The sequence below is a fragment of the Panthera leo genome, chromosome D3, assembly GCF_018350215.1.
Source record: "Panthera leo isolate Ple1 chromosome D3, P.leo_Ple1_pat1.1, whole genome shotgun sequence".
Classification (NCBI taxonomy): domain Eukaryota; kingdom Metazoa; phylum Chordata; class Mammalia; order Carnivora; family Felidae; genus Panthera; species Panthera leo.
In genome coordinates this window covers 51143-168109 of record NC_056690.1, presented here as the reverse complement: position 1 = coordinate 168109, position 116967 = coordinate 51143, and the positions used below count along the sequence as shown (strand labels likewise).

General features: G+C 44.1%; 3 protein-coding genes, 1 long non-coding RNA gene and 1 pseudogene across 24 annotated transcripts; 4 read left to right on the top strand and 1 right to left on the bottom strand.

Moving 5' to 3' along the window:
* Positions 1–3684: 3684 nt before the first annotated feature.
* LOC122203981 lies at positions 3685–5899 on the top strand (annotated as a pseudogene).
* Positions 5900–10883: 4984 nt separating this feature from the next.
* On the top strand, positions 10884–32677 carry ZNF10 (zinc finger protein 10). Of its 9 annotated transcripts, XM_042911403.1 has the most exons (7): positions 10973–11061; positions 11926–11982; positions 20811–20912; positions 21713–21788; positions 23532–23658; positions 24039–24134; positions 28208–32280. In XM_042911403.1, exons 4-7 carry the CDS (start codon positions 21756–21758, stop codon positions 29671–29673), a joined length of 1722 nt encoding a protein of 573 aa, XP_042767337.1. In that variant the 5' UTR covers positions 10973–11061; positions 11926–11982; positions 20811–20912; positions 21713–21755; the 3' UTR covers positions 29674–32280. The 9 variants fall into 9 exon arrangements, 8 of the variants coding, with proteins under 8 accessions (XP_042767341.1, XP_042767335.1, XP_042767337.1 ...); XM_042911406.1 differs by lacking the exon at positions 20811–20912; XM_042911402.1 differs by lacking the exon at positions 11926–11982 and having other exon boundaries at positions 10980–11061; positions 20798–20912.
* Positions 29849–38493, bottom strand: LOC122204155. 2 transcript variants are annotated; one of them, XR_006195515.1, is made up of 4 exons: positions 37734–38493; positions 33212–33448; positions 31085–31241; positions 29849–30050 (listed from the first exon to the last, which is right to left on the bottom strand). It is a non-coding gene; the product is annotated as an uncharacterized LOC122204155 (long non-coding RNA). The 2 variants fall into 2 exon arrangements; XR_006195516.1 differs by having other exon boundaries at positions 38014–38493.
* On the top strand, positions 38140–70147 carry ZNF268 (zinc finger protein 268). 2 transcript variants are annotated; one of them, XM_042911399.1, is made up of 6 exons: positions 38140–38215; positions 38512–38593; positions 58011–58211; positions 61450–61576; positions 61863–61958; positions 65996–70147. In XM_042911399.1, the coding sequence occupies exons 2-6, from the start codon at positions 38561–38563 to the stop codon at positions 68431–68433; spliced, it is 2895 nt and encodes a 964-aa protein (XP_042767333.1). In that variant the 5' UTR covers positions 38140–38215; positions 38512–38560; the 3' UTR covers positions 68434–70147. The 2 variants fall into 2 exon arrangements, with proteins under 2 accessions (XP_042767333.1, XP_042767334.1); XM_042911400.1 differs by lacking the exons at positions 38140–38215; positions 38512–38593 and adding an exon at positions 57264–57473.
* A 16843-nt stretch (positions 70148–86990) lies between these two features.
* ANHX (anomalous homeobox) lies at positions 86991–103264 on the top strand. Of its 11 annotated transcripts, none has more exons than XM_042910884.1 (10): positions 86991–87014; positions 88975–89243; positions 91494–91621; positions 93692–93815; positions 94851–95067; positions 95542–95662; positions 97224–97516; positions 100398–100545; positions 102284–102365; positions 102630–103264. In XM_042910884.1, exons 2-10 carry the CDS (start codon positions 88995–88997, stop codon positions 102714–102716), a joined length of 1449 nt encoding a protein of 482 aa, XP_042766818.1. In that variant the 5' UTR covers positions 86991–87014; positions 88975–88994; the 3' UTR covers positions 102717–103264. The 11 variants fall into 11 exon arrangements, 7 of the variants coding, with proteins under 7 accessions (XP_042766818.1, XP_042766819.1, XP_042766817.1 ...); XR_006195342.1 differs by lacking the exon at positions 86991–87014 and adding an exon at positions 87114–87147 and having other exon boundaries at positions 100430–100545; positions 102008–102365; positions 102630–102646; XR_006195341.1 differs by lacking the exon at positions 86991–87014 and adding an exon at positions 87114–87147 and having other exon boundaries at positions 100430–100545; positions 100637–102365; positions 102630–102646.
* Positions 103265–116967: the final 13703 nt, after the last annotated feature.

The window sequence follows — 116967 nt, the reverse complement described above, 5'->3', positions numbered from 1 at the left end:
GAGAGAGAGAAAGAACAGGGGAGGGGCAGAGAGAGGGAAAGAGAATCCCAGGCAGGTTCTGTGCTGTCAGCACAGAGTCTAATAAGGGGCTCGATCCCCCGAGCCACAAGATCATGACTTGAGCCAAAATCAAGTCAGACACTCAACTGACTGAGCTACTCAGGTGCCCCAGGAGCATGCATTATTAAAAGAAAAAAGATTAAAGCTAAAGAGAACCAGCTAAAAGAAGCATGGTTGTTTAATTTTGTGTGTACTTTTTAGTTACCTTCTGGAATGGAAAAATAATTTTCCTGTTAAACACAACTATTTTAGGTAGGCTTACTTTTCTACATATCACTTGATGTTTTTAACTGAATAACACACATGATCAACAACACTGATGATGTGGCTGCTACTCTACTCAGGAATTTTATTAAAGTTGTTAAAGGTAGATATGTGACTTTGAAACAAATGTTCATTTGTTTACCTCCAATTCAGTCTCTCTTCCCAAAGTCTGTATTTTCTCATGATAATTTATTCTATCTAGAAATTGAATGGGATCTACAAAGAAGCACAAACCATGATCCAAACGTTGGGAAGAAGGTCATAACAATGTTAATTAGATGGTATAACACTTTCCTAAATAATTTTTACGATAGCTTTAAAATAAATTAAAAAAAAAACAGTGTGTATACAAAAAATTAGTGCTTAGACTTTAAGGATCACAACAAATCATGCAATAATTTATTAGGTTAATATTTTTACAAGTCTCACTTTTTGAAGATTAGATGATAACCTCCAAATGAGAGCCCCCATCTCAATACAATAGAGTTAAGTTTTAATGGGAAAAAATACAGAATTGGCATTTATTTTTATTTTATTTTTTAAAATTTTCATCCAAAGTAGTTAGCATATAGTGCAACAATGATTTCAGGAGTAGATTCCTTAGTGCCCCTTACCCATTTAGCCCATTCCCCCTCCCACAACCCCTCCAGTAACCCTCAGTTTATTCTCCATATTTATGAGTCTCTTCTGTTTTGTTCCCCTCCTTGTTTCTATATTATTTTTGTTTCCCTTCCCTTATGTTCACCTGTTTTGTCTCTTCCAAGTCCTCATATGAGTGAAGTCATATGATATTTGTTTTTCTCTAATTTCACTTAGCATAATACCCTCCATTTCCATCCATGTGGTTGCAAATGGCAAGATTTTATTCTTTTTGATTGCCGAGTAATTCTCCATTGTGTGTGTGTGTGTGTGTGTGTGTGTGTGTGTGTGTGTGTGTGTGTATATATATATATATATATATATATATACACACCACATCTTCTTTATCCATTCATCCATCGATGGACATTTGGACTCTTTCCATACTTTGGCTAGTGTTGATAGTGCTGCTATAAACATTGGGGTACATGTGTCCCTTTGAAACAGCCTACCTGTATCCCTTGGATAAATACCTAGTAGTGCAATTGCTGGGTCATAGGGTAGTTCTATTTTTAGTTTTTTGAGGAACCTCCATACTGTTTTCCAGAGTGGCTGCACCAGATTGCATTTCAAAAACAGTGCAAAAGAGATCCTCTTTCTTCGCATCCTCGCCAACATCTGTTGTTGCCTGAGTTGTTAACGTTAGCCATTCTGACTGGTGTAAGGTGTTATCTCTTTGTGGTTTTCATTTGTATTTCTCTGATGATGAGTGAAGTTGAGCATTTTTTCATGTGTCGGTTGGCCATCTGGATGTCTTCTCTGGAGAAGTGTCTATTCATATCTTTTGCCCATTTCTTCACTGGATTATTTGTTTTTTGGGTGTTGAGTTTGATAAGTTGGCATTTTTATTTAGACAAATATCTTTGACAGGTAGATTCTATGTCCTTAAAACCAGAAAGGTCTGTCTCTTTGGGGTAAACCATATAGAAATAGATTTCCATCCGATTTGTTGATTCCTGTATTCCGAGTACCTAGAACATTTCCCAGCATATGGCAGACATTCAACAAATATTTATCGAATAAGCTGAATGAGTCCACAGCAGTTAAGGTTTTGTGAAGGAGGTCCTCCCATCCCCCCACCCCCCCCATCCCACGTCCATACCCTTCTTTCAGGAGCAAAACAAAATTAGAAAGTTATGTTTCCTGTTCAAAAAAGGAACTTATTTTGCCTTCTGGTTAAAGCTTTTTAAGTTAAGAATTGTACTCTGGACTTGCTCCTTAATTCCCCAAGTTTCATTTCTTTTCTAGTTACAGAACTAATAAGAAAAACTAAATGACTTTAGGGACAAACAGGAAAAAAATATTTGAATAAATGGAGACATTCATCATGATCATGGATCCAATATTATATTGGTTTCAATTTTTCTCTGACCAGAATTGAATTGTATTTTCATTAATCTATATATTCAACAGGGACTTCTTGAAATGAGCATCTGATTTTTTAAGGTTTTATAGGAAAACAAAGCTACATGAATAACAAGGCAATTATTAAAATAGTGCTTTGCCCCTACTATATTTCAAAATGTGTTATAAATCTCTAGTAACTTAAACATAATGATAATGAGGCAATAATAAAAAGTAAAACAGTAACTTTAGAAACAGGTTGATGTGTAGCTGGCCGTTTTGTACATGATAAAGGCAGCAGTGTAAATCATGGGGGAAAAGGATGCACTAGTTATCAAAATGCTGTCAAGACAAATGACTATCTTTTTGAGAAAAGCGTAAATTCTACTTCACATATTTCCAGAGAGAGGGGGAGAGAGAGGAGACACAGAATCCAAAGCAGGCTCCAGGCTCTGAGCTGTCAGCACAGAGCCCAATGCAGGGCTTGAACCCATGAACTGCAAGATGATGACCTAAGCCAAAGTTGGATGCTTAACCTACTGAGCCACCCAGGTGCCCCAATTGTTTTAATTTTTAAAGGAGTTCTTATTAGAGATAGATTCTGAAATATTTACAATATATCGTGTAAAAGGTCTGCTTCAAAATAGTGATGGATACCAGGGTGTTCATTATCTTTTTTTTTTTTTTAATATTCATTTATTTTGAGAGAGAGACAGGCTGAGGTAGAGACAGAATCAGAAGTAGGCTCCACACTGTCAGCATAGACCCAATGTGGGGTTCAATCTCATGAATCTTGAGATCGTGACCTAAGATGAAATCAAGAGTCAGATTCTCAACAGTCTGAGCCACCCAGGTGCCCCATCATTCCACTTTTTTTATGTTCTGAAATTTTCATAATATAAATCTAAAAATCATCAGAGAGAGATTTTACTCATAAAACATTAATAGGATGTATGGGTTATTATTTACATATAAAATCACAAATTAAGAGATCTTAAGAAATTTAAAATCATAACAGAAACCAAAAACAGGTAAAAAGGTTTAAAGATAAAGCTGAGGAACTCTTCCAGCAAGCAGACCTCCCAAAAGAGATAAGCAGTGAGAAAGAAAATGTAAGAAAATGATATGATCAATTTCAAAGGTTCAACACCAGATTATTCAGAATTCCAGAAAGAAAAAAAACAGGAGGAAGAGAGAAACAAATACAGGAGAAATTCCTAAAAACAGTGAAATATCTAAGCACTGACCCATTGAAACGGGCAATTTCTTAAAGACTGGAACTAAACATATCATCATGAAAGCTTTGAATACCAAAAATAAGATGATCTAAAAGTTCCAAGAGATGATAAACAGGTTACATACAAATCAGTAACAGGCATGACTTTTCAATGGTAACACTGTTCATTTTTGTTTTTAACGTTTATTTATTTTTGAGACAGAGGGAGACAGAGCATGAAAGGGGGAGGGTCAGAGAGAGAGGAAGACACAGGATCTGAAACAGGCTCCAGGCTCTGAGCTGTCAGCACAGAGCCCGACGTGGGGCTCGAACTCACGGACTGTGAGATCATGACCTGAGCCGAAGTCAGATGCTCAACCGACTGAGCAACCCAGGCACCCCTGTTCTTTTTTTTTTTTTTAAGTTTATTCATCCATCCTGAGAATGAGAGAACACAAACGCCCCGTGCAAGTGGGGAAGGAGCAGAGAGAGAGAGGGAGAGAGAGGATCCCAACCCGGCTCCCTATGGTTAGCTCAGAGCCCAATGCGAGGCCTGACCCCACGAACCGTGAGATCATGATGTGAACCCAAACCAGGAGTTGGACATCCAACCGACTGAGTCACCCTGGCACCTCTTTATTGTTCCCTTTCTATCTAGCTTTGCCTGCTTTCAAAATCCCGAGGGAAGGCAGGTTCCTACATCGACCACCTAAGAGACATGCTGTAAGAAGCAACAGCCCCTCCCTGTCCTCCCCACCACCCGCTCAGCAGCCACGTGAACGCATCTCCATCCATGCTGGCCAGGCCGGCATCCAGTTGTACTGCCTGGAACAGGGCATCCCGCCCATTGGTCAGAACAATGGGGGAGGGGATGTGCCCTTCAACACCTTCTTCACCGAGATGGGTGCTGACAAGCATATGCCCAGGGCAGTGTTTGTAGACCTGGAAGCACTGGCACCCACCGCCGGCTCCTCCACCCCGAGCAGCCCACCGCAGACAGGGGAAGTGATCCCGATAACTACGCCTGAGGGCACTACACCATCAGCAAGGAGATCACTGACCTTGTCTTGGACCGAATGCAGAAACTGGCTGACTTGTGCACGAGTCTTTGGGGCCTCTTGGTTTTCCACAGCCACGGAGGGGGAACTGGTTCCAGGTTCACCTCCTGCTGACGCAACCCTGTCGAGCCTGACAAGAAGTCCAAGCGGGAATTCTCCATTTACCCAGCCCCCAGGTCTCCGCAGCTGTAGTTGAGCCCAACTCCATCCTCAATACCCACACCATCTTGGAGCACTCTGATTGTGTCTTCACGGCCGACGATGAGGCCATCTAGGACATCTGTTGCGGCAACCTCGATATCGAGCATCCAACCCACGCTGACCTAAATCGGTTGACGGGTCAAACTGTGTCTTCCATCCCTGCTTCCTTCAGATTCGATGGAGCCCTGAATGTTGATCTGACAGATTCCAGACCAACCTGGGTGCTTTACCCCTGCGTCCACTTCCCTCTGGCCACATACGCTCCTTTCATCTCTGCTGAGAAAGCCTACCACGAACAGCTTTAAAAAAAATTTTTTTTTAATGTTTATTTTTGAGAGAGAGAGAGAGAGAGACAGAGCTCAAGAGGGGAAGGCCAGAGAGAGAGGGAGACACAGAATCTGAAGCAGGCTCCAGGCTCTGAGCCGTCAGCACAGAGCCCGATGCAGGGCTCGAACTCACAAACCGCCAGATCATGACCTGAGCCGAAGTTGGACACTTACCTGAGCCACCCAGACGCCCCTACCATGAACAGTTTTGAGCCAGCCAAGCAGACAGTGAAATGTGACCCTTGCCATGGTAAATACACGGCTTGCTGCCTGTTGTACTGTGGCAACGTGGTTCCCAAAGAGGTCAATGCCGCCACTGCCACCAGCGAGACCAAGCATACCGTGCCATTTGTGGACTGGCGCCCTGCTGGCTTCAAAGTTGGCATTAATTACCAGCCTCCCCCTGTGGTATCTGGTGGAGACCTGGCCAAAGTACAGCGAGCTGTGGGCACGGTGAGCAACACCACAGCCATTGCTGAGGCCTGGGCTCACCTGGACCACATGTTTGGCCTGACGTATGCCAAGCGTGCCTGTGTTCACTGGCATGTGGGTGAGGGCATGGAGGGAGGAGAGTGCTCTGAGGCCCACGAGGACATGGCTGTCCTTGAGAGGGATTATGAGGAGGTTGGTGTGGATTCTGTCGAAGCAGAGGGTGAAGAAGAACACTAAAGTTAAAAAAGCCACAAACGTGCTGCTTTTACAGGGAAGCTTATTCTGTTCTAAACATTGAAAAGTTGTGCTCTGATCAGTTAATTTCATATACAATTACTGACCTCTGCTTTAAAACACAATGAGACCCAAGCTGTCCATTTCTCTGATGGGTTTGAAAAAAGTATTCCCTGTTTTAAATGAAAAGAAAAATTCTTAAGGAAAATAATTGCCTTTCCAGGACTCATATAGAAGGCCAAAATACCAAACAAATATGAGGACGAGATAAAGTATTTTGTAGTTATGAACACCTTAGCTCATATGGGCTCTTTTTCCAGAAGGTAATAAGATTATAATCTACCAAAAAGGAAAAAAAGCTTCCAGGAAATACATCCAAAACAGAGATGAGCCGAGGGAATACGTAAGGGTGAAGGGACGTCTCACAATGCCAGGAGGGTTATATATGCCTGGAGAGTAACGGATCCGTCAGACTTCAGGAGGCTCGAAGGCTCCTCAGAAAAATGGCAAGGCTGTATGACGGGATTGACCTTGAGGAAAACAGAACTGAGAGGCATTTTACATGGACTTAGTGAAAACGAAGAAAATGAATAGAAAGGCAATTACTAAAAATAGGAAGAGCAGAATTTGCACAAGAAAGAAACTCATTATGGTTCAGCACTAAACCAAATAAATAACTGTATTTATACAGTTATTACAGCGAAAGTGCTGCACATGGATAGAACCAAAATTTGTGGGAGAACTACACGGCAACACTTGCAATACAACTGCATTATGGTTTAAGAATGTAGGAAGGATGGACGTAATAAGATTCTCACTTAACGCAGTAAGAAATCGAAAAATGTCTCAAATTGATGAACTTAAAAAACACTGAAGACAGTTTAGGGGCGCCTGCGTGGCTCGGTCGGTTAAGCGTCCGACTCCGGCTCGGGTCATTATCTCGCGGTCCGTGAGTTCGAGCCCCGCGTCGGGCTCTGTGCTGACGGCTCGGAGCCTGGAGCCTGTTTCAGACTCTGTGTCTCCCTCTCTCTCTGCCCCGCCCCTGCTTATGCTGTGTCTCTGTCTCAAAAATAAATAAACGTTAAAATAAAAAAAAAATAAAAGAAAATACTGAAGACAGTTTAAATAAGTGCAAACAGCTTAAAAATTTGAAAGTGGTTGCCATTGAGAAGAAACAGGGACCTCTGTTTTTGTTCATTGCTTTTGAGAGAGAGAGAGAGAGCACATGCACACATGATCAGGGAAAGGGGGAGAGGGAGAGGGAGAGAATGTTAAGCAGGCTCCACGCTCAGTGGAGAACCCTATGCAGGGCTCCATCCCATGACCCTAGGATCATGACCTGAGCAGAAATCAAGAGTGGGATGCTCAACCGACTGAGCCACTCAGGCACCCCAACATAATAGATTTTTAAAAAAATGTACATATATATTTCTTAAAAAGTAAATAAATTTCAGAGAAAATACATGAATTAGTCAACCAAATCAAGAAGTAGAAAAACAGCAACAAAGTAAATTTAAAAATACAGAGTAAGTTACTGTACAGAAAACCAAAATACAAAGACATAAAACCAAACACAAAAACTATCAAAATCCACTTCTTTGAAAAGATTAACATAGATATATATATAATGCAGGACTAATCCATAAAAAAAGGATGGCCCAGAAAAATATTAAACTCAAAAAGGAAGAAATGGCTACAATTATAGCAATGATTTTTAAGTATCACTAAAAAGCAGTGATTTTTAAAATCTCCAAAAAAATCACTGTAAAAGATTAGTATAAACAACTTTAGGCCAACAAACTTGAAAATTCAGATGAGATGAACAATTTTCTAGAAAACCTAAGTGTCCAAATTGACGAAGAACTAGAAAACTTAAATGCATCAACTACCATTTAAAAACAAATTGGGAGTGCCTGGGTGGCTCAGTCAGTTAAGTGTCAGACTCTCGATTTCGGCTCAGGTCATGATCTCACAGTTCCTGAGACTGAGCCCCTTGTTGGGCTCTGTGTTGACAAGATGGAGCCTGTTTGGGATTGTCTCTGTCTCTCTCTGCCCCTCCTGCATATGTGCTCTCTCTCTCTCAAAAAAAAAAAAAAAAAAAAAAAAGAATCAGATTGTCAAATATCTACCCCTAAGGATTTTGAGCCCAAAACTTACAATGGAAAAACTATTTCACAAAATAGAAAGAAAAAAATCTAGACTTCCCAAATTATTCATGAGACTTGTGAAATCTTTCTGGTACAGTACAGGAGACAGTCGCACAAGGAGAGTGTAGAGGCCACATTGAGGCAAACAGTCTTTTTTTTTTTTTAATTTTTTTTTAACATTTATTTATTTTTGAGACAGAGAGAGACAGAGCATGAATGGGGGAGGGTCAGAGAGAGGGAGACACAGAATCCGAAACAGGCTCCAGGCTCTGAGCTGTCAGCACAGAGCCCCATGCGGGGCTCGAACTCACGGACCGTGAGATCATGACCTGAGCTGAAGTCGGCCGCTTAACCGACTGAGCCACCCAGGTGCCCCTGAGGCAAACAGTCTTGAGAGATGGAACGTAGAAAGGGCCACAGGGACCACGTGGCTGAATGCAGACAGACATTTCAGGCCCTAACTGACCAAGGGGCTACTTACAACCAGGCAGTTACCAAAAAGGGAAACTTCCATGCATGGCCATACCTGCCGCCTCATCTTCCCCCTTCAAAACAGCCCCCGCCCACGGCCCTGTGCAGATGGCCTCCCCTCTGCTGTCCTGCCCTTGACAGGGAGCGCTGCTCCCTTGAGGTGCACTCAGGAAGTCGATCTCCCTCATCCTGTTTCGGGTGAATTCTTTTCACCCCCTGCCACCAGCTTCCGCTTCATGGTGGCCCCACATTTGGGGACCCATCTGGTAGGGTGAGACCCCCACATGTAAACACCACAGACAGAACAAGAAGGTTAAAATGCAAGTAAAATATTAACAAATTGAATACAGCTGTTTACTAACGTGATAAAAGAACATTACATTTAATCACTGCACATTTGCAAGAATTACTGACAAGCAGAAAAACTACTGTTGTTACTATAACAGCTACTGAACACTCTTGTACCCACTGTATCTTGAAGCAGATCTGAGGATGCTATATTATTTTTAAGTATTTCAGAATTTATCGCTGTATATCTGTATAGGAGTGTGTGTGAGTGTGTGTGTGTGTGTGTGTGTGTGTGTGTGTGTGTGTGTGTGTGTTTTAAGAAAGCTCTATGCCCAGGGGTGCCTGGGTAGCTCAGTCGGTTAAGTGTCCAACTCTGGGTTTTGGCTCAGGTCATCATCTCATGAGTTTGAGCTTTCGTGAGTTTGAGCCCCACATCTGGCTCTGCACTAACAGCGCAGAGCCTATTTGGGATTCTCTGTCTCTCTCTGTCTCTCTCTCTCTCTGCCCCTCCCCTACTCACGCTGTCTCTGTCTCTCTCAAAATAGATAAATAAACTTAAAAAAAAAAGAAAGCTCTATGCCCCTCCTGGGGTTTGAATTCACCACCACGACATCAAAAGTTGCATACTGGACTGAGCCAGCCAGGGACCCCCGGAATTTATCTCTGAATAAGATGACCAGGATACTGTCACACCCACAAAATTAGCAGTAATTGCTTATTATCAAATATGTAGGCAGTGTTCAAACTTTTCTGTTATCAGGATGTTTTTATTATTTTTTTAAATGTTTCTTCATTTTTGAGAAAGAGAGAGGTGAGCGGGGTAGGGGCAGAGAGGGAGGGAGACACGGAATCCAAAGCAGGTTCCAGGCTCTGAGCTGTCAGCACAATGGGGTTCGAACCCACAAACTGAGATGTGACCTGAGCCGAAGTCAGATGCTCAACCAACTGAGCCTCGCAGGCGTCCCTCCGTTTTCAGTTTTTTATTATTTTCTACTTTTTTCCTTTGTCCAATTATTTATTTATTTAGAATTTTATTTTTTTAATATAATTTATTATCAATTTGGCCAAAATACAGTGTGTAAAGTGTGCTCTTGGTTTTTGGGCTAGATTCCCGTGGTTCATGGCTTACATGCGACACCCAGGGCCCATCACCCATTTCCCCCTCTCCCCTACTTGTTACCAGTTTTTAAAGTTATTTCTTTGACTCATGGACCAAATAAAGTTTCATACAATTTCAAATCCTTTTTTAAAAAAGGTTATTTACTTTGAGGGAGAGCGCGCAGCCCAAATGGAGAAGGGATAGAGAGGGAGGGAGAGAGAATCCCATGGGTGAGCTCGAGACCTGAGCAGAAATCAAGGGTCGCACGCCCAACCCACGGAGCCACCGGGGCGCCCCTCGAGTCCCTTTGAATTTAAGGTCTGCCGGGGAGAACGGAGACATCATTCCTGGGCCGCGACCCACGAGCAGACGAAGGATTAGGGCAGACCCAGGAAAAGCTCGCGGATCAGGTCACCGGTACATCCCAACGCCCACTCCCGAACCGGCGGCCCCCCCGCTCCACCGCCGTCCTGGGACCGCGCGCGGCTCCGCGCCCTCCCACCCTCGTTTCCCCGCCTTCCGGCCGGGCGAGGCCTCGGCCGCTCACCCGGCCTGGAAGAGCGCTCGGCGCGGGAGCGGCCCCTCCCCACGTCGCCTCTCACAGGCCGCGCCTCCTCCGCTCCGCGCGCTCCCACGCGCTGCCCTGTCCTCGCGGTACCTGCCTCTCGGAGTCGGACCCGCCCGGCCGCCGCGGGAATGCAGCGGAGAGCGCGCGCCGGGCGGACGGCGGCGTCTGGAGAGCAGCGAGCGGGGCTCCGGCGCCCGACCGCCCCAAGAAGTCCGGGGGCCGAGACTACATTTCCCAAGAGCCCCCGCGCCGCGCCGCGCCGCGCCGCGCCGCTCCTCCCTGCCCCGTGGAGGGATTCTGGACTTCTGGTCAAGGCTGCCGCGCGTGCGTGCGTGGACGGGGGCGTGTGTGTGACGCCCGGGGCTGCGGAGTGTGCGTGAAGGGACGGGAGTCCCAGGGCGCGGCGGGCCGGGGGCGTGGGCGTGAGCGCGAGCCCGCGGCGGGCAGCGAGGAGCCCCGCGCGAAGAGCCGGCCGCCGCCCGGGCGGCCCCTGTGCACCTCGCCGCGGTCGCGTCGCCTGCTCGCGGAGGCCTGGCTCGTCATTGATTCGCCGTCGCTGCTGCCATTGTGACGGGATCGCCTCGCCCACCGCGCCTCCCGGTGCTCGCTGCAGGTACACGCGCAGGCGGCGGCGCGTGTGTGTTTGCTTCGCAGTCGGGCCCGTCGTGTTGTTGCTCGTTAACCTCAGCGCTGTGGGTGGACGGTGATTTCGTCGTAAGTTTTCTTCCCAACTGATTTTTACCCCTTGCGTGGATGACTGTTTTCCCCGTTGCGGGTGATTCTTGAATTCACGTCGTAGCATCAATAGCGCACATTGCTGCTTTGCAAGAATGATGACAATACCCCCTAGCGTTTGGTGTTTGTGTTGTGTGGTGCTGGTGGTAGGTTTGAACCACATATTCTCAGTGGTTCAGAATGCGATGTCTTTTGGTCCTGCTTCTCTTTTTCCAGCTAGGGCTGCAGGTTTAAATTTTGCATTTGGCTTTTTCTAGCATTTGCTGAAAATGACCATGCTGTTTTTGTTAGAGGAGGAAATTTCTTAGCAGTAAGAGCCTCACGTTCCTGGGAGAAATCCAACGTGGTTGTTCTGTTTTTAAAACATGCACACTATTGGATTCTATTTGTGGATATTATCAGAGTTATAGGCTACTTGCTTCTTGGAGAAGTAGGTCTGCTTTAATATCCAGCCTGTAGAAAGGGCTGGATAAGTTTCTGTTTCTTGATCTAGTCTAGAAATACTAAGTTAAAAACACGTTTTTACCTGTTACCGCCAATATTGGCCTGATGCGGGGTTCGGACTCACAAACTGGGAGATCATGACCTGAGCCAAAACCGGGAGTGGGAGTCGGAGGCTTAACTGACCGAGCCACCCAGGCGTCCCTATTTGATTTTTAAGTAGGCTTCACACCCAGTGTGAGGCTTGAACTCAGACGCAGAGGTTAAGAGTTGCACACTCTACCAACAGAGTCAGCCAGTCGCCCCTAACTTGTGTAGTTTTTTTAAATCAAGTACATTAACTGGAGGTGCCTGTGTGTTTAACCTAGTTTTAATTATTATTTTATTTTCCCTTGACACTAGAGTTGTTAAGCCAATCAAAATGATGCATATCATCTAACATCTAGTATGATGTCAAAGGTAAGGTTAACATCAACATTACTTAGATCCCACCCAAAGTCTATGGAGAAGGTGGAGCATTTCAATTCTGGTAATAGCAGAATATACCTTGCTTTTAAAGTACAAGGGAAGACGAGATGGCATCCAGAATGCTAGCTACAAATGTGTCAGGTTGGCGATGTTGACTGTAGTTAACTGTCTAGACAGTTAAATAGCACAACTCGTCCTCACCCCTTTAAACTAACTCAGCCCTGCACTAACTTTTTTCTGTGACCTAATTTACTTCTCTTCTGTTGCATTAAGATTGTCTTGCAAAGCCTCCTGGAGGGTGAATTTCACACGTTCATGCCTATTCTTGAAAATTGTCCCCTTGTGCTGTCATTCCTTCTCTCAGTACACATTTCTTGAGCTCTGAGCATGTGCCAGTCATAGGGCAGGGATTTGACATACAGATGAAGAAGGAAGTCTGTTCAGTATTTTATATTAACATTGTCTCAAAATTCTACTTAGGACAATATACAAGGTATATTTTTGGAAAAGAGATTACAAAATTATTCTTATTATTATTGCCCCCCCCCCCAGAAGAGATTCAGTTAACATCAATGAGTTTTTAGTAAAGTGACTGAAAAGGAAATAGGTAAGTGAATAGATTCTTTACTGTCTTCAGTAACAAGCTAACACATGTGTTTGTAAAAGAGTCTACTCACAATAGAAATAAAGTATCTAATATTACTTTTAACTAGAAATATACCTCAGCTATGTGAAAAACTTTAACACCTTACTAGTAGATAGAAAATAAGAATAAAGGATGAATAGAAATGAGAACAGTTCTGTTTTTTATTAAATTCATTTGTCTAGGAAATAAAACTGGGATTTTTTTTCCCAAGAATCCCTATGCACTTTGTTCTTTATATCTTCATCTTTTTTTTTCAATTTTTAATTAAAAAAAATTAAAAAAAAAATTTTTTTTTAACATTTTATTTATTTTTGAGACAGGGAGACACAGAGCATGAACGGGGGAGGGTCACAGAGAGAGGGAGACACAGAATCTGAAACAGGCTCCAGGCTCTGAGCTGTCAGCACAGAGCCCGACGCGGGGCTCGAACTCACGGACCGTGAGATCATGACCTGAGCCGAAGTCGGACGCTTAACCGACTGAGCCACCCAGGCGCCCCTAAAAATTTTTTTAAATATAATTTATTGTCAAGTTAGCTAACATACACAGTGTGCTCTTGGTTTCAGGGGTAGATACCCGTGATTAATCGCTTACATACAACACCCAGTGCTCATCCCAACAAGTGCCCTCCTCAATGCCCATCACCCACTTTCCCCCTCCCCTGCCACCTGCATCAACCCTCAGTTTGTTCTCTGTATGTAAGAGTCTCTTATGGGTTTGCCTCCCTCTCTGTTTGAAAGTATTTTTTCCCCGGGGCGCCTGGGTGGCTCAGTCGGTTAAGCGTCCGACTTTGGCTCAGGTCATGATCTTGCGTTCGGTGGGTTTGAGCTCTTTGTTGGGCTCTGTGCTGACAGCTCAGAGCCTGGAGCCTGCCTCGGATTCTGTGTCTCCCCTCTCTGTCTCTCCCCACTCCCTCTCTCAAAAATAAATAAACATTAAAAAAATTAAAAAAAAAAAAAAGAAATATTTTTTCCCCTTCCCATCTCCCAGTTATGGGGGAATGTTACGGAAGTAGCTCATTTCTTTTCTTTAAAAAAAAAAAATTTTTTTTTTTTTTTTTAGTGTTTATTTATTTTTGAGAGACAGAAAGAGCTTGAGTTAGGAGGTGGGGGAGCAGAGAGAGAGGGAGACACAGAATCTAAAGCAGACTCCAGGCTCTGGGCTGTCAGCCCAGAGCCCAACATGGGGCCTGAACCCACAAATTGTGAGATCATGACCTGAGCCGAAGTCGGACGCTTAACCGACTGAGCCACCCAGGTGCTCCTTTTTTTTTTAAGCTCGTTCCTTTTCATAATTTGATGAGAAAATGTTTCTGTTAAAAAGAGATACTCCTAGAAATGGTGGGTTACCTTGGTTTTCATGACATAATTTAAACACTGAAGGCTTAGTAACATAGTTTAAGAAACTTACAGGTTTTAAGAATTTGTATTTTAAGGAAAAAGAAGTTTAATATCGTAATATGTCTGTTTTTCTTACAATACACTTTGGTCTTCAGTCACCGTATAGGATGTCTCACATCAGACTGAAGTTTCCTATCACATCAGCATATTTTGTATCTTCTGGGAAGGAAGCAAGGTCAGGACTGGGTGTGGCATAGGCTGTATCTGGCACAGAACCAACACCAAGAGCATTGTTTTTGCCTCTTTCCCCACAATATCTGTTGTCTCATTCTTACGTTTCTCACATTTCATTATGAAAACTTTTGAACATATAGCTGAATTAGAAGCAGTTTACAGTGAGTACTTGTAACCCCCCTGACTCTACCATTAACGTTTTATTATTCTTATTTTAACATACATCTGTTTCTTCGTCAGTCCCCATCTTTTTTTTTAATGCATCTCAGTGTAAGTTGCCGACGTCAGTATTCTTCCCCTAAATACTTAAGAATGCATGCACGTTATTAACTAGAATTCAGTATTTGTATAGCTTTTTCTTTTGATGTAAAATTTAGGTAAAATGCACAAAATGAAAGTATACGTTTGCTGAGTTTTCACAGACGCATGGTCCTTGCCATCTTTTCTGGTCCCAGAGCTCTAACCATGGCTTCTGGGTTCTTTTGCTAATCATTCCTTGCCCTTTGCACGTGCTAAGTCCTGATGTACTTACTCAGAATCTAAAGAGATTCTGTTTGCTTTTGTTCAGAAGCATATACTCCATATGCCCGATTGAAATGCTGTCCCTGTCAACGTCTTGCCTGTCTCTGGGCACTGGCCCTCAGGTACTGGGGCTTAAAATGGAGACTGGAGGGCAGACACCTTGGGAAACAGACGTGTTATCTTTGTGGGTGCTTGTTAAGAATTTGACAAATGCCAGTGGAACAAATATGAAGTTCAAGGCACTATGCCAGTCTGTTTCTGAGATTTAGAAAGAGATTATCCCAATTCTGAAGTGGTTCCTTGTCTCCGAAGGGATGTGGACAAGTGAGTAGTGGTAGCTTAAGGCAGAGTGAAGTGCTGGAGTGTTCCACGATTACTGTTCAGGGAAGTTATTCTTTCTCAGACAACAGGAAGGCTTGTCAGAAAAGGGGGAATTTAAATGACGCTTGGAGAACGTGGGATGAGTGCAGCAGGAACTCAAGTCGCAACGTAGTCAGGGCCCGGAATGTAGATGGTTGTGAATCCCGTATACTCAGTTGCTTGATCAGAGATGTGCTGCAGAGCCTCTTGTGCCTGGATAGTAGCTTTCATAGCCTCTGGTTCGTACTTGGAGCTTCTTGCAGCTGATCTCTGCCCCGGCGGTTGGCAGAAAAATCACTCCCCAAAGAACCAGAACCTTATGGAGGATGTGTTACCTTATATGGCAGAAGGGAATTTGCAGATGTGATTCAACTAAGGACCTTAAGGTGGGGAGAGTACCCTGGATTGTTCAGGGGGGCCCAGTATAATCACAGAGGTCCGTTGGAATAAGGGGGCAGATGGTGGGTGTCGGGGAGACGTGACCACAGAAGAAAGGCACAGAGAGAGATGGTGTCGCCAGCTTCCTGGCTGTCACTCCTGATGCCTCCATCAGAATTTCTGACTCTGCCCCTTGCCCCCTCTCTGCTCTGGCTCCAGCCTGCTTCTTTGTCACTCCCTTGCTCTCCAGTCCCCAGCACCTCTTCCAGCTGTGCCTTTTATCTTCTTTCTTCACTTCCAAGCTGTTCATTCCTTTTGTGGAATGTGTCTGCTGCCTCCAGCAGTATGTTGAGACCGCTCCCCCAGATCGTTGCTGAACCCTTATCTAACCAATTTAGCACATTAGAATCCAGTCCTTAGCTTATCTGAACTCTTGTTTTAAGTCTGCCCTCCTTGAAATTCTTCTGGCCTTTGATATGCCTCTCTTCTGGATCTTCTCATTCATTAGTGGGTCTTTCTTTCTCTCCTGTTTGCTTCCTAAATGTTGATTTTTCCCCATAGTCTATCCTGGTTTTACACCTTATCGTACTTCTCATGTTATCTTTGGTTGCCTTTTGTATTGCCATGGTGTCATCTGATAATACCATGAGCTAGCTTTATCAAATCTTACTGTTTCTTACTGGGCTTTATAGGAGTTATGTCATAGGGTTGTTGATAGGAATGTCTCATCTCTCTCAGACTCCTGTCCATTTGCCTACTTCATCTTTATCTCATAGCAGAAGAACACAGTCACTCTCAAATCTGTGACAAAAGGCCACCCCTCACTCCCCCGAGTCTTGAGAATAGAGCTGATTAGTTTGGATAGATACAGATAGAACAGAAATGTGCAAGGCAGATGATACAGCTGGATAACCCTCACATCTAAATGTATCTTCCTAAATGTCGTTTCTCTGGCCCATTTTCTGTGTTTAAAACCAATGCCATGAGGATGTGAGGGTGATCTGGCTGTGACATCTGTCAGCCCATCGATCGCCAGTGTTGATTCGGCTGATCTGGTTTTCTAGGCGGGTGTCCCCTTCCTCCCCCACTCCATGTGCGTCCCTCCCGAAGCTGTGCGCTTGGTCAAAGAGGACGACCTTCCCCAATACAGGAGGACTTTCAGTCAAGGGTATGTGAGTAGCTGCGCTCGCTGCTAGACCCTCCAAAGGAGCTCTCAGGGACCATTTGTAGGAGAACGTGGGGGAGTCAAACTTCCAGAACTCCAGACACGTCCAGATGAGGCGCTGCACACGGCAGTTTGCCTTTCTTTAAACAGACACACAAATACACACGGTCCCCTCCTTCCTGTAGTGCCTCCTCCTGATACGTTGTTGTTCTGTCAGTCACCCAGGAAACTGGGAGTCTCCTCTAACCCCTAACCTGTCTTCACATCTGTACCCATTTGATTTCCAGGATATACCAGTCTTTCCAAAATCTGCCTGCTCTGCGTTTCTACCCTCAACAGCCCTAATTTGTGTTCTCATCCTCATCCTCTGTATTATGATATTAGCCTCCTTCCTGTTTCCTTTACTGCTGTTACATCTTCCTCCAGTCCGTCACAGAACTATCCCAAATGCAGACGAGGCATTTTTAAGGTGCAAATCTAGTATCATTTCTGGGCTTAAAACACATAGGAGTCTGAAAATGGCATTTTTGTCCTTTTGTGACCTAGGTCTGGCCATATGTGTTTCTGGGCTCCTTTCTGGCTCCTCCCTGCCCTTCCCAGTATGCATTGTCTCAGACTCTGCCTTTGTTCACACAATTCCCCACCCTCCTTTGTCTGCCTGTCTGTCTGACTCAGCCTTGAACCCACCCGGTGGTCCGTGACCCCTTGGCCATGCTGTTATCAGAGCAGTAATCATAGTGAACTCTGGGTGTCCGTTTCAGTTTCTTCTGCTAGACTCAGCTGCTTGATGTCAGGAAGAAATACTTAATTCGTGTTTTTATCCCCTGGGCCTTGTACAGAGCCAGGCATGGAGTAAGTGTTCACTAATGATATATTAAAACGACAGAAGAAGATCCAAATCTGTAACACCAAGATAGTCATCAATTTACCAGCAGTTCCGCTGAACACAAATAAAACTCATCCCAGTATCCCTTTTGGGGATCAGTTTTGGCCAGTTGCATAGAAAGATACTTTGTGTATCTGGTGACTGATTAAAGAAGCTGGTTATCCCTAAGAAGTGGTGGGATTTAATTAATTAATTAGCTCGAATAGGTTTGAATTAAGTAGATTAAATAATGGCTCAGATCAGTGGTTCTCAACCTTGGTTGCACATTAGAATCACCAAGGAAATTATTTAAAATAAACAAAACCCTGGCCCCTTTGCAGGCAATTAAGTCAGAATCTCTCAGAGAAGGACGGCATGGGATGCTGGTGTCGTAATTTATAAATATACTTGGCAATCCCAGTATTCAGTTAGGGTCGAAAACCACTGGTTTAGATAAAGGTTAGAGTGAGTTATCAGAAGTGGAGGTTAAGGGAAATTAGGATGAAATGAGATTAACTATAAACTTTTTAAATTTTATATAATCATAAAATGGGAGAGTCACTGGAATGGATCTTAGATATATCTATGTAGAGGCTGTACTGTAGTTGCTTTTTTTTTTTAATTAAGATCTGATTGAAAATTTATTGGTGGCCAGAAGTGTCCTGTTTCCTTAGGCAATCTGATCTATTTCCAGGTGTCATACGATTAACAGTGCCTTATTATATTGACTCGTAACTGACTTTTTTGTGACTCTGCACATTATTCCTAATTCTGCCCTCTGGAGCAACTCAAATATCCCTGTTCCACAGGACCTCTAAATATGTGAAAACCATTCTCTTGCTTCCATAAAGTGATTTCTTACGTAGTTTAACATCCCTGGTTATTTCAGCCTTTATTCATCTGACATGAAAAGTAAGCTCCATGAGAGGTTAAGAAGCCACTTAGTAAGTTTTGGAGCACAGTTTGAAACATGCACTTGGGGTTGAGGAACAAGGTTGGGATAGAAGACAGAGCGATCTGTTCCTTCTAGCTGAAGCACTTAGGTCTGTTGTGTGCCATGCAGTGGGAGAGACAGGAAAAAACAAGTAGATGTTCTGTGTCCTGATAGTGCCTAGGGCGTCACTGAAAATGGACACCAAGAAAGGCTGAGGACGCAACAAAGGGAAACCTACATTAAAGTTCATCATGATTTTTGAAATCATTAGAGGAGACTAAGAACCAAGATATACAGAGGAAAGCGAGGTGGTGAAGGAGGCAAAGTAAATAAAGAGCTTCAAGAACATTCCAGAGGCCAGCAGTGTCCTCTGTAACAGATGTTGTTGGTGAGAACCGTTTTAATGGTAGGGCAGAAACCGTGTTGCTTTTATTCACATAAATTTGCATAGAACTGCGAGGAAATCCTTAAGATCTCCAGAAGACAAAGGGGGAAAACAATAGGAATGAAAAGTTCAAAAGAACTGTAAATACAAACATACGGAAAATAGTCAAGCCCAGTATTCAAAAGGTGGAAGTTAAAAATACAGTCTAAATTTAAAACAACTTAAACACGCAATGTTTATAGACTTCTGTGTCTGGCCATGATGGAGTGACGGGGGTGGGGGTGGGGGGTGGGAGTGGGGTAGATTTACGGTCTTGCCCGTACAACAGCGACAACAATAAAGACACAGACAAAATACACGAAACAGTCGGTCTATCTGGATATCAGATGACAAAGGACACTCATCCCTGGGAGATGGAAAAGCAACGAGGTAAGCCTTCTGATTGCCCAGTTTATTGCCTTTGAGAGGGTTTCCAGTTTCCAGTAGAGGAAGGAGGAACTGAGGTGGAGTCCAGCAGGCTTCCTGAGCCAAGGATGGAGCTAAGAATCTGGGGAGAGCAAAGCAGCTGTAGTTCATAGGACAGACCAGCAGAGAGGAGAGGTCTGCAGAGGGCCTCCCACGAGGACCCAAGAGCACAGAGCAGCACATGTGTGAGGAAACTCCCCAAGGACAGGCAAGGAATCCTCTAAAGGGTTGGAGGGAATAGTCCTGATATTTGCATGGGGGATACTGTTCCTACGGGCTAGGCTGGAAAACTCCTGTAATTCCTGGAGCATTAGGAATGGAGCTATTTATGTAAAGCACTGAAAGGAAAAATAACTCTACTTAGAATTCTGTATTCAGCAAAAATACATTTCAACAACAAAGACAAGACCACCAACAGAATGGGAGAAAATATTTGGAAATTATACATCTGATAAGGGTTTAATATACACAGAATACGTAAACATATTTGTGTATGTATACATGCTCATATGTAGAATGTACAAAGAACTACAACTCAATAACAAAAACACAAACTTAACTAATTAATAATGGGCAAAGGACTTGAAAAGACACTTGTCCGATGGCCACTAAGTACGTGAAAATAATGCGTATCGAAACTACAATGAAATATCACTTCAAACCAACTAGGATTGCTGTAATAATCTAAAAAATGGAATAACAAGTTTTGGCAAGCATGTGGGGAAACCGGAACCTTGGATGTTGCTGGTGTGACTGAAAGGATGCTACTACTGTGGAAAAGTTTTGTGGGTCCTCAGGGAGCTCAGCACACAATTACCATATGACCCAACAATTCTGCTCCTAGGTACAGACCCGAAGGGATTAAAAGCAGGGACTCAAGCAGGTACTTGTACACCAGTGTTCACAGCAGCACCATTCACAAGACCCGCTAGATGGAAACAACCCAAGGGTCCATCAACAGACGATGGGGTAAACAACATGGTCTGTCCATACACTGGAATATTACCTGGCCATTATAAGGAGTGAAGGTCTGATTCATGCCACAGCATGGATGAACCTTGAAGACATTATGCTGAGTCAAATAAGCTAGACACAAAAGGACAGATATTGTATGATTCTATTTATATGATTATCTAGAATTGGTAAATTCAGAGAGACAGTAGGTTATCAGAGTAGGTTATCAGAGTCTGAGGAATAGGGAGTTTGCTTAATGTTTCAGAGTTTCCATTGGGTGATTAGAAAGTTTAGAATTCTTAGGGTTGTACAATATTGTGAATGTAATTAATGCCACTGAATTGTACACTTAGCAATAATTAGCAAATTTTGTTAATTTTTTTACTAGAATTTTAAAGATGAATAATGTAATTACCAAAAACCATTGTGATTGTGTACTTTGAGTGGATGAATTGTATGGTATGTGAATTATGTCCCAGTAAAGCTGTTTTGAAAAAAAAAAAAGCAAAATGAAGACATTCTCAGATTTAAAAAGCTGAAAGAATTTATTACCAGCAGACCCACATTGCAGGAAATGTTAAAAGATGTCCTTCAGGGAGAAAGGAAATGAAACCAAATGGAAATCTGGATCTACTGGAAAGAATGAAAAGCACTGGCAATGGTAACTACGTAGGTAAATATATAATATTTTTTCCTTATTGTTTAAGTGACTTTAAAAGATAATTGACCGTGTATTAGATTTCTAGTGCCGTGTAACAGATTATCTCAGACTTGGTAGCTTCAAACAGCACCCATGTACTAGCTCACAGTTCTGTAGGTGGAAGTCTGACACACTCTGGCCGGGTTTTCTGCTCCGGTATCCCAGCAGCTGCTGTCAAGGTGTTGGCTGGCCTGGGTTCTCATTTGGAGGCTCTGATTGTCGGCAGAACGCGGTTACTTGTGACTGTACGTTGTCCTAGGACTGGCTGTCAGCTGGGTGCTGCTCGTAGCTCCCCGAGGCCGCCCACACTCCTTGCCGTGTGGCAGCCTCCACCTGCAGGCCAGTAGTGGCACATCCCAGTGTTCTTGTGCTTCCAATCTCTGACTTCCCTCCTGTGATCAGCTGGAGAAAACACTTGTTTTCTTATCTGTAAAGTAAGGATATTAGATCGAGGCGGGTTTTGTTTTTTGGTTTGTTTTTCTCAAAAAAGAGAATTTGTAGCAGTAGAACCATATAAATTGCAAATGAAATTTTGTGTGGAACTCTAGAGACTAAGGGGAAAAACTGCAATCGACGTAGCTCTTTTCTTCCTGCTCCTGGGAATTTCAGCACTGTAGGTGTGTTTTTGGACTATCTCTGATGTTCCTCTTTGTGTGGTGGGTGTTTGCATTATACTCAGCCAAGTATGAGGGAGTCTAGGTTGATGGTTTATGAAACCTCCCCATGATAGCAAACCTTCCTCATGTTTCTTTTTTCTACCTTCTCCTCCTCAGGATCTTCATTACTGAAAAAAGCATCATCAAGAACAAGGAGGGCATGGAGACCAAGTTGTTAACGGCCCGGTCCCAGGTAAGTCGGGCTGCCTTCTTTGTTTTCCAACTGAGAACCCCTTTCTGCTTGAGTTTTGGAGTCCTTTGACTAGGAACTTGAGAAATTATATCTCGGACACTCTTCTCTGGGAGACTGGCACTATTTTGTTTGCTTGTTTGTAGATGTAGTTTTATTTCCTTCCATGTAAAAGAAATAGAGGTTTAGCAGTGATGTGGGCAGGAGCCAACTGGGTGATATTGAGGATTCTGACAAAATGCTTTCATCCACACTGGGGATGAAGGCCACAGCATGCTTCCTCCCCACAAAATGATGTGGGAACTGGGAGTGTTCGTGCCTGGTGGGTTTCTCTGGCCCCTGGTTGTCCTAGATGTGGAGCTGGCTACGTGATGCCTCCCTGGGGAGCTCCTGTCGGAAGGAGCTCAGGCACAAGTTATGTACTTATCCAGGGGTGACCACAGCCAGGGCATGAGGAGCTTGGGGGATGGAACCTCTGGGAGCATCCAGGGTGGGAGACGGGGCCCCTGGTGCCTCATTCAGCTTCCTCCCCTGGAGCGTCCTACGCATACTACCTCTGCGTATGTGGAAAATCCCACCGAGGAGTGCTGTGGGTTTTGCTTTCACTGTGCTACGTATTTTGAAGGAGTTAGGAAAACTAGTAGTATTTACCCAGATGTTTACCGTTTTTGTTCTTCATCCTTCATTCCTGAGATTTAAAGTTTCTCTCTGTTAATATTTCCCTTTTGCTTAAAGAACTACTTTTAGCGTGTCTTTTAGAGCAGGTTTGCTGGGGACAAATTCTTTTACTTCACTTGAGAGTATATTTTGCATCATTCCTGAAAGATATTTTCACTGGATATTCTGGCTTGACAGTTCTTGCAGCTTTTAAAAAGCTATTATTCCATGGTCCTCTGACCTTCATGGTTCTTGAGGAGGTATCCTCATTCAAGTAGGTGTTGTTTCTCTGTGTAGTCAGCATTTCTTTTTAATGTAGCTAATAAAGGCCTTGCTTCTGTGTCTATTGTTTCTTTGTCCAATCTTCATTTAAAAAAAATGTCTACCATGGAGGCGCCTGGGTGGCTCAGTCGGTTGAGCATCCGACTTCAGCTCAGGTCATGATCTTGCAGTTCGAGAGTTCGAGCCCCACGTTGGGCTCTGTGCTAACAGCATAGAGCCTGGAGCCTGCTTCGAATTCTGTGTCTCCCTCTCTGTCGGCTCCTCCCCGGCTCATGCTCTGTCTCTCTCTCTCTCCTTCAAAAATAAAATAAAAATAAATAAAAAATTTAAAAAAATGCCTATCTACCAATGTTTAGGAGAAATGTTTTGGATAATTATTTTAGATCAGAAAACATGGTGAGTTTGGTCTCTGAAGCATGAAGTTATACTTGAACTGAAGACTACTGTGTCCTCTTTTTTCTGCCTTGAATTGGGTTCTTTATTTCACATAATATAAATGTAGATTAACTTTTGGTGTCTGATGCTCCTTGCTGTAGGTGTCATAACAGTTGATTTAAATACAAGTTCTGACAATTTCTAAACCGAGAGCATAACATGGAACTGGATTTTAGACAGTAGGTATCTAATAGCCATTCCTGTTAGGACTTGATCAGAATCCGAAATAAATACTACTCACTTCTGGAATGAATTCTGGCCCATTCTCTTTCCCTACCCCGGGGCTGTCTGCCTATTCTCTTTCTGTCTGTACTCAGGAAGGAAGGGCGGAAATATATATCTGGCTTGATACAGATTTGTTCCATGTTGTAGGCACTGGTGACCTTCAAGGATGTACTTGTGAACTTCACCAGGGAGGAGTGGAAGCTGCTGGATACTGCTCAGCAGATCATGTACAAAGATGTGATGCTGGAGAACTATAAGAACCTGGTTTCCTTGGGTAAGACTAAGTTGTATTCTCGGAGATATCCCCCGTGAGGATTTTGGTTCTTCATTGATCAAAAGGTATGGAGATCGTCAAGCACATATATCAGAGTATGAGCTCGGGGCCAGGGATGTGATTTCCTTGGGGCAGAGAAGAGGGCTTTTGTACTCACTTCTACTTTTGTGTTTGTGTGTGGGATATATATATACATACATACATATATATATATATATGTATGTATGTATGTATGTATCTGTAGCCTCCCCTTGTCTACTTTTGAGAGTCCCCCCGGGACTAAGAAGGGGTTGGGGTTGGGGCTGAATCTGGGATGCTCTTTGTGTCCAGGACAGAGCTTCCCAGCCCTTGCCCAATTCTTTACCTTTCACCATGCACAGGGCATCAGCTTCCCAAACCAGATGTGATCCTCCAGTTGGAGAAAGGGGAAGAGCCGTGGCTGGTGGAGAGAGGGACGCACCGGGAGACCCACCCAGGTGAGGACCAGTCGAGGTGTTGCAGGTCATGGCCCGGAGGAGCATGAGGGGCTGGACTCCCTGGGCATAGCGGTCACTGGTTCTCATTTCTGAGGCGAAGACTGAGTTTATTTACCTTCTGTTTCCCCATGACCAGTCTTTCTACAGTCTTGCCACACGTCATTTGCATTCCGAGACAAACGTGTACTCTTCAGGAAAATTATCTTCCTGTTCATGTGCTTGGTTTCAGCCCTGTTGGTCTTGCTTTCCTGGTTCTTAGGCTAATTCTAGTGTCGCCATGCTCTCATTTGTCACACAGTCTTCTCTTTCATCCTCACCTGTCTTTTCCCTTTCCTGTGGCCCCTTCCCATGGCCTCGTGCTGTGGGGCTTGGTCACTGGCCACTCTTCTGAGTTTGCCGAGGGGCTTGCCAGTTCTGCTGGCTGAACTCCTTTTCTCCAGAACTGCTGCTCCCAAAACACATCTTTCTTACAGTACTCCAGCTCTTTATTTTGTATTTTCTCAATTCTTACTTTTAATTCTTTTAATTAATTTTTTACTTTAAAGATTTTTTTAATGTTTATTCATTTTTGAGAGAGACAGAGAGAGCACGCGCGCACGTGAGCGGGGAGGGTCAGAGAGAGAGGGAGACACAGAATCCGAAGCAGGCTCCAGCCTCTGAGCTGTCAGCACAAAGCCTGACGCGGGGCTCGAACCCACAGACTGAGATCGTGACCTGAGCTGAAGTTGGACGCTTAACCGACTGAGCCACCTGGCTACCCTTAAGTGTACTTTTAAATACCATAAACTGTCTTTTAGTTTTCTTACATTTGGTCTTGTAGGTGACGGTCTCAAATTTCTGCCTCAAAGGCAAGTCCTTTATACAGTGTTAGAACTTGATCATGCAGTTGCTTTGGGGCTGTGGGAAGAAAGATTGTCCTCTGTTTTCTTTTCATTTCTCTATTATTTCCTTTATTTTTTTCATCCACGTCTTCATTCATTTACAAGCTTTCCCAGGTGTCTCTTGACTGCTATCTAAAACTAACTGACTAGATCAGCAGTTTAGATTTTTATTGAGAATTTGCTGTCAAAAGAAATACTGAAACTCCATGTGCTTAAACACATGGAATTTAGGGGAATCTACCAGGCTATGTGAGCTTCATAATCAAAGTGGAAAGAAAGTATAATGAGTGGTGGCTTTAAAAATACAAATGATGAGATGATGAATGGATGCTACATATTTTAAATATAACTCACTAGAGTACTGTGTTACGTAATATATGACAAGTTTTAGGATTTTAATGAAGGGAAGAATCACATGTATGTGTTCAAACATGCCACTCACAGCTGTTCCCCATTGGTACCCAGCCCCCAGTCTGCATCACACATGTTCATTTTAGAATTTTCCAGTTGGCATTTGTGGTTTGAAAAACTTCTCCGTGGGATTTTGATGCCCTGGAAGGAGGGGAGGGGAGAATAAGGGTGGTGTGTTCCTTATCAGAAATCATGGCTGCACGCATGCATGTGTGCACGTGTGCACACACACACACACACACACACACACACACATACATAAGGGGCTATTTACTCAGCCTTAAAAAGGAAGGAAATTCTGCGAACTACATATGGATCAGCTTTGAGGATGTTATGTTAAGTGAAGCCAGACACAAAAAGATAAATAATATGATTAGTTTACATGAGGTTACTTAAAGTAGTCGAAATCATAAAGACAGAAAGTGTGATGGTGCCTGCCAGGTGCTGGTGGGATGGGAGAAGGGGCTTTCTGTTTAAGAGGCACTGAGTTTTGATTCCACAGAGGAGATGACATAAGGGGATGTCTGTACAACCATGCAAATGTATGTCATACCTGCTGTACCCTTAAAAATGGTTAAGATGGTAAATTTTATGTCATGTGTATTTTACCACGAGAAAAGAAAAGTCAGGGTGAGGGAGAAGCTAGTAACTAACAAAGTGGTGACTGAAAACGGAGACTGGTGGGGGTTCCACAAAGAAGGCGGTTAGGGGCCTGGCACAGGGATTATCAGCAGGCCTGTTAGTTCCTGGCGCTGCGAAGATAAAGTTCCACAAACTGGTAGTTTACACAAGTGTGCTTTCTCAGAGCTCACGGTCAGAAGTCTGAAATCAAGGTGTCAGCAGGGCCACACGCCCTCTGGCGCCTGGAGGACAGGATCCTTCCTTGCCTCGTGAGGCTCTGGTAGTCTCAGGTGTTCCTTGGCTTGTAGACACATCATTCAATCAGCCTCTGCCTTCGTGTCTGTCTTCTCTGTATGTCTGTCTCTGTATCTCCTCTCCTTTTTTTTTTTAAGTGTATTTATTTTGAGAGAGAGGGAGAGCGAGACTCTGTGCAGGCTCTGTGCTATCAGCACAGATCCCAACTGAGCCACCCGGGCCCCCTCTTCTCTCCTTATAAGGACACCAGCCTCTGGATTAGGGGCACACCCTGCTCCAGTACTACTTCATTTTAACTGCATGTGCAGTGATCCTGTTTCCAAGTCAAGTTGCCATCTGAGATACGGGCACATATCTTATTTGGGGCACACAGTTCAACCCATACACCAGATAAGAGTAGAATATTACCCCACTTGTGTAGGGAGAGATGGTACTTTGTAAACAGTGTTTTTGGGTGGGGGGAGCCTCGCTGGCTCAGTCGGTAGAGCATGTGACTGTTGACCTAGAGGTTGTGAGTCTGAGCCCCATGTTAGGCGTAGAGATTACTTAAGGGGCGCCTGGGTGGTTTAGTCAGTTGAGCGTCCAACTTGATTTCGGCTCAGGTCATGATCCCAGGGTCGTGGGATCAAGCCCTGTGTTGGGCTCTGTGTCAAATGTGAAGCCTGCTTAATGTTCTCTCTCTCCACCATTTCTTTAATGGTGTTTCTTTTCTAGGTTAAGAACCAACATTTTACCTAAAAGGCATTGAGAAACAGGCTTTTAACTAGAGTAAATAATGTGCAGTAATACAAGTACAAACAAAAGGGCAGAAAAACCCAGGAGAATATGAGTTAGGGGCCAGGTTGTGAGTTAGTGTTCTGTGGTGTGAGTCCTATCAGTTGTTAAGTCTTGATGTCTCCAAACAAAGGAATCAGGATGTAAGACCAGAATAATGTTGTTGTTTTGTTAGTGTTTTTTTATTTTTGACGGAGGGAGGGAGAGAGAGACAGAGCATGAGCGGGGGAGGGGCAGAGAGAGAGGGAGACACAGAGTCTGAAGCAGGCTCCAGGCTCTGAGCTGTCAGCACAGAGCCCGACTCGGGGCTCGAACTCACGAGCCGTGAGATCATGACCTGAGCCGAAGTCGGACGCTCAACTGACTGAGCCACCCAGGCGCCCCCTTTTTTTTTTTTAAGACCAGAATAGTGTAAATAATGATTACTATGGTATTGCTTTGACCACATGTGTGTCAGAGTCTGTGATGGACTCATACCGTACAGTACTTAATGACAATCTTACGCCACAGTTAACTGTCGCTCCTTGGATTACAGATAAGCAAAGTGATGTTTGAAAAGTTTAACAACTTGTCTGAATTCAGCACTAGTAGTGTTACGGCTTAGAATCAGAGCCTGTGGCTGGATAACGTGTGTACAGTTGCTTTTCCAGCCTGTTGCTTGGCCTTTCTGAGGTTCTTGGTCCCAAATGTCTGGACATTATCGTGTTGCACTCTGCTGGTGTCAGGAACAGGCACTCCCTGGCACAAGGCTGAACTCGTGGTTTAGGAATGTGAAATTGCAGTGTGAAGAAGGCATGTCAGGGGAAGGGCCTGGCAACAAGTAGACATGTTAGGTTCTTACATCATTAATAGTTTAGATCATGGGAGTGCCATAAGGGATTTCCCTTATTGCCACCCAGCACTGAATATCCTGATCCCGTGTGTCCTGCCCCGTCCTGTGGCTTCCCCTTGGCCTCACTGCTTCTCTTCTGTGCTGCACAGCCCAGCACCCTTCCTGTTTGCTGCTCTCCTCTTTGCTTTCTTACTAGGAAGGCAGCTGTATAAGCAGCTCGTGCAGCCTCCATACTTCACATCCCACTGTTTGGACCTTAATGGTTTTTTAGTTACACAAAGGTTCCTCATTTCTTTCAGATTTGGACACTGCGGTTGAAATTAAATCATCAGTGTCCAGTAAGAGCATTTCTAAAGATAAACAATCCTATGGCATTAAAATGGAAGGAATCCCAAAGAACGATCTCTGGTATTTGTCATTAGAAGAAGTCTGGAAGTGTGAAGACCAGTTGGACAAGTATCAGGAAAATCAGGAGAGACATTTGAGGCAAGTGGCATTCACCCAAAAGAAAGCACTTACTCAGGAGAGAGTCTGTGAAAACGGTAAATATGGGGGAAATTGTCTTCTTCCTGCTCAACTAGTGCTGAGGGAGTATTTCCACAAACATGACTCACATACTAAAAGTTTAAAACATAATTTAGTTTTTAGTGGTCATCAGGAAAGCTATGCAAGTAATAGTAGCGAATGTGGTCAAACCTTCTGTCAAAACATTCATCTTATTCAGTTTGCAAGAACTCAACCAGGAGATAAGTCTTACAAATGCCCCGATACTGTCAACTCTCTTACCGGTGGTACAGCCCTCGGTGTATCGAAGGGCATACATAGGGAGAAACCATATGAATGTAAGGAGTGTGGAAAATTCTTTAGCTGGCGTTCTAATCTTACCAGGCACCGGCTTATTCATACTGGAGAAAAACCCTATGAATGTAAAGAGTGTGGAAAGTCTTTCAGCCGGAGTTCTCACCTCATTGGACATCAGAAGACTCACACTGGTGAGGAACCCTATGAATGTAAAGAGTGTGGAAAGTCCTTCAGCTGGTTCTCTCACCTTGTGACCCACCAGAGAACTCACACAGGAGACAAACTGTACACGTGCGGCCAGTGTGGGAAGTCATTTGTTCACAGCTCCAGGCTCATTAGGCACCAGAGAACTCATACTGGAGAGAAGCCTTACGAGTGTCCTGAGTGTGGGAAGTCTTTCCGACAGAGCACACATCTCATTCTGCATCAGAGAACTCACGTCAGAGTGAGGCCCTACGAATGTAACGAGTGTGGGAAGTCGTATAGCCAGAGGTCTCACCTTGTGGTGCACCATAGGACTCACACGGGACTGAAGCCCTTTGAGTGTAAAGACTGTGGAAAATGCTTCAGTAGAAGCTCTCACCTTTTCTCCCATCAGAGGACCCACACTGGAGAGAAACCGTATGAATGCCACGACTGTGGGAAGTCCTTCAGCCAGAGTTCTGCCCTCATCGTGCATCAGAGAATTCATACTGGAGAGAAGCCATATGAATGCTGCCAGTGTGGGAAAGCCTTCATTCGGAAGAACGACCTTATTAAGCATCAGAGGGTTCATGTTGGGGAAGAGACCTATAAATGTAATCAGTGTGGGATTATCTTCAGCCAGAACTCTCCGTTGATAGTACATCAAATAGCCCACACTGGAGAGCAGTTCTTAACTTGTAACCAATGTGGGACAGCGCTTGTTAATAGCCCTAACCTTATTCGATATCAGACAAATCATATTAGAGAGAATCCTTATTAATATTACGAATGTGGAAAGTTCTTTACAAAGAGCAATAACTTGGTTTTACATTAGAAACTCCTTCTGGAGGGAAGCAGTGTAGATGTAATCTGTGCAGAAATGCTTTCAATCTTGTCACTACCCTTTTTTGCGCTAGAGAAATGGTCCTAGAAGGAGAAATAACCTACAGATTTCATTGTAGTACAAAAACACATCAGCTTTTCTTTCCACAAGTTCCTATAAAAGCAGTTGTCCTTGGAGCATTCTTGACCGAGCCTTAAAATGCTAGAATCTGAGAAGGAACCATTAAGTAGGTGGGAGATTATCCAGCTTCATTGCCTTCTTCAAAAAGATGTCAGTCAGAATGATACTTCAGAAAGATAAGTCAATGAGAGTTCCTATTGCAAAGAATAAAAAATTGATAGTTATTGTAAAAAAGTGGAAAATAATATTCCAGTGAAATAACCTGCCATATTTTTACTTGATTGTCCTTCTGGGACAGTTAGTAGTGTCTACTCTTTTATGTGTCTGATATAAACCACATTTTGGTTAGCAGGGAAAATGCTTAAAATTAATGTAAAGCTGAAAAAGAACACATTTACTAGTAATGGTACTTATTTTAAGTATATTTGCATGTGAGCAAGAATTGAAAAACTCTCTGGATAATGAACAGAATCGATTTGTTAGGTGATGGGATTGAGTGAGTTTTATAGTTTATTCCATGTTACTCCAATAATTATTTGAAGGTATTTTTAAACATTAAAAAGGATATCCAGTTTCTCTATTCTATCATCAAGGATGCTTAAGGACCACCTGCTAGCAAGTTTCCCATTCTACGTTGTTTGGGTCATGGAATTGTGCTCTTTGAGACCGTGTGCTGAAGGCTCCTGGGAATTTAAACACAGGGTTTCTTTGGACTTGGAGACCTAGAAGATTAGGTGTTTGAGCACATGAGGGAGGGTCCCCTTTGCGTGGTGGGAGCAGGTACCTGGGCCATTCTTAGAGCAGCTATGCTCATGAAATAAACAGCACTGCTCAAAGCCACCCTCCTTCCAAGGTAGTCTTTTATCTTTATAAAGGAAACTTAGTGGCTAAATGCACAAGCTTGAGCTACACTACCCAAGTTGAAATTCCACCTCTGTCCTTAACTTGCTGGGTGAACTTGGGCATGCTGCCTAACATCGGTGCCTCTTCTGTAAATTAGGGACATTGCTTACCTTGTAGGACTGTGGTGAGTATTAACTGAGTAAACATATAAACAGCTTAGAATAGTGCCTGACGTATATTAAGTGCTTTATTGTTGTTAGCTGTGGTAACTGGTGTCACTGTTGTTGCCCCACCTCTGGTGTGCGTCATTGAATTTAAACCTGCTTGCCAGTGAGCAAGAGCTCCTGGAGCTCTCACTTCCTTCCCAGCCACGTTTCCTTCTTACCTACATCAGCACTTCTCAGCCTGAGGAAATCACTACCCGTAGCGGGTGTATCGACTCACTTCTGAGGATCGGTAAACAACTTTTAATATCGTATGCAAAATCATCTCGTTTGTACAGAAGTTTTCTCTTCTAGGGAGAGAAGCCTGATCTTCAGATTCTGTGGTAAGTTCATGACCCAAAAAAGATTCAGAAAGAGAACCTGTTTTAACTCTCTGTTTCATTCTATAAATGGATCTCTGTGAAGGACTAGCCATTATTTGCCATTTTCTAGCAAACAAAATATATTTTAGATGCTTAATGATTGATTGTTGAGTGATAAGTATTTTTGAGACCAGGAGGACGAAGATCTTGATGTCTCTCTCCCAGGAAAAATCTAGAAATGACTGTCAAGAGTCATGAGACTTCACAAGGAGCAGGAGACCATCTAACATGTAATCTTCGTTCCAGTTTTAGTATATGTGCTGCCGAAGCGAGCACCTAACGTGTAATCTTCATTGTACAGTTGAGATCAAGTGAGTTGGCACTGGTCTCACATTTTGAGTGAAGTCAGACCAAGAACTAGATCCTGGGTTCCTCAATTAGTGCTCCGTTTTTCAGTGCATATATATATCATTCGCATGTGTAATGTACTCCTATCAGAAATCGTTTTCATGGTAAGCAGTGGCTCTTAATGGGAGTTGAAGAGTGGTCCCTTAACCGGGCCTCTTAGAGTTTCTGATAACCTATGGCTCAATTTTCCTCCACTGTATAATGGAGTTATTTCTAGTATCTACCTCAGAGGGTTGTTGTGTGGATTAAGTGAGATAATGTGTATAAAGTATTTAAAACAGTGCCTGGCCCACAAGTACTAAATGTGTTAGCTACTACTACTGTTATTGACACACCAAGGAATGTAGGAAGAGAGAAATGTCTACGGATGGTCTAAACTAACTAAACATTGCTTATGATAGTGCAAACTTTGCAATATAGAAATGTATAATAGCAAAATGGTTATAGCGTATCCGTGTCATGGAGTATTACACAGACCTTAAAATTAACGCAAACTGTTGACAGGAAGAATGTCGATGTTGTCATGTGTTTTGAAAAAAGCATGATGAATAGTTGTTAATATGGAGTAAACTGAAATGTGTAAAAATAAATCAATTGTAAATAACTGAAATGAATCTTGCTTAAAACTCTTCAGGAAATTTGTCAAAAGATTAAGAGCAGTTAACTTTCTTTTTTTTCTTTATTCTTTATTCTTGTTTTGTTTTGTAGTTTTCTATTTTTTCCCAAAGTCTCTCCAACAAATATAAATTACTTTTATATTACAGTTTCTTCAGTAAAGGAATTTTTTCTCTTCCAAAGTTTTTGTCTACAGATAAGCTGCTAGCACCTTAACCGTGGAACTTGGCAGCAGAGAAACCAGTGGTTGGCTGGGGATGGGAGAGTGATTGACAGCAGACGGGACCCCAAGGGAACCATTAGGGATGATCTGTATCTTGACTGGTGGTGGTTCCGTGACTGTACTTGTCTGTTAAACTCATCAGAGTATACATTTTAAGTGGGTCCAGTTTTTGTGTGCAACTTTTATCTCAATACAATTGATTTTTTCAAAATACTCAGCAAACCAGGAATTTCTGGGAAATCAGAGAAAATCAGCTCCAAGTAACACATAGTAACGGCAGTAGTAGTTGCTGAGTTTTGTAGCTCATCTTCATTTATACACAGCTTGATACAAGGTAGCCAAGCTAAGCCCTTTAATACAACAGATTCCTTCTGTCTATAACCCTGGGAGTGACATACTACTGCCCCTATGGTTAAGGGAACTAGAGGTTGGCAATTTAGGTAATTTGTCCCCATTTACATAGCTAGTAAATGGTGAAGTTTCACATGAAAAATAACTGGTAAGTGTGTGGCGGGTCTCAAACGAGACAATGTCTGGCACTTTGTAGAGGATCTTAACAAAATTAGCCAGTTCAATATAAAAAATACACAGTACCATTGTTACTTATCTCCTTCAGAGACAAGTTCACTCAGACCTCACTCAGTGTCCTCTGTCTCCCTCTGTGTTATCACTGTGTCATATCTTAAAATGATGCAGGGACTGAGTGGAAATTGGGATGTAAAGGGAAGAAAGGAAATTACCGTTAAATGCCACAAGCGGTGGCATGTAAGTTACATGCACCGTCTCGCTTAATCCTCACACGAATTCTGTTCATGTGCGCTACCTACTTCCGTTTTGAGTTCACGGTGACTGGCCCCAAGTTGCAGAGTAAGTGGAGGAAGACCCAGGGTTCAAGCGCAGATCACTTTGGCTCCAGCTCGTGGTGTTTCCACTGCTGCCTGCCGACTCCACATGTGGTTAAGGATCCTGGCACAATCCTAAGGGTAAGGGGAAACCACAGGGGTTTTAAGAGAGGTCCCAATATAATCAGTCACCGTTGTCACAGGCACATAATGATTTGGAAAGTATTGTCTTTTTTTAAAATTTTCACGTTTATTTTGAGAGAAAGAGGAAGAGAGAGAAACCAAAAGAGAGAATCCCAAGCTGATAGCACAGCTCGAACCCACGAACCGTGGGATCGTGACCTGAGCCGAAATTAAGAGTGGGAGCTTAACCGACGGAGCCACCCAGGTGCCCCTAGAAAGTATTAACATTCATCCATGAATTAAGCGCACACTGATTAATCTGTGCGTTACCGTTCCTGAAAGGCAAGATGGTGAAAATGTTTGGTTTAGTTAACTTAGCCCTTAAATAACTGGGAAGCTGACCATGTGCCCAGTGTCTCAGCAGCTGGTGAACGGGAATTAGAATTGGTTGAAAGAAATGGTCTGTAAACAGCTGTTGGTTGAGGTTCGCAAGTTACTCCGACAATGAGATCAATTTAGGAGACAGATGGCAAGGCAATAGAGGTGCCATAGATTTGTGGCGTCAGGTTGGAAAGGCCAGCTGCTTTTCACTGCACACAGTAGAAATTCATCTTTCACTTATTTTTAGTGACAAAGTTCTATCACAGACCTGCGGGAAATGATTAGATATAGGGTGTATTACCTTACAAATGAGCTCTACCCCGACTACCTTTTATGCATTGAATTTTGTGCTCCCAAAATTCGTGTGTTGAGGTCATCCCCCATTACCAGAACGTGACCTTACTTGAAGAAAGGGTCTTCACAGAGGTAATCGAGTTCAAAAAGTCATTCGTGCAGGCTCTAATCCAGTATCAATGGTATATAATAGGCAGAGGCCTGTAACAGATGCTTCCCTCACACCCCTCGGAAGGAACCAGCCCTACCAACAGCCTGAGTTTGGACCTCTAGCCTCCAGAACTGTGAGATACATTTCCGTTGCTGAAGCCCACACTCTGGTAGTTTGTTACAGCTGACCTAGGAAACTAAGACACTGCTTTACTTAAAATGGCAGCCACCCCTCTGGCACTGCTAGTCCCCTTTATCCTATTCTTTTCATTTTTCAGTAGTATTTCTTATCTGTCAATCATCTGTCTTCCCTTGCCAAAATGAATGCTTCCCAAAGGATCTGTCTTAATTACTGATATATCCTCTGGCCTAATACAGTGGCTAGCTCATTGTAGTCATTCAATAAATATTTGTTGAATGACTTGAAGAAATAAACATGCATCCACTGAATCTAGAAAGGGGAATGCCATAAACTTATGGCCAACCAGCACCTAAACGTACAGAACTTTTGTAGCAAAGAGGAACGGGAGAGGACAGTTACTGGACGGTGAAGCAACAGTGCTTGCCACGTAGAAATAACATCCTAATAGATACCACAATTTATTACAGAGGGTTTTACTTGGAACTTGGTCACTGAAGCGACCTTGGTCACTGAAGCCTAAAAGGTGCACGCAAGACCAAAGGAATAAAAATAACAGACCATTTTAAAGAACAACAGCAAAAGGTTTCGACCTACTACTGAACAAGTGGTATATACTTACTATAATGACGGGGTAACAACACGGGGTGCCCCGGCATAGTGTTGGCCAGGAGTCAGCCCACAATGGACATAGACCAAATCTGGCCTTCTGTCTACTTCTGTCATTTCAGTTTTACCAGAGCACAACCGTGCTCATTCACATACGTGTTGGCCGTGGCTGCTCTTGTGCTACAAGGGCAAGGGTCAGTAGTTGTGACAGACTGTGGCACACAAAACCTAAAACATTTACTAACTGATTGTTACAGGATGAATTGTCTCCCCCTGCAAATTCCTATGCTGAAGTCCTAATCCCCAATAACTCAGAATGTGACTGGGGTCTTTAAAGTTTAAACATTTTAAATTAAAATAATGATACTAGGGTGGGTCCTCATCCAATGTGACTGGTGTCCTTATGAGAGGAGAGGAGGACACAGATACAGAGGGACAACCACGGGAGGACACGGGGAAATAACCCGCTACAAGCCAAGGAGAGAGGCAGTAGGAGAAACCAACTTGGTCAACACCTTGATCTCTGACTTTCAGCCTCCAGAACTGTGAGAAAATAAATTTGTTGTTGAAACCACTCTGTGGTACTTTATCAGGGCAGCACTAGCACACTTATTCACTGGACTTTGACAGAAAAAGTTTGCAGGCCCCCACTGCAGGGAAATACCAGTGGAACAAAGTTTTGGCTGGAGACAGTCATGGATACGTCACAGGCAAAATAACGGCCCCTGGAAGATGTCCACATCCTATCCTAGAATCTCTGAATATGCTATGTTTATGGCAAAAGGGAATGAAGTTTGCTAATCCTGCGTTCCCCAAAGGTGCCCAGTGTAATCCATACATCCTTAAGAGTGGAAGGGGGAGGGGCGCCTGGGTGGCTCAGTCGGTTGAGCGTCGGACTCGGCTCAGGTCATGATCTCACAGCTCATGAGTTTGAGCCCCACATGGGGCTCTGTGCTGACAGCTCAGAGCCTGAAGCCTGCTTCCGATTCTGCGTCTCCCTCTTTCTCTGCCCCTAACCCACTCGCATTCTCAGTCTCTCTCAAAAAAAATTTAAAAAAAAAGTGAAAGAGGGAGACAGGAGGAGGCCAGAGGGAACAGGATTCAACTGTTGGCTGGTTTTGAATATGGAGGGAATGGGCCACGATCCAAGAAATGCAGGTGGCCTCTCAAATCTGGAAAAGACAAAGGAAAGGATCCTTTCCCAAGAGCCTCCAGAAATGGATGGATCCCTGCCAACACTTTTAGCCTCGTAAGACCCGTGCTAAACTTCTGACCTACAGAACTGTAAGATACATTTGTAGTTTAAGCCACCAAGTTTGTGGTAACTTACTGATCTCGTTTTGGGTCCTCTGTCCTCCTCTCTCTCTCTGCCCCTTCCCCGCTTGCACCCATGCGCACGCGCTCTCTTTCTCTCTCTCAAAAAAGCATTAAGAAATGTATATAAAAAAGAAAATTAATAGAATATGAGAAACTAGTATAAAACAGATTGTTTAACAAACCAGTGGGCAAAGGATGGTAACTACATTTCAGTGTAAAACTTTTCAGTCTTTCTGTCTCCATCTAGTATTTAATGTATCTAGGATTTATTTCACTTTAGGATGTCCTTGGTAGAAAGTAATTTTATTAAAGCAACTCTTGAGTACATATCTTTTTAGTCTCTGTGCAACAAATATTCTGTGCTGCATACTGAAGTTCCACAGTTGTCTAGAAAAAGCACTGGTGTGATTATTTGATTTGACAGCTTAACTTGACTAAAAGGAGAGACAAGGCACACTTAGGGATGTGGCATTTTCTCAAAAATCAACCAAGTGAGCTTGTCACTTCAAGGAAAATAAATGACAGTATTTTTTTTTTTTCCAACATAAAGTTTGAGTTTTCAAGTGAATAGAAGAGTTTTGGAAAACTTGTACTGCCACTGTGAATTTCACAGCTTCCCAATACTTAAGATCAATTATAATACTATTGAATAAGATTTTTCAAATTGTAAAACGAAACGTGTCAACATTGTGAAGATCTGCATAAATCAGTGGATATTTTCCAAGTGACCAATTTATGATGCTACAAAAGCATGAATGAAACTATCCATTCAAAGTGCAAGACAGACACATAGATTTTAACGTAATAGCGTGAAGTCACCAACGTGGTTTCAGACCGCACACCGCAACTAAGGTTTCCCTTGTTCAGCTTGTGCTATCCAAGGGTATCCACAGTTATCTGATAAGCATATTAAAATAGCCTGTCCTTTTCCGGGCGTCTGGGTGGCTCAATCTGAGCATCGGACTCGACCCCGCCTCAGGTCATGATCTCACGGTGGCTGAGTTCGAGCCCCACATCCGGCTCTGCACTGGCTGTGTGGAGCCTGTTTAGGATCCGCCTCCCCCCCTTCAAAATAAACATTAAAAAAAACCCCAACCCTGTCCTTTTCCAACTGCATACCTGTGTGAGGCTGGATTTTCTTTAAATACTTCACAAAAACAAAAACAACACATGGAACAGATTGTGGAAGCAAACACGAGAATCCAGCTGTTTTCTATTTAGCTGGACATTTAAAAGATTTCTCGCAGGAGAAAAATGTAGAACAATGCCACAGCTCACTACTTTTTTTTAAAGGAATATTCATTAAAATGTCACGTTAACGTGTTACCATGAATTTTTGAGTTATTAAAGAAGAAACTTGGACTTTATAAGCATTTCGGAAACGCAGAGAACTGTGAACATTTTTACCTCAACTTACGCCACTCCCGCCTCTGTGCTGGTGCCGTGAGTTACTGTAAATCTCGGGGGTACTTACGGCTGCCAGCACGCCCCGACTCCCCACCCGAGAACCCGAGCTTTTCGGCAGCAGCGCCCCCATCCGGCGGCCCTCGCGCGGAGCCCTCCCCGCGCCGCGGGGCCTCCTGCAGAGGCTGCTGGGAATTGTAGTTCGCTCTGCCCCGGGGTCGCGCTGACGCATTTCCGGTGCGTCCCTTACGGTCGCGGTTGGCTGGGCCCCGGCCCGAACAACCTTGTTTCGGGGTCTGTGTCAGTTTCCCTTTTCGGTGGTGATCGGAGCCGAAGTGGGCTGGCCTCGTCTTCCCCGGGGGCCGTGGCCGAAGCACTCGGGCGGCCGCCGCAGAATCAGAAGGGAGGACAGAGCCAATCTGACTGCAGCTCCAGGAGGCGGAGGCAGCCAGTCTTCGCCGAGTCCCACGGCTGCTCGCGGAGGGGTTAGTGGAGCCGGACGCGCCCAGTCCCTTACGTTTCCAGGCAGCGGGACTGTGCAGACCAGTGTGACCCGGCCCCCTCCTGCCCGGACTCGGAACAGCCGTCCGATCGCGGCTGTGTTGGCAAGGGGCGCGTGGGAGGCGGGGAACCGCGTGGCTCCGCGGGGCAAGCAGTCTCGCCGGCGGGAAGGGCGGGTGCTGGGGCCTCGGACCCTCCTTCTTTGGGTGCAGGAGGGTCTCCCCTGCTTGAGGGTGGGAGGGGCGGGGAGACCCTTCACGATTCTTTTTCCTCCGGGCAGCCCTCGGGTCCTGCCACCACCCGCGGGACGCACAGAACTGACCGTGGGGATGGCCACCAGGGTCCGGACAGCTGCCATCTGGGTGAGTAGGGGTGTTTCTCTCCTTTCTGAAAAGCGCTCCCTGAACTCCGTCTTTAGCAGGGTGAGAGTTGGTCATGAGCTCCCTCTCCCCTCTCCTCTTCCAGGACGCTGGGCCTCCTTTAGAGGATGTTAGACTGTCCAGGAATACTTGGCCATTAGACTTTTTACAACTTTCAGTTTCCTTTCTGCCCATTTTGTATCCTGCGATTTGAGTTAAACAAAAGGTTATCATCTCTCGTCTCTTACATCCAAAGTATTTGAGCCTCATTTGAGAAATTCGGCACTCGTTTATTCTCTTATTCAACAGTTTTTATTGTCTTGTGTTTGTTGGACCCGGAGTCAGGTGCTAAGAGTGCAGAGATAAGTTGTTGTCCTGCTTTGTGAGAGCAGAGGTCTGGTGGGGCTGGTGGACAAGAGAACCTGGAGGCATAGTGACAAGTTAATAGGTACTCAAACAGGCTGCACAAGTGCATGGGGACACAGCAGAAGGTCAGTTTTGGAGGTGAGGGTACTCCAAGAAATGCTTCAGTGATTAATAAGAGATTCTTAACCGAGGTTTAAAAGGTGAATGTGAATAAGGGACTGAAGGTCAGCCTAGGAAAAGGAGGCAACATGCAACTTTGAGAGGCTTGAAATGACTTAGTACGTTGGTGAACTTTGATCACTTTAGGGTTGCTGAGGGTTTGCAGGTAGTGGTGAAATACAAAGAAATGAGGTCAGGGGCACCTGGGTGGCTCAGTGGTTAAGTGTCTAACTCTTGATTTCGGTTCAGGTCATGATCTCATGGTTGTGAGATCAGGCCCCGTGCTGGGCATGAAACCTGCCTAAGATTTTCACTCTCTCCCTCTGTCCCTCTCCTGCTCTCACGCATGTGTGCATGCTCTCTCTCTCTCTTTCTCTTTCCCTCTTCCCAAAAAAAAAAAAAAAAAAGAGGCCAGAGCCATAGGCAGGGACCAGATCATAGAGGGGTTTGAAGATCACCTTAAAAACTTGGATTTTATTCTCTTGGGGAGAGAGATTTTTTGGAGTGATTTCTCAAAGGACTTTGGGTTGGTGGGCAGTGGGCAGTGGGCAAGAGAAGACAAGGGTTTAAGTAAACTAGTAGTTTTGAGAAGAAAGATGGTAAAGAGGCAGAAGTGAGTCATGGGGAGAGAAGGTATATCTCTATGCTAGAGTGTAGGGAATGTTCTCAGTGGTATTACAATAATGTGTGGTGACAGTGGCTATGCTTGTGGTGAGCACAGCATCACACAGACCTGTCGAATAACTGTTGTACACCTGAAAGTAATGCAGCGTTGTGTATCAACTCTACCTCAATAAGATAAATTAGTAAATAAGCAAGTTAGGAAAATATGTAGAAGAGACTGATTTAAACAGTTGGGGGGGCAGAAGCATCTGGATTTGGTAACTAGTTGGGTGCTGGTTGTGAGGGAGACAGGAGAGCCAGGGATGGCTGCTGGAATTCTGCTCTGGGGGCCTGGGTTGGGAGTGGTAGCGTTCCCTGAGTCAGCGAGGACTGTTGGAGTTGTTTTGGGGGCCGGGGGGCGGACTTTTCTGTTTTATATGGATTGGACTCTCCCCTTGTTGAGGGCAGGTGAGTCAGCGTGTGTCTCAGGAGAAAGATCCGGACAGGTTGCACTAGTTAGGTATGGCCACATTAGCTGAAAGAGAGTGGTCAGGATGAGGAGCAGACGAGGACAACGCCCAGGGGGTTGACGTGGGAAGGTAGCAGCGGAGGGGCTGGAGACTGGGAGGGAGCCCAGAAGAGATGAGAGAAAACAAGAGACCTGTGTTTTAGAGTTAAAAAAAAAAAACCCTCAACACTGGTCGTCATGTGAGAGACGTCCCGGGGGGGGGGGGTCAAGTGACATTAGGTCATAAAAGTTTAAATTGGATTGAGTGTGATGGTAGTGGTGTGTGTTGCTGGTAATATTTCCAGAACAGAGTGTGAGTGTGTCTGCACCTTCAGCAGGGAAAGAAGGTAAGGGAACAGCAGGTGGCTGCAGAGACGGGAATGGGGACGGTGATGTAGAATTGAGGCAGTCGTGCCGCTGCAGTGGGAAGAGAGTGGGAAGAGAGTGGGAGCTTGGGGACAATCCAGTGAGATACCTTGGTACAAAATCAGTCTGAAAATACATAGGTTTCCTACTTATAAATACTTACCAATTTAGGAAATACAGTGAAAGAACATATCCTATTTACAATGGCAAAAGATAAAACTGCTACAAACCTAAAACATTTAGAGGACTTGTGTCTGAAAGCTTTCCAACATTGCTACTTAACATTTACACGGTGTTTACTATGTCCTAGGCGTGGGTCTAAGCACTTTACACACGCAAATCAGGCTCCCAGCTCTGAGTTCTTAACGTGACAGTATTCACCCTTTCAAGATAAAGAGCATCCTAATAGATAGAAACCATACACTTCGGTTTTTGAAATGTTTGCTCATTTTTTCATTCTCTGGGTATTTGCTGAGCACTCACTATGTTCCAGGCCCCCTGCAAGGTCCCAGCCATGTGCTGTTGAATGAGACTGACAGAATCCACGCTCTTGGGGAGTTTGTATTCTGGTGGAGGGAGGCAGATGACAAAGAAAACGGTGAAGAAACTACTCAAGTAAAGAGAAGATGTCAGAGTTGAGTTATACGTAGAATTAAAACTGGTAATGTCAAAGATTGGGTGACTGGAGAAGGCCCCGCTAAGGAGGTGACATTAAGTCAAGGTCTGAGTTCCAGGAGCAGGTCAGCCGTGGCAGGAGGATGGTCATGAGGTAGGAGAAGTCTTGTGCTTTTGTAACTTGGAAGGAAGGCCTGTGTGACTGGGGATGTGGGGGAAGGGAAGGGAGCAGACACAGAGCTGGGCAGAGTCCAGATCAGGCTGGTAAACTATTGTGTTACGAAAGGGGTCCACGTGACATAGGTAGGTTTTTCAAAGACCCTTCTTGCTGCTGAGTAAAGAACGGTTGCAGATGGGCAGGAGTAGACACAGTGGTAGGAAAGGGGTGGCCAGTTAGGTCACGGCAGAGGAGAGGTGGCGGAGGTTTTTTCTAGGAGGGTAGAGACGGAGAAACTGGACAGACTAGAGGCTGTTTGAAAGTAGAGCCCTCTTTTCTGAGAACCACCTGACGCTTTCATTTAGCCCGTTGACGTTTTTTCAGAATGCCTTATTTTCTTTAAGCAGTCCTGTATTTTTTGCCATTCCGACCGAATTTGGTAATCAGTGTTTACTACGTGTGAGACGTGGTGCTAGGTCTTGCGTAGCTACGATTTAATGCCTTTAGTTAGGAGCCAAGTTATACCCTTGGTCAGTGTCGACTCACGATTTGAACTCAGGTTGGTGGCTTTATCCCCGTTTCCTTGGCCAGTGTCCTCTACTGCTTCAGGATGTAGGCTGGGAATTTCTCAGGACACAGATTCCAGCATTGTGAGCCCTGACGGGAGTTACTATTTACCTATGAAGGGTTACTTCTCAGCTCCTCGGACCCCGAAGATGGCAAAAGTGGGACCAGTGAAGTATGTAGCTGTGCCCTGGGCAGAGTGGGTGGGTGTGGCCCAGTCTCTGGGGAATGATTGAGAGAAACTGGGTTTCTTTCTTTCCTTTTTTTTTTTTTTGAGAAGAACACTTCTTTTAATTATTTTACTTATTTTGAGTACATAATTGTGGGTGTCCAAATTAGACAATTTTTGGTACTTCCTTTACAGTAGAGCCACATTGTGGACCCTGCACTGTTCTGCCAGTAAACATAGCATGCCGGGTGCCTGTGACTGTGTTTCCCTGCACCCCCACTGCCTGGCACCTGCCTAGAGATAGTGCCTGCATATGAAACAGGGTGCAGATGAACTGGTATCATTGAGACAGCTGATTTCTTACAGGATTGAAGCAGAAGTGAGGGATCTTACTGTTACTGTGTTTCATTTTTCATTCCTTTACTACAACTACACCTGTTTTTCCTATTAAAGGGAATCCTCAGGAAGTACCTTAAAATCATCTTCTACCTCGATTCATATATCTTTTCAAAATAAAAATGTGTCAGAGTGCATATCATATAGATAAAATATATATAGAATTTTAAATGGGCTAGTTTTCAAAGTAATAGACTCAATTTAATGTAAGATTGCTGTGCTCAGAACTCTAGAAACTATACTTTCAAGGGACGCCTGGGTGGCTTGGTCAGTTAAGCATCCGACTTCGGCTCAGGTCATGATCTCACGGCCCGTGAGTTCGAGCCCCGCGTCGGGCTCTGTGCTGACAGCTCAGAGCCTGGAGCCTGTTTCGGATTCTGTGTCTCCCTCTCTCTCTGCCCCTCCCCTGTTCATGCTCTGTCTCTCTCTGTCTCAAAAATAAATAAACGTTAAAAAAAAAAAAAAAAAAGAAAGTATACCTTCAAAAGATCTATCTTTTGATCTTACTACAGTCTGGATCTTAGAGGCATTTTGTTTGTTCTGGTTTAGTATTTTACTTAAAATATTTATCACAGGGATGCCTGGGTGGCTCAGTTAGTCAGGCTTCTGACTTCAGCTCAGGTCATGACCTCATGGCTTGTGAGGATCAGGTAATGATCTCAAGGCTCATGAGTTCGAGTCCTGCATCAGGTTCTGTGCTGATAGCTAGGATCCTGGAACGTGCTTCAGAGTCTGTGTCTCCCTCCCTCTCTCTCTCTCTCTTTTTTTTTTTTTTATTTAAATATATTAAATTTATTGTCAAATTGGTTTCCATACAACACCCAAACTGGGTTTCTTTCTAAACATAGATGACCTCACTCAGGGATGGGCTAAAAGAGGAAAGTGTGTAATATGCAGGAGACCCTTCCCCTGACATATATCCTGGGCCCATATTCTGGGCGTCTTATGGGTATCAAGGTGATACTTAGTAACTAGAAGGCTATTTGATGAGTATGAATTCAGAGCAAAAGGAGGTGAGCATCGGAAGTAACATTTCACTGAGGCCTTGTGAGCCTCTAGATCCCTGTTTCTTTCCTCTGAGGATGCTGAGCGCTTACCGGCAGGTTTTGTTTTTTCACTCACTTTTGTTTGGCTCCTTTCTTCCACTGACTCTCCCCGCCCCCCCGCCCCTTTAAATATGTTATTACAAATTCGAATCCAGTGAGTCTCCATTCCTAGGGGCTTGGAAGGGTTTTCTATTTCTTTATCTCCAATAGGAGTTGACTTATTTATACCAGTGAACTTTGTCTCCGTGGTTCTCCAGGACCTCTGCTCCCGCGGACCCCTGTCGGCCACCATCACCGGCAAGACAGGCTAATGTTCGTAGTCTGTAGTGCAGCGAGTTGGGGATTCAAAACTAATGTGAGCTGGACCATGGGGGAGGGAAGGGAATTCTGCCAGAAAGGCCTTTCTGAGAAAGGCTGGCTGGTGCCCCTGTGTATACCGTACCGTATGTCTTTAGCTTTCCCCAAACTGATCCCTTTGGGGAATTAAAGGTTAAAACGTGGCAGTGTTCGTTCACTAACTACCCTCACTAACAACCCTTACTAAACACCTGTTTATATTCCAGGTACTGATCTGGCATGAGGATATACAGGCCAGAGACAGCCCTGGCCCCAGAGATCACACGTCTTCCAGGAAGTTCAGAGAGGGAATAGAGTGCCGTGCGGGCAGCCATGGGATTGGAGCTGAGGCAGAAGGAGGCCCAGGCAGTGATGTTTGACAGCGTGTGCTCTCAAAGGATCTGTAGAATTGGCTGTGTGAAAGGAGGGGACGGTACGGTTTCAGAGAAGGCCGCCTGTGCATGCGGGTGTTGGCAGCAGTAGGGAAAAGGGGAGTGGCAGGGACAGTCCTGGAGCTCAGGCGGAGGAAGACCCCAGTTGCTGTGTCCTTGGCTGTTAGGAGCTTGGAGGGGAGAAACGATTCAAGTTGGTGGCTAGTTTGAATTCCAGCCACCCCTCCTTAGCTGGCTGCGGGCAGCTCCTCGTCCTCTCCAGACAGCTCCAAAGTACATTTTCCTGATGCTTGAGCCTGTAACGATTGTGGAATCACCTTTATTTCTGGGAATTCTTTTTTGCCTTAAAGTCTGTTTTATGTCCATATGGCTGTTGGAGCACCTTTTGGTTGTTTGTTTTATCTTTTGTGTCTTCATATTTTAGATGCGTTTTTTTAAAATTCACTGCTTGTTTTTAATCTGTCAATCTTTTTATTTTAACCGGAACCCTTTATGATTAATGTAATTACTGATATGTTTGGGTTTAAATCTACCATTTTACTTGCTTTTTATTTGCTGTGCTTGATCTGGGTTTTTTAACTTTTTGTTTTTTCTTCTTCTGTCTTGCCTTTATTCTTTTCCCTCTTCACAGAGGTTTGGGAGTTATACATACAATTTATTGCTTTAAAATTAAAGAAAACACCTAATGGCTACTTTCTGGATAATTTCTTCTAATTTGTCTTTCACTTGACTAATTCATTCTAACCTGCTATTAAACATATTTTGGTCAGAGCTCCTGGGTGGCTCAGTCGGTTCAGTGTCCGACTTTGGCTCAGGTCATGATCTTGCAGTTCGTGGGTTTGAACCCCATGTCGGGCTCTGTGCTGACAGCCTGAAGCCTGCTTCAGATTCTGTGTCTCCCTCTCTCTCTGCCCCTCCCCCGACTCTCACTCCGTCTCACTCTCTGTCTCTCAAAAATAAATAAACATAAAAAAAATTTAAACACATTTTGGTTAATATATTTTTTCCATTTCTATTAACTCTTTTTCTTTTTCAGATATGCTTGCTAAATCGTCATCTAATTCCTGGCCAAATTGGAAAGTTTGCCTTTGTCTCCTTGAATATAATAAGATGTTTGCTTTATAGTCAGTGTCCATTGATTCCAGTGTCCATTGGCTTTGATTGTTTCTTTCTGTTGTTTGTTGACTTTTGTTAGTTTTGTTTCTGTCATCTTGTTTTCTGAAAGTTTCATTATTTTGTGTGCTGGTCACTGTGCTTGAAAAATTCTTTTAAGGAAAAGGTTAAGGTACAGGATGAAGGTACCTTACTCTAGATGTGCATATAGTTTTGCTTTTCTCCCCATCTGCTTTTTTTTTTTTTTTTTTTTTTAAGTTTATTTTGAGAGAGAAAGTGCATACGAGCAGGGAAGGGGAAGAGAGAGCGGGACAGAGAGAATTCCAGGCAGCCTCCAGGCTCAGCATGGGAGCCTGATGCAGGGCTTGATCCCACACCCTCACACTATGAAGTCATGACCTGAGCCGATATCAAGATTTGGATGCTTAACTGACTGAGCCACCAGAGTACCCCGCGCCCCCCCCCCCCCCCCCCCGCTCCCCGCCCCCATCTGCTTTTGAGTACTGTCAAGGACAGCTGCTTCACTCTTGTCCTGAATTTGTAAGGAACGGCCAGGTACATGCTTAATTCTTTCCCAGGGTTCCCTCAGGAGTTGTATCATAGTTACCTGCGTTGCTGACTACAAGGCGTTTTTTGTTTGGTTTTCTTACTGTTAATTTGAGTATGATTAAGAAATTCAGAAATCTTAATATATTCAGTTAGTTTCAATCAGTTGCAGTCCTTATCTTTTAGAGGGTTACATTGCCCCAGCTTTGGCCAGAGGAAGCCTCTTCAGCTTGGCCCTGAGCTCTTTTGAAATGACTCTGTTAGTCTGTTAGTCTGGCTTCCTCACTTTTGGGCCCAACAAGATATTCTAGGCTCATCTGATTATTTCCTGTCCCAGATCTGGAATCAACCTTTCCTCCTGGGAACCTGATACCTTTTGGTAGGTTAATATGCTCCGCGACCACAAGTGATCCTGGGTGTCATTGCTTCTAGGCTGTTTCACTAGGCAGACTTAGGAATCTTTGGAAAGGAAAAAAAGCATGGTTCGTATTGGTATTTCCAATTTAAATTAGAGTTTTCCCTTTTTAAAAATTGCTAATTACTCTCTCTTTGGTGGAAGTAACTCAAGTGTTCACTGAAAGAGAAATGGATAAACCAAATTGTGTGTGTGTGTGTGTGTGTGTGTGCACGTGCTGATACAGATGCACATGGAATATGATTCAGCCTTAAAAAGAAAGGAAATTCTGACACCTGCTGCAACATGGATGAGCCTTGAGGATACTGTGTTTAGTGCAATAAGCCAGTCATGGAAGGACAAATATTACATGATTCTACTTATATGAGGTTCCCAGAGTTGTCAAAATCAAACCGAATGTAGAGTGATGGTCGTCAGGGGCTGGGGGAGGGCGGAGGGGGGAGTTATGTTCAGAGGATACAGTTTCCGTTTTACAGATGAGAAGGGTTCTGGAGAGGAAGGTGGTAATGATTATGTAACACTGTGAATGTACTTACTTCCACGGAACTGTACATTAAAAATGGTTAAGATAAGTTTTATGTTATGTGTATTTTACCACAATTAAAAATTTTTTTAAAAAGATGAACTTTGACTCTTAACCTTACACAGTACCAAAAAATGAATTCAAAATGGAAAATAGACTTACCTGTAAGAGCTAATGCTGTACCACTTCTGGAAGAAAACACATAGGAAAATATTTATGACCTTGGGTTAGGCCATAGGTCTTAGCTATACCTCCATTACCACAGTCTACAAAAAAAGAGAAAACTATTATATAGAATGTGCTTTGAAGTTATAAATTGGACTGCTACATCAAAATAAAAAGCTTTTGCACTTCAAAGTCCCTTTTTTCAGCAAATGAAAAGACAAGTCACAGACTCTGAGATAATATCTGCAAATCATATGTCCAGTACAGGAGTGTATTCAGAATATGTAAACTCAGAATATATAAACTCAGTATGAAGACAATCCAATTTAAAAATGGGCAAAGGATTTGAGCAGACATTTCACCACAGAAGATACATAGATGGCAAATAAGGACATGAAAAGATGCTTACCATTATTAGTCATTAGGGAAATAGAAATTTCATCGTGATGAGGGATCACTCTATACCCACTAGAATGGCTGTAGGCAGAAAGGCAGACAATGAAAGAGAAATTAGAACCTTTACAGACTGCTGGTGGGAATATAAAGTGGTACAGTCACTTTGAAAGGATTTTGGCAATTTCTTTAAAAAGTTAAATATAGGGGCTCCTAGCTGCCTCGGTCAGTAGAGCATCTGACTCTTGATCTCTGGGTCGTGAGTTCAAGCCCCACGTTGGGTGTAGATCCTACTTGAAATAAAAAAGTTAAAAATAAACGCTACCATATAACGCATCAGTTCATTTTCTAGGAATTTATCCAAGATAAAGGAAAAATTACGCAAAGACTCGTATGTGAATGTTCATGGCAGGATTATTCTTAGTAGCCCAAACTGTAATCTCAATGCTAACTGATGGATATATAGACAAAGTGGAATACTGTTCAGCAATAAAGGGGACGAACTATTGGTACATGCCATAACAAGAATAAACCTCAAAGGCATGATACTAAGTGAAACACGCCATGCACGATATATAGCATGACCCCATTTATGTGAAATGCCCAGAGAAAGCAGGGCAGCGGTTGCCTGGGGGTTGGTGAGAGTGCCCTGGCTTCAGTGCAGCACCATGAGTGTCTGAAACAACGTGAATTTAAACCTGGATGAGATGATTTTTGCAAAGCCATCAATTTAATAAAAACCATTGAAGTTAAATACTCTTCTTTTTGTACAAGTTTTATTGTGGCATGATTTATAGACCATAAAATTCACTCAAAGTGTCCCATGCAGTCATTTTTAGTATTCGTAGTTGTACAAATATCACCGGTATCTAATTCCAGAACATTATCATCACTCTAAAAAGAAACTCTGTCCCCGTCTGCAGCCACTCTCCATTCCCTCTTTCCCCTTTTCCCTGGCAACCATGAATCTACTTTGTATTTTTATGAATTTACCAATTCTGGACATTTCATATAGTTCTACCATATGTGGCCTTTTATATCTGGCTTCTTTCTGTCAGCACGTTTTCAAGGTTACTTTGTGTTGGTTCCAGCGCATCGGTAGTGATGTAGTGCTTAGCAGTGCCTGCGGCCCTCACCGGGGCCCCTGTGGTGAGCCTTCAGACACGTCCCTGACTGGAATCAGAGTTGTGGATAGACCAGCATTTGAAGTTCTATGATTGCAAGATGCATCTCAGCAACAGCCAGCAGGGAACTTTGAAAAAACAAGGTTTATAACTCACAAGTCCTGGAGGGTATATGGTATGCCACACAGCAAGGGCACGGGAAGGGAAAGCTTGAGCTCAGGCCTGGGGTTCTGCTTTTTGGGGGCTGAAGGTGGAGTGCCTGTGTTTTGCAGGTTCACTCTTTATTGGTGAATTTAAAATACAAGGGCGAAGGGGCACCTGGGTGGCTCAGTTGGTTGACTGTCCAACTTCAGTTCAGGTCATGATCTCGTGGTTTGTGAGTTTGGGCCCCGTGTCGGGCTCTGTGCTGACAGCTCGGAGCCTGGAGCCTGCTTTGTATTCTGTGTCTCCCTCTTTCTCTGTCCCTTCCCTGTTTGTGCTCTCTTTCTCTGAAAAATAAATGTATTTTAAAAAATGAAATATAAAGGTGGGAATTAAAGCACAGAAAGGGTGCATGTACTCCTTCAAATCAGTATTTTGTATCCTTTGTGCAAATAACCTAGTAGTGCAATTGCTGGGTTGTAGGGTGGTTCTATTTTTAAGTTTTTGAGGAACCTCCACACTGTTTTCCAGAGTGGCTGCACCAGTTTGCATTCCCACCAACAGTGCAAGAGGGCTCCCCTTTTTCTACACCCTTACCAAATTCTGTTGTTTCCTGTGTGTGTTTTTAATGTTTACTTATTAATTTTGAGAGAGAGCAAGCACAAGCGGGGAGGGGCAGAGAGAGGGAGAGAGAATCACAAGCAGGCTTTGTGCTGTCAGTGCAGAGCCCGACTCAGGGCTTGAACTCATGAACTCTGAGATCATGACCTGAGCTGAGATTAAGAGTTGGATGCTTAACCAACTGAGCAACCCAGGCCCCCTCCGAATTATCCATTTTAGCCATTCTGACAGGTGTGAGGTGGTATCTCACTGTGGCTTTGATTTGTATTTCCCCGATGATGAGTGATGTGGAGCATTTTTTCCTGTGTCCGTTGGCCATCTGGATGTCTTCTTTGGAAAATTGTTCATGTCTTCTGCCCATTTCTTTAAAAAAAATTTGTTAATGTTTATTTTTGAAAGAGAGAGAGAGCCAGTGAGCGTGAGCGTGAGTGGGGGAGGGCAGAGAGAAAGGGAGACACAGAATTCAAAGCAGACTCCAGGCTCTGAGCTGTCAACACAATGTAGGGCCCAAACTCACGAACTGTGAGATCATGACCTGAGCTGAAGTCAGGCACTTAACGGACTGAGCCACCGAGGCACCCATTTCTTACCTGGATTATTTATTTTTTAGGTGTCAAGTTTGATAAATTCTTTATAGATTTTGGATATTAACCCTTTATCAGACATGTCATTTGCAAATATCTTCTCCCATTCCTTAGGTTGCCTTTTAGTTTTGCCAATTGTTTCCTTCATTGTGCAGAAGTTTTTTATCTTGATGATGTCCCAATAGTTCATTTTTGCTTTTGTTTTCCTTGCCTCCAGAGACAGATCTAGTAAGAAGTTGCCATGGATGATGTCAAAGAGTTTGCTGCCTATGTTCTCATCTAGATGTTTGGTGGTTTCCTGTCACATTTAGGTCTCTCATGCATTTTGAATTTATTTTTGTGTCTGATGTAAGAAAGTGGTCCAGGCTCATTCTTCTGCATGTTGCTGTCCGGTTTTCCCAATGCCATTTGCTGAAGAGACTGTCTTTTTCCCATTGGATATTCTTTCTTTCTTTGCTTGCTTTTTGTTGCTTTGTTGGCCATACATTTGTGGTTCCATTTCTGGGTTTTCTATTCTGTTCAGTTGATTTGAGTGTCTCCTCTTGTGCCAATACCATACTGTCTTGATGATCACCGCTTTGTAATACAGCTTGAAGTCTGGAATTGTGATGCCTATAGCTTTGTTTTTCTTTTTCAGGATTGCTTTGGCAATTTGGGGTCTTTTCTGGTTCCATACAAATTTTGGGATTGTTTGTTCTAGCTCTGTGAAAAATCCTGGTGGCATTTTGATAGGGATTGTGTTAAATGGGTAGATTGCTTTGGCTAATAGATATTTTAACAATATTTGTTCTAATCCACAAGCATGGAATGTTTTTCCATTTCTTTGTGTCATCTTCAATTTCTTTCATAAGCATTCTATAGTTTTCAGAGGACAGAATATACATACACACACACACACACACACACACACACACACACACACAATGGAATATTACTTAACAATCAAAAGGAATGAAATCTTGCCATTTTCAATGATGTGGATGGAGCTAGAGTGTATTATGCTAAGAGAAATAGTCAGAGAAAGACAAATACCATATGATTTCACTCATATGTGGAATTTAAGAAACATTATAGATGGGGGTGGGTGGCTCAGTCAGTTGAGCGTTTGACTCTTTATTTGGGCTCAGGTCGTGATCCCAGGGTCATGGGATGGAGCACTGCATGGGGCTCTATGGGTGGAGCCTGGTTAAGATCTCTCTCTCTCTCTCTCTCTCTCTCTCTCTCCCCTGACCTCTCTCTCTCTCTCCCTTACTCACATGCTCGCTCGCTCTCTTTCTCTCTTGCTAAAAAAAGAAAAAGAAAAACATTACAGATGAACATAGGGGAAGGGAAAAAAAGAGGGAGGCAAACCATAGGAGACTCAACTATAGAGAACAAACTAAGGGTTGCTGGGGGTGGGGGTGGGCGGGGGATGGGTTAAATGGGTGATGAGTATTGAGGGCACTTCTTGTGACAAACACTGGGTGTTGTATGTTAGTGACGAATCACTAAATTCTACTTCTGAAACCCATATTACACTATATGTTAACCAACTAGAATTTCATTGAAAAATTGAAACAAAACAAAGCAAAGCAAAAAAAGCACAGAAAGGGAAAAGCAGGGTTATTCAAGCAAGTAGTTATGTAGGTCACTCGGGACTTTTGGAAATGGGAACTTCATTGAGAGGGCCTGTTTCTTTGCCTGTTTATATAGGACCCACAATGTGTTTGTCCAAGATGAATGTCTTTGAAATGGATGCCTTGACAACGAAAAACTTACTGTCAGGCACTTACATTACAGTCAAGAAAGCCAATTGTCAGACATTCTGCTACAAAACTTCATCCATGTGGTGGCATTTATCAGCACTTAGTTCCTTTTTATGGCAGAATAACTTTTGTATAGATACGCCACATTTTGTTTATCCATGCATCCATTGATGGACATTCGGGTTGTTACCACTTTTTGACTATTACGACTGATCCTATTGGACTATTATGACAACCTTTTGACTGTTATGACCTTTGGGTCGTTTCCACTTTTTGACTATTATGACAAACGCTTGCGTACAAGTGTTTTCATGGTCATATGCTTTTAACTTCCCAGGGCAGATACCTAGAAATGGAATTGCTGGGTAATACGGTAATTCTGTGTTTAACATTTTGAGGAACAAAGTGGTTGCTCCATTTTACATTCTCAACAGCAATGTATGAGGGCTTTTAAAAAACTTACTGTTGCATAGCCAAATTATGGAAAGAGCCTAAATGTCCATCAACTGATGAATGGATAAAGAAATTGTGGTTTATATACACAGTGGAGTACTACGTGGCAATGAGAAAGAACGAAATATGGCCCTTTGTAGCAACGTGGATGGAACTGGAGAGTGTGATGCTAAGTGAAATAAGCCACACAGAGAAAGACAGATACCATGTGTTTTCACTCTTATGTGGATCCTGAGAAACTTAACAGAAACCCATGGGGGAGGGGAAGGAAAAAAAAAAAAAAGAGGTTAGAGTGGGAGAGAGCCAAAGCATAAGAGACTCTTAAAAACTGAGATGAACTGAGGATTGATGGGGGGTGGGAGGGAGGGGATGGTGGGTGATGGGTATTGAGGAGGGCACCTTTTGGGATGAGTACTGGGTGTTGTATGGAAACCAATTTGACAATAAATTTCATATATTGAAAAAAAAACTTACTGTTGCATTTTTTGTCTTGTGCTAGATATCTTGTTTTTTTTTTTTTAATTTCATTAAGTTTTTAATTTTAATTCTGTAGTTAACATACAGTGTTATATTAGTTTTGGGTGTACGATGTAGTGATTGAACAATTCTGTACATTACTCAGTGCTCATCACAAGTGTACTCTTAATCCCCATCACCTAGTTCACTCATTCCCCACCCTCCACCCCCTCTGGTAACCATCAGTTCTCTATAGTTAAGAGTGTTTCTTGGTTCCTCTCTCTTTTTTTTCTTTGTTCTATTTCTTGAATCCTATGAGTGAAATCATATGGTATTTGTCTCTCTCTGTCTGACTTATTTTACTTAGCATGATACACTGTAGCTCCATCCATGTCATTGCAAATGGCAAGATCTTATTCTTTTTAATGGCTGAATAATATTCCAGTGTGTGTGTGTAGGTACCACAACTTCTTTAACCATTCATTATCAGTTAGTGGACACTTGGGCTGCTTCCATAATTTGGCTATTGTAGATAATGCTGCATAAGGGTGCATATGTCCTTTCAAATTAGTTTTTTTGTATTCTTTGGGTAAATACTCATTAGTGCAATTACTGGATCATAGGGTAATTCTATTTTTCACTTTTTGAGGAAACTCCATACTGTTTTCCATTGTGGCTGAACAAGTTTGCATTCCCACTAACAGTCACGAAGGTTCCTTTTTGTCCACATCTTTGCGAACGCTTGTTGTTTCTTGTGTTGTTGATTTTAGCCATTCTGACAGATGTGAGGTGATATCTCATTGTAGTTTTGATGTGTATTTCCCGGATAATGAGTGATGTTGAGCATCTTTTCCTGTGTCTGTGGCCATCTGTATTCTTCTTGGGAGAAATGTCTGTTCATGTCTTCTGCCCATTTTGTAATTAGGTTATTTGTTTTTTGGGTGTTGAGTTGTATCAGTTCTTTATGTATTTTGGATACTAATTCTTTATCAGGTATGTCATTTTCAAGTATCTTCTCCCATTCCATAGGCTGTCTTTTAGTTTTGTTGTTTACTTCACTATGTAGGGGCTTTTTATTTTGATTTAGTCTTAATAGTTTATTTTTGTTTATATTTCCCTTGCTGCAGGAGGCATGTTGAGAAAAATGTTGCAATGGCTGACATCAGAGGAATTACTGTGTGTTCTCTTCTAGGATTTTTACGGTTTCAGGTCTCACATTTAGGTCTTTAATCCATTTTGAGTTTATTTTTGTATATGGTGTAAGAAAGTGGTCCAGTTTCATTCTTTTGCATGTTGCTGTCCAATTTTCCCAACGCCATTTGTTGAAGAGACTGTCTTTTTCCTACTGGATATTCTTTCCTGCTTTGTTGAAGATTAATTGATCATATAATTGTGAGTTTGTCTCTGGGCTTTCTGTCTTCTTCTGTTGATCTATGTGTTTATTTTTGTGCCAGTACCATACTGTTTTGATTAATACAGCTTTGTAGTATAACTTGAAATCTCGAATTATGATACCTCCAGATGTGTTTTTCTTTTCATGATTATTTTGGCTATTTGGAATATTTTGTGGTTTCATACAAATTTTAGGGTTGTTTGTTCTAGTTCTGTGAAACATGGTGTTGGTGTTTTGATAAGGACTACATTAAATCTGTAGATTACTTTGGGTAATATGGACATTTTAATAGTGTTTATTCTTCTAGTCTCTGAGCATGGGATATCTTTTCATTTGTTTGTATCATCTTCAATTTCTTTCTTTTCTTTCTTTCTTTCTTTCTTTCTTTCTTTCTTTCTTTCTTTCTTTCTTTCTTTTGAGAGACAGCGAGCATGAGCAGGGGAGAGGCACAGAGGGAGAGGGAGAAAGAGAGAGAAAGAGAGAGAGATGGGGGGGCTTGATCCCCCTACCCTGGGATCATGACCTAAGCCAAAATCAAGAGTTGGATGTTCAACTGACTGGGCCACCCAAGTACCCCTTCAATTTCTTTCCTCAGTGTTTTATAGTTTACAGGGTACAGGTCTTTTACCTCCTTCATTAAGTTTATTCCCAGGTATTTTATTATTTTGGGTGCATTTGTAAATGGGTTTGTTCTCTTAATTTCTCTTTCTGCTACTTCATTATTAGTGTATAAAGATGCAATGGATTTCTGTGCATTGATTTTGTAGCCTGCAGCCTTATTGAATTCATTTATCAGTTCTAGTAGTTTTTTTGTGGAGTCATTGGGGTTTCCTCTATATAGTATCATGTCATCTGCAAATAGTGAGTTTTACTTCTTCCTTACCAATTTGTATGCCTTTTGTTCCTTTTTCTTGTCTGATTGCTGTGGCTAGGACTTGGAGTACTATGTTGAATTAAAGTGGTGAGAGTGGACATCCTTGTCTTGTTCCTGATCTTAGGGGGAAAGTTTTCAATTTTTCACCATTAAGTATGATGTTTCTGTGGGGTTTTTGTATATAGCCTTTTTTATGTTGCGGTATATTACCTCTAATCCTACTTTGTTAAGGGTTTTTATCATGAATGAGTTGTTGTACTTTGTGAAATGCTTTTTCTGCATCTATGAAATGACCATATGGTTTTTATTCTTTCTCTTGTTGTGATCTGTCATGTTGATTGATTTGTGAATATTGAACCACCCTTGCAACTCAGGAATTAATCTCCTTTGATTGTGGTGAATGATTTTTTTAATGTATTGTTGGACTCAGTTTGCTGTTATTTTGTTGACGATTTTTGCATCTATGTTCATCAAAGATAGTGGCCTGTAGTCTCCTTTTTTTGTAGTGTACTTATCTGGTTTTGGGATCAGGGTAATGCAGGCCTCGTAGGATAAATTTGGAGATTTTCCTTCCTCTTCTGTTTTTCGGAATAGTTTGAGAAGAATAGCTACTAACTCTCCTTTAAATGTTCAGTAGAACTTAACCTGTGAAGCCGTCTCGTCCCAGACTTTTGTCTGTTGGGAGTTTTTTGATTGGTGATTCAATTTCATTACTGGTGATCAGTCTGTTCAATTTTCTATTTGTTTCTTTTTCAGTTTGGGGAGGTTATATGTCTCTAGGGATTTATCTGTTTCTTCCAGGTTGTCCAATTTGTTGGCATATACCTTTTCATAATATTCTCATAATCCTTTGTATTTCTGTGGTGTTAGTTGTTATTTGTCTTCTCTTCTGGATTTGTTTATTTGAGTCTCTGTCTCTCCCCCAACCCCTTTCTGAAGAGTGTAGCTAAAGGTTTATCGATTTTGTTGATCTTTTCAGAGAACCAGTTCCTGGTTTCATTGATCTGTTCTTTTGTGTTCTTAGTTTTATTTCATTTATTTCTGATCTAATAATTCTTTCCTTCTACTGGTTTTGGGTTTTGTTTGTTCTTTTTCTAGTTCTTTGGGTACAGTTGTTTGAGATTTTTCTTGCTGCTTGCGGTAGACCTGTATTGCTATCAACTTCTGTCTTAGAACAGCTTTTGCTGTATCCCAAAGATTTTGGACCGTTGTGTTTTCATTTTCATTTTTCTCCGTGTATTTTTTAATTTTCTCTTTGGTTTCTTGGATGACCCATTCATTATTTTAATAGTATGTGATTTAACTTGCATATATTTGTTTTTTCCAGGTTTTTCTTGTGGTTGATTTCTAGTTTCATAGCGTTGTCATCAGAAAACATGCATGGTATGACTTTGATGTTTTTGACTTTGTTGAAATTTGTGGCTTAATATGTGATCTCTTCTGGATAATGTTCCGTGTGTATTTGAAAATAATGTGTATTCTGTTTTATGATGGAATGTTATGAAAATGTTAAATCCAGATACCTTGGTTCTTAATAATAGCAATATAACTGTCATATCTTACAGTGTGCATAAAATGGTTTTAAAATTACAATCTGTTATTATTAACAAGGATACTGAATGAAGTTCAGTATGTCCTCGTAGCTCATTTTATCCAAAGAATACACAGCCAAATACTAGATGTTAAGATCAGCTAGAAAAATTATGTTCTTGTAGTTTTGTTTCCAAAAGTGATAAACATGTGTGCGTGTTGACACTTACTTGCAATTTGGGGATTGCCCTCCCTCTTTTTGATTCTCTAAAATATTTACCTAATTCAAAAGTAGACACTGACTCGCTTCGTCCCTTCTGGCGGGTTCTTTGCTTCCTTCTGAGGTCACCAGTTTTACGGTTCCTGCTTCATCTTTTCAGTGATTCTTTTGGAAGTGTAGCAAACACATACTTATGTGCTAAGGCTTATCAGGAAGCCCTTTTTCTGCCTCTAGCCCTGTGCTTCCTCGAGTTCAGCATGCCCTGTCTTTTCACGCATCTCTGTCACATGTACATCTTGTGTTTTGTGGTTAATTTCTGAAACAAGATCTGAACCCTTTTCTCTTACTATCTAATAGCCTGTCTCCCTTTTCTCTCCTTTCCTTCTAGTCTGGATCTCTCTAGTTAGAAGTCTGGATCTTCTCCTCTCTTCCCTCCACCCCCGACTCCCTCCCCCATGTTCCCCCCTCCCCTCTCTCCCCTTCCCCTTTCCCTCTCCCCTCCCCTTCTTTGCCTGTTTCTTTCTGTCTCTCTCTTGTTCCTTTCGCTGCCTGAATATTTTTCTGTGTGGGTTGATCTGGGCACTATTTTTATTGTTTTTCCCTCGAGCAAAAATATGTGTGCCTGGAAGAGACTATCTGCCAGTTATTTCTCAAATCCCCACTTCCTTAGGTGGTCACAGTGCTGTCAGGCCACTTAGTGACTTTGGGATTGCTCTCCCATTGGGGGACACGTTGGTGACTTTGGGGATGTGCAGTGTGTAGCCTATCAGAATCTTCCTTCATTGCTCACTCTTACTCCACTAGGATCTACGCCCCTGCTCTTGGGTCACATCTGTGTATATACCTTAACGTTTGTGAGGAGACCCTTGTTTGGTGTAGACGTCTTTGGGCTTTTTCTTGCACTATGATGGTAGGTCTCTTCTGTGTTCATTGGGAGCTTGGGGAAGGTTAAAACCTGCATTGATACCCTGATGTTATCGTACCCCAATGTTTTTATAACAACAAAATGTGAAACCTGGTGAGAGAGTTTAAGTAAATTGTCCATCAGCATCCAAATAGCGAGGGAAGAAATTCTGACTGAAACAGACTGGCTCATTCCAAATCTATTGCTTGTATACACCCGGCCTACAACAGAGTTGTTAGTCTTTAGCGTCCAGCATTGTGTTCTCATTGAAGTGGCTGCCTGACATTTTTCAACTCTTAGGTGCTTGCCGCGTCTTCAGGGTTCCTGGGTGCCTGTGCAGAGTGAGGGGAGGGGACTTTTGTCAGTGTGCTGGGCTCACCATGTGCATTTGTCTCGTGTCTGCCCCACGGCAACACTGAATACAGAGCACAGAACACCCAGCCTAGCCTCACGTGAGTGCGTTCACCAGCCAAAAAGACCGAGGTTGGGGCCTAGGGGAATTCAATTCTGGCCATTAAAGCGAGTTTGCTGTTACATCCGCAGGTTCCGCCTCTCCAGGAACAAGAGAGTTCGTGCAGCAGAATCAGAGAGTTCCGAGATCAGGAATCCATCCTTGGTCAAGGGAGCCCCGACCAGAGGCCTCTCCCTGGTGCACCTCAGCAAAGACATAGGAATCACAGGACAGAGCAGGTTCTAGAGTGGCTGTTTATTTCCCACGAGCAGCCAAAACCCACCCAGTCTCGGGTGAGTTGTGTGGTTATTTATTCCCGCTTCTCTTCTATAGTACTTGTCTCCTTTTTTTTTTTTTTTTTGGTTGGGAGAGGGATGGGGATCCTTGGGTCAAAGAGTTAAGTTAGTCACTTCTCAGTTCATGCCCTGTTTATCATCACTGGTCTGTGTAAGGTCCCTATACCTTTATTTACATACTGTCTGATTTCCCCAAACTCCATTTCTGTCTCCTTCCCCACCTCTAAAAATTACTTTGTTTTTTGTGGATTTCTTTTGCTTATCGGTATTCACAAAATATGTATTGTTATTGCTGTGTATGTATTTTTAATTTTTGTTAATGGTGTGTGCACATGTGTCTTGCTGTATTGGTCATATTTTGCAGTAAGCACTTTGTTTGATTAAACACCCACACTCTTAACTATATTTACCAGCTCATGCTACGGAGAGCAGTGTGTGAACATCCGTTTGCCTCACTTTCTCAGCCAACAATTTCTATTGTTACTCTTTTGATTTTGGCCATTCTGGTGATTGTATGATGGCATCTATCGGTTTAATTTGCATTTCCTCCTGCCTAAAGAGGATGAGTACCTTCTGTCATGCATATTTGATAGTTTGTTGCCTTTTGGATTTTCTTTTTTCTTAGTTTAAATGAATTTTTAATATCCTGGAAGCTTGTTAGAAATGCAGAATGTGACACCCCACAACCCTCCTCATTTTAACGAGATCCAGTGATCCACGTACATGAAAGTTTAAAACTAACTTGATACCAAATCCATATTCAAATTTTACCTGGGGTGCTTCCTTTACCTCCAGTATTTTGTTGCAGAAACTTTCAGGCAGAGGGCAAAGTTGAAAGATGTTAGTGAACTTCTGTGTTCCTGTCACCTAAAAGTTACCATTAACATTTTACCATACTTGCTTTATCGCATTATCCGTGTTTTTATCTCTCTATGCATCCATTAAACCATGTTGTTTGGGGTACATTTCTTTTCTTTTTTTTTTTTTAATTTTTTTTTTTAACGTTTATTTATTTTTGAGACAGAGAGAGACACAGCATGAACAGGGGAGGGGCAGAGAGAGAGGGAGACACAGAATCGGAAGCAGGCTCCAGGCTCTGAGCCATCAGCCCAGAGCCCGACGCGGGGCTCGAACTCGCAGACCGCGAGATCGTGACCTGAGCTGAAGTCAGACGCTTAACCGACTGAGCCACCCAGGCGCCCCTGGGGTACATTTCTTAATATGGTTCAGATACCATCATGCCTCCTTTAAATACTTCAGTATGAATAGCATTAACTGTTGTTCAATTTTTTTTTTTTTTTTTTTTTTGCTTGCCTTTCATTCTGTTAATGCTGTCTTGATGAACAGGTATTTCTAATTTTAATTTATTCTGATTCATAATTTTTTATTGCTTGTGCTTTTTGTGTCCAATTTAAATACTTTTTTGCTATCTGAAGCTCATGAAGACATTTTCTTCATTATTTTACCTTTCACATTTAGGTTTGTAATACATCTCGAATGAATTTTTGTTTGGTGTGGGCGGGAGGCAAGATTTATTTTTTCATAGAGTTATCCAGTTGTCCCGGGCGCATGACGTGATTGACTTTTTCCTATGCCTGCCTCTCTTGTCATCTGTCAGGTGTCCGTGTGTGTGGTTTGCTTTCATACTCTTGTTTCTGTTTCACGGGTGTCACGAGCACACTCTGAAGAGGCACACGTGAGTTGTGTCAGCTTTATGCAGTCATAGAGCAAGGTGTTTTGTTTTGTTTTACTTTTTTTTTTAACATTTATTTATTTTTGAAAGACAGAGACAGAGGGTGAGCAGGAGAGGTGGAGAGAGAGAGAGACAGAGAGAGAGAGAGAGAGAGAGAGAGAGCGGAAGACACAGAATCTGAAGCAGGCTCCAGGCTCTGAGTTGTCAGCACAGAGCTGATTTGAAATTACACCAGCTTAACTTTGTTACCGTGCAAAGACTCTGCTCCTTTACAGCTCTGTCGTCACCCCTTTTGGTTATTGATGTCACAGAATTACGTCTTTATGCACTGCATGACCCCACGCACAAACTAATAATTGTTTTAAATGCATTAGTTTCTTATAACATGTAGGAAACAAACTGTGGAGTTACAAACTGAAGTTAAAATAACACTGCCTCTTGCAGTTATTCATTTATCAACCTTTATTAAGATCTTTATTTCTTCATACAGTTTCGAGTTATTTTCTACTTTTATTTCACCTGCTCTCTGGAGCATTTCTGTCAGGCAAGTCTAACAGATGAACTCCCATTTGTTTTCTGGGAATGCCTCAATTTCCCCCTCTACTTTTGAAGGTCAGTTTTGACAGATACAGGGTTTTTGGTTGACAATTTGGTTTGTTTTAGCACTTTGAATATATCAGGTCATTGCCTTCACGTCTTCAAAGGTGCTGATGAGAAATCTGCTTATAATCTTACTGAGGATCCTCGTGTGGGACCAATTGTTTCTTGATGCTTTCAAGATTCTTTGTAGAAAATTGGATTATAATAGGTCTCGACGTCGGTTTCTTTGAGCTCATATTTGTTGGTGTCTGTCAAGCTTCTTGGGTGTTTATATTCACCTCTTTCATGAAATTTGGTGTTGTTATGACCAGTTTTTTTAATATTAGCCATTCTAATTGTGTGTAATGGCGTCTTATTATTAATTTGTAATTCTTTAATGATGTATGATGTTGAACATCTTTTCATATGCTTAATTGCCATCTGTGTATCTTCTTGTTCAGATCGTGTGCCTCACAAACTGGCCACTCCTTAGAGCTGTTCCCCTTTTATTCCACCTGAGTTGTGACATGCCTTCTCTCACGGTGGCTGCCCCAGCATTACCCTTTTATAGATTCAGCCTGACACTTTCAAATGGCTTTGCCAGCTTCCTCCTTTGTGCCCCTGTTGTGCTCTGTATGTTCGTTCATCTTAGCTTCTTTGACTCCCAGATATGTTCACAGATGTTTAACTTTGCTTTCCTATGTAGTGGTGAACACTTCTTGTGCACAGAGTTGTGTTTCATTCAAGTTTATATCACCTGCACCTCACTGGGTATCTGGCACCAGGTATTCTCATATGTTGAGTGAAAGGCTGAGTGATTTAATACACATTGAAGGGATGCTTTCAATAAATTCTAGCTTTTCTCACAAAGTAGAATGTAAACAATGGACATTCTAGGCAGCTTGTTGTTTCCCACAAGCTCAGTAAAATGATTTGAGATTCAATAGGAATGTGCTCTTTCAGGGACCATTGTCGTTTGTGGATGTGTTTGTGGACTTTACCTGGGAAGAGTGGCGGCTGCTGGACCCAGCTCAGAAGCACCTGTACAGGAGTGTGATGTTGGAGAACTACAGCCACCTGGTGTCCCTGGGTAGGCGCTCCCCCCTGAAAGGACTGTGTGTGATCTCCAAGCTTCCCCTTCTTGGGTGCTGAAACTTGGGTGGCTTTTGCAAAGAAATTACTTGTGATTTTAGACTTATATTTAAAGGCCAGATTTTCTTAGTCTCCCTTTGGCATCAGAATATGCTAGTGGAACAGTCTCCACTTTGCTGTGGGCATAGGGCAGCTTCGACATGCTGCCTCCACGCCGAATCTTCCCTATTCTTCAGGGTCTGTGGTAGTTTTGTCCCAGGTTGTCTGTGATTTTCCATTCACAGGTTATCAAGACACCAAACCTGATATCATCTTCAAATTGGAGCAAGGAGAGGAACTGTGGATGTTGCAGGCCCAGATCCCAAGTCAAGGCCATCCAGGTGAGTGATCAAGATACTTGGATCTTTTCCTCCTGACTCAGAGTTGATGTGAATTCTGATGTGACGTACAACTCACGTTTGTGCCTTTTGTCTCATTTGTTACCGTTTTTTCTCCATTTCCTTCCCGTTCTCTTCTGTTCTTTTTTCTACTTTCCCAAGATAGTAGACTCATTTTGTTATCCATTTAAACAAGCTTCCTCTTTATCTTACTCAGTGTGACTATCACACACCCTTCTACTTTCTTCTTTTTTTTAATTATATTTTTAAATCAACAACCACAGTCCCAACCTTCTTCCTTGTCCTTGAAATCTATTAGGATAAGTTGTCACTGTCATTTCTAAGTGCATTCCTACAGGCCTGGATATTAGTTATTCCACCTGGAGCCCTTTTCCCCCCTTACCCAGGTGACACCCCACTGGACCCACTCCCACACTACATGGTGAAGCACTTATTCTTTTCATGCTTTACTGGCTTCGCTTGTTTTTCCTTCTGAGTCCAAGGGGTCTTTTTATAGTCACTACTTTTCTTCTTTATTATAACCTTTAAAAGATACCCATTCTGAAGATTTAAACTGTTTTTCTTTTTGGTAATTGACAGCGCGTCTGTCTTTCATCTGCTTTTTGGTACTGAGATTGGTCCATAGGGCATCTTCCCTGCATGTGTCCCCCCCCAGTCTCATTTTCAGGAACTGGAATCGTCCATTGGTTTGCTCCGTAGCTACATCATACTTTCTTCTCACCTTCTGATTGTTTATTCATTCTGCTGTGCTTCCAGCTCTTTCTCTGGCCACTGGGGAGTCAGCTTAACTCTCTTTTATGTGCCATTTTCTTCACTAGTGTTGCTGAAATCTGTTAATATTTTGGTTCTCTGTAGAGAAGTCTTTTAAATTTCCCATATTCCCATTTCCCACCAACACCAAGGCCAATATCTCATTTTTGGTCATTGTATTTATTAATCAAATGTATTCATCTTGGTCCTTTTGTGTTAGTTCATCTTCGTGTTACTATCAGGTATGTTTCCCTACGCGAGTTTAATCTGTCACAGGCAGGGCCATATGAATCACGTTGGTGTTTGTATCATTAGGATTGTTTCAGCTGTAATTTCTCATCAATCCGAAATCAACCTATTAAGCAGAAGCTATTTATTAGTGCACATCACAAGAAGTCCTGAAGTAGGGCAGCTGTAGGGTTGACTAAGTGATTGACTCAGTAAATCACCGAAAGTCTGGTTGTTCCCGCCATTCTCAGTATGTCAGCATTTTCCCAGGTTATCTTCCCCATGGTCACCAGATGGCTATTACGGTTCCAGCCAACACCTGCAGATGTGCTAGCCCCAGTAGAAGAAAAACTGCTTTTTCCACGTGGCTGTTTTTATGAGGTGGTAAAGCCTATTCCAAGAAGTCTCCTCAAACTTGCCATACTCAGTGGGTTAGGTTTTTATCACAGCCCCTGTCTGAAGAAGACTCTGGCAAGGGAAGTGGGCGTACCAGTGTTGACTCATTTAAATGATGCTTCACCTTCTGGGGAGAGGGGTAGAGGTAGCAATGGAGACAGGTCCCCGTTTCCCTGACTGAAGCACGTGGCCTTAAGGATGGGTTTGGGGACAAAATCAGGTTTCTGCCAGCCAGGAAAAGGGAGGAAAGATTGTTGGGTAGGCAGCACTGTCTACCTTCGTCCACCTCTTTGGAGAGGTAGCTTCTGGTCACATCCATCTTCCAGTCCATCCATCTTCAAAAATATTCCACCACCCCTGTTTTCCTTCTAATACTGTATTAACATAAGTCCTGGATCCTTGTTCCCAGTCAGCCCTGGTGGTAGTTCTTCATGGTCTGGTGGCTTGCAGTTGAAGATAAGTTATTCATATTCAACCAGCCAGAGAATTGCAGAGTAGGTAAAACAGAGCCACTGCAGTGAGTGCCACACGGGAGTCCCTGGTTTGCGGTGCGTTGAAACCCTGGTCGGGGCCAGGACTCCCTGGTGTGGCAGTGGCCATGGGTCCTTGGTTCTGCTCTCTGAGCATAATTCTCTTGCTGTTGTCTTCTGTGGCTACACTCAAGACGGTCATTCAGGAGAATGTTTTTCTGTAGCTTCAGTGTCTGAATTCTGTCGGTGCAAGTTGAGTTTCCGGGGACTACCTTCCAGGGACAGCCAGGAATCATCTTCAGTTACGTTTAAGTAATATTTAAACTCAGGAATTTCTGTCTTCCATTCATCGGCTCTAGTATTGTTTCCCGTTTCTTGAATTCTTTGAACTTTCCCTGTGACAACCAACCATAATATCATTTTCTGCCATTATTGTTGCGAAGAGAATGCCCCACCAAAAATGCATTAGGTTTGTTGGGAAGTCAAAGGAAGGAGGTCAGAGCTGTGCTACCTAAGAGCGGTAAGGACGGGTATGGCACCAGTCAGAGAAGGGTTACAAGGGTAGAGTATTAGGATAGGTTCGGTGTCCACGGACTCTGAAAGTCTGCACGGACAAGACTGTTAGCCAAACACATGACCAAATCTGATTCTCATTTTGGCATCTAGATCAGGTCTACCCATTCTCTTCTGTTCAGCCTCCAGATATCTGTCATTGTGCCTGAGGATTTAGTCCTGTGTTTCGTTCCCTGTCTGCGCTCTGTCGTTGGCTTTTGTTTTGTTGTAAACAGCATTCTGCTCACCCTGCCCCCTCTCAGTTTTCTGTTCCCCCAGAGTAAACCACTTTCATCCCTTTCAGCTCCACTTGCTTCCATATTTTCTAAATAACCAGCCTATTGTAGTGCATCTTGATTTCCCCCCTTAATAATGATTATTCAGTATGAAAGTGTAATGATTTAATTCTCTTTCACCCTCCTTCCTTCATACTCCCCATGATACACACACTGCCTCTTCTTATGCCCCAGTCATCTTAATAAAGTTACTTCATTTGGGTTAGATCGGTCTTCAGTTCTTACATCTTTATGACCCTGTAAGTTCTGTCCACAGGTAAATCATGCAAATACGCAATGGTGTTAATTTTTGTTCATAGATCATTTATTTTCTTTTGAGTTGTTTTATTTGTCTGCCAAGTCTTCCCTGTTCTCATCAGTAATGTATTTATCATTAACCCCAGACTTTTCTTCACATGTCTAAATATTCTTGTGGTACAGTCAACCAATTTAGTAATTCTGTCAATCTCTTCCTGATGACATCACTTCTTTTTGACTTTCTCCATTATAACCTAGTTTTTCTCATAACCTGGGTATACCATTTTTTATCCTGGAGTCTCAGGTTTTATTTTCTATATCTGTTTTGTGTCATCTGTTTTCTTGGTTGGTTTTATTAGAGCACTCTTCAAGTAGCTTCCTGTGAAAGAGTGCATGTGATACAAATTTTGAGACCTGTGCCTCCAAAAATGTTTATATTTTACTCCTGAATGCTCTGCTTTTTGTCCTCTAGTGATGCTAATGAGAAGTCAGATGCCATTCTAAATTTTGATCCAATTATTTATTGAAAGAATATAATGCTGAGATCCCTTCCAACTGCTTTATATTTTCCTTATTTTTCCTTGTACCTATTTTGTTTCCTTTACTCATTATGCAAAATTTCAAGACTTGAAACCATCTGTATGCCATTGTCAGTTTTCTATGCTTATCTTCATTTTTAGGTTTTTTTTTAAATTTTTATTTATTTTTGAGACAGAGACAGAGTGCGAGTAGGGGAGGGGCAGAGAGAGAGAGAGAGGGAGACACAGAATCCGAAGCAGGCTCCAGGCTCTGAGCAGTTAGCACAGAGCCCAAAGCGAGGCTCAAACTCAGGAGCCGTGAGATCATGACCTGAGCTGAACTTGGACATTTAACCGACTGAGCCACCCAGGTGCCCCTTCATTTTTAGTTTTGATTGTTCTCCCCAATGGCCAGGAGTTTCATTATGTTTATACTTGAGGTTTTATTTATATTCAGATCTGATACATGAAACTAAAAGTATAATCTCATGACATGGCATTTTTAAGATGATTTTATGTTCTGCCAGGATCGTGTTATTATTTTTAACATGTAACTATTTTCTCATTTCTAGAAAAAGTCCTGGAAATTGATGATCATGTGGACCGGCATCAGGAAAATCAAGGCAAGCTGGAAAGTATGGCAAAAAACTATGAATGTACTGCATTTGGAAAACTATGTCTTCTTAGTACAAATTATGATTCTTCAGGACAAAAGCTTCATAAATACATCACTCATGGAATGAGTTTTAAATATAATATAGATTTCAATAGTGGTTTTGCTGGCAAGAATCCTAATGAGTTTCATGCATACAGGGAACCATTCCATCAATCTAAACACGAGCAAACTGTTACCGGAATAAAATACTGTGAAAGTAATGAATCTGGTAAAACTGTCAACAAGAAGTCACCGCTCGTATGCCAACAGGTGTATATGGGTGGAAAACCCTTCGAATGTGGTTTTTGTGGGAAGGCCTTCAGCAGCAAGTCATACCTTGCAGTGCATCGGCGAACTCACGCAGAAGAGAAGCCCTGCAAGTGTAAGGGATGTGGGAAGGACTTTAGCAGCAAATCCTGCCTCACTGTCCATCAGAGAACTCACACAGGAGAGAAACTCCATGAGTGCGGTGACTGTGGGAAAGCCTTCCGTTTCAGTTCACAACTCGTTATACATCAAAGAATTCACACCGGTGAGAATCCCTATGAATGCTGTGAATGTGGAAAAGTATTCAGTAGAAAAGACCAGCTCGTTTCACACCAGAGAACTCATTCGGGGCAGAAACCCTACGGTTGTAATGAATGTGGTAAGGCTTTTGGTCTGAAGTCACAGCTCATTATACATCGAAGAATTCATACAGGAGAGAAACCCTTTGAATGCAGTGAATGTCAGAAAGCCTTTAATACAAAGTCAAACCTTATGGTCCATCAGAGAACCCATACGGGGGAGAAACCGTACGGTTGTACTGAGTGTGGAAAAGCCTTTACTTTCAAGTCGCAGCTCGTTGTACATCAGGGGGTTCACACAGGAGTAAAGCCCTATGGGTGCGTTCAGTGTGGGAAAGCCTTCAGCTTGAAGTCGCAGCTCATCGTGCATCAGAGAAGCCACACAGGAGTGAAACCTTTTGTGTGCAGCGAATGTGGCAAAGCCTTCAGGAGCAAGTCCTACCTCATTATACACACGAGGACTCACACGGGAGAGAAACTCCATGAATGCGGTGACTGTGGGAAAGCCTTCAGTTTCAATTCACAACTCGTTATACATCAGCGGATTCACACGGGAGAGAGTCCCTATGCGTGCCGTGAATGTGGGAAAGCCTTCAGTCGGAAATACCAGCTCATTTCACACCAGAGAACCCATGCTGGGGAGAAGCCCTACGAATGCAGTGACTGTGGGAAAACTTTTGGCTTAAAGTCACAGCTCATCATACATCAGAGAACTCACACAGGCGAGAGACCCTTTGAATGCGGCGAATGTAGCAAAGCCTTTAACACAAAGTCGAACCTTATCGTGCATCAGAGGACCCATACAGGGGAGAAACCCTACGGTTGTAGTGAATGTGGAAAAGCCTTTACTTTCAAGTCGCAGCTCGTTGTACATCAGGGGGTTCACACTGGGGTCAAACCCTATGGATGTAATCAGTGTGGAAAAGCCTTCAGTTTGAAGTCGCAGCTCATCGTGCATCAGAGAAGCCACACAGGAGTGAAACCCTACGGATGCAGCGAATGTGGCAAAGCCTTCAGGAGCAAGTCCTACCTCATGATACACACGAGGACTCACACGGGAGAGAAACCGCATGAATGCGGTGACTGTGGGAAAGCCTTCAGTTTCAATTCACAGCTCATTGTACATCAGAGAATTCACACGGGAGAAAATCCCTATGAATGCAGTGAATGTGGAAAGGCTTTTAATAGGAAAGATCAGCTCATTTCTCATCAGAGAACTCATGCAGGGGAAAAACCTTATGGATGCAGTGACTGTGGGAAGGCCTTTAGTAGCAAGTCCTACCTCATTATACACATGAGAACTCATTCAGGAGAGAAACCACATGAATGTAACCAGTGTGGGAAGGCCTTCATTTGGAAGTCACTACTCATCGTACATGAGCGAACTCACGCAGGGGAAAGCCCTTATAAATGTAGTCAGTGTGAGAAATCCTTCAGTGGGAAATTACGGCTCATTGTACATCAGAGAATGCACACAAGAGAGAAACCCTATGAGTGCAGTGAATGTGAGAAAGCCTTCATTAGGAAATCTCAGCTCATTGTACATCAGAGAACTCATTCAGGGGAGAAACCCTATGGATGCAACGAATGTGGAAAAACCTTCTCTCAGAAATCAATTCTCAGTGCACACCAGAGGACTCATACGGGAGAGAAACCCTGTAAATGCACTGAATGTGGGAAAGCCTTTTGTTGGAAGTCTCAGCTCATTATGCATCAGAGAACTCATGCAGATGAAAAACATGTTGATGAATTAAATGTAAGAAACTTTCTTCCAAAAGTCAACTCATAGGAAACTCCAGCAAATTCATACAGAAGAGAAACTCTGTAACTGAAATAATCTCATTGTACACCAGAAAACTAATACTGAATAGAAACCTTATGAACGCACAGCATGTGGCAGGGCACCCACAGAAAGCTGCTTTTTGCATATAAAATAAAAACGGTAAATGCACACGGAATGTCATGAATTCAGTGAGCCCGGTAGGTCATCCTTTGTTAAAGTTTGTACAGGTGAGGAGCCATATCAATGAAGTGAATTTTGGAAAGTTATTTTTTTACTGTGATAAAATTTGCAAAGAGGAAGTTTCATGAAGCAAGTGAATATGGAGCACACTCCTTTGAAATTAATTTTAAACAGTAGGATTTTAATGAGAGAATGTGTAAAGGCGATGAATGGCAGAATTATCAAAATTGCACACTCTTTAGGTATCAGAAAATCATACCTTGGAGAAATCGTGCTCTAAATTAGGGAAATTCTTCATCTAGGAAAGACAAACTTCTATTTAAAAAAATATATTCTGAATGAAGATCTATGAATGTGTCAAAAGGGGTAAAGCCTCAGTAGAAAGGTTCCCTTCACTGTTATTTTAATTTGGAAGATAATTTAAGAATTATTGTAAGGGAAATTATGTTCCAGATTGTTAGGAAAATATTGAAGAAAATATTCAACTATAAATGATAGGCATGTTTATAATGGAATATAAAGTGGGTTTTTTTTTTTTACAATGTAAATAAATATAATCAGGATAACCAGAAGTACATCATAAGACCTACAGGGATATTTAGATGTTATCTTCCTTTTACTATAGGAGTTATGTGTAGTTTGGCATTCCACTTGTGAATGTCACATATGAGAGATAAGTTAGATACATGCCATTGCCCAGGGACTTATTCTTTTTAAGAAATACAACTTGTTTCTAGAATAATATGATTTATTAAAAATACATTTCAATACTACAAACCTTTTCTACTGTTTTGTACCTTTTGTAAGTGGGCCTGGTGGCTACTTCTTTAGTTATGTACATTATTATAGTGCATAATTGATGTGTTTGTGTAGCTGGAATCTATTCTGCCCTCACTAGTTAGAACATCTTGATTTTCACTAAGATAATCTCTCACAGTGTGTGAGGTCCTGATGGGGCCATCATGCAAGGTGCCCTACCAAGGACTTGACATGATCGTCAAAGTAGGCTGAGATATTCCAGACTTTGAATTTCTCATGGACTCCTTAAGTACCAAAAAGCAAACTGAGCTTTTGTTTTCTGGTAACATTTTCCTGCAATTATTAATTAGTTCTTTCTGTATAGATTACCCAGGATAGCTTTAGTTATTGTCATTTTAAAATTCTAATTCACTTATCTTTGTAGGAGTTATCTGGTGTGCTTTTACCATATTTAAATGACACATTTAGTGGCACTGCTGAAATGCGTTCAGGCACACCTCATTTTATTGTCCTTCGCAGGCAATGCTGTTTCCCAAATTGAAGGCATGTGGTGACCCTGCACCGAGCAAACGTATTGGCTTCATTTTTCCAATAGCATTTGTTTACTTCATGTCTCTGTCACATTTCACTAATTCTTGCAATATTCCAAACTTGCCATTATTTGTTATGGTGATCTGTGGTCAGTGATTATGATTTGCTGAAAACTCAGCATGTTTTAGCAATGTATTTAAATTAAAGTATGTACATTGCTTTTTTTAGACATAATGCTATTGTACATTTAATAGACTACAGTGTAGTGTAAATATAGCTTTTATATGCGTTAAGAAACAAAACTTCATTTGTCTCGGTTTATTGCCACATTTGCTTCACTATGGTCGTCTGGAACCAAACCTGCAGTTGTCTGAGGTACGTGTGTACGTGTAGCTGTAGAGTGAGGATGGGGAAGAGTCACTGTGCCAGCTTCCTTCTTACAAGGTCAGTTTTCCTCTCCAGTTTCTTTACGTGAATGAACATTAACCTGAAGAGAGTTGGGACCCTGGCAACCACGGCTACACTTCGGGAGTAGCGTATTGCAAACCACAGATGTTTCTCTTTTTAAATTTTTAAAAAATGTTTACTTATTTTGGGAGAGAGGGTTTGCGCAGGGAAGGAGCAGAGAGAGGTGGAGCCACAGAATCTGAAGCAGGTTCTAACCTGCTTGGAGGCTCTGAGCTGTCAGCACAGAGCCTGACGTGCAGCTTGAACCCATGAACCGTGAGATCACGTCGGACGTTCCACCGACTGAGCTGCCCAGGCGCCCCTCAAGCCACAGATACTCCTGAATCCCCTCCCACTTTGTCCTCTGTACTTGAGGAGGGAATCCCACCATTTACCCTCCTTTGAAGGAGGTGTTTAATGACTTCTGAATGCCTGGTCCTTCCTGTGTTCAGCTCATTACACAGGATGCAATCTAAAGGTACCCGGAGTAAAGAAGGATGATTCACAGAAGAGAAGAGAAAGTTTGCATGAGGGAAGAATGTCAGATACTTGATCAAGTGTATTCCCTACATCTGGAAAATGTAATGAGTATGTGTTTTGTCATAGATGTTCCAAGGAAGATTCACACATAATAATGAATTGTGTGAATGTATTGTGTGATGCAAATCCACATGCAACCTTGCCCAGTAGAAATGTTGGTATAATGTTGACAACATTATAATGTTTCAACAACGTTGAAATCAAATACTGTGGGAAAGGCTAATGCTAACATTAAGTTCTTAATCTTAAAAAGAAAATTTGGGGCAACTGGTCAGTGTAGAGTGTGCAACGCTTGATCTCAGGGTTGTGAGTTTGAACCCCATGTTGCACGTAGAGATTGCTTAAAAATAAAATAGGGGTGCCTGGGTGGCTCAGTTGGTTAAGTGTCTGACTTTGGCTCAGGTCATGATCTCACGATTCATGGGTTCGAGCCCTGCATTGGGCTTTGTGCTGACAGCTCAGAGCCTGGAGTCTGTTTCGGATTCTGCCTCTCCCCCACTCACGCTCTTTCTCTCTGCCTCTCCCCCACTCACGCTCTTTCTCTCTCAAACATTAAAAAAATAAAATAATAAAATCTTAAAAAAAAGAAAATCTACCAGATAAATGAAATTTAACAGAATGAATAGATTTACAACCAACAAACAATAAGAAAAAGTAAAAAATTGAATCTCTGGCTTGAAATCTGTCTAGCCCTTCTAACCCTGCCCCAGCCCTAGACTTTTAGTAATAGCTGATAATTCTCAGGAAAATTCAAGGAAAGATAATCCAGCATTTTACGGTTTTTCCCAAAAATCGACATGGGGGGGGGGCGGATAGTTCATGATTCGTATTTATGAACATAGTTTAAAATGTACTAAATCTAATAGCAAAATGAATTCAACAATGTGGAGGTTTTTTTTTTTTAAGCCACGACAATACGTGTGGCAGACTACTAGTCATGAACCCAATGTCCCTTCATTACCAACAGAGTCACTGTGCCTTTTTATTTTAAAGTTGATTTATTTATATTGAGGCAGGGGAGGGGCAGAGAGAGAGGGAGAGAGAGAATCCCAAGCAGGCTCCGCACTGCCGACACGGGGCCTGAACCCATGAACCAGTGAGATCATGACCCGAGCTGAAATCAAGAGCCGGACACTCGACTGAGCGACCCAGGTGCCCAATCACTGTAGTTTTCATACTGACAATGAGCTCAGCCAAAAAGTTACATTTCTCCGTTGTTTTTGTAGTGAAGTATCTTGCTACTAAATTCTGAGTAATGAAGTAGAGGTTGCTGACAGTGTCTAATGGAAAGGCTGTAAAGAAAACAATGGGGAAAGCCCCCTAGTGTTCTGGAATCATCTCCCACTTTAATACACAACACACATGATGGTTGGAGATTGAGCATCCATTGTGGAACCTGGATTCATCTCGAGGACGGAAGCCACCTGCGTCCGTGCTTTCTGGTAATGACGGGGCTGCTATACCCGCTCTCCACTACTAACATCTGAATATCTTTTACACAAGGGTGCATGAACCGCCTTGTTTAAGCCACCTTTCTTTTTTAGTAGGAAGAGTGTTGGATCTGTTATATGCAGCTGAATGTCACCCTATAAAAATACATTATGATGTTTGGGAGATTTAATATTTAGAAAATCTTCATAAAATTAATCACACTACCAGATAAAAGAAAGGCCATGTGATTATCTCAATATGTGTAGATAACACATTTGATGGAATGTAATACCCTAGATGATTTTTAAATATTATTAAATTAGGAATGGAAATGAAATCCTTTAACTTTGCAAACAGAATGTTCCAAAACTGGACATATGTACTTATTGGTAGATATATGCCATTATATTAAGAAAATTACAAGAATGGCCATCACTTTTATTGAACAGTGTGTGATAATTCTAGCCAATGTGTGGAAACAAGGAATTGGGGGTGAGGGCAGAAAAAAAACAAACTTCCATTGTTTGGAGGTGTGGTTGTCTATTTAGGAAAACCAAAATAAACCTCAGGCAAATACAGAGAATTGCAAATAGAGTAGGGTCTCTACTGGATGCGTATCAGTTGTGTTGCTCTGCTTCTGGTTAGACTGGGCAAGCTACGACATCTTAGAAACTGAGAGCACAAACCCCAGTGAGCATGGCAGTAGGAAGTAGAAAGCACTTTCCATAAGAAAAGAGAGTTTCTGCTCTCATCCTTGGTGAAACTGCAGGAAGAGGAGAGGGCCCACGGAGCAAAAGGGAAAGCAAGACAAGCAGGCAGTTGCCTGTGGACTGGCGTGACACATCAGAATCCCAAAGTGCCCCCGCCACGAAGGAGCATCCGGGCAACTCTTTCCCGTGGGTCTTCCTGGAACCCTCAGAGATAGTATGACAAGTGCGATATTGATAGAGAAAAATATTTTTTTTAATTTTATTTTTTAAAATTTGCATCCAAATTAGCATATAGTGAAACAATGATTTCAGGAGTAGATTCCTTAATGCCCTTTACCCATTTAGCCCATCCCTCCTCCCACAACCCCTCCAGTAACCCTCAGTTCTCCATATTTATGAGTCTCTTCTGTTTTGTTCCCCTCCCTGTTTTTATATTATTTTTGTTTCCCTTCCCTTATGTTCATCTGTTTTGTCTCTTAAAGTCCTCATATGAGTGAAGTCATATGATTTTTGTCTTTCTCTGACTAATTTCACTTAGCATAATACCCTCCAGTTCCATCCACGTAGTTGCAAATGGCAAGATTTCATTCTTTTTGATTGCCGAGTAATACTCCATTGTGGGTGTGTATATATACCACATTTTCTTTATCCATTCATCCATCGATGGACATTTGGGCTCTTTCCATACTTTGGCTATTGTTGATAGTGCTGCTATAAACATGGGGGTGCATGTGTCCCTTCGAAACAGCTCGCCAGTATCCTGTGGATAAATGCCTAGTAGTGCAATTGCTGGCTCGTAGGGTAGTTCTATTTTTAGTTTTTTGAGGAACCTCCATACTGGTTTCCAGACTGGCTGCACCAGCTTGCATTCCCAGATAGAGAAAAAATTTTAAAAATCCTGTTGAGATGCCCAGGTTTTCCTTTAAGTGCAAGGCAGATACTGTCTGAAGGAAGGTGACAGGGCAACAGTTGAGAGAAATCCATTAGAAGCACTCCGGACTTTTAGGCTGAGGGATGGGCAGAGAACTGAGAACACACATATATGAAAACCACCCCCAGGCATTAAAATCTATTACAAAAGACTGGAGAAGGGTCAGGAGAGCTGAGAGACTCCCAAGATCTTGTAGGCCTCCCCAGAGTGCAGGGCTGCTGTCCTCAGAGGACCCAGAGACTAGGCAGCAGCATGAAACATCTCTGGGAGCCTGGAAATCCTAAGAATTGGAAAGCAAAGAGACCTTAGCAACCCAGAAAGCAGTCAGACAGTAAGGCAAGGAGGTAAGTAGTTCACCGAAAGCTGGCGGCTTGGCTGTGAGCACAAGCAAGTGTCTAGAATATTCTCATGCTGAGATCCTAGGCCCTCTGAGGAAAATATCCTGATCCTGTCCTCAGAATATTTGAAAGCAGTTGTGCACTAAATGAGAAGCTGAAACAAAGCCCAGACACAGCTTAATACCAGATTAAATGGATTCTGACCTCCACCCCTTTCCCAATCTCACAGCTGACACTAGAAAATATGTACCCTTTTCTCTAGGTAAATATGTATTAAGAGCCAAGAAAATCACCAGAAATAAAGAGGGGTATTATATAATGATAAAAAAGTAATTCCACCAGACAATCCTAAATGTGCACGCATTTAACATCAAAGCTTCAAAATCATGCAAAAACTACTGGAAGGAGAAATACACTCTACCATTGTAATTGGGCATTGCAACAATTCTTTCTTTCCTTTTTTTTCTTTTTAAATATTTATTTTGAGAGAGAGAGAGAGGGAGGGAGAGAGAGAGAACAAGAACAAGTGGGGGAAGGGCAGAGAGAAGGAGAGACAGAATCCAAAGCAGGCTCCACGTGGAGCCCAATGCAGGGCTCAACCTCACAAACTGGCAAGATCATGACCTGAGAGACATCAAGAGTTGGACACTTAACCAACTGCACCACCCAGGTGTCCCAACATTTATTTCTGGGTAACAAAATGTGGGGACCAAAATTCAGCAAGGCTATAAAATAACTGCATACTGCTATCAACAAACGGGATCCAATAGGCATTTCTAGAACATCCAACAGTAGAATACACATTCTTTTCAATTGTTCATGAAGCATTTAGCAATGTGGGTCATGTCTTTGGTCATAAACTGGAACTTAAAAAAAAATCATGCAAATTATCTTCAAACTATAATGCAATTTAATAAGAAACCAATAGCAAAAAGAACAGTAAAATATCCAAATACTTGAAAATTAAGCAACACAATTCCAAATAACCCATGGACCAGAGAAATCTCAAAAAATATATATATATTTTGAACTGAACAAAAAAAAATACCACAAATCAAAAATTGTGAGATAAAAAAGCAGTGCTTATAGAGGATTTGTAACATTAAATGCTTATATTAGAAAAAAAATAAAGATCTCGCATCAATCACCTAAACTGTTACCTTAAGAAACTAGAAAAAGAACAGTAAAATAAGCTGAAAGTAAATACAAATAAAATAATGAAAATAAGACCAAAAAGCAATGAAGTAACCCCCCCCCAAAAAAAACACTACACATATAAATCTGACAACTGTGATGAGATGCACTAAATTATTTTTTTTTGTTTTTGTTTTTTGTTTTTAAATTTAATTCCAGTGTAGTTAACATACGGTGTTATATTAGTTTCAGATACACAGTATAGTGATTCAACAACTCCCTACATCACCCAGTGCTCATCACGCCAAGTTCACTTCTTAATCCTCATCAACCTCCTTCACCCATCCCCCCCCATCCACCTGTCTTCAGGTAACAGTGTATTCTCTACAGTTAAGAGTCTCTCTCTCTCTCTCTCCCTCCCTCCCTTCCTTCCTCTCTCCCTCCCTCTCCTTTGCTCATTTGTTTCTTAAATTACACACATGAGTGAAACCATATGGTATTTGTCTTTTTCTGACATTTTGCTTAGCATTATACTCTCTAGCTCTATCCATGTCATTGCAAATGGCAATATTTCATTCTTTTTTTATGGCTAATAGTCCATTGTATGTATATGCTATGTCTTCTGTATCCATTCATCTATCAGTGGACACTTGGCTGCTTCCATTTCTTGGCTATTGTAAATAATGCTGCTATAAACATAGGGGTGCATATATCCCTTTGACTTTGTGTTTGTTTGTTTGTTTTGTATTTTGGGGGCAAATACCCAGTAGTATAATTACTGCATCACAGTGTAGTTCTATTTTTAATTTTTTGAGGAGCCTCTATACTATTTTCCACAGTGGCTGGACCAGTTCACACGCCTACTAATAAGAGGGCTCCTTTTACTCCACATCCTTGCCAACACTTGTTTCTTGTGTTAGTTTTTTTTTAACGTTTATTTTTGAGAGATGGAAAGAGGCAGAGCATGAGCAGGGGAGGGGCAGAGAGAGAGACAGAATCTGAAGCAGGCTCCAGGCTCCGAGCTGTCAGCACAGAGCCCGACGTGGGGCTTGAACCCACGAACCACTAGTTCATGACCTGAGCCGAAGTCAGCTGCTTACTGAGCCACCCAGGCACCCCTTGTGTTTTTTATTTTAGCCATTCTGACAGGTGTGAAGTGATATCTCATTTTAGTTTTGATTTGCATTTCCCTAATGATGAATGATGTTAAGCATCTTTTCACGTATCTGTTGGTGGAGGTGGACTAAAATTCTTGACAAACTATCAAAAGTCACTTATGCATAAATGGGTAAACCTGAATAGCCCTATAACTACTAAAGAAATTGAATTTATAGTTAAAAACCTTCCCACAAAGAAAAATCCAAGCTCATATCATTTCACGGTGAATTCTACCAAACATTTCAGGATGAAATAATACCAGTTCTATACAAATTCTTCTAGAATATAGAAGATGAAGAATACTTCTTAACCCATTTTATGTGGTCAGCAGTACACTGATAACAAAACCTGACGAAGATATTACAAATAGGCAGAACTGCAAATGGTCGTCATGAACATAGATGCAAAAACCCTCAACAGAAAGCTAAATCAGGGTTGAGCAAAGATGGAAGAATTCCATACAAATATATTTGCTGATAAAGTAGGAAGAATGGAGTAAGCTTGGGAAGAGGAGAGAGAGGGAGGGGGGAAGTAATGTCATTGATATTAGAAAACCAAAGGATACTATCTCAACGGATAGGCTGATTATAAAAGATTGAGAAAAATGAGATTCAGGGCACCATAAAAAGTTATAAGAGTAACATCTCCCCCTCCCCCCAAAATAGAAAACTTTCTAAATCACAAAAGAAATCATTTGGAAGAACAAAGGGCCAAATAAAACAACAACAACAACAACAACAACAAAAATACATTGCATTGAAATAACGGATGAAAAGAAGGAGGAAAACTCTTTGTGACAATAGAATTCAAACTGATAAATGTAGGAAAAATGATGAAATTAGAAAGTCACCATTTGGCAACCATTATAGTAAAGATTATTTCAGTCAGGAATTATCAATGGATGTTAAAACTTGTGAGCAAAAATGTAATGAGAAACAAATATTACAGTCTCAAAGTCTCTTCCTCCTAGATACTAATTAATGGAAAAAATAGTAATTTTAGACTGAGAAATTTGAAGAAATAGGAAACATTTTTACATAAATGATAACAAAATACAATGCTAAACAGTATTTAAAGGAAAATGTTTAGCTTTAAATGAACATATTAGAAGAGAAAAAGATTAAAAATTTATTTTCTAGCCCTTTATTTAATGAAGCTAGAAAAGCAAAGCAAATTAAGCCCAGATTAGGAAGGCAATAGCAAAGAGCAGAAAATGATTAAATAACAACAACAACAACAAAATGTACTGGGAGAAAAATGTATCACCAAAAGTTGGTCCTTAGTAAGACTGATAAAATTCATTTCCAATAAAGAAAAGGCAAGAAAGAGAAAAGAGACACTGCCAATATCCAGAATGAAAATGGGGATATCATAATGGATTTTACATGAAAATAAATAATGAATCATGAATAAACGAATAATGAATAAATATAAAAGATAAATGCAAGTCAAAGAAGGTTATATAATAGGGAAACACATTTGATAGTTTTGATGATATGGATAAATTCCTTGAAAATCACAACTTAAAACTGACACAAAAAGAAGTAAAATGAATTAGTCCTGAATATGTTGAAGAAACTGAGTTCCAAATTTAAAACCTTTCCACAAAAAAAGCTTGAGGCCTAGATAACTTCACTAGTGAATTATTCCTGACATTTAATGCAGACATAATTTCAATACTATAAAAATTTCCAGAGAATACTTCCCAATACTTTTTAGGAGACCAGTGTAACTTTGATGCCACAGACACATGGGATGAAATGAAACTGTAGACCTATCTTTTTCTCAAAAACAGTGATGTATAAGTCCTAAACAAAAAATTAGCAGACTGTATCTGGTTTTTTTGTGAAGCAAACACGATAACCACTACACTACAGAAACTGGCCTGTATCTAGTGACTTATAAAAATTACATCACAGTCAAGTATGGTTTAGCCTATCCATGCAAAGATGCTTTAAAGTAAAAAAAAAATTTTTCAAAAAAACCAAAATCAACCACTGTAATATACCACATTTACAGAATAAAGAAAAATAGTATGAGATGTAGAAAGAAAGTTGATAAACAGGTGTTCATAGCAGTGTTTTAAAAATAGTACTATGGGGCGCCTGGGTGGCGCAGTCGGTTAAGCGTCCGACTTCAGCCAGGTCACGATCTCGCGGCCCGTGAGTTCGAGCCCCGCGTCAGGCTCTGGGCTGATGGCTCGGAGCCTGGAGCCTGTTTCCGATTCTGTGTCTCCCTCTCTCTCTGCCCCTCCCCCGTTCATGCTCTGTCTCTCTCTGTCCTAAAAATAAATAAAAAACGTTGAAAAAAAAAATTTTAAAAATAGTACTAGAGAGGAACTTCCTTAATCTGATAAAGGGTATCTACAAAAGAAATCTGCAAACTATTTCATGATGTAAACACATCATGATTGCTTTTCATGGTGAAATATTTAATGCCTTCTCCTTTCATACAAGAATAGAAAACTGACAACATTGAAGATTGGTGGTCCTAGTCAATGCAATATATTTAATTTTTATTTTTAAGTAGGCTGCGTGCCCAGAGCGGAGCCCAATGCAGGGCTTGAACTCAAGATCCTGAGATCAAGACCTGAGCTGAGATCAACAGCTGGACACTTAACTGAGCCAGCCAGGTGCCCCTGCAATTAAAAAAAATTTTTTTGAGTGTAAAGATAACTGGGGCGCCTGGGTGGCTCAGTCAGTTAAGTGTCCAACTGTTGATCTCAGCTCAGGTGTTGATCTCACGGTTCTTGAGTTTGAGCCCCTCATTGGGCTCTCTGCTGTCATCACAGAGCCCGCTTCAGATCCCTTGTCCCTGTCTCACTCCGCTCCTCCTCAGCTTGTTCTCTCTCTCAAAATAAATATATAAACTTTAAAAAGTGTAAAGATTAGAAAGAAATGAAAAACAACATGTTTGTGTAGTTAGAAAAATCCAAAATAATCTAAAAATTAACTGTTAGAATTAATGAGAATCTAGCAAAGTTGCTAGATAGAAGGCCAATATAAAAAAATCAACTGGGGCACCTGGGTGGCTCAGTCAGTTAGGCATCCGACTTTGGCTCAGGTCATGATCTCAGTTTGTTGAGTTCAAGTCCTGTGTGGGGCTCTGTGCTGACAGCTCAGAGCCTGGAGCCTGCTTCAGATTCTGTGTCTCCCTCTCTCTCTGCCCCTCCCCTGCTCATGCTCTCTCTCTCAAAAACAAATAAACATTTAAAAAACAACTGTATTTCTCTATATTGCAAAAACAGAAATGGGACTAAAAGTACCATTGACAACAGAATCAAAAACATTAAGTGATAGACATAAATCTGAAGGGAAGTGTGAAAAGTTTATACATAGAAAACTACTAAATATTGCATGAAATTCAATAAATTGAGATCTATTTCATAATCATGGATCAGAAGACCCAATATTTTTCTCAAACATTTCCTAATTGGTCTATAGATTCAATGCAATCTCAAGTAAAGTCCTAGTACATATACTTCTGTGAAAATTAATGAACTGATTATAAAATTTATGTGGAAATGCAGAGTAAAGAATAGCCCAAAGAGGAAGAACATTGAAGGGTACACACTGAGTATCAAGACTTACACCAAGATTAAAATAGTATGGTTTTGTGTAAAGCTAGACCAATAAACCAGTGGAACAGATCAGTGCTGATCACACTTGTATCAGCATCTGATTTAAGAGAAAAGTGCCACTGCGATACAGTAAAAGGTCAAATGGGCTAGGTCAATTGGATATCCATACGGAAAAAAAATTGACACGACATAGTTCATTCTAGAAGTTAAAATTATTTCCAGATGAATTGTATACCTAAAAGTAAAGGGAAGAAAGTAGAGCCTCTAGGTTACAGTGGGGGGAAATGTGGCATTTGAGGAGGCAGATTTAGCAAATAGAATATAAAAGTATCAACCATAAAAGATTGCATTACACCAAGCATTTTTTCCTAAATGCATCTTTAAGAAAATAAAAAGAAGAGCTACTGGCTGGGAAAAAGTATTTCATTACACAAATATGAAAGAACATAGATCCAAATTTTATAAAGAACTGCTACAAATCAGTAAGAAAACTTAAGATAAGGCAAATGGGCAAAGAACTTGAGCATGTCACAAAAAGATAACCAAATAGACATATGCACATCACGTATGCTCATCACCGTAAGTCATTAGGGAATACAAACTGCAGTGGTATTTCACTACACACCCTCCAGAATAGATAAGACTCACAACATCCAACAAGTATTGGCAAGGAAGGGGAAAAACTGGCCTCATACATAGCTGGTGGGAAGGTACATGTGTACGGCTTCTTTGGAAAATGGTTTGGCAGTTTCTTCGAAGACTAAACATATGCCTATAATATAACTCAGCTTTTCTTCTCCTGGTTGTATACCCAAGGGAAATGAGCACACGTGTTCACTCTGAAATGTCACAAGAATGTTTGTGGCATCTCATCGATAATATATGAACTGCCAACACTTAAAATTCCAATAGTTGAAGGGATAAACAATCTGTGGTATAATGACACCATAGAATTCTACACCACAGTAAGAAGCAATGAACTATTGATACATGCAACAGCATGGATGAATCTTAAAACACTGTGAAGTAAAAGAAGCCAAACTCAAAGGAATATATACTATATAATTTCACTTATATGAAATTTAAGAAAAGGCAAAACTCACCTGTGGCAATAGAGGCCAAAACGGTGATTGTCTTCGGGATATACTGACCCAATGATGCCAATTGTGCCAATGGGCACCAATGATGCCTGTTAGCATGCTAAAGTATGCTCTGTCTTGATTTGGGTGTTGGTTTTCTATTTATGTGAAGTACAAAAACAGGCAAGGCTGATCTGTGCAGACTTAAGTCAGAAAAGTGGTTACTCTGGGGGGATAGTGACTGGAAATGAGCACAGGAGACCCCACAGTGTGCTGGAGACATGACGGCACAAGTATATACGTATATTAAAAAATCAGAGGTATACCCTTGAGATTTGTGCACTTCATGGAAGTTATTTCTCAATAGAAAAAACACAGAATCAAAATCATTAAGAATTTTCACCATGACAAAATGTATTTTCACTGTTTTGCACTTATATTTTCATTCAACTATTTACATGTGATATTAAGCTAATTTAAGCAAATGCTTTTGGTTAAACATCTTTTTATACCTGTTTTTCAACAACAAAAATACACAAATCATTTTCTCCTTCCTGCTCTACTCAGGGTAGGCAATCAACAACTCTTTTTTGAGGGGATGGATTCCTCAGGTGCAGGAATACACATTCATCTCTGATGTCGGTGCCCAGCATAGGCCTGCAGTATGAGAAGCATCAGGAAAGTTTGCTGAGTAATGATAGGATGCAGGTTACACGGACACTCCCCTCCTTCTCTCCCACCCTCCATCTCAGTAAGCATGGTAGACATCACATCCCTCTGCTCCCAGGGGGCTTACTCGTGGCAGAAAGCCTATGTCCAACAAGCAGTGGTTCATGTCAGAAAGAAATCCACATACTTTGTAATCAGGTGGATGTGAGTTAACCTCAACCCTTCTACCAGTTCTGTAACTATACACCAGTGAGTTACCCTCTTGGGTGGGCATCTGTAACATGTCCCAAAACTTACAGATCTAGACTCCTGGGAGTGTTGGTTTCCCCACCTGCTGAGTCAATGCCCTAAAGCTGGAACCCAGAGTCATGAAGGAGGCATGCCATCGTGGTGTTGGGAGTGGGGTGCTGGACCATGACGCAGAAGAGGACACTGCAATGCTCTGACCCATCAGAAGATCTTCATGTAGAGGTGCATCTTGTCAGACTCATCAAGTGAAAGAAAAGGGTTCAACCCTCTAGCAGGGCTGTTAGTCTGAACTGTTTCTGTCATAGCAGAACAGGGAGCCATTTCTAATGCCCTCTGGGAGGGTGCTTTAAGTTGAGGTCCTGCTTTCCTGTTGCCTGTCCCCCATCCACATCTGCCTACTTTCATGACCACTCTTAAGCTTTTGTTTATGTTCCCTCAGTCCTTTACAGAATTTTACCCAGGACATCAAGTCCCCTATCTCTCTTTTCTGTCAGGCATCTTCTTCCTAGGATGTTTCCCAGGAGACCAGCTCGCTATAGTTGTGTGAACGCAGTGAAGGGGTCCAAAGGACTGGTCTCCAACAGCTACAAACCATCTAATATGCAAACAGACATGAAAAAATCTCACAGATCTCCCGAGAGGTACTTACCCTGGGACCACTGAGAAGGCAGTGAGAAATGGGACCTGAATCTCCTCAGGGGAACCCGTGGTAATGAAGGCGATATTCCCTGCAGAGAAGAGGGCTTCAGGGTGAAGCAGAGGTTCCTAGCAGGCTGATCTAGATTGCCTCCCAGCCTTCTGTGGATCAGGGATTTTAAAAATTGTGTTCAAAGAATCATGACAGGGGAACGTGCATGAATCACCAAAAACTTTTTTCCCCGCAGGGTTTTCCCCGAGTCTCCATGTCCAGTGTGGGACCTCAAACCCATGACCCCAAGATCAAGTCATATGTTCCTCCAACTGAGCTGGTGAAGTGCCCCACCAGAGATTTTCTAAAAAGCAAAAGTAATATGGAGGAATCTACCTTACCAGATTTTAAATGTGTTAAAAATAAATAGTATACATAAGAAACAAAATGATGATGATGAAGATAGCACTTTTTGAATATTGACTAATTATCTCAATCCCATGAAGGGTTCTGTTATTATCTCCATATTACCAAAGATGAAAGAACGTGCGGATGACCGATAATTTGGCCGAGTTCACATAGTTGTCAAGTAATTGAACTGAGAGTCCACCCCAGGCAGCCTGTGTCTTGGAGAGAACAGAAAATCTGGAAGGAGTAGTATTCTTATTTTTTAATTTTTTTTTCAACGTTTTTTTATTTTTTATTTTTGGGACAGAGAGAGACAGAGCATGAACGGGGGAGGGGCAGAGAGAGAGGGAGACACAGAATCGGAAACAGGCTCCAGGCTCCGAGCCATCAGCCCAGAGCCTGACGCGGGGCTCGAACTCACGGACCGCGAGATCGTGACCTGGCTGAAGTCGGACGCTTAACCGACTGCGCCACCCAGGCGCCCCTGGAAGGAGTAGTATTCTTTAGAATGCGTTATGTGCTAACGATTTCATCTACATTAGAAAGCATGGAAGAACGGGAGAGAGGCAGTCCTTATTTACAATGGGCACAGGTCAGCCACATTTTGGTACTATCTTTTGTTGGGAGATCAAACCTCTATTAAAAGTGCAGCTTATGAAGTGTTTGTCCCGATTTAGAAAGCTTAGAAATAGTTATGTGCTGAAGTTAAGAACATAAGTTTCCTTGTCTGTTATTGGTGCAGGGCCTCTGGAAGGTGTTTTAATATTCACTGGACCTATTTCCTGATCAGTAACAAGGGAACATAGTCTTAGTTCGGGTGTGGGGGTGGGAGGCTCATATAATAATATCTTCCTTGGGACATACTGAGTGTTCAGCAAGTGGCAACCAAAAAAAGTAACTGATGTTATATTAGTGAATTAGGATCGTGTAATTTGTTGAATTACATTTGAATTTAATTCAATAATGTAGATTTACATTTTAGGTTCCGCTGACTTTTTTAAAATTAAAAAAAAAAAATTTTTAATGTTTATTTATTTTTGAGACAGAGAGAGACAGAGCATGAATCGGGGAGGGTCAGAGAGAGGGAGACACAGAATCCGAAGCAGGCTCCAGGCTCTGAGTTGTCAGCACAGAGCCCGACGCGGGGCTTGAACTCACAGACGGTGAGATCATGACCTGAGCCGAAGTCGGAAGCTCAACCGACTGAGCCACCCAGGCGCCCCTCCATTGACTTTTTTTTTTTTTTTTTTTTTTTTTGGGACAGAGAGAGACAGAGCATGAACAGGGGAGGGGCAGAGAGAGAGGGAGACACAGAATCGGAAACAGGCTCCAGGCTCCCAGCCGTCAGCCCAGAGCCTGACGCGGGGCTCGAACTCGCGGACCGCGAGATCATGACCTGGCTGAAGTCGGACGCTTAACCGACTGCGCCACCCAGGCGCCCCTCCATTGACTTTTTAATTCATTGGAGAGCAATCAGGAATATTTTCATTGAGCACCTAGTGGGTCCTAGAGAAAAAGACTAACAGCACTAACAGCAAGATTTCACTGTAAATGCGAGGGTGTGCTGTAGCAAATCCCTAATTTCCCCTGTGTTCACCCGTATCAGGGATGCTCCAGCCTCACTATACAGTTGACTCTTGAACACGTGGGGTTAGGGACACCAGCCACATGCAGTTGAAAATCCATGTATGAGCTTTTGATGAGGGAAACAAAGGCAAGAGAAATGTAGCATAAATTAAATCTCCTTACAGCTTGCAGCCCAATGACAGACACCTGAAATGCGCAGAGCGTCACCTTCCTCGAGGAACTCATGGCTGCCTTACTTCCTTAATGTTCTTGTTTTATCAAAGACTAAACGTAACCTCATCTTAACAGCAGCTCGCCCCTCAAGGTCCCGAAAGCCTTGCTTCCAAATTCCGTAGAGTCTTACGCTATCCCTAACCCTCACTTAAAAGTATATAATCAGTCACTCCTCACAACCCCAGTGCAGCTTTCTGTCCATGGGTCCTGTCCTGTGCTTTAATAAAATCACCTTTTTGCACCAAAGACGTCTCAAGAATTCTTTCTTGGCTGTTTGCTCAAGAACCCCATCACTTCAACTTCCCCAAATCTTAACTAGTAATAAGCTACTGTTGGCCAGAAGCCTTACTGATGACATAGCTAATTAACATATATTTTATATGTTATATGTATTTTATATTGTATTCTTAGAATTAAGTATTATTAAGAAAATCATATGGAAGAGAAAATATATTTAAGGTACTGTATTTGCTTTTTAAAAATCCAGGTATAAATGGACTTGTATAGTTATTTATTTGTTTCTTTATTTGAGAGAGAGAGAGAGAGAGAGAGAGAAGAGAGAGCACACGTGAGTGGGGAAGGAGGACGGGGGAGAGAGAAAATCTCAAGCAGGCTTTATGCTCACCTTGGAGCCCATGCTGGGCTACATCCCACCACCCGGGAATCATGACCTGGGCCGAAATCAAGAGTTCGCTGCTCAACTGACCTAGCCACTCAGGTGCCTCTAGACCCTGTAATTTACCCCCTTTTGTTCAAAGGTCATCTGTACTTGGTCAGTCAGGACTGCTTCCTACAACCCTGTTGTTTTCTCTTCCCATTCCTTGAAAAGAACCTTAAAAATAGAAATATAGACTCTTCTTTTTATAAAAAATAGAAAACGTGGTAAGTAAAAAGAAGAAAATTAAAACGCCTAATAAAAATAATGAAGTAGAATAGTAATTCTATGCCTACGTTCAACAACGTGGCCTATATCATTCTATGCTTGTACCTTTCAAATCGGCTCATCTCACTCAAACTGTCTTGTAACACCCCTTTTTTATTGTACAATGTATCATGACAGGGTCAGGCCGATATACATTCTTCTGCAGCAGAATTACTAATAACCTTCCAGGAGCCCGTTCTCTTTCTGAAGTGTGATTTATTTAGCAAATCTTTCACCAGACACTTGGGTTGTTTCCAGATTTTCACTTGATCAAACGCTGAAATGTTTATGTTCCCGCCAAAGTCTTTTGCATAAGCTTTTAAGCTTTGGCGTCAGAGAATCTTAGATGACCCGCCCGGGGCCATCCTAGGTCGGAAGATCTCTGGGCTGAGGTCGGCCGGAGATCCGGGGTCGGAGGCGCAAGGGGCTGTCCCCGGTGGCCGCTCTTGGAGCCCGGCTACAGGAGTCCCCCACTGCGCCGCAGACCCCGCACCCTCTACAGGGACCCCTGTCCCGACCTCATCTCCTGGGGGGGAGATGAAAGGCGCCCTCCTCCAGCAGGGGTCAGGGTGGGGATGCGGGAGGGGAATGTCTGCCCCAAGAACTGCGCCCTCAGCTGGGCTTTGGCTCCGCCACGGGGTGCCTCCTGGTGTGGGGGTCAGTCAAAGGTCACAGCTTTCTCCTGCTCCCGCCGCAGGGGCACGAGGGTCCTGGCGCCTTTCCCTACACCGCCGAGCAGGGCTCTCTCTACAGCCCACGACCCCCAAGACCCTGGTCCCGCTCCTTCCTGCGTCTGAGGACGCGCAGAGCCAGGCTTCACTGCCCCTGTGATCCCCCAGAAAGTCCTGGTTCTTCCAGAACGCCCAAGGCCCCCAGAACTTGTCGGCGCCCCCCTCCCCCAACCGAGAACCCGCAAGAACTCAGGGAGACCTCCTTCACGCAGGGGCGCAGGCCCAGAGGCCCGGGGTCGTCGGGCGGAGCCCTCGCGCGGATTGGCCGCGGCCTCGATACTTTGTCGCAGCCGCGCCTTCCGCGGACCTGTGGGCAGAGCACGTGCGCTGGAGCGGAAGTGGGGCGCGGGCGGCCGGGCGCGGTGAGTCCCGGCGGAGGGGCGGGCGGGCGGCCTGGCTGAGGGGGGGGGGGCGCTGCGCCGGCCCTGCGGCGCGGAGAGTGGGGGCGCTGGGCAGCAATCGCGGCCTTTGCGGGGGAGCAGCACGCCCCGAAAGGTACGGGGTGGGGGTGCGGCCTCAGCCAGGCTTCGGGGAGGGTGCCCAGGTCTGGGCACCTGGCAGAGCCACAGCCCCCCGGGTCCCCTCCATCCCTGCCCGGGGCCGGGTCCCCTCAGTGTCCCCTGGAGGTACCTCCCAGGAAGACACTTTGTTCTTGAAGCCCGAGGTCCCGCCTTCAGGAGCCTGGCCCTTAGGCTCCTGTCCTCTCTTCCTAGAGCCGGTGCCGGGGGGAGGGCGGGGGTTTGCGCCGGAAGAACCTGGGGTCCTGAGAGGAGCCCGCCCCTTACCGTCCCTGCCGAAGCCCCGGAGCCTCGGCTCCCTGGGGGGTCGCGGGATCCGAGGCCTACTGCCCTTCGCGATGGGGAGAAACACTGGGCGCCAAGGTAGGATCTGGTGAAGCCCGAAGCCGTGGCGGCGTAGAGCTCTTCCCCCTAGTGGGCGGCCCCAGGCGCCAGGAGGCCCCAAGAGGCGGTGCTGGGCCGAAAGAACTAGAAACTGCTGCTAGACCCTCCTTCAGGGAGCGCGCACACAGGCCTGTTGGCTGCAATTCTGGGCACGCATGTCGTCACCACATTTGTGGAAAGCGGTTTGGTAGCATCTACAGAAAACACAGCTGCCACATAGCACTCCCCTTTAACCTTGCTTACGTGAGTCTGTTCAGTAGAAGAGTAATCCTGAGCCCAAGGTATTAGGGTTGTCATGCTGCCTAAGTGTCCAGGAGTGGAGAGATGTGGAAAGAAGCCTGGCCCCTACCGTCGTGGGCCACTTGACAGGACCGTTCATATGGACCAGGAGATTAATCACGAGCAATCTGTCTCTGTTGGTAAAACTGCTGTATGTATATGGAGATTTTTATAAAAAAGAAAATTCACAAAGCCTTCCGATCCAACTTGCCATAGCTTACCTGTGTGTGTGTGGGGGGGGGGGCGACGGGGGGGAGGTTGCGGAGTAGATGGACTGGGCACAGGAGGCCTTACAGATGTTCGCTCCTTTGTGTATATGTTTAACGTGTGGGATTAGGACAATCTTTAAAACTTTGTGTTTTTCAAATATGTTGGCTTTTTTTTTTGTTGTTTTCAAAATCAAAATAAAAAGCAGATGGTGCTAGTCCTGCCTTTGGAAGGTCCCATGGCTCCTCTTTGTAGAGTGTAAGCAGTGTCTGCCCAGCCCCTGGCCCAGGGTACCTCCTTACTGCTTCAAGAGGCCTTGGCATCCATTGCACAGATACTGGGGAACTCTAATGACCCCAACACACATGGTCCGTGCCCTGATTGAGGTCAGAAACGGAGGGGAAAAAAAACCCCACCATTACCTTGTGTGTATAAGAAAGCAGGGGAGGGGCACCTCGGTGGCTCAGTCGGTTGAGTGTCTGACTTCAGGTCATGATCCCAGGATTGTGGGATCCAGCCCTGTGTCGGGCTCTGTGCTGAGTGTGGAGCCTGCTTGGGATTCTCTCTCTCTGCCCCTTTCCCGTGCTCATACATGTGGTCTCTCTCCCTCCCTCTCTAAAATAAAATTCAAAAGAAAATGAAGAATGTGGGGGACACAGAGAGGAGGAGATAGGAGAAGACCAGGGTGGGGCCTGTGGACAGGACACAGACAAAAGGTTCGCGGGAATGAGATGCGCCATCGCAGTGACAGTGCCTAGTGCACAGCAAAGGACTAAAGAAAGGAAACTAGCCGGCATCTGACACCCCTCTGCCTTCCGCTGGGGAGCTCTCACAACCATGTTAAAAATGCCTGTGGCTAGAGGGGCCTCGCAGAGTTGAGGATCGAGGTGCAGCCGGCATGTGGCCATCATGATGACTGTTGTGTTGTTCGCAGAGGGGCCGACCCAACGTGGGATGCAGAGCTTCCTGAAGCTGCTGAGGGAGAGTGGGGGCGCTGGGCCACCCCTGGCGGAGCTGGTGACTCTTGCAGGCAGGCTGTGCCGAGACCTCCAGGATGACCCCGCCCAGGTGCAGCCCTTGGTCACAGCCGTGTTGGACAGTCAGCTCCGCCTGCACCTCTTGGACAATGCGGACGTGGCCTTCGTGTGTGCCCGGGTGCTGGCCCAGCAAGAGCAGCACCAGGCTGCCTGCCGGGTGCTGGAGGTAGGATGGATCTGTGAGGGGGGCGCAGAGAGGTTCAGTGGCCACCACCATCCCAAGCACAACGGAGATGTGGGGAGATTTTTTTATAAACGGAGCCAGGATGGTCCACTCTGCTTCACAGATTCTAGCTACTTTGTAATCTGAGGCAACACTGTCCATTTATGAGACCCATTTTGAGTGGTGGTCCTGGCTCGGGGAGCGGGGCTCCCAGGTGGTGAGACGGTCAAACAGAGCCAGGCTTTCGATCCTTGAGCCACAGGTCTGCAGTCGAGAACGCAAACCGAAAGTATCGTTGTCACTCCTCTGGTGATACTTGGATGCTGACTCGTTTGGCATTGATGTGACCTGACCTGCACCGAGGTGAAGCCACTTATGGTCTGTAGCCACTTAATGTGACCGTGGTGCATTCTGCTGCCTAAATACCGGTATGTTTGATTCTAACGTGCTGCCTGCCCCAGATGACACTGGGGTGGAGCATATTACGGAGCATATGCCTGTGTTACTCCCTAAAACCTGAGACATTCTGAATTCCAAAGTACATCTGGCTCGAAGGGCTTCATGTAAGGGATTTGGAGGCATCCTTTTCCCTCTTTCACCCCCAGATACAGTTCATGCCTGGTTCATGCTGAGTTTACCTTGGAAATCCTCACTTCTTTCCAGTTCTTTCCGTTTCCACTCCTTCTGCCACAGGCTGTGTGGGGTCCTCCTGGTTGCTCCCCTAATGTCCCCTCCTGTCCCCTTGATTTGTTCCTGTAGCAGCCACAGGGAGTTTGAAAACTGCAGATGGGCCGTGGTCTGCACGAGTCTGCAGGTGGCTCAGGAGCCTGCCATCTGAGATTGCCTGCTTTTTAGTCTCTCTTTTGGACTCTCCCCCTGCTTCCTTCATGCAGCCATGCTGCTTCCTGCTGTCCCTACAACTCCTGAGATCTTTCTGTGTCTCAGGACCTTTGCATGTGTTCTTGCCTGTGCCAGAGGCCGGAGCCTGGCTCTTTGTGTGCCTGGTGTCTTTCTTCTTCTCTGGTTTCTGCTGTAGATGTCACCCTGTCTAAGCAGTGCCCACTTTATTCTCCAGTGGAGAATCTTGTTCACCCTATGGCTCCTTCCTCAGTTCCTAATTAGAAGAATTATTTGTTGGTATTCATTTTGTCTGCCTTCCCTTGCTGCACTGCAGGCCCCATAAGAGAGGGGCTGCCTTGGTTCTGCTTGTTACAGGATCCACAACATGGAACATAACACCTGCAAGTAAGAGGGGCTAAGTTTTTCCAAATCTGTCAAAACGGATCCGGTAAACAAACAAGGGAAAACACAGAGTTGTAATAATGTCTGTTAAGGCACTCAATGATGAAATGTGTCAGTGACACCAGTAGTGAAAAACTGCCAATAGAGGGATTATAAACACAGTCTGGATGGTCCAGAATGTCTCTGAGAAGGTGACGTATAGCTGAGACCTGAGAGATAGGATGGGGACACCACACCAAGAAAGGATGTTTCCTGTCCAGGGCCACATCCTGCAGGTAGCAAGTTTCCCATATACATTCCCGGACGGCTGTGCCCTCGGCCAGTGAAAGTCACAGCCCAGAAAAATGGGCTTTTCTGATGCTGTGGAGAGAAAGCTAAATGATTGTCAGCACCTCCCTTGCCAAGATGGTCCTGAGGACATTGGAGTTAAATGCAAGAACCCCACACACTGACTACAGCAGCTGGGTTCTGGGGGAGGCCAACCGCAGGTATCCTTGGCCATCTCCAGAGTCTGGTTATGTGATCAAGTCCCACTGGATTAGTGAGCTGTCACGGGGCACAGACCAGGACTTCATCCCACTTGACTCAGAATGCACTCGCTGGGCACTGGAGGGGCCAGCTCTGCTGGGTGGGAGAGAAAGGTCTTTCATGCAAGATGTGGGTCAAGCCTTGGAATCCCCATGTGGTTCTAACTGTGGCTCTGCCTCTTGCGTGTTGTGTGGCCCCAGGCCAGTCATTTGTGTTCTCCTTGCTTCCTGCTCTTCATCTGTAAGCAGTGACTGAGAGCTGTGTTCACCTCATGTGTTGTGTGGGAGGGTTGAAGGGCTGACGTGACCTGAGTGGCTGGCTGGGCCACCAGGGACAGAGCCTGCTGGTGATTGGAGTGCTGGGTTCATGCCCTCATTGCTTGGCACATCAACAGGCAGCTCTTCTCAGGGATCAGGTCGGGTCAGATGGCAGTGCTCCAGGCAGGGCGAGGGCAGCCAGGTCTCAGCAGGCTTTTCTCGGCAGGGTTGCCGTGTGCCCGGAGGCAGCCAGGAGCTGGTCCAGCTCTGGAACGACATTCACTACCATCTGGTCATGAAGCGGCTGGGCGTGGCTGTGCTAACCCCAGTGCAGAAGTTCCGCTGCAGAAAGAGGTATACTGCTGGTCTGTCTTTGTGCTTATTCCCTAGGACTCCCGAGGGCTGTGCCTTCTAAAACCGCAGGGGGGCCGAGGTGAAATAGAGGCGGGGAGATAAATGCAGAAGTCAGAAGAGGCGGTAGTAGTCAAAAGATCATAGGCTCTACGTCAGCCATTGTGCCCCACACTGAGCCACACTCTCCACCTACCTGCGCAGCTGGGGGAGGGGTGCATTCCCATTTATGCTTGCAGGGTAAGGAGAAGGAGCCTTTTCCAGGACCCAGGCAGAGAGTTCTAGTTGCGGCAGGAGACGCTGCCTTCTGGTGAGGGCTCTGCAGAGAAGGGGGCAGCAGGTGGGTGCCCTGACCTTACTCTCTTCCTCGCCTCTTCTTCTCCCTTGGGAAATTTCCAGCACCTGTGTCTTAGGTCATCTGATTCTCGCAGACAGGCTCTGCAGGTGCCATGGCCTGGATCTCAGTGCCATCCCTTAGGGCTGCAGGACATTTTAAGGAGAATAAAGAGGAGAGTGATGCAAGCATTAGAGGAGATACGTGTGGCGCTTAGAAGATTGCCTGGCACGTGAGAGATGCTGGGCCCATCCTCAGCACCAAGTAAACATTACAAGTGCTAATTATTATTATTATTACTGTCATCACCATTCACAGATGAGGAAACTGAGGCACAGAAAGGTCAGCAACTTGCCCAGGGTTACACATGAGAGAGATGCAAAGCTAGGCTTCCAGGAGAGACACTGAGGCTGCACAGCCTTTGTTCTTCATCTTGCGTGTTCCTCCCTGACCAGGACAGCCCAAGTGACAGGGGGTTCCTGTCCCACAGGGCCTGGTTACTGGCCTGGTTACTGGAAGAAGAGATGGATTCCTTCTGGATCAGAGAGAATTATTTTCCCAGTGCCCACAAAAGAGTGAGATATGCCCTCAAAACCCAGCAGTTAATCAGCCTTGGGGTCTTCAGGAAAGCAGTCATGTCCCTCCATATAGGTGCTAATGGCCTGCCAGAGTCCAGTGCAATGAAGTAAATGATTTGGGGATCAGTATGCAGTATTTGGAAGGGGCCCCTGATTGCTGGGTGCTATTGGAGGTGCTGGGGGTGATGCTTGGGCCCTACTCTCCTGGGCTGACATTGGGTATGGACAATGGGTGGTAGATGAGGAAACACTGTGGATTCCATAATCAGAGTGGGGAGTACTAGACCGAGAATGTGCTTAGTAGAGGACTATCCTGCCTTTGTTCTTTGCTGTGGGTTGGAGGTTGCAGGCAGGCTCACCTAAGCCTTGGCTTGGAGGCCTGAGCTCTGGGACAGCAATCCCTAGATGTGTAAGGAGGGGATGATATTGGGGTTACAGCCATCATGGTTGGTACACTGCCTAAGTGTGGCAGGGTCTCCTAAAGGTGGTTAGTACAGGAGCAGGGGCAAGAGGTTCTTGGGAATCTTTGGGAGTGATTGTAGAAAGGGTTGTGTCAGGGCAGATTTTGGAGGATTTGCTGACGAGTGAGATGTGTTGGAGGAGGTAAAGAGAATAAAGCTGGACTCCAGGGCTCTTGGTCTGATTGACTGGAACACGATGGTTTCTCACTGAGATGCACAGAACTGGGGGAAGATCCGAGAGCAAAGGATCGAGCTCCATTTGGGATGTGGTATGTGTGGGATGCATTTTTGACATCCATGGTGATTTGTTCATTTGGTGTTTGGGTACCTTGGGTGTTCCCCACAGGTAGTATTTGTTTATACATCACTTTTTCCTTTTGGAAAAACTCGTGTATATACACAGGAAAGAGTAGCATAGCCCACCTCAGTGTCTTCATCATCCACTTTCAGTAGTTACCAGCCATTGGTCAGCTGTGGCATCTCAGTGAGCGGTAGTGGAAACCTGGTGACACCCCTCTGAGGTGCCCTGATATGTGGGCCCCTCCCTTCTTCAGGGGATGGACGCTTGGGACTCTGCAGCTTAGAGAGGAGGAGCAGCCAGTGAGATGAGAGGATGTCTGGGGGTGCAGTGTTTGAGAGCACACGAGGTGCATCCAGGAGAAGGGGTGTCTGTAACCACCACTTCACTGTCTTTATCCAGAAACCCACCACCCCTCTCCCTCTGCCCTGATGGCCTGAAGAGCCGAAACTTTCCCAGAGAGGTTCGCCGGAAGCTGCACGACTTTGCCTCGAGCGTGAGCACCAACCCCAGCAAGGCCGAGCGGGTAAGAACCCAGGAGATCGAGGCTCGACAGCCCCCCGTTTAGCCTACCCCCCTGACCTTAGGCGACGCCACCACCCTTAGATGACTCACACCTTTACCCTCCCCTCCTCCGGACCTCCCCAGTGGCCCGTCTGCCAGGATGCTGGGGGCTTCCGCCTCTCTCAGAACTTTCCTGGAGACGGGAGCTCATTGGCTGGCAGCTCATGACCATCCAGCCTGCACTCGTGGAGGGTCTAGTTTTCAAACGTGGGATCATCATATCCCCACTGCTGTCGTGGAGCTTCCAGGCTGAGGGAGGCAGGTATTTGCGGAGCTCAGGGCCAGCAGGGCGCCATCCTCAACGTAGCCCCGGGAAACTGGAGGGACGGAGTGGAGTGGAGTGAGGTTGCTAGGGGTAGAGAGGCGAGGTACGACTAGTGGGAGTTTCCCGGTGCTCCAAAATCCCGGCCTGTTCTCTCCGCCCACTTCTCTGCTCTGTCCAATCGGCAGGGCGCTCCCGTGTTAGCTCCACCTACTTTCTCCCCCTCCTCTTCTAGAGCTTGTCCAATCAAAAGGGCACTCCTGGTGCTTGCTCCACCCACCATGTTACCTGTCCAATCAGTAGTGCTCTCCCAGTGATCACCGCGCCGGCCGCGTAGACTGGGTTCTCCCGAGCGCCGAGCGGTGGCCGCAAGAAGAGAAACTCTGCGGGGTCCTGGGTCACAGCCGTTGGTCACGGGCCGTCGCTGCCCCCTGCTTCGGAAGGCTCCGGCCCGGCAGGCCTTGTCCAAGCCCTCCGCGTTTCTGGGTTATCGTTGGCGAGGCCGCCGTTGCGGCGCCAGCGGTGAACGAGGCCGGGCTGCCGGACGTGCTGGCGGCGCAGATGGCCTGGCTCGGGCCTCCTGCTCTGAGGAGGCTCACTTCTCTGCTGCTCTTCTCCGAGAGTGAGGCCGGGCTCCGGCTCGCCGCCTCGGTGAAAGCGTTGTCGGGTCGCGCTTGTGCACGCCGCTGTTCCGGGGACGGTGGAGGGCCTAGAGGTTGTGCTGTTTTGGGGCAGGAGAACCTGGCCTTGGAGACGAGCCTGACCGTAGAGCAAGTGTACAACTGGTTTGCCAATTACCGGCGGCGCCAGAGGGCCCTTCTCCAGCGCCTGGAGCCAGCGCCGGAGGACACAGTAGAGGACCCCAGTGTGAGGGAGAGGGGTCCGGACCGCCCCCAGCCCTCAGACCACCCCCACCTTGGCTCTGGGTGTGTGGACAGGCCTCAGTGGCCAGGTGAGTGGTTCCAGGGCTCCCCCCTTCCTCGTGGTTGGGGGTTCTTTCTGCCGCCCGGCACCCTTTGTTTAGGGCTAAGCCTAGTTAGGTTCACTCTGGTTATAGGGACAGCACCTTCACTCCCAGTCTGCACTTTGAGGACGTCACCTTGTGGTTAGTGAGATCCCTGAGGGTGAGGGTCAGGATGCCCCTAAGTGGGGCCTGCCACAGGTGTTTTGCATTTAGAGATTATGGTGCGTCCAGGGCCAGGAGTCGAGAAGACTTGGGAAGTGAGCCAGCCACCATGAGTAGGGGTTCGTGGGCTTGTAATTATGGATTGGTTTCAGACAAAAGACATTTAAGGGACAAAGGATATTGTATTGAGTCAGTGGTTGACCCCTTTTTTTCAGCCAGTAGGGCTGCTCTTAACCTGCTGGGAAGGAGGCTGGGACTGGGAGCATCAGCAAGTCTCCTTCCTGTCTGATTGGCTTTCAGCAGGACAGGAGGAAAATGGGCCTGCACAATCCAGAGAGACCGCCCAAGGGCCATGGGAGTCGCTGGCCCTGGCCCCGGACTTTTCTGGAGATGAGACTATGCCAAAGCCATTGCCTCCCAGGTACTGCCATCCCATGGGACCATGGGACCATCACCCTATCGAGTTTCCCCATCCTGGGTGGGTGACCAGGCCTGGAGCAGGCATGTGAATCCTGGGGCCAGCAGTGGGACCAGGTCAGTGACTGCAGAGATTCTGCCATTCTGGTACGGGAGAGCCACTGGTAAGGAAGCCATGCATGTCAGGGACCCCACACTTGCGCCCTGGAGCCGGGCTCCAGCCGGACTTCATGTATGTATTGGAGAATGAGGAAAACAGATTTGGAAAGAAAAACATGCAGACTTATTCCTAAAGGTGAACCCTAGCTCTTGTTTCATTTTATTTCTAGTATTTTTGTACTGTTTGCATTTCATTGAGTCAGTAACAGCTAACATTTCTTGAGTTCCTCCTGCGTACTAGGCACTGTCCAAGCATTCTCCCTCACCTGGGACGAGGCGTGAACCTGATGTAAGCATAAGGAAAGTGCCAGCCATCAGCAGGACTAGGTCTGAGCGAGGGGCCAGGTCCCATCTTGTGTAACCATCAAGATGTGGACACTTTCCATTTCCCACGTGACATCAGCATCTCTCATGACACTGTCTGTGCCTGGCCCTTCACATGCAGGCTGGCACTGCCCAGGTGTGTGAACTTAGGCAGGTTCCTGTGACCTCTCAGTGCTGTGCTTTTCTCATCTGCGAAATGGAGAGGGCATGCCTTGCAGGTTATTGCAGAGATTATGGGGTGGGTTGGGGGGAGTGGTAACATAAACCCAGGAGTGTTTAGACACAGTGAGTGTTTGTGCCGCATGGAGTCTGATTGTTACTGACTGCTGCCCGGTAATTCCTGTAAGGTCAACCATCATTATCCACTCAACTGTTAGGTTCTTCCTAATCATATCTTGCTTTCATCGTTGTGGAATAGTGCTTTATTGAAGTTCCTTTTGAAGAAACTGCTAATGTATCTTAGGTTTCCAGTAATGTTTGTTTGTTTTTTAGAGAAAGCATGGGCAGGGAGAGGGATGGGGGAAGGAGGAGAGTGAGTCAGTGAGTGACAGAGAGAGAGAGAGAGAGAGGGAGGCGGGGAGAGAGATCGAGTGTGGGGGAGGGGCAGAGAGAGAGGGAGACAGAGGATCCCAAGCAGGAAGCAGGCTCCTCGCTGACAGTTTAGATGCAGGGTTCGAACTCAACGAACCACGAAATCGTGACCTGAGCTGAAGTCAGATGTTTAACTGACTGAGCCACCCAGGTGTCAAGAGACATTGAGAATCCCAAGCAGGCTCCACGCTCAGCACGGAGCCCAGTGCCGGGCTGGATCCCATGACCCTGGGATCCTGACCTGAGCTGAAATATAGGGTCGGACAACCAAAGGACTGATCCACCCAGGTGCTGCAGTCATAGTATTTTTAAGTGTTCTAGAACCCTAGCAGCTACATGTAGAACAGTGAAGGCAGTGTAATTAGGGACGTGGTGGGCCTCACAGCCATCAGTGGCTGGGTCGAGTCGGGAACCTGGATTCCCAAACTGGGCTGGAGTCTCCTCCTGGGAGTCTCTGCCCTCCAAGGGATGGTGTTTGCTGTCTTCCCCAGGTCTTTGCAGGGTGGTGAGATGTACCAGGAGGGGCCTGGCCATGATCCTGTTACTCTTCCTGCCATCTGCCCAGGCCCTGGCGTCTGTCCTCTGGCTGCTGGCAGTGACATGCTAGACCCTTCTCTGGCTGCCCCTGAGTCATGGCTGATGTCTCTTGCACTGGCGTCCTCCAGAGAAGTTTCCTTCCAGACCGGGCATCTGGTTCACGGGCCTGGGTTGGACTTCATGATGCGCCCTGCAGATGCAGCTGTGGCTGTGTCCGTTACTGCTCTGGGTGAGCCCAGCTCCACAGGTGGGTCCATTCCAGACCACACTCTTCTGCACAAGATGCCACAAGTACTTGGGTCTCATTTGAGGGGTTGTGGGAAGGGCCAATACTCTCCTACTTTTCTAGTTTGCAAAATAAAATGTGCATATGACTAATAGTAAGACAGTGAGGAAAGAGTTAAAACTAATTACACATCTGCCACCCTGCATTCCCCATTCTAGTTCACCTAACTTACCTGTCAACGCTTGCTGCAACAGCAGATGGTCGAGCTTATTGGACCTCCTACAGCATCTCATGATTGAAATATCACTTCTTTAGTTTCTTCTTAGTTGTTATCTAAAGCGTATGTATTTACATATTGTGTAGTCTACCAAGTACAAAAGCATCTTGTGACATCTCACCTTGTAAGGAAGATATTGGCACCATCAATTTGTCACCTAAATTTCTTAATCTTCTATGGGTACATCCATATTTCCTGGAGTTTGTAATTCCCTTTCTTTTTTCTTACATTACCTGTTTTTATCACATTCTTAACTTCTTCCAGCTTTCCGAGTGTCTCCTCTGAAGACTTATGGCTGGAGCCCTCCTTCCTGTTTCCATCCCAGTGACGTTTCCCTAGACCTGGTGTGGGGTCACCATCCCGAGTGCTCCTCTCATTGTCTCCTTGGGTTTGCATCGGTGTTTCCTGAATTGCAGGTCTTGTTCTTTCTTCCTTGACTTCTTTGTTATGTTTGAGAACATCTTCAATTAATTGTGCAAGAAAGGGTACTTGCAAGATAAATTTTCTGAGTCCTTACATATTGTGAAATTGTCTTTAATCTGCCTTCACATTTGATTAACAGTTTGTCAGGGAAGGAGTTTTGAGTTTAAATATTCTTCCTCCCTTAGATATTTACAGATATATTTATATCATTGTTATTAGCATCTGATGTTGGTGATTTCATTTTATTTTCTTCCTTGCAATGTATCATTCCTTTCTTGGAGTTTTGTTTTTTAAGTCTGGGTGTTCTGAAATTTCACAATGATGGTCTTAGGTGTGAGTCTTTTTAATTCACTTATCTGTTAAGCCTTTCAATTTAGAGAAGATAATGTCTTCTTTAAGGTTTGGCTATTTTTTGGACAATGTTCTTTGATAATTTATCCCTTCCACATTCTCAGTTCTCTTTAGAGCACAAATCTTATTCTGATGTTGGAAATCCTGGACCAGTCTCCCAAATGTTTACCTTTTTTCTTGCATTTCTTTTCTTTTTCATCGTATGTGCTTTGGAGGTGTTAAACTCTGTCTTTCAGTATTCCATTTTGACAGGTAGGCGTTAAGAGAATTCCAGGCTCTTTTTTTATTTGAATTTTCCCTTCTTCGTGCATTCTATTACTTTTTATAGATGCAGTGTCTTTGATTTTCCTGAGTATTCTCAATAGAAGTTTCAAAAATATGTTTTGTTGTCTGAAGGCAGGAATATTGGGGCTGTGGATTCTGGCCCTTCCTTGGATAGGGGAGGAGGAAGGGTCAGAAAGAGGAAAGGCCCTGGAGACTCATTGCTCTGTAGGCAGCTTTTCAGTTTGATCATATCGGTCCCTCATTTCTTGCTGTCCATGTTTTTTTTCCACTGTCAGAGACCTACGTTTGCCTGTCCAAATTTACCAACAAGGCTGGAGTGGGGCAGTCACTGGCCAACTTCACACTGGGACGAGGGGAGCTGGTCTTCACACCAGGTCCAGCACATGTGAGGGGTGATGTTCTCTAGGAACTGGTGAGCCTCCCTGCTGACTGCCTGAGCACCAGGATGTTACCCTGCTCTCCCTTACTGCTCCCTCCCTTCCAACCTCCTTAGGGTTCTCAGGACCTGACCTTATACCCCACCTTCCTTTCGGATGCCCTACCAACATAGGATGTACTTGTGCCCTGGGTCTGCAGACTGTGGACATCTCCCTTCCACTAATTATCCCTTCCCTGACTCTCCCTTTGTTCTGGGCTTTTTGCTTATTACTTGTTTTTCTCTTGGAGGAAGAAGATCTAACCCAGTGATTTTTTATGTTTGAATCAGAAATGCTCAAATCAGCACTTAAACTGTATTTAATGTATCTCAGAGTACTTTTAAAGTTCCACAGAAAAGAGGAAACAGTGGAAAGTGGAGGTAAAATCATACATACACCAAATTGTCAGGAAAGTTCCTTTGGTTTGAGATTGTCTGGGCAGCTGGCTGGCAGGTTGGGTCGTCACTCTGGCAGACAAGACAAAGGACTGTGAGCCCCGCCTGGCTGGCCTGTTGTTCTGAGTCGGAGATCAGGGATTCCGATGCTAGGTTTACCACCTGGTAGACTCAGGGAAGACACGAACCTTCCTCCTTCCCTTCCTTTGCTCCAGAATGTTTGTTGACCCAGAATTGATCAGATTCACCATGGCTTATCTTGAATGATATATGGAGATACTCTCTTCAATGTAGAGAGAAGGAGCCAGGTAAGGTCGTGACACCTTGCACCTCATTGAAATCATGGTGAAACCTCAGGTAAAAGGTGAAAATGAAAATAGCTAAGGGCTGGTGGCTCAGCCTTTAATGGACCAGCACGAGATAAACTGAGAAGTGGACTGCCCATTCCCTGTCCTCATGCAGCAGGGGTGTGTGGGGGGCAGATTTGGATGCTGAATCTTTGGCATTGGGGGCTGGCACGAAGTCTGGGTTAATTAAGCAGAACTTGAAGTCTGCAAAATTGGACTTTGTCTTTGTTTCTGAAGCCTAAAAAGGCCATTGAGATCAACAGTCGTGACTGTTCCTCAGCAAGGGAGGCTGAGGCTTGAGGCCTGCCAGGTTGGATGCTGCTTCTCTCCATGGAGGTCTTGATTGTGCTGCTTGTGGGCTGTGTTCTCTTCTCCCAGCACTGGGTTGTGGAATTTGTTTCTGTGTAGGATTCGCTGACCCACCTGTTGGCAATCCGCAGAGCATGTACCTGGAGGAAGGTCCGGGCACTGGCGGTGGTCAAGAAGAACAACAGGCTGGCGGCTTCCAGGTGACACAGCCCCCGCCACAGCCTCCTGAGTTCATCCTGACCCAGAGGTGAGGCACGCAGAGCCATGGGGCTCAAGCAACATATTCTCAGGCCGTGGGTAAGGTATTGTCTGGTTTACATACAGACTTGTGACCTCAGATGTGCAGATTGAGTCCTTTCCTTATGGGTTTCTGGAAGAAAAACAACATTCTTCCCACCTGCATCTACCAGAAGAAGAGGGTAGTTTTTCCCTGAGACAAAAGAACACCTAGAAATATCAGAGCAGGTATGAGGTCTGTGTTGTGGACAGCGCTCACGGTTTGTGTCTTCTCCAAGATCACCCTGGGCCCCAGCAGCCTCTTTTTTGGCATTTTCTTTTCCCTAGACAGAGGTTGTCTGAGTTTTTGAGCAGCATCAAGATGGATTTTATATTCCAAACCGTAGTTTCAGAGGTGCTTGGGAGAGCCATGAACAGCCTAGGTGCTGTAGATTTTGGCCGTGGGGCCCAGGACAACAGGCCAGGGGAACCTAGCGGTAGAGAAGAGGGATGGAGAGTGTGAGAAGTTGGGGGTCCTTTGGCGGATCTATGATAGGGGTCACCAGGACCAGGTCCCCAGGGTTCACAGTCTCCCCAGTCTGGGAGCTGAAAGCCAGGTGCCCAGTACGGGCAGAACTACAGTGCAATGTGTGAGAAAGGAGGGGAGCAGTTCTTGAAGTCACTAATTTTCTTGCTGAAACAGCAGATGGTGAGAAAATGCAGACTATGCAGGTGGACTCACTTTTTCACTCGTGACCAGGAACCGTGATGGAGAAAATGCCCCCACTGGGTACCTTTGTGGTTTGCTTGGTCTCCCCACTGGCTGTATCAGCCTTGGACTTCCAAGGCCCAGCCCATCATTGCTCTGATCTGATGACTTTGATTCCTTCTTTAAAAGCAAATTCATTGGGGCGTAAGTGGCATTCGTTAAAGCAACACGTTTAGATGGTACAGATGGTAGTTTTCTGAGTGCGACTTATGTATCCACCACGAAGCTATAGCTGCTGAGCCGTACAGAGCACTCCCACCTGCTTCTAACCCTGACACCCCCAGGACCATGGATCTGCTTTCTTTATCTGCATTTTCTAGAATTCCGTGTAAACGACATCTAAAATTTTCAATTTGGGTGGGGCGAGGGGTCTGGCTCCTTTCACTCGGCTTGAGTACTTTGAGATTTTCCCCCTGTTGCTGTGTGCATCAGCAATCCATTCCCCTTGATTTGTGAGTCCTGGTCCTTGATGTGGCTGGACCATGGTTTTTTGATCCATCACCGGTTTGTAGTCATTGCTGAGTCCCTGGGTTGGGGTTGCTTTGAGCATTCCTGGACATACGTGTTTGCCTTCACGTCTCGGGTGTGTACACAGAATGGCTGTGTAGGTGTGCATCTGCCAGTTTAGGGAACTACCAGACTATTGTCCTGAGTGGCTGCACCCGTTATCTTCCCTGCTCTCCCAGCCTGGTCCTAATGGCCTCTTGTCTCCTTCACACCCCAGGCCTGCCCCTTCTTGACCCTTCCTTCGGGTTTCCACTTGCCGGCCCTTCTCTGTGAGCCTGCCCTGAAGTGCTCTCTGGCTCACCCAAGCCCCCTACTTGAGGTGTCACACAAGCCTCTGTGGCACCTGCACACCGGAGGGCCCTATGAGAGGACAGTGTTCCTGAAGAGCATCCAGCACCTGGAAGGGCTGCTTATGTGCAGAGAGCAGTCAGGGCATGTAGTGACCTGGCGCCCCATTGATTCAGAGCTTGTCCTGACATCGTCTCTTTTCCAGCCCCCTGGAGTTGGCTCCGGGCCCCTCTTTCTCCAGCCCTATGTCTGCTCTGGACCTGAGCCAGCCCTTGCCCTCCAGCCAGGTGAGACCCTACTACCAGGTACCATGGGTTTCCCTTTGAATTCTTGGATTCTCAGGTCATGCCTTTGGAGTGAATAAAGCAGACAAATGGAACGAGGGGTGGGGATGCCTCAAGGCTGGAGTCAATTGAATGGGAGCCGGGTGCCATGGGCTAGTGTTTCCCATTGAGTCCAGAGAGGGTGGGTCCCAGGGTAGGGGTGCCTGGGTGGGAAGGTGGAGCCAGGCAGAAGGTGCTTCTGTGCGTAACGCTGTGTTGGCTTTCCAGGTGCAGTGGCCCGATGGCCAGGCCTCTAGCGATGCCTTCTGGGGAGCCCGGATGCTCCTTGAGCTTTCAGGGGGCAGCCTGGGTTGAGAGAGATATCCTTTGGGGTATCCAGCCAGTGCCCTGGGGAGCAGATGTGGACATCCAGCCATTCAACACACGTTACAGAGCTTTATTCCGACTGAAAAAAGGACCCCAGAGTTCCTTAGGAGGTTCCAGTGAGAAGCATTGGGGAACAGTTAGCCCCCTGCCATGTTTCATAGTTTGGTTGGCTGGCAACTCACTGTATTGGAGGAAGCAAAGCACTCTAGAATTCTCTTGAGCCCAGAAGTTAGAGGGGTCTGTTTCACTCAGGCAGCGAGAAATTGTGACCTCAAGCTCCTGGGAAGGTTCTGGGCAGGGAAGGCCTTTCCAGAGCAAGAGGAGAATGTTTTGCTGTAATGACGAGGCCACACTTTACCCAGTTAAGTTGGTTAGTGGGGCATGGGCAGTGTTCTGACATATCTATATCTTGGGGGGGCTTCTTCAGAGGGTTATGTGGTTGGGATGGCTCAGGCAAGATGCGACGGTACATTTCCCCCTGAGGTTGTAAATCATTGTGTTTGTAAAACAAATGTTCTGTTCTATTAAATTACAGTTTAATGTTCTGAACTCCCCCTTTTACTCTTTTCAAAAAATTTTTTTAATGTTTATTTTATTTTTGAGACAGAGCATGAGTGGGGGAGGGGCAGAGACACAAACACACACACACACACACACACACACACACACACACACACAGAATCCCAAGCAGGCTCCAGGCTCGGAGCTGTCAGCGCAGAGCCTGACGTGGGGCTCGAACTCATCAACCTTGAGATCACAACCTGAGCCTAGTAGGACGCTCAACCAACTGAGCCACCCAGGTGCACCCCCCACCCCGCCCCTTTTACTCTCTTAACTACATCTTGGACACCTGTCCCTTTCAGTCCCTGATGGGCACTTCATGGCATGAGTGGGCATTGATTGATGAATTAGTACCCTGTTGATCTGATTGTTTCTAATGTCTCTGTTTTATAAACAGTGTCACAGTGTCCCTTTGCCCTTTACCTATTTTTTGTTGGAGAAAAGAATTTCCCCGGTGCTACAAGCCACCATGTTCAAGCACACCGGGCCCAGGAGGGCCGACTGTGATGTGACTCTTGATGCATGTGACCCTCCTTTGCAGGGGTGACGTTGATACTCCTAACTTTCACCTCCAGGGATAGGTCCTTGGTCCTTGCCTCTCCCATTGTGTCAGTTGACAGATATGTGCTGAGCAGTCTGTGTGATACAGCAGGGAGCAGAGTCCATTTCTTGCCATCAGGCACTTCACAGGATAGACAGAAATAAGGAGCAATCATGGGTAGTTGCATATCCCAGGATGTGTGATGCATTAATGATGAGACACCCAGGGCTTCCCAAAGGGAGGCACCTGAACTGAGACCACCTATGCTCCCTGCCTTCACCTTGAATCTGCAGACCTTCATTGCCAACATAGCACGTACCGAACGGCAGCAGCAGCAGTAATGTTTCCACTTGGGGACGTTCACTCGCATTCGCATTCGGTGTTCCCAGAACCAGCAGTCTTTCAGTTGTCAAAGATTTCTTTATTGTGCAAGTCACAAGCTTGTAAAAAGTTGCCAATGGAACACAAACGTTTCTGATGCCCGTCATTGCTCTACTTCTGTGTCGCCTTTACGTACAGAATTCTACATTCTCATAAGGCAATCATCAAAAAGGAGATCAATACTGATACAGTACCACCTTTTTCCAGACCCCATTAAAGTTCACTCAGTCGTCCCACTAACGCCCCAAATTACAAAAGAGCCATCACATAGCACATGCTGTGTGTACTCCGTGCATCTTTTCCTGGCCTGCAACAGCCCCTGTTCCTCCCTTGACTTTTATGACTGACAGTTACTCTGTAGCACGTCACCCCAAACGGCCAGGTCTGATGTTTCCCTGTAATTCAGGGAAGGACTTTTTGGAAGGAATATCCCAGAAGTGACAGCAGGTACTTATGTCTTACAGGTGGCACATGATTTTGATGGTCCCATCATTGTTGGTGCTCATTTTGATCACTCAATTAGGGTTTTTTTCTGCCAGGCTTCTCCACTACAAAGTTACTGTTTTTGTCTATTTTGGGGGTGGTGCTTCGAAACTATGTAAACATGCTGTTTCTCATCAAGCTTTCTGTTGACTCCTGAATTTCTCTAATGGGTGTAAATTCTAAGAATTCATGAACACATTACCAGCTTCCCTCATTGACACCGTGCACGCTCATGAAGATTTACTCTTCAGCCTTCTCATGTGCCAGTCACCCAAGTAGTGATTTGTTTTAATCACTGAGATACAATTCGTTGTGCATTACCTGTCACCTTAGGAAGTGCCCTGTTCAAATTCATCCTGCCCTCAGTCATTCAAAGTCTGCACAAAGTGTCAACACAGTTGATAAACACACTGTAGTGTGAGGGTTAGAGGGTTAGGGACTAACCCTGGGCTGCTGTGAGAGGTACTACCCTTTGGCCTTCCTGGGAAACATGCAGAGCTCTGGACCCATCCCAGCCTTGGCCTTATCTGAGATGCAAGGCGGTAACTATGTGAGGTGGTCACAGTCCGAGGCAAGACCCTTCTCAAAGGGCTGTGCGATGACCTCCCAGGTATCTTCCTTCTTCCTACCCTTTATAGATACTGGGCTCAATACTGAAAGTTCAGAGCACTACTGACTCAGCCAGCTGGAGCATGTCCATTTTGTGGGCAATGGACTATAGTCTGTGGAGCTGACCCTTGACAGACTCCAGCTCCTTTGGAGGGCCACCTGTGCAGTGGTCAGGTGGCTCGTGTGGATGGAGGCTGCTCGGCACCTGTGGGAGGGGCTTCTGTTGAGCATTCCACCACCCAGCCCCCACTCTGAGGCCCACCACTCCCCTCCCTGCTTTCTGTGCTGATCCCAGGCCCCTCTGCGGGGGGGGGGGGGGCACAGTCATTTCTGCCCTCACCCTGTTATTGGGCCAGCCTGGGCCCAGTAGACATAGGTGAGGTACTGTGACCAGGCCGAGGGGCCTCTTTCTGTGCCTTGCTGAGGCACTACCCCTACTGAGATTAAAAAGGATATAGTGGCTATTCCAAATGGCCGATGGCTGACAGGGGCCCAGAGGAGGTGTAAGAGGATGTGATCTGGCCATTCCTGGGCTTTCTGGGCTCCACTGACCAGCTCCAGGGAGGCCAACTCCCTTGCCTCTCCTTTTCTTTATAGTCCCATGGGCCCCACGAGGTTGAGAGCTATGGCCAGAGTTCCCAGTCAGGGTCAGAAGTGACCACCTAGCAGTGGCCTTGGTCTGTGAAGGGCCCTGCCTTAACCCCCACCCGCTATGGTCTGGAGACTGCTGGATAGAGCAGAGGGTGCTTGCATTGGTCTCTTGGGTCTCCTGTAACAAAGCTGCACGAACTAGGTGACCTAGAGTACCAGATCTGTTACCTCACGGATCTAGAGGCTGGAACAGTGAGATTAATGTCATGGTCATGAAATCTTGAGGGGAGCTCCAGTCTTCACATGGTGTTTTCCCTGTGTGTGTCACTGTCCAGTTCCTCTGGCTTATTCCAACAATCATCATAGTGGAGTAGTTATGATCTAAATGACTTCATCTTGACTTCATTATCTCTGAAGACCGTATTTCCGTATCAGGTCTCATTCAGGGGTATTGAGGATTAGGGCTTCAACATATGACATTTTATAGAACACAGTTCAGCCCATTAACTGTGTCCCTGCCCCTGCTGGTGGTCACCTCCCAACTGGCCCAAGGCACTGTGGGGTCTCCCAGCACACCACCTGAGTGGCTCAGGCAGAAGACCATATCCTGCCTGACTGCTGGAGTTGGGGTGGTAGTGGGATCACCCACCCAGGGAGAGCTGAGATGAAATCGTTCTGGGATTCGAGGTGCTGAAGTTTTGAAGGTAGGATGAATGGAGGCCTGTCTCTGGATGCTGAGCCAGAGAGGGCACCTGTCCAGGGGTGTGGGTGCCCACTGTGACCTGGGTAGACAAAAGCACTTGCAGCCCCAGGTCTCCAAATACAAAAGCCCCTTTTGTTTGAGACAGACATCCCCCTCCCTTCTGTGTGCCCGCGTAGCCCCGAGGTTTTGTGGGGAGCCAGATCTTGGTCAGCGGGACGAGGTAGGAACCAGAAGGAATCTTTAGCATCCAGAGCAGGAGAGATGTGGACAGAAGTGAGGTGGAGGCATTTTCTGCTGCAACCAAGAATGAAAATGTAAAAGTATAAACATGCCGAGTGAATGTATTTCGTGGAGTCCAACCATGGGGAGCCCCAGGGTGGTGTTCAATAGCCTTTGTGTATAACAAACAGCGTGTGTTTCTTTGTTTTCAAATGAGGTGGGATTATAAAATGAACTTTTTAAAAGTGTACAGTTCGTTGAAATTTGGTACATGCACAATATTGTGCAACCACCATCTCTGTCTAGTTCCAAAACATGTTCATCACTCCAACAGGAGACTATCCATGAATCACTTACTTCCCAGCCCGCCTTCCATCTAACCTCTGGTAACTAGTAGTTAACTTTCTGTCTCTGGTTTTACCTCTTCTGGATATTTTATATGAATGGAATCCTATAATGTATGACTTTTTGTGTTCAGCTTTTTTTCTCTTAGTGTAATGTGTTTAAGGTTCATACCTTGATCACTCTGGCTGATTATTATTCTATTCTATTGCTGCACCACAGTTTGTCCATTCAGTTATTGATGGACATTTGCTTTGTTTTTACCTTTTCACCATTGTGAATACTGCTTTTTGAACATTCATGTACAAATTTTGGATTGAATACCTGTGTTCATTTGTGTGTGTGTACATTCCTAGGAATGGTATTGCTAGATCGTATGCTAATTCTATGTTTAGCTTTTTGAGAAACTGCCAAACTATTTTCTATATTGGTTGCAATATTTTATGTCATCATCACCAATGTATTAGAGTTCTAATTTCTGCATATCCTCACCAACTCATGTCAGTGTCCAGTTTTTCCCCACATATTTTCATGTGTCCATTGGCAGTGACATTGAATTGGGCAATAATTTCTTGGGTGTGATACCAAAAACACAGGAAATTACAGAAAAAATAAATTGGATTTCATCAAAATTATGAACTTATGAATATCAAAGGACACTATCAAGAAACTAAAGAGATAACCTACAGGGGTGCCTGGGTGACTCAGTCAGTTAAGAGTCTGATACTTGGTTTTGGCTCAGGTCATGATCTTATGGTTCTTGGGTTCAAGCCCCGTGTTGGGCTCTGTGCTGACATTGTGGAGCCTGCTTGGGATTCTGTCTCTCCCTCTCTGCCTCTCCCACATATGCTCTTTCTCTCAAAATAAATAAACTTAAAAAAAAGATAACCTACAGAATGGGAGAAAATATTTGCAAATCATACATGTGATATGGGTTTAGTATCCAGAATATGTAAAGAACTCTTATAAGTCAACAACAAAAGTGCATAGGAGAGAGATTTGCTATGCCTTCCCCAGAGAGATTTCATCTTCAATAGTGAGTATAATCTCTTTCTGACTTTCTCAGTGGCTTACCTGTGCTTTCTCATGTAGTAATTCACACAATGTATTATACAAAATGGTTCCTTTTAAAAAAAATGTTAGAGCAGCAGGGAAGGGGCAGAGAGAGAGGGAGAGAGAGAATCCTAAGCAGGGGGCTTAATCCTTGAACCGTGAGATCATGACCTGAGCTGAAATCAAGAGTCGGACTCTTGGGATGCCTGAGTGGCTTAGTTGGTTAAGTGTCTGACTCTTGGTTTCAGCTCAGGTCATGATTTCGTGTTTCGTGAATTTGAGCCCTGCATGGGACTCTGTGCTGACAGTGCAGAGCCTGCTTGGGATTCTGTCTCTCCCTCTCTCTCTGCCCCTGCCTGCCCCACTCAGTCTCTCTGTCTTTCTCTAAATGAATAAATACAATTAAAAAAAAAAAAAAAAAAAGAGAGGCTTAACTGACTGAGGCACTCAGATGTCCCAAAATGTTTCCTTTTATCAAAGCTTTGGCAGCTCATAATCATGGCACACCATAGTACTTTTCACAGACTGTGGCTGTTTCTGGATCCAGCCAGAAGGCTCCAGCACAGAGAAAGGAGAAACACAGACCATCTTGGCTGCAAGTCCTTGGAGTGATGGGCCAATCCCTCAGCCACCCCAAGGCCAGCTGTCCCCGTGTTCTTGCCCTCATGAGTGAAGTTCTTTTTGTTGTTTCAGTGTTGACACAGTTGAAAAAAATATATTGACAACTTGAAAACTAGATGTATGAAAACATGGAAGTTTAAATTTATGAGTACCCAAACCAGAATTTATTAAAAATGTAACTTTCTGTCAGGGAAGTAAACTCATCAGTTAAATGGTTTTCTTTTGCTGAGAAGTTAAGTGGCAGCATATTTATACTTACACATAAAATAATGTTTGTATTGCGAACATTGACATCCTACATTAGGTGAAATATGTAAATATATATCAGGCTTTGATATTAAAATGAGAATTTGTTAATGCTCAGTTAACTGTCCACTGGGAACTGTGAACCCATATGGCCCTGGGGCTGAGGTAGTGTTTGTCAGGCTTCCCCACTGAAGTTCCTCTTGTCCCATGTCCTGTGTGTCCTCTTTATTTTTTAAAAAAATTTTTAATGTTTATTTATTTTTGAGACAGAGACAGAGTGCAAGCAGGGGAGGGGCAGAGAGAGAGGGAGACACAGAATCCCAAGCAGGCTCCAGGCTCAGAGCTGTCGGCACTGAGCCTGACACGGGGCTTGAACCCATCGATGGTGAGATTGTGACCTGAGCCGAAGTCAGACGCCCAACCTACTGAGCCACCCAGGCGCCCCACTGTGTGTCCTCTTTAAAAGGAAGTCACCATGTGGAGCCCACACTTGAGGAGAGGGGGGCTAGTTCCACCTCTGTCATAGATGGCTGAGTGTCTACCTGAATTGTTTGGAAATCTTCAGCAGAGATTTCTAGTCACTTACAAAAGTCTATGTAATCATTTATTTTTACCAGTATGGACAGGTGGGTAGTTATTTTAGGCTCTGGCTTATGCTCCAGGACTACAGTGTTTGGTGGATCCGTTGATTTCTGCTGTGATTATTGAGAGCTATTTCCATTGGCTCCTGTATGTCTTTGACATAATTCCATTTTGGTGGAATTTTTATTGTTGATACTTCATTACTTTCTGATACTTAAGGATTATCCTGGCTCCTGTATTTACTATCTCAGTCATAGTAACAGCCATTTCTTCAAAGAGCCCTGGTACCTTTTATTAGAGGATGCTATTCAAAACTTCAATATGGGACCTAAACATGCTCAGCTAACAATGCAAGGAAATACATGCATGTGCCCCAACCAATATATGATTATAAAAATTTTATGAAAGTAAATAAAGGAAACCTCATTTATTTTCTTTATTTTTAAAAAGTTTTTATGTGAATTCCAGCTAGTCAACATACAATGTAATATTACTTTCAGGTGTACAACACAGTGATCAACACTTCTGTACAACATCTGGTGCCCATCACAAGTGTCCTCCCCAGTCCCCATCACCCATCTGACCCATCCCCCCGACTCACTTCCCCTCTGGTAACCATCAGTTTGTTCTGTATAGTTAAGAGTCTGCTTCTTGGTTCACCTCTTTTTTCCCTTTGCCCATTTGTTTTGTTTCTTAAATTCCACATATGAGTGAAATCACATGGTATTTGTCTTTCTCTGACTGACTTGTTTCACTTAGCATAATACACTCTAGTTCCATCCATGTCATTGCAAATGGCGAGATTTCTTTTCTTTCTTTCTTTCTTTTTTTTTTTTTTTTATGGCTGAGCAATATTCTATTGTATCTATACCACATCTTTTTCAACCATTCATCAGTCAATGGACACTTGGGCTGTTTCCATAATTTGGCTATTATAGATAATGCTACCATAAACATCGGGGTTTATGTATCCCTTTGAATTAGTGTTTTGTAGTCTTTGGGCAAATAGTAGTAGAATTGCTGGAGTGTGGGGTAGTTCTATTTTTAACTTTTTGAAGAAACTCCATACTGTTCTCCAGAGTGGTTGCACCAGTTTGCATTCCCACTAACAGTGCAGGAGGGTCCTCTTTTTCTCCATCCTTGCCAGCACCTGTTGTTTCTTGTGTTGTTGATTTTAGCCATTCTGACAGCTGTGAGGTGGTATCTCATTGTGTAGTTTGGATTTGCATTTCTCTGGTGATGAGTGATGTCCAGTATCTTTTCCTGAGTTTGTTGGCCATCCACATGTCTTTAGACAAATGTCTATTCATGTCTTCTGCCCATTTGTAAGTTGGATTATTCATTTTTTGGGTGTGAGTTTTATAAATTCTTCATATATTTTGAATACTAAGTCTTTATCGGATACGTCATTTGCAAATATCTTCTCCTATTCTGTACATTCTGTAAATTGACTTTCAGTTTTTGTGATTGTTTCCTTTGCTGTGCATAAGTTTGTGGGTTTTTTTCTTTTTTTTTAATGAAGTCCCAATAGTTCATTTTTGCTTTTGTTTCCCTTGCCCCAGGAGACACATCTAGAAAGAAGTCACTTTAGCCAATGTCAAAGAAGTTACTGTGTTCTCTTCTAGGATTTGAAGTTTTCCTGTCTCACATTTAGGTCTCTCATCCATTTTGAATTTATTTTTGTGTATGGTGTAAGAAAATGGTCCATGTTCTTCTGCATGTTGCTGTATAGTTTTTCCAACACCATTTGTTGAAGAAACATTCTTTTCCCCATTGGATATTATTTCCAGCTTTGTCAAAGATTAATTGACTGTATAGTTGTGAGTTCCTTTCTGGATTTTCTATTCTGTTCTATTGATCTATGGTGTCTATTTTTGTGCTGTTATGGAACCAGGCTGGATCGCTGGCGGAAAAACCAAGCAGCACTCCGAGATCTTGGTGGATCGGAGTTTTATTTTACACCAGAGGGCTCAGGGGAGATTCCTCTCCAGACATCTGAGCCCTGAGCACAAGCATGGGGGGCAATTTATCACCTGGTACTTCTACATTCAACATTAGTAGTAATTTGGCATGCGGCAAGTGGGGCAGGAAGAAGCCGGAAGAGGAGTCTCTAAGCTAGGGACTAGAGCTTATGTGAGTCCCCTTGGCCATCTTATGGTGCATAATTTTACTTATTTTCCCAGCGGTGCCAGTACCATAGTGTTTTAATTACTATTGTTTTGTAATATAACTTGAAGTCTGGAATTGTGATGCCTCTACCTTTGCTTTGCTATTTTTTCAAGGTTGCTTTGGCTATTAGGGGTCTTTTGTGGTTCCATACAAATCTTAGGATTGTTTGTTCTAGCTCTGTGATATATTGATAGGGATTGCACTGAATGTGTAGATTGCTTTGGGTAGGGTAGACATTTTAACAATGTTTGTTCTTCCAATCCATGAGCATGGAATGTCTTTAAGGGAAACCTCATTTAGATGTAGTTGGGATACCCTGAAGGGGGAGTTTTCCTGCAGGAAGCGCTCATTGCAGACTGCATAACCAGTGGAAGGAAGGAAGATTGGAGACATCTTCATGGGGGAGGACATTTTTCACATAGGAATTTCATCTCTTGCTTTTATACAAAGAAGGAAGATCCCTCTCTGCCCCAGCACCTACCAGCACTTGCTGCCAATAAGAAGTTATCACCACCCTGAAGTGTTATTCTTCTACAGTAAACTGTTGTTTAAAACAACTCTCAGAAAAAAATACCTCCCCTTTAAGAGTACATTTATCCTGATGAATACCAAGTGATGTATAGAATTATTGAATCACTATGCTGTATACCTGAAACTAATAAAACACTATATATTAATTATACTGGAATTAAAATAAAAAAACCCCAACCCACCCTAATTTCATACTAAAATCTAATAAAAGGTGACCTTTCTTTTTGTCTTGTTGGATTTGTGTATGTTTTGCCATAATTTGCTCGTCCCAAACGGCAATTCCTCTGCTTTTTCCGAAGAAACTCATGTTGCTGGTAAAATAACTGGCTATTTTATTTTAAAGGTTGATAACTTCTGTGTGGAACTGTCAGTATCCATATTAAGGTAAAGATGAGTTCAGACTGATGTCTCCAATTGGCTACATATTACTTGGACACTAATCTTCTGCAGTTGCTTATCTGTAACTTCTCCAATAGTGAGAAACCCAGCCCCCACCATCTGTCATTGAATTCATTGCCCCCTTCTAGATTATATAGCTGTTTTAGCATTGTTAGCTACTACCCTCCTGGGAAAGAACTTTATCATATAGACTTCATGGTTTATGTATGGGTCATTTTGCCTTTAGTCTACAGATTATATTCATTCCTAAACTTACTCAGTTTACCACTGGTTGCCTCATCACAGGTAGTGATTTTCCATACATTTCATTACAGTTAGACTCTTTGTCACTTTCTGTATCCCATCCTGTGACACTCTCGTACCCTGAATAATTTAACTTGAATAGATTACGATTTACTCATCCATTGTAAAAATCTGGTTTAGGAAAATACATAATGACAGATATCCATTATGTGGGAAACAAAGGCAGAAGGAAATGGCAGATAAAATTAAATTCCTTTATAACCTGCAGCCCATTGACAAATACTTGAGGCAGGCAGAGTAAAACATTTCTCCAAGAACTCCCTCCAGTCTTATTGGTTTGCTAGAGGGAAAAACAACCTTAGCTTGACAATAGCTAGGCCTCCAGTATCCTGAGTCTTCTTTACCAGATGAAAATCTCTTTGGAAACTTCCCCTGGACTTTACCTCCCCCAGATCCCAAGTATATAAACAGTTTCTCCTCAGAGTCCTGATCAGCTCTTTCTGCCCACAGGTCCTGTCCCTGTGCTTTAATAAAATCACCTTTTTGCACCAAAGACATCTTCAAGAATTCTTTCTTGATTGTTGGCTCTGAGCCCCACTATCACCCCCAAAATGTCATCATCCATCATTGAAGTATTCTATGGAATATTTCCAACCCACGACCACATGACTTATTTACAATCTTTTTAGTTTTGCCTTTTCAAGACTGTCTTATAAATGGAGTCATACAGTGTGTAGCCTCATGAGACTGGATTCTTTCCCATAGCAAAATACATGTAAGATTCACCCATGTCTTTGTGTGGGGTGATGGTTCATTCCTTTTTACTGCTGAATAGTAGCACATTGAATGTATAGGGGAGGAAAAATATTATTTCTGCCCTTCTAGGTTCTTGGCTGAGCCCTTTCCCACAAGAAAAAATTAGCAGGAGAAAACCAAATTTAATAACAGGTACACATCCTGTATACATGGAAGATACTCAGGAAAACTAAATAACTTCCAAAAATGGCCCAAGCTATCACCCTAAATGCCATCTTCAGCTGAAAGCAAAGAAAGATTTTTGGTGGTGGGAATGCCAGTTACTGTGAATGAGGGTATGGTTGTTATGCAAATTTAAGTCTGTGTGTTCTTTGATAAAAGTGTCCTGAGATGTAGTCATTCTTCTGTTCCTGGTACAGAGAGGGACACCATTACAAACAGAGCTTTCCTTCATGAACGTAAAATTTGGTCACCAAACGCCAACTTCTGCTAGGTTTTCAGAGATTCTCTTGTATCTATTGTTTGTAAATATTAATCAGCCCAAATTATCCTTGTGCCAAAAGAGGCATATTTTGGGGTGGCATATTCTGCTTACTTCATGTGGATGTGTTGGGAAAATGAATAAATTTTACATCATAAGGTGGCTGACGGGACTAAAACAAGCTCTGGTCTCTAGCTTAGAGACCCCTCTTCCAGGTTCTTCTTGCCCTGTTTGCCACGCACACGAAAACTCCCCCACAAATATGAAGGCTGACAACTATAAATTACCCTTCCCGCTTGCATTCGGCGCTCAGATCTTTGGAGAAATGGTCTCCTCTGAGCCCGCTGGTGTTAAATAAATCCCCGATCCGCCAAGATCTCTGAATGCCTCTTGGTTTTTCCGCCAGTGTTCCTGCCCGGTTCCATAACAAATTTGGTTCCCTGACAGGGAAACCCAACTGCGTTGGCACATTGTTGCCACCGGTTTGGGAGAATGGCGAGTCGGTGACAGAATGAGGGATCTCAAGGGAGAAGGTGCGCTCTGCCTGGATTTCGGCAGCCTCCCCGCTCGGTCGCCTCAGGCTGCCTGCTCCACTGTTCCTGCCGGACTCGAGGAGGCTTGGCAGGTGAGGACCTGGACCCGACGTCAGAACCGGTAAGGCCGGGGCCCAATCTAGTCAGGCCCACTCGCAAGAGTGGAAGGAGGACCTGATCACTCCCTGAGACTTCAGAAGTCTTACAGGTAGGAATTCTATGGGAGGGAATGTAATAACCTCAGATGTGTATGTGAATTTGAATGTGTGACTCAGTCTAGCTTGCCTGCCGAGTTCGATTCTGTGGCTCCGCACGGTAGCCCTTGGGGTCTCCAGGGGCCCACGGAGTCTGAGTGGGCCCATCTGTGATTCCGTGATGGATGGCGTGTGGTCTGTGGTGGCATCAGAGTGGGTCCTGATCATGGGTTGCAGGGCATGGTTTGCATTTAAAGTTATCTTCTTCCAGAAACGCTGTGGCTGAGCGTCGCCTGGGTTCCTTCGGGACATGGCCAGGTGGCCATCTGGCTGGTCTCCTCATTGGAGGGGGAGGCCCTGCCTTCTGTCTGTCTTTGCCATACCACCTCACGGGAGCATTGTCGGGTCTGGACAGAGCAAGGAGGGTTTTTTTTTGGGAGACTGTGGAATTGGGATAGCCCCCGGCTTGTTGGGGACCCTCTGTAAGTTGGAATGGCCCACTTTTGGTGTGGGGGGGGGGCCCTCTAGGGGTACCTTGGATGCCTGATGGTCGGCTGCATCTGGCATATTGTCTCCAGAGACCCAGGTCACCCTGATCAATTTCCATACGTCGACTCCTGGCTTGAACTTGCCTGAAATCCTCCGCCTTGGGAGCGATTCATCCATAGTACGCAGAGCCAGGCAAAGGTTTCAGCCACTTTAACTGGAAACTCACCCAGGGAGCCAAAGAATCGACCCATGGCTCCCCTAATGTTCCACCTCCTCATGACTCATTAGGCTCCCTCCCCCCTGCCCCTGAGCTTGAAACTCCTCCCCTGGCTGTCTTGCCACCTTCTCAGCCACCCATTTCTCCTTCCCTTCCGGCCTGGAGAACTCTCCCCCACAAGGACCAGCAGCCAGATTGTGCCCTCAGCCAGGCACAGGTGCTCTCCAGATGCCAGGTACCAAGAGGCTCTCCTCCAGGGGATCACAGCAGGGGCTGAGAAGGCCATAAATATGCCCAGCAGCAAGGGGATTCCCCCTCCCTCCTGCCCCCTGCCCCGCAAGAGGGATTATTATAAGGGGCTAAGCGAGGCTTACACCCTGTTTGCTCCAGAGGCACAAAAGAGCCATGACAAAAGGACAGGGAAGGTATAGCTGCCAAAAGGGGGGAGACCCAGAACCTCCTTAGCAAGGGGTCAATGAACCTACTGCAAGGGGAAAGGACATTAAAAGGAATAAGTGTCCCAACCAGGGAAAGTCCCAGAAACCCAGCCGAAAACAGGAGGAACTTTAAGAAGGGGAACTTATTGTGTTGCATCCACACGACTCCTGAAACAGAATGCTACGGGCACCAGTGACAGTCGCAACAAAGTTTATTACAGTGAGAGGCAAGGCCGACCGATCAGGACCAACAGTCTTGATAAGAGTGTGGCCCCGAACAGCCGGGGTACAGAGTTTTTATAACCGATCACATCGTTTTATCATCACCTGGGAACAGAACAAAGAAACAGTTCCCAGGTGAGTTAGAAACAGTTGCCAGATGAGTCAGAAACAGTTATCGAATGAGGTGATTATTTTAGACTTTCTGCCGCTAAGTTGCAACCAGTGGCTCTCTTTGACCTTGTCTCTGATGCTCTTTTTTTTGAGCTTTTGTTTCCTTCATTGGTAAAGCCTGATTCACAAGAGTATGAAGTATGATTTACAAGAGTAAAAGCAAGGCTGTTATCTTTTGACCTTCAGTGTCAGAACAAAGTTGTTATCTTTCAAGCTAAGCGTTAGCCCTACAGTACAATTTAACCCTTACAATCGGTCTAGCCGAGATAGAACCTGACTAAAAGGGGACACCGACTCTCTCTCTCTCTGTTCCTCTGCTTAATAGATGTGAGGGATTCTCCCCCATTTCCCAGGTTAAAGGCTATAATTGGAGCCAACAGTGGTCAGTCTACCTTGGGACAGGGACTTTAAGGAATATTCCCAAGCAGTTGCTTCGTCTACCTTCCCCTCCCCCTCATGTTTCTG

Bases quoted from the DNA above. Each gene is read 5' to 3' on its own strand.
- ZNF10 (XM_042911407.1), top strand. From the start codon at position 21,756: ATGGAGACCAAGTTGTTAACGGCCCGGTCCCAG. The intron at 21,789-23,531 runs GTAAGTCGGGCT...TCCATGTTGTAG, and splicing joins TGTTAACGGCCCGGTCCCAG to GCACTGGTGACCTTCAAGGA. The intron at 24,135-28,207 runs GTGAGGACCAGT...CATTTCTTTCAG, and splicing joins GCACCGGGAGACCCACCCAG to ATTTGGACACTGCGGTTGAA.
- ZNF268 (XM_042911399.1), top strand. From the start codon at position 38,561: ATGGCCACCAGGGTCCGGACAGCTGCCATCTGG. The intron at 61,577-61,862 runs GTAGGCGCTCCC...TTCCATTCACAG, and splicing joins CAGCCACCTGGTGTCCCTGG to GTTATCAAGACACCAAACCT. The intron at 61,959-65,995 runs GTGAGTGATCAA...TCTCATTTCTAG, and splicing joins CCCAAGTCAAGGCCATCCAG to AAAAAGTCCTGGAAATTGAT.
- ANHX (XM_042910884.1), top strand. From the start codon at position 88,995: ATGCAGAGCTTCCTGAAGCTGCTGAGGGAGAGTGGGGGCGCTGGGCCA. The intron at 91,622-93,691 runs GTATACTGCTGG...GTCTTTATCCAG, and splicing joins AAGTTCCGCTGCAGAAAGAG to AAACCCACCACCCCTCTCCC. The intron at 95,068-95,541 runs GTGAGTGGTTCC...ATTGGCTTTCAG, and splicing joins GGACAGGCCTCAGTGGCCAG to CAGGACAGGAGGAAAATGGG.